At 35.8% G+C, this 144179-nt stretch overlaps 1 long non-coding RNA gene across 2 annotated transcripts; it reads left to right on the plus strand.

The window, feature by feature from the left end:
- The first annotated feature begins 7477 nt into the window (after nt 1–7477).
- LOC114686369 lies at nt 7478–98734 on the plus strand. Of its 2 annotated transcripts, XR_005090009.1 has the most exons (6): nt 7479–7681; nt 7776–7858; nt 94948–95121; nt 96362–96465; nt 96731–96849; nt 98278–98734. It is a non-coding gene; the product is annotated as an uncharacterized LOC114686369 (long non-coding RNA). The 2 variants fall into 2 exon arrangements; XR_005090008.1 differs by having other exon boundaries at nt 7478–7681; nt 96731–98734.
- Nucleotides 98735–144179: the final 45445 nt, after the last annotated feature.

Here is a 144179-nt window from a genome sequence, read left to right on the forward strand (position 1 = left end):
GCTGAGATGAAGCCATATATACACAGCCAAGAAGAATGGACAGCTGAATTTAAAAACTGTCAGCAATTTCCAGAATTTAAAATCCTGAATCATGACAGGACACTAGTGGAATTCAGGTGTTTCTGGTACATGGACTGCTCTCACCCAATGTGAGGTTGAACTGTTGACCTTGTGTACATCCTACATCACAAATGAGTCTGTCGGATACACTGAAGATGATGCCCCAACACTTCGGAGAAACCTCAGGTTACTGCCCAGGCAGCTGGCTGTTTCTGTCAACTCACAAATTTTTTGTAAGTTGCTTGCATGCACTTCCTGTTTTTATTTTTGTTAGCTAATATTATTCCCTTCTTGGGTCTCTGAGGGAGTTGAAGATTAGTTAGTTATGGTTGAAGATTAGTTAGTTATAGTTGAAAATTAATTAGGATAGAAAGTGCATTAGATACATCTTGGATTTACCAAAATAGGATAAATAATGGAATTATTTTCTCTGATTTGTCAAATACCTGTTTAGGTATTTATTACTTGTGTATATTGTATATAGTTATTGTATTTTTGTATATAGTTTTTCTTTTGTTAGTTTAACCTTTTGCTTTTTTTCTTTTTATTAAAATAGAAAAGGGGATATGTGGTGGTAATCTAATTGTACTGAAATGTGATTTTGATTGTATGTTAATAAATAATGTTGTCCGGGGGTCAGAGCTATTAGAGCCATAGCAAGAATGTGGCGGTGGTGGCACACGCCTTTAATCCCATAGATCTCTGTGTGTTCAGGGATATAGCCAGCATTGGAGACATATGCCTTTAAGACCTAGGGGGCTGTACATTCAGACAGTGACGAGGCAGTCATGTGTTTGGGTTTACAACCAATGAGAAGGCAGAACAACATACTATAAAAAAACGAACCGACAGGAAGTAGGTCTCTTTTTCACGAAGCTGGGACAGCAGGAGGAAGGGTGAGATTTTAGTTCTGAGCTCTGACCTCTCGGCTTTCTCCTTTACATTGTTTCTGTGTTTCTTATTTAATAAGACGGTTAGTTACATCAATAACATAAAGCTGGCTATCACACAGAGAATCTGGATTATGTTCTCTTTGATATTCGTAACTGAAGAAAAACATTTGATTGCAAAAGCTGTTGAGTTATGCCAAATGTATATTTTAAATGTACCTTGACTTCAAAATTTGGATGTAAGGATATGTTGCTTTGGAAAGGAGGCTCTGCTTTTGTTTCCACAGAAAGCCAGAGGCTATGGATTTGTTTCAGATTAAGATACATCAGATTTGACCAGCCAAGACCCCCTGAAAGGTCTCCGATGACACCAAGGCTCAGATGATCCAACGTCCAGAACCATTTCAAGGCAACTGGCTCAGATGATATACCCTCATGGACTACTCCATAATCCTAAAGTTTTCTTTGTGTCCCCATAAGATACAGCATCCCTCTCCAGCAGGAAGTAGTAAGATATGCTATGCCCAAATTCCCAAATATATCAAGCTGGCTTTGGAGATGTGTAAAAGTTAAAACCTTCCTTTAAAAAGAAAAGGGGAAGTGCTGTGGGATAGTCTATATATCAAATGCTCTGATTGGTCAATAAATAAAACACTGATTGACCAGTAACCAGGCAGGAAGTATAGGTGCAACAGGGAGAGAGGAGAATCCTGGGAAGTGAAAGGCTGAGGGAGACACTGCCAGCCCCTGCCATGACAAGCAGCATGTGAAGACACCAGTAAGCCAAGAGCCACGTGGCAAGGTATAGATTTATGGAAATGGATTAATATACGCCATAAGAACAGTTAGCAAGAAGCCTGCCATGGCCATACAGTTTGTAAGCAATATAAGTCTCTGTGTTTATTTGGTTGGGTCTGAGTGGCTGTGGGATTGGCTGGTGACAGAGTTTTGTACTGACTGTAGGCAAGGCAGGAAAACTCTAGCTACAATTGGGTGCCTTGTAGATCAATGTTTTTGTTTTGCAGGAGCTTAGTCGATATATTTATTTACATAGGTAATGGCTATTTGGGATTTGAAAATTCTTCTTGATGTGAATGGTTCTTCCTTACTAACAAGGGAATCTTTTAAAGCCTGTGAAAGCACTATTGATTGCTAGAGTGACTGAGACAACATTCTGAATCCTATAGTCAGGAACAGTAAAAACTCTTTCAAAAATGTTTCTGTGAAGAATAGTGGTATCCCAGTATCAATGTTCTCACTCCAATGAGAAACATTGTTATAGTATTGAAATAAATCTTTTCTTGGCAACTTGACATCCTCCACCATATCCCTACCTGCATCCATGCTTCTCTGCAGCCCTCATCTTAGCCTATTGACCTTTTGTTCTCCATGATCCACAAATATAGTGAGCACATCTGGCACAGTAATAGGTTCTCAGAACATGATTCAGAACCAAAGTCACAGTACATTTTGATTAAATAAAGCCTGCACACAAGCCAATTCCACTGCAGGAATTGTCTTGAATCACATTTTTTTGTTCTCACAGTATTAGTCCTCTGAAGAAAACCAGGAAACCAGGGGCTGGAAGAATCAGAAAAAGGCTTACTTACAAATCAGTACTGTCAGTGAAATCTTAAATATGTGTCTGGTCATATTTCTGGCAGGTATAATAGTAACAGAATTGTTAGTGCTCCTTTTTCTTTAACTCTTTTATTTATTTTTGAGATAAAGTCTTACTATACATCCCTGGCTGGGCTGGAACTCACTATTTAGGCCAAATTGACCTTCAATTTACAGAAATCCTCTTGTCTCTCATTTGAAAGTGAGAGGTAATTAAGATCTTTTAACATTTTTATATTAGCTTTCTGGGAGTACAGCCCAGTTTTCACAATTTCCCTTTAGTACATGTTCCTTTACCCTTCCCTCTGGGAATGAATTATGACCAAATACTGGTGACTAAATGTATAGATCAGCCTGGTTAGTTTAAATTTATTAAATCTTTGCTTTAGACTTTTAGAACCCTATTATTCTGTGGATCCATGAAAAATTACTAGACTAGATGTTAATCTGTTGGTTTAAGTTTCTTCTCCTAAAGAATGATCTGTTAAAGTGAAGATATGAAAGATGAACCTGAAGTTTGTGGCCTGCCTAAAAGGATAAGTGGTACCACTTAGTGAGATGAGATCACTAGGGAGGAAGGTTAGGGGAAAGGTGATGACTGTAGTTTGGGGCAAGTTGAATTTGCAATGGAAATTCAGAACCTACAAACTGATACTGAGGAGACAGATGGAGACATATTCTCAATTTAGAAAAAATATCTGATTTGGAACTCTATATGTGGAAATTAACTGCATATGGATGATAATTGATTCCATTGGCATGAATAGAAGGTTCTAGGGAGACTGAAAAGTAGAAGATAGGGAGATGAGATTGAGTCATGAGAAACTGTAGCATCTTTTTGCTCATATGGAATAAAATGATCCACTGTAAGATGAGAAGGGGATATAAGAGGATAAATCAAGACAAAAGAAAGTTATATATCACCTTATATCCTTATCTAACTTATTTCTAGACTTAATAACTACAAGCTTGATTCTGCTTGAGATATTGGTGAATGCATTGTTGTCCAGATGTTTTCTCAAGCACATGGTTTAACTGGCTTACTCACAGAAAAAATAGATGCCTACAAATTGTTTAAACCATATCTCCTACCCAGTAAGGCAGCAGGCATTTTTATTGCCCTTTTTAAAAAATTTTTAGAGTCCTGCAGTTGTATATTCTTTCAGCAACCTTGAGCACACTTACATTCACTTTATGGGCATGACAATTTGCATTTTCTTTTATTCAAATTAATGAACAGCTGTGGCAACATGCAATGTTAAAGAATTGTACCATTTATGTTTAAATCAGCAAAATAGCCTGTGCAAAACAGCCTGTGCCATCATTATTTGACCAGTTTATCTTAGATCTGTGAGTGCATACATTCTTACTTTACCTTCTAGAGATAAAAGTACCATCTAACTGATAGGAGTAACAGGTTCATTTGGTCTTCCACAATTTCATGTTATGGAATATTAGTTGATGATGTGTTATTTTTGTTTATGCTATGGAATGTGTGTTTAATAATGCAAAGATATGTTGCATTCATTTATGTTGCATTTGTTTAACCCTGTGAAGCTGTTTTACTTTGCCTATCTCAAACACCTGATTGGTCTAATAAAGAAATGAACACTCAATAGCTAGGCAGGAGAGAGATAGGTGGGGCTGGCAGGCAGAGAGAATAAATAGAAGTAGAAAATGAGAAGATGGGGAGTGAGAAAAGGAGAAGTGGTGGACATCAGGAGCCAGTTACGTAGCCACACAGCCAGCCATTGAGTAAGAAGGAAAGCAGGATATATAGAATAAAGAAAGGTAAAAAACACAGCGTCAAATTGTAGTTAAGAGAAATGACATAATTTAAGTTAGACAAGCTGGCTAGAAATAAACCAAGTTAAAGCTGGGCATTAATAAATAAGAGTTAGTCCCCATGTATTTATTTGGGAGCTGGGTGGTGGGCCTCTAAAGAGCAATGATAAAAAAGAAAACAAACAAACAAAAACTACAATCTCATCCTCCTACCATGCAGCCATATATTTTAATTTTTTAAGGTTTTTACTTACCCTTATTTTATGCTTATATGTTTGTCTGGCTGTATGTCTATGAATCATGTACATGTAGTGCCCACGGAGGACAGAAGAGTGTCAGATCCCCAGGAATAGAGTTATAAATAGTTTTGAAGCACCATGTGGGTACTCAGAATTGAAACTGGGTCTTCTGGAAAAGCAGCCAATGCTTTCAACTGCTCAACCATCTCTCTAGTCCCATTTTTGGTTGTTGGTGGTATTTCCTTGTTTTTAATTAAATGTTGGTCATATTCTTGATTTGTTTAGAATGTCAAAATTTTCTACACTAATGCAAAAGTGAAATATTGAATAGGCTGTTAATGAATGACAAGTCACTAGTAATGCACATGATTAATACTCTTAGTTCCATTTTTCATTGTATACTATAATTCATGAAGTCCTTGTCTGTTTCCTTACATTGAATTTGATAGCTTTAGTGTCAAACTGCATAACTTGTTCACTTTTACTTCTTTTATATTTTTACTTCACTGCAATTTCATTTAGTCTAGCTAAGAACACATGCTGTAGTGGTGCCAAATGCAGACTAGCTAAATATGAAAAAGACAAACATTGCAGACTCTGCCAAAACTGTGATAAAAGTGTCCTTGAGTTTAACCTTAAAGGTAAAATGTAAATGAAGGTTGCAACTTAAGTCTTGTTGCACCTAGGAAGACAAAAATGACAGAAGTGTTGTTACTTCATGTAAGAACTTTGACAATTATTCTTGGATATTCTATTTTTTTGCTCAATAGCATATTTTGTTGTGAGTGAATAGGTGAAGATATAATAGCATTGTCAGGAAGAATTGATTATAAGCTGGGAGAGCATGGTGTAATTCACTCAGTATCACACATTCAGGATTTTGTGGCTGTCAGAATAATAGGAGTAGTTCTGAGGAAGAAAAGAGTCTATTCTTCTTATTCTCAATGTCATATTCTGAAAGAGACTCCAGATGGAAAAGTATCAGTTCTTTGCAAGTGAGCAAAAAACAATAAAACCAAACCAAACCAAATTTTAAGATAACCCTAAACTCTACAAGGAAGTAATTGAGTTGACTCCCAATGCATGCCTGCTTTTTTCTAAGGGGATTTATTTTTAATTTTATCACCTTTATTTAGGTCTTTGACTTATTTTATATTAATTTTGTACTTGAATTGAGGTAAGAGTTCAACCCTGATATATTGCATTGAAAGTATCCATAGTGTATATGTATGACAACTACTTTATCTCTTCATCTGTGGATGAATATCTAAGCTGGTTGTCTTTCTTAGCTAGTTTGAATATTAAAGCAATAAACACAGATGTCCCCCTTTCTCTATGGTATACCGATTTAGAATTCCTCAGGTACAGGTATAACTGGGGTCTATGGTAGTTTTATTTATTTGTATTTTTGAGGAATCTTTACACTGACTTCCATAATGGATAGATGACCCACTTCATATTCTTATAAGCAATGAATCAAGGTCCATCTTTCCACACATCTTTACCAAAAACTACCATTTGTTTTCCTGATGCTGGCCATTTTGGATGGCAGAAATGGAATATAAAAAACAGTTTTTATTTGCATTTCCCTGGTGGCTAAGGATGATGAACACTTTTTCAAATATTTGGCCATTTGTATATGTTTCTTCAGAGAACTATCTATTCAGTTATTTCACTGGCCTATTTATTAATGAAATTATTTGTTGTTATTATGTTTAATTTTGAAAGGTTTTAATGTGTTCAAGATTTTAAAGTCTTGCCTTAAACATGGTTGGTAAAGATTATCCTCAGGCTATATAGTCTTTATTTTTTTTTTAAATAGATTAGCAGGGGAGGTCTTCCTAAATTGTAGTGTCTACTAAAATTTATTACATGTTTCTTCAAGTTTCATGATAGAGGTCTTTTATAACCTTGGTTAGCTATTTTTGATGTTGTTTTTAATATATTTCTGCACTCACCCCAGATTTCTTTGCATAGTTACTATTGTTACACAGATAGGCTATTAATTTTATATGTTAATTTTGTATTCTGCTACTTTGCTGACATGACGGATTGCTTACAATGTGGCTTTCATTCATATTCTCGTGAAATCAATTCTTGTCTATTGTTCTCATGAATCAGACTCCTTCCTCTGCTGTGAATAATACTCTTGTGAGAATATTCTTTAGTGCTGAATTGGTGGTCATGAACTTCCTTACTTTGTGCAGATACTGAAATGTCCCTATTTCTCTATCACTTTCCAAAGGATAGTTCCATTTTACATAGATACCATACTTTCAGGACATAGAATAAACCATGCTATGCTTTCTTTCTTTGTAAGATTGCTGCCGATGATCTGAAGTTATTCTAATGTTTCTGCATTTGTGTGAGACTTTTAGAATTGTTTTGATTTATATTTTTGACATTTTGACTGTGAGATTTCCTGTTCTCAGATCATGTCTATTTGTGGTTGTAGAGTCTCTTGAGCTTGGATAGCTATTCCTTAATCAATTTAAATTTTTCTGCTATAATTTAATTGATGAAATTGTCAATCTCTTTGGATTTTTTTCTTAGCCCCTTCTTCTGACTGACAGATTTTTAGGCTTCATCTCTTAAATGTGTTGCAGACGTTTTGGAAGCTTTGGTCATCTTTCTTAGTTTTTTTCTTTATGTATGTTTGAATGTATTTTTGTCTCAACTTTGTCCTCCACACATGAAATTAATTTTTCTGCTTGATCTTGTCTGCTGCTGATGCTTTCTATATTGGCTTTCATTTGAGTCAGGCATTGCTTCATTTCCCTTGCAAATATCTTCTTTAACATTCATGATTTTTCATTAATACTGCTATTTTTCGTCTATTTTGCTCACCTCCCCCTCAATTTTATTGGCTTTCTTCTGCCATTTGGGGGACTGAATTCGTCCCTTTGTTTTGTCAGTGACTGTCCCTACCATCTGGCAGATGTACATGGCCTGGGGGAGGGAATAAAGTATTTAAAGGCTAGAGAAGACTAGAGAAGGCTCCATGTATGGGGCCACAGGGAAGCACTTACTGATTTGGGCTAAAGCTTTTCAAGTATAGCAGGTTTGGAAAGGAGTGCCCACATCTCTGTAAGTAACCCCTCACCTATACAGTGTAAAGAGGCCCAGTTTATTGATTTCCCAGAATAAACGTTGGTGTAATCATGCCTTGGCCTATTGTTAGGATCTTGGAAGAATGGTCGATGCTGATTTATGCTTCCTCCGGGGAATGAATCTTAGCAACAGCTCACTTCTATGCAATTTGTGGTGAGTAAACATTTTTTTTTAAAGTAAATTTTTAAATCTTCCAGAATTTTATGTATTTCAATATCTTTGAATTCAATAGTTGATGAATTATGTTCTTTTGTAGGAGTCATGATTCCTTACATTTTCATGTTTTCCTTGTTCCTGCATTGTGATTTGAGCATCTGCTAGTATGGATTTCTCTTCTATTTTTGGGATGGTTAGGGAACTTTTTATAGAACATTTATTCTTCAGGGCTTAGACCCTAGTACTACTCAGGGAGGAGAAAACAAACTGCAAAAATGTCAAACCAAACAAAATATAGTCTTATACTAAAATAAATTAGAACCCACCATCTGTAAAAGAGAAAATACAAAAGTAATCCAGAATGCATTTAAATTGAAGTAATCTAAGGTAGATGTTAAAATGTCAAATGACAGAGATAAAGGAAATAATCAGGGAGGTAAAAAAATGGAAATAAATTAAATGAAAGTAAAATGGAGTAGATGAGAACATTATGAGGAGAAAAAGAAAAAAAGAATTTTAAAAGATGAATAAGTCAAACTATTACTAAGTATATAGTAGATCATAAAGAGACAGATCAGACAAGAAAGAAAATCAAGGAATAAAAGATAGAAAAAGAAAGAATAAATGGTTAGATAATAAGGAAAAAAAGTCCAAAGAAAGAATAATTTTAAATGACATGCATTTTTAAACACAATAAAGTAAATGTGTTTCTAAAATTATAGCAAAAGTATGAAAACCAGGAAAGAGAAAGGGGGAAGAAGGAGAAGAAGAGGGAGAGGGATGAGGAAGATAGGGAGAAAGGAAAGGGAGAGAGAGCAAGCACAAGCACAAGTGAACCAAACAGCAACAAAAATACAAATTTAGCTGGGGTGCTGAGGAGTGAAGCATAGGAACTGTTTTGTTTCTGGGATCTTTAAATTGGAAACTTATTTCTGTCTGGAGGTGGATGGCAACTGAACTTCTGAACAAATGTCTAATGTCCAGCAGATTTCTTTAGGTTAGTAGCTACATTCTTTGCATACTTGGTTGCATACCAGGAGCCTCTGCAGGCTCCACAGTTTCTCTCAGCCTCCTAAGACTCCTTAGTCCCTGTGGTGGGCTAGTATTCTACCTGCAGGATGTTTCCCACTTTTACTGAGTATGTGGAACACCACGACAGTCATGAGAAATGTCCAGGCACAGTATTTGTCTTCAAAGTTTCAAAATCTCTTATCCTGTTGAAGGGATGTACTTCACATACTCTGCAGAAGTATACAACTGATAGATGTTCCAGAAGTGATCTACCCACAGACGTCAGGTTTAGAACTATTAAATTCCATTGTTATTCTATGTCAATAAGATACACACCCAACTATTCAAAATGGAGTTTCTTTTCCTTTGGAATTTCACTGTGTGAACCAAATCTCTTGAAGCCTATACTTTTCAGCATGTCAGTGTCTGGTCCTCTTTCTTTCCAAAGCTACTTCCCAGTTCTGTGTCTTGCCCTGGGCCTGTAGCAGCTTAAAATCAGGCTTAATTGTGTATACTCCCTTTTCTCAAGGCTCAGTGAATATCATTACAGATCATATTAAAGAAAGAATGTAAGAGCCAGGGGTTGCAGAGCAGTGGTTCTCAACCTGTGGGTTGCAGGACCCTTTCACAGGGGTTGCCTATCAGATATCCTGTATATCAGATGTCTACATTATGATTCATAACAGTAGCAAAATCACAGTTATGAAGTAGCAACAAAATAACTTTATGGTTGGGAGTCACCACAACATGAGGAACTGTATTAAAGGGACTCAGCAGTACAAAGGTTGAGAACCACCTGTTTCAAAACAGTGTTTCCTGGACACTCAGAATGCCTGGGACTGCTTGTATAACGTCAGCACAAAGTCATCCCAGTCAAACTCCCAGCCTGAAAGAGGGAGGGCCTCAGGAATTTCCACCCCTAGCTGACAAAATATTGCTTGCTGTGGGAGGGACAATTGGTTTTCTTCAGGGATAAAATCCCCAACTAATTGCCTAAGCTATAGAAGCTATAGTGGATAATCCTACACTCATATATGTATGGAAAGCATTAAGTAGATCTACTCAGTGGCTTAAAAAAACAGGAAGTAGAGAGGGAAAAGTGGTGTTGGATGGTATCCCAGGATGTAGTGGGGAGGGAGTGAAAGGTCGATTTGATGAAAACATATGCATGTATGAAGTTCTCAAGCACATTTTAAAAGCATGTTTCCTAAGTTGTTCTCAGGCCCCCAGGGTAACTCAATTGTAAACATAATTAAGTTCCTTACCAAAAAAAAAAAAAATGTCTGGCCATTACCCACCAAGTCATATAACTGGGAAAAAAAGGTTTCCTCTACACTGTTGACCCGTCTACTGGAGGAATCATCTCACCAAAACATGCACCTGGATTTAAGATATGTGAGCATTGTGGCCAATGTCCTGAGGATATTAGGGTTGCCAGTCTCTTTTCACCAACGTTGCTTGGTGTGTTTTGCATGACTCCTCTGCTTCCCCTCCCCATCTAGGAAGCAGTGTAATTGGAGTCATGTGTGCCATGGCTTACTTGTTTTCAGCATTCCCTTCCATTTTTTTTTTCAATACCATTCTGGTATTCCATGGCTTTTCTTTGAATATCTGAAGCTCTTTCTCTTTGGAATAGAGTCTTCTGTTGTAGAATATTATTTCAAGGTGTGTTACTTTTGTTTATGCCCTGGAACATTTGTTTAATGATACAAAGGTGTGTTTGATTAAATAAAATTCACCCGGGGTCTGGAGGTTGAGTCAGCAACTAGCTGACAGGAAGTGGTAGGGAGGAGCCAGGTGAGAAAGGATTGATAAGGACTGGTGAGAAGAAGTATGAGGGCTTTTTGGAGGATGCAAACAAGGAGAGGAGGTGAGCTACTTGCTATTCAGCCTCTCTGGAGAGCAGAATTCCATCTTAACCTTTGTACCTTGAGTTCTTTAGAGCGAGAGAAATTTAGTAAAGTTCCCTTTGTAGCTCTGTGAGAGTTGGAGCCACAGGGAACAGATTTCCTTCCACCAAGGCCCTTGGGGCCTAACCACGGCAGAGTTGGAGTTGCTGATTCAGCTAGGTGTGGCTTAAAAGGCAGCAAGTATTTTAAAAAAAAGACACAGTCTTCCCCTTGTTCTCTACTTTTGTTTCTTATGATGAAGTTTTCTGTACCTTTGACTTACCTGAAACTCCCTATGTAACTGAGGGCTACCTTGAATGCCACCCCTGCCACCCCACCCATCTCCACTCCCTTCACCTTGCAAGTAATAGGAATGCAGATGCATCCCACTATCCTATCTGGATTTATTCATTCTTTGTAATTATTCTTTTTAACCATGTCATACATAGGCAACATCTTGTGCACCAACATGTTAAGAGTCTCTATTAAACTTTCCAGTTTCATGTGCACAAGTCTCTAGGGAAACAGAGAATTCTGGTTGTCAGTTGCTTAAGTAAATGGGTTTCAGAGTTACTAATAGGAAAAGAGGAATTTCTTTTGAGATCAGTGAAAATGTTCTGAAATTAAATTTCAATGATGGTTGTAAATACACAAAACATTTAATGCACCTTTAGTGGAAGTTTCTCTTTGAAGCTCTTTAACTTTTCTTTTTTAATATTTTCAAGATAGGGTTTCTCTGCAAAGCTTTGGCTGTCCTGGATGGCCTCAGATTTACAGAGATCCAAGTGCCTCTGCTTTCTAAGTGCTGGAATTAAAGGTATTCTTTAGAATTTTAAGAGACTACAATGTGTGGGAAAATCAAAGAAACTGTTCACCTGTCTACAGGGATAGAGCTAGAGAGCTGTAGTAACTGGAGATAATGACTGACAGTTTCCTCCAGGCCTAGAAGTCACAGTGACTTTAACAAAGGAACTATATTTTAACCTTGCATCATCCAGTGCATAATTTAATTTTGCAGGTGGGTGTTCCAAGCCCAAGCCACAGGCCTATTTAATAGAATAATTCCTTAATAAAAAAAACACATGGAAAAGTAACAGGCAAGGCTGATGCATAGGTTCATTTTTCTTCCAGTTGCTATGCTAAGTCCTTATGTATATTGAATTAATCTTCAAAATCACTTTATTAGGTAACTATTAGCACTCATCTCCCTTTATATAGAAGTGAGGATGGAGGTTTAGCAAGGGACTGATAATTATCCAACAGTAAAAAACTGCTATGCAGAAGCCAGGTGATCTCTTGCTGGTGACCGTACTTTGAACCATGTGCTACAGAATCTCTCTATAATGCACATATACATTTTTACAACCTCACTCTAACCACTCTAGGGTTAGTATGTTTACAAACACCAAATTATATTACTGGAAGAACATGGAGCAGTGATGAGCTGACAGAAACCACCCGTGGCCAGCAAAGGAAAAATCATGATTGCTAATGCCCTGATGCTTGTCATTCCCCTAAGTTGTCAGTGTGCCATACAATCACCTCTTAACCTTTCTTTACTAGGTTTACCAATCTAGATGGCTGCAAGAATTTCATTCCTGTGCTTGTAGTCATGTTAGGTTAGGTTCAGGGATTAAGAAGCAGGGAATGAAGTGAGGGAGGAGGAAAAGGGCAAGGAAGTTATTTTTCTGAATTTCTCCTGTAGGGTCAAAACATTCCACCATTATCCATGGAACTGTACAGGATGCTGTATCTACCCCACAGTGAAAGACATTTTACTTGGGTTCCAGTAACTCCTCTTGCTGCAAAAGTTATGCAGTTTTGTTGATGAACAATGGGGATTTCAGTGAGTAACTTGCCCAAATTCCAATCAGTAAATGACAGAACCAGAAATCAAACTGAAATTTGTTTTCAGTTTTCTTGTCTTACTTCTTCTGTTGGAAGCTGGTACCATAAGCAACATTCTACTAGCTGGAAGGACAAACAAAGAGGGATGTATTTGTTTATATTAAATGTTTTATGTATATGATAATTTATATTATATCTAATGTACAAATATATAATAAGGTATAAATATATTATACAAATAAATGTGTAATATAAATATATTTATATGACATAATATAAACATATAACATAAATATAAATATATATGTAATATACATATATGAATATAGACAAATATACTTTAAATATAAATGTAATGATAAAATATATATCATATAAATAAATATATAATAATATATGGTATATACATTTGAGAATGAGCACTCATTTTCAAATTCAGTTGAATTTCTCTTCACATGTGCTCTAGATGTAGCAAAATGGTTCAGATCTGATGTAGTGGTTAGAAAAGGGAAATTTGAAACCTTAGCCTGGCTATATGACTAGTTGTACGACTTCATATAAAGTTAATTATTTTATTTACACTTCTATTGTATGTGTTTTAAATGATCATAATGAGGAATACAGCTTCATACAATGACAGAGTGAAATAAACTAATATTTGTATAGAATTTTATATATTCATTTATATTTATAAATGGACGTAGTATGTATATATAAACCATGAGATATTAATAAGAGGTGACTATATGCAAGCTATTGTTATTGTTGCTGCTATTTTAGTTTTCAGTGTAGCCACTTTTCTTATATTAAACGCTATGGTACTAATTCTTCTTTCTCTAGATAGAACTAGTAATAACTAGTTCTGGGAGATTCATTGTCTAACATGGGAGAACAAAGGCAACCATTTGCAACTAGCCACACTCAATTTAGGGCCTTTTGGATTTTTCTACCTATGGTACTCCACTCAGAATAAATTTAAAGTATGTACAGAGAGAGGGTCAAGGTAAAAGAGTTCAGTGACCTATGCTCAATAGGGAATGAATGAAGCCCTTTTTTATGCTAGACATTTATCAAGTTGTTCCTCTGTTGTTTAAAAATTATGTGTGTGGTGTGTAATGGGTAGCCATTCCAGCTTGGATCTGGAAGTTCCAACCCCCATTGAGACTCTAGCAACTGTCACGCCTAATAGGCGGGGTGAGGGGAGGCGCCTGGAGACCCGAGCGCTCCCTCTGTGCCGGGACGCTGAACAGTGAAGGTGGACTGTGCAGAGCTCCGGAGAACACCGCTGGACTGCAATACACCTTCCCCAGACCCTTCGACCTACCTTTCACTTAATTTGCCATTAAATAAATATCCTTTTAACTACGTGCGTGGAGTGGCCAAAATAATTTCTCCAATATCTGGCGCTTACGTGGGGCAAACTCCAAAGGCGCCTCCCCTTGCCCCGCCTCATAGGCATGACAGTTGCCAGAGTCTCAATGGGGGTTGGAACTTCCAGATCCAAGCTGGAATGGCTACCCACTACAGTGGTGTTTGTGCCTGCATATATGTCTGTGCACCACATGTGTGCTTAGTGCACATGGAGTTCAAAAGTGGCACCATAACCCCTGGAATTGTAGTTAAAGATGGCTGTGAGCTGCAATGTAGATGTTGGAAATCAAACCTGGGTCCTCTGGAAATGCAAAAACTGAATGCCCTTAATTAATTAATTACTGAGCCATCTCTTCAGCCTTTAGTTGTTCTTTCTTACATAGTCCGCTTTGTTGCTGGAGGGCTTCTCTCCAGGTTCTACCAAGCCCCACAGTCCCACAATCCACGTATAAAATAATCACTCAGGTGCTTATATTACTTATAAAATGTATGGCCATGGCAGGCTTCTTGCTAACTGTTCTTATATCTTAAATTAACCCATTTCTATACATCTATACCTTGCCATGTGGTTGGTGGCTTACCGGCATCTTTACATGCTGCTTGTCCTGGCGGTGGCTGCAGTGTCTCTCTCCCCTTCTTCCTGTTTCCCCAATTTTCCTCTCTCCTTGTCCTGCCTATACTTCCTGCCTGGTCACTGGCCATCAGTGTTTTATTTATATAGAGCAATATCCACAGCACTTCTCCTTTTCTTCTTTTTTAAAAAAGGAAGGTTTTAACTTTAACATAGTAAAATTACATATAACAAAACAATTACTGAGCAAGAATTACAGTTACAATATTAAAGAAATGTCCTATCTATCTTATATTTGTGAGTTTTAGGTTTCATATCTAACTTATCTTTTATCATAACTGAGGAAATTACAACTATCTAGTCTTTAACCACATCAAAGACCTGAGAAGGAACATAATGGTACCTGAGAAATGGTAGATGGATGCAAGCAACTTTCAGGAATCTTGCAAGAGTAGACCAAGACAGCTGGCAGCCTGGATAGTCACCTAATGTTTCTCAGCATTGTTGGTATATTCAAATTGGCTATAGGCCTAGAGTATCGGATAGACCATTTTCAGAAACAGGAATTCTGAAAGACCATCTTACCCTGCCTTGGCAGAGTACAGTGGGCACTTTCCTTGTGTTCTGCTTGTACAGAAAGGACAGCATTGTATTCGTACTGTCAGCCGTCAAGGCAAGAGCAGTTCTTTGCCCAGTAGGCCATTTTGTGCCAAGAAGACAAACTTCCAAACGGAAATGTCTTAGAAGCCCAACATTCTCTCGGGATCAAATTGGTACAGCCAGGAGCAATTGTATCTCATGTCAACAGAATTCTAAGTTATTTAAATGCCATATTCTCTAGGTCTATGAAGTGCTTGAATATTACCTATCTATCTGAAATATATCTATGTATACCTAGAAGACTTAACTAACATGGCTAAAAATATGATTATCATAAATGACTAATTATTAATCTATTTTTAATTATCCATTACAATCTTCAATGAGTTACATAAACATAATACCTCAAATAAGAATAGAAATATATATATATATATATATATATATATATATATAGTATAACAAAATTAACTTCAAGTTTGTATCAATACAAATGTAAAACATTTTAAATGTAAACTAAAATCTATACCAATGTAAAACATTTTAAACAAGTTGTTCTTTAAAAGTAGGTTCATTAATCTACCCTTTTATCTTATCATCTCTATATCCTCCTATATATCTATATCATATCCACTTTTCTTTTTTTAGACATGAACAGAGATGGTGTCCATTTATATAATCAACCTGTTTTAAATAAAAATATTGGTTTTTCTCTGTCCCACACTGAGGGCTCTTGTGATTTGGGACACAAGAATCTCTTAACCATTTTTTAAAAGCAATATGTCTGGGTTTAGAGGGGGAGTGAGCCAATTCCACCTCTAAAGCCAGCTTGGTATATTTGGGAATTTGGGCGTAGCATCTCTTACTACTTCCTGCTGGAGGGGGGCGCTGTATGTTATGGGAATGCAAAGAAGATTTAAGGCCTATGGGGTAGTCCGTGAGGCTGTATTGTGTGAACCAGTTGCCTTGAAACCGCTCTGGATGTTAGATCATCTGGGCCATGGTGTTATCGGAGATGTTTCAGGGGGTCTTGGCTGGTGAAACGTGATGTATCTTAATCTGGAACAAATCTACAGCCTCTGGCTTTCTGTGGAAACAAAAGCAGAACCTCTTTTCCAAAGCAACATATCCTTAAATCCAAATTTTGAAGTAAAGGTACCTTTAAAATATACATATTGATTTAATTCAACATCTTTTTCCATCAAATGTTTTTTTTGCAGTTAAAAATCCCAAAGACAACATAATAAAGATTCTCTGTGTAATATTCATCTTTACGTGGCTTTTTTACATTAATTTATCTTTTTTGTCTCTTTCAAGACTCTGGACTGTGTCAAATCAATGGTTTGCAATAACAACAACCCATAATCTTAATAGAGATTATTTCCTTCCCTCCCCCAACTTCCCTTATGTATATGAAAATAGGTTCTTCTTTCATAAGTCAAATAATTGAAAATCAACAGTCTGCTGCAGGTTTATGTTTTTTTTTTCTTCTTACTCACGATGTAGAACTGTTGCTGGATCATAACCAATGAATGTACTTAACTTCATAAGAAAATTCCAGGCTGTGTTCTAATGAGGTCCTGTCATTCTGCATTTCCAACTGTAATCTATGCAGTTTCCCACATCATTACCAGCATTTGATATTGACGTGTCTTTATTTTATTTTCTTTATTTATTCTTCTCTCATACAATACCTCCCAACCACAGCACCCTCTCCCTGTTCTCCTCCCAATACTCCCCTCTTCCCCTGTCAACCAGATCCACTGCTCTTCCATTTTCCTGGTAAAAAAAGAAGGCTTCCCAGTAGTATAAACTGAACTTGGTATAACAAGATGCAATAAGACTAGGCATTTACCCTCATATCATGGCTGGATGAGGCAACCCAATAAGAGGAAAATGGTCCTAAGAGCAAGAGTCAGAGATACCTCCACTCCCACTGTAAGGAGTCCCATTAAAAACTACAAGCTAAACAACCATATCATTTATTCAGAGGACCTAGCACAGACCCATACAGGTTCTCTGATTATTGCTTGAGTCTCTGTGATCCCCTATGAGCCATGATTAGTTGATTCTGTGGGCCATGTTCTCCTGGTGTCCTTGACCTCTCTGGTTCCTACAATCCTCCCTCCCCTTCTTCTGAAGAGTTCCCAGTACTCTGATTAATGTTTAGTTATGGGTCTCTGTATCTGCTCCCATTGGCTACTGGAGGAAACCTCTCTGATGATGACTGGGCTAAGCACTGATTCTATGAGTATAACAGAATATCATTAGGAATCATTTTATTGACTTTTTCTTTTGACAGTAATGTTTTGTTGTACCTTAGGTCTCTCAGCCATCCAGCTTCTAGATCATGCAATCCAGGCAGTGTCTGGCATGGGCTCCCTTTTGTGGTGTGGGCCTCAAGTTAGACCAGTCATTGGTTGGGCATTCCCACATTGCCCCAACAAATCTTGTGGGCAGGGGTAGGTTGTGCGTCATAGATTTTATGGCTAGGTTGGTGTCCCTGTCCCATCACTGGGAGTCTTGTCTGGTTATAGAAGATGACTAGCTCAGGCTTCATATTCTTCATTACCAGGAGCCCTCACTAGATTTAACCTCATAGGTTTCAGGAAGTTTTCATTTCACTAGGTTTCCATATTTCCCCATAAATGGCCACCTATTTCAGTTGTCTTCCCCAGTATTCTTTCTCACTGCCCCCTTCCTCCCCAACCTGATCCCTCCTGTGATATTAACACATCTTTTTATCATAATGTAGTAATAAATAATTGTGGTTTTGACTTCTATTTCTGATGTACCTATCTTACTCATATACATATACCTTTTAGAACTGATACATTACTTTAGTGAAAGGTCACAACATTGTAACATTGTGTTTAGTATACTTTAGGTTATGGAAACCAATCAATTCATCTATCTATCTATCTATCTATCTATCTATCTATCTATCTATCTATCTATCTATCATCTCTGGTGTGTGTGTGTGTGTGTGTGTGTGTGTGTGTGTGTGTGTGTGTTCTTATTCTACTGTTAGCTTTAAGTGGCTTGTCTAATTACTTGTGCCATAAACTTGTGCTGTAGACTGATTGGTCTTTACAGACTGTATTCCACTAATTCTGGTTAGAGAAAGGATCATTTTGTTGGTATGGCTGGTCCTCAGTTCTTTCCAATTTTAGCCGCTTTGTGGCAGGCACCGTGCTTATAGGCTTTCATAGTGGATATTTCTGTTTTTTTTTTTTTTTTGGTTTTTCGAGACAGGGTTTCTCTGTGTAGCTTTGTGCCTTTCCTGGAACTCGCTTTGGAGACCAGGTTGGCCTCAAACTCACAGAGATCCGCCTGCCTCTGCCTCCTGAGTGCTGAGATTAAAGGCATGCACGACCTCTGCCTGGCCATAGTGGATATTTCTGGGTATCCCTGTCCCTCTTTCCTGGTGATAATCTCTGTCTTGTATCTGCCACATTAGATATAAGATGATTTCCAAAGAAAAAGTGCATTTTGTTTTTGTTTTTTATTTATTTTGAGTTCTTCCCTTCCACTCAGGAGATGATTTGTGATTGGCTTGCAAAGAAAGGTATAGGGTGGTAGAATTCCTTTCTTTCCTGTCCTATAGACAGATGATCACAGTCTATAAATCTATACCACCAAAAATGTCAACCTCTTATGTTTTAGTGTCTCCCTTATTTCTCTTGAGCAGTCAATGGAAGCCAGAAAAATTTGTACATGAGTAGAGAGTCCCTTTCAGCCTGACTTTAAAAATAATTCTTAAATATTTTGAAGCCAATGGAAAATTTCTAAAACTCCTTAGAATTCTAGTTATTTTTCCCACACTTATTGTTTGTCATCCATTCTTTACATTCTCCTAAAGATTAAAAGATAGTTTTACATGCCTTGTCTTTCTTTAAAGGGTTTTGTTTTATTTTTTGAGATGTAACTTATCTTGGTACATTGTAAGTTATCTTAGCTTGTCTTATTATCCTGAAGATCATAATAGTGTTTTTTGAAACTATCTACATACCATGTGATACCTTCTATATCTTGGAATCAATTACATTTTGGTGTATAAATCATGGCAAAACTACTTCACTCCCAAGACATCAAAAACAGTTCTGGTTTTCTCTAACATGGCATGACATATCTGAGAAGTTATGTGAAACCTGGAGGAAATAGGGCTTAATGCAAATGATGAAGAAAAGAAAAATTTAACAGAGGGCAATGTAGTTTAAAGGACACTACATGAGGAAATAATGGCATGTATTATTTCTCAGTTCCATCCTCTTTTAATTAAGGAAAACCAGGCTAATCTATCAGTGACACAGCCTTTATAGGCTCTTTGGTCTGATGTGGGACACTTTTTTATCGAAGATCCTTCTTTATCATATCCCTAGGTCTTTATCCAAAATTTGTCCTAGTGATTCTCTAGGTAACTTGCACATGTCCAGAAGGAAATCTTACCAGAAAATTGTCTTCTGGCAAAGCTCAGCTTATATAAATCATCAGCTTTAACCTGCCAAATGTCAGTATGTTTTTGCTGTAAACTTGAAAAGATAGTGTTTACCTACAATTTCTAGCCTATAATTTCTACTAGTACAAAACTACTCTACTAGGAATATTCATTCATTTCTCCCTATGGAACCACTTGATATCTCATAAGGTCATAGTTATAAAGTCCTATTTTACAATGACATGTACTGAAAAGCTGACTCTTCAGAAGAGAATAATCTAAAGTAAATAAGAACATTTTGAACCTTTCTTAGATTCATATGAGAGTGTTGAGGCGGTTTTTCAGGAAAATGGGAATCAATCTTTCTCAAGACCCAACTATACCACTCTTGGGCATATACCCAAGGATTGCTGAATCATACAACAAGGACACATGGTAAACTATGTTTATAGCAGTGTTATAGCCACAACCTGGAAACAACCTAAATGCCCCTCAACCAAAGCATGGATTAAGAAAAATGTGGTACATATACACAATGGAGTACTACTCAGCAGAAAAAAATAATGACATTGTGAAAATTGCAGGAAAATGGATGCAACTAGAAAATATCATCCTGAGTGAGGTAACTCAGACTCAGAAAGACAAATGTAGTAAGTACTCACTCAAAGTGGATACTAGATGTATAAAGCAAAGGATAAGTAGACTACAACCCAGAGCTCTAGAGAAGCTAGCTAACAAGGAAAACACAAAGAGGGATGCATGGATCACCCTGGGAAGGGAAAATAGATGAGATCTCTATGAGTAAACTGGGGATGAGGAGTGGGCAATGGAGGATAGGGAATGGGGGATGAGAACATAAGGGAATGGGATGGACCAGCTGAAACAAGGATAGAGTGGGAACACAATGAAAGAGATACCATGCTATAGGGAGACATCATGGGGCTAGGGAGAAACTGGGTGCTAGGGTAGTTCCCAGGAATCTATAAGGATGACCCCAGCTTAGACTACTAGTAATAGTGGAAAAGGTGCCTGAGCTGGTTTGCCCCAGTAATCAGATCAGTGAATACCCTAAGTATCATCATAGAGCCCTTCTCTAGAAACTGATGGAAGCAAATGTAGAGTTCCACAGCCAAACACCAGACCAAGCTTCAGGAGTACAGTTAAAGAGAGAGAAGAGGAATTCTATGAGCAAGAGGCATCAAGATCATGATGGGGAAACCTACAGAGACAACCAAACCAAACGAGTGGGAACTCATGAAATTTAGATCAACAGCTATAGAGCCTGCATGGGACTGGACTAGGCCTTCTGCATCGATTGATCTACTTAAGGGCCCCCCCAGCAGCCGGATCAGAATCCTTCCCTGGTGCATGAGCTGGCTGTTTGGAGCTCACTACCTATAATGGCGCACCTTGCACAGCCTTGAGGAAGGGGGAGGGGCTTGGACCTGCCTCTACTAAATGTACCTCCCCATGGGAGGTCTTATCTTCTTGTAGGAGGGAATGAGGGTGGGTTCAGGAGAGGGAGGCTGGAAGGGTAGGAGGAGGGAAGAGGGTGATCTTTGGTATGGAAAATGAACAAAATTTTTTTCTTAATTAAAAAAAAGAAAACATGTGTCTTCTGGCACTATAATTCCTAAATCTGTTCACGTGTCCATTATAGTTGGCAGTAAATTACTTAGAGGTAGACAGTACCTAAATAGAAGAATACTTTGTTAATGAGGGAAATAATGAACAAGTCATGACAGTGCAAAGGTTAAGAAAGTACCTATTTTCCACAATTATTCAGAAAGTATGAGAGTAATTTGATATCAGACATTAATCAGATGCTCTTTATGCCTCTATTTCCCAACTTGAGAAAAACAATGACAATGAATTTTAACATTTTAGGGACCTGTCCATATGTGTTGTTATATATCTAATGTATAGTGATAATATTTCTCTTTGATGGTATAAAAATATCACTATAAATATAGGAGATGGAATAGCCATTTTTATACCATTTTTCTAACTTTGTATTTGTCAGTTAGATTTCCATGTACTAGAGGCATTGATTTGTCATTTCAGTGCCTTTCCTTCATTGACTGTTGAACATATTCCAAGAAAAATTCATTAAAAAAAACCTGAAACAGAGGTCTTGGAAATGAAATGATAACTATTTGTAATGTCTTAAAAATTAAAAAGATGGGTTTGATTTCAGACTTGGTGTCTCATCACCTGTTTTGGCACATTACAATGCACTGAGAAGAAAAAAATCAAAAAAAAAAAACTTTCCCAAGACCTTTTTCTACTCAGCTTCCTTGCCAAGAGCAAAATCAACATTTGTATGACTCATACAGAATTATTCACTCTTTATATTTTAATGGGTATTGAAAAAATAGGTAGATGTCAAGTTATCAAAACTTTTCAAGTATATTTTCCATCTGTCTGTCTGTCTATCTATCTACCTATCTATCTATTTATCATCTTTTTAAAAGTTCAATATTTCTAGTAGATTTCTTTACTTCCATGTTTGCTCAATATTGGAAGTTTAATTGCTATACAATTTTTACTCAAATCAACTGAGTTTCCCGTTTTAGAAAGTCATGTGTTTGGTGTTTTACTATGTAAATTACAAACTTCAGTACTGGTAAATCTTACAACAACAAGTTGACTTAGTGTCTTGTTTTTTAATTAATTCTTCTCTTATACAATATATCCTGACCAGAATCCCCCCTCCAATTTTCCCAGCCCTGCTACTCTTATCTCCCCCAGATCCTCTGCTTCTCTGTTTCTCTTCAGAAAAAAAAGGCCTCTGAGAGATATCAGCTGAACACTACATAGCAAGTTACAATGAGACTAGGCACTAACCTTCATACCAAGGCTGGACAAAGCAATCCAGTAGGAGGAAAAGAGTTCCTATTTTCTATTACATTCGTATATTGAGTACCTTTTTCAAACTACACATGTATGTGGATAAGCCAAAATTTGGAAACATTCTTGTCTCATTTGAAAATAAATATTTGTTCTATTTTCTCTCAGTTTTATTTTTTCAGTGTATTTTTCTATTTTTAAACTTTTTTCTGATTATAATAATGATGTATAATCATGGAAGGCAAAATTCTAAATGTGTCTTTCTTTCCTAAGTTTCTATACACTTGTTGTTCAATAAAGGTACAGTTTTGATGACATTTGGTTTATGTAGTTAAAGTTTCAAGTAAATTTACCTCAAATAAATCGAAATTATAATAATGGGCCCAACTATCACATGAGCCATTAAAGCAGTATTATTCTCATATAGAGATTTTAAGAATGCCTGATATTCAACGTGAAAAGTCATGTTGCTCACTGTAATATTGGTAGATAGCCTGTGAGAAGATCCATAGCAAAAAGCTGTGAAAAGCTTTTAGTAGATGATAGTAATCTTTAAGCCAGGAAAGGAGGGCCATCAATCCTACAATGCTAACATAACAAATTCAATGCATCTCAGGTCTCAATAGAAGTATAAAATGTAATCATACATTTCAGATTCAGTTTACAATTCATGATTTTCCTCTTTGGCACAAGAACAAGAATGTTTAATATAACTACTGTTCTTTCAGTGAGGGACACAAGAGTCAGAAGATGCATGGAACTGAATTAATCAACAATTAACAGTTTTGCTGTTAGATAAAAGAGAAAAGGAATGCACACAGAGCTATGACTGATACCATCAGTGTCCTTGGACTTCTTTCAATTGTCTGTTAGAAAATGATAGATTGTTACAAACTTCTATGCAAGCAGAGACATGCCTCATCCAAGAACATTAAAGACACATATGAGAAACTGGCACTAATGTAAAAAAAAATCCTAAGAATATGGAGAAATCAGAAACAAAAAAACCATAAGTAACTGAAGCATACAAGTGTTCTCAGATATGTTAAAAAATCTAAGACAATTATTGTTTTTAAGGATTAAATGTGGAGGAGGATGTAGAAGACATCATAATATTCTGAGTTCCAGAATCCAGATGATGGGTTTAGGAATTATTTTGGTAGAAAATCCTTGTTTTCTTTTGACTTCTTTGAAGACACATTTGTAGAACTTTTGAAGAATCAAAGCTCTCTAAGAAAGGTGAAGATACTGTTTAGATTAATTTGTATTTGCCTTCAGTTGATTTTTCACTATTTGGAGATCATCTCCTTTTCAGGCCATATGTCTTAGGGACTTCATTCATTTTCTACATCTTTAGAAAACTTCAAATCTCTTTTTATTAAAAACCCACTTCTATTAAAAAAGTTAATGGGTAAGGTAGAGAGATGTCTTGGCAGGAAAGGTACTTTACACAATGAGGATATGAGTTCAAATGCCCAGAACTTATATAAAACCAGGCATGGTAATTCAGGTGTGTAATACCAATGACCCCTCAGCATGAATGGAGACAGAGATTGGCGATTCCTCAGAAGTCAGTGAGCCAACCGGCTGGGCATATGTAGCAGCAAACAATAAAAGATTCTCTCTCAAACAAGTTGGAAAAAAAAAAAAGACCAATACTTGAGGTTGTCCTCTACGCTCACATAGTTACATTAATAATTACACTCACACTTTTCCTTCTTGCTGTGAGTAAATACTTGACAAAGTGAAGTTAAGTAATGAAGTGTTTATTGTGCTTCAGTTTGGGGATATGGTCCTTCATGGCAAGGAAGTAATGATAACAGGAAAGTGTGGCTGCTGGTCACATTGAGTCCTCAGTTAGGACTCAGAGAGTGATGAATTCTCATGTCAGTTCACTTTCTATTTTTAATTCAGTCCAGACAGAATTCAACATAATGATGCCATACATATTCAGGGTAGACATTTAATGTCAATGAAACCAATTTAGAAAGTCTTTCACAGATATCTCCAAGGTTTGGCTCCTAGGTGATTACAGAGCCTGCTCAGTTGACATACAGCACTTCAATACTAGCACAGTTATGAAGATCAGCAGAGGCAGTTTTAAAGATTTCAACCAAGTTCAAATTTTGGTGTAACCATATCCAAAGTATTTATTAACAGCTCATCAAAGCCCGTATTTGTCTTAGACTTGAGTTTATTCTAGAGGCCATATAATAGGGTCATTTTTGTTTCTAAAAAATAACTGTACTTATCTGTATTCCCTTGGCTCTATTAATAAGTGGAATCCAAGTTGAGCCATGACTTGTGAGTAGTACTAGCATAACATTACACATTAATCCATCATGGCTCTGTCTTCTTTTGTGTTTGAAATGTGAGCCAAGTAATGTAAGCTTACTGTGAAATTCACATTAACAAAATTGATCTTCTACAGAAATAATCTCAATTGTTTTTACTATTTAGTCATTATAAATCCTAATAAAATCATAGTAACAATGTTTTCTAGCTGGGAATGAATGCCAGAAGCTTAAGTTTGAGTGATGGGTTAAGCATGTTAAGCCTACTCCAATAAACATGATAAAATGAGTGTTTGCCATTTGTGTCATTACAAAAAGAAATGAAATACACAAGTGTTAGCCTCATTGTTTCTAGAATCAGCTTTACAGATTTCTTGTATCTCTATGTATGTGATTTTATACTTGTTTTTGTTAGTGTTTCTTTTTATTTGTTAAGGTAGATACTGAAATTACACATAGGTGTGTTCTTCAATATATTTGTAAAACATCAAGATTGCCCTATTTATAGTTATTATTTTACTAATATGGTAACATTAATATTCTGAAATATTTGCAATGTTCTAGGATATATTTGATGTAAGAGATGTTAAAGACATTATAAATAGTGTTAGGAGAAAGAAGGAAATGAGTGAATCACAGTAGCCACAGCTGCCTTGAAACTATCAACACAAAATACACTTACAATTCAGTGAACAATCAACTTAATGGTTTTAGACAAATGTACATTTATCTTCTTCAAGTTGCTGTGGATCATACTTTCTTTGGTCACAGCTTAAAGGGGGTTCTATTTCAGTATTTTACAAAATTACCATCTAGGTGCTGGCCACTAGTATGGTCCTTTTTGTGACTCAACCAGGGCAAAATTTACTTTCAAGCTCCAGTGGTTTTTGGCAGTTTTGGTTACTGCAATATGTCAAACTTGAGGCCAATTTTTTTTTTCACTAGCCATCTGCTGGAGAACCCTTTCACTTCCTTGCCATGTGGCCCTCTCCATAGGGAAATTTCACAGCATGCCAGATTCCTTAGTCAAATCCAGAAAGGAAGAGTCTGTCTCCTGACAAGACTGCTGACACAAACTGAAATATTATCACAGCACTGATATCCCATCACTTGTGCTGTATTTTGCTGACTCTGTCCATGCACAAAGGGAGCAGATGATACAAGAGTAGAATCAATATGGGGAGGAAGGGGTCATGAAGAACCATCTAAAAATAGTTTGTCCAAAACAGATAAAATTTTTCATGTTGCTAACATTCACAAAAATGTTATCTATTACATATTGTATCTATTAAAATGCATTTGCATGTTTCCTGTTTCTCTGCCATCAATATTTCTCTAATCAAAAATTGATATTTTTAGTGTTTGCACATTAAATTATATGAATTGAAAGTAATTTAGTCATTCTATAGTTGACTGATTTAACAGTTTCCAATTCTTGAAAGATTTTTTTTTTTATTTATGTGCCTGTATGTATCTATGTATCTATGTACACTGGTTGCTGGTGCCTGCAGAGGCCAAAAGAGTGAGTCATATTCCCTGAAGCTGGAGTTACAGACAGTTACAAGTAATGCCATGTGGGTTCTGAGGAAATAATTTAGGTTCTGTAAAAGAGAAGATGTAAGCATTCTTAACAACTGAACTACCTCCCCAGCTCCTGGTTTACGATTTTTATTGTTGGATTTGTACTGGTACATACATTGTATGGTAATTTATCATTGGTGTTTCTACCAAAGATGAACTATTTTATGATATTACTTAATATGAATATATATGATTATAGATAAACTTACCTAGTTATTAGTTAGGTTGGATTCATATTTTGGGATTCTGACTAGATTCTGTTATGTTATAGGACAGTTAGATGTCTTTTCCTTCTGTTTATTTTTTTTAAGGATGAAATCAGTATATAGGTCAGGCTGGCCTTGTAGCTCACTTGCCTCCTTGCCATGACTTCCTACTGCTAGATTAAAACCCCTCCACAACCATTCCTGCTTCATTCTTTTTTATAGTTTTCCTTTTAGCTTGATATTGCATGTTTTTCTGGCTGATTATTAAGCACTCTTTATATATTAAGTTTCAGTCTGACTTTTTCTTGGATCTTAAGGTTTATTTTCAATTTTTCCCATATTGTTTTTTTTTTTACATAGAGATAAAAGTTGATAAAATAAAATTTTTGACACTTTTTACTTGTAATTTTGAATAAATTGTTATTCCTTTCTTTTCCTGAGTTAATTATCTTTTGTATCAGGATTTTCTGTTACTTTTAGTCTTGTACTTTTTTCATGTTCATCATTACAATTAATTGATAAATATTTTGTATATATTTGATTATAATTTTGTATATATTTTTCAATGAGGTTTAAATTTGATGTCTCTTCATCATGAGTTAATACATGTTCAAACTATTTTTTCAAGACTTTTTTTATCAAATAGTGTTTTGGCATAAACTATGGCTTATATCAAGAATGGTTATTTTATTACTCTGCTATTTATTTTTAAGGCAATATCACATCAGTATTGCACACTATAATTTTATAATATCCTTTGAAATGTGTTTAGTTTGTCTCCAAGTTAAAGAAGAGATAGCATGGTTATTAATATTTTATTCAATTCTGAGCATTTTAGTTTGATGTAAATACTCATTAAACAAGAGAAGAGATAAACTTACCCATAGATATCAAATAGGAGGAAGGCAGAAAAGAAATCATGTAGTAATCTGTAGCATAGAGCTTTAAGTTTACTTTTATAATATATACATAAATATATAAAACTACATTTAAACGTAAAGGTTAGTATGTTGATATATTTTAATTGAATGTGATGTTTTTGTTTGTTTGTTTGTTTGTTTGGAAAATGCAGAAACTGCAAAAAAAGAGAAAATATTAAAATCTATTACTGGATTTGCCCACTCAGCTTTCTTGTGTTTTCTAGTTAAGGAACAATATTTGACCTAAATGCAAATGCCACAGATAATCCAATTTTTATTTTAAGTTATCCTACTCAAAATAGTATGTAAAACATTTTGTACATTCATCAGAGTTGTCAGAAATTTCATGGCAATAAATCAGCATACTAGAAAGAAGTGAGGTCCTTTTTGATTAAGCAATTTCTGTTACACCAACCCTCTTTTCAGTCATATATTCACCAGCTGGAAGAGTAGTTTTCAATGGTTTATTGTTATTGGAATGTCATATTTCTTCCTAGCAAGGATAATAAATATATGCACTTGATACACACAGAGAACTTTCTATACTTCTCAAATACTCAGATTTTGAAAAGATACATTATTGTTACTTTTGCACAACAGCAGTGTATGCATAGTCACCCTTATTTAACAGCAGAAAGGTTTGTAAAGAGACTGTAAAAACTTTTAAAGAGAGATTTATGCATTATTTTTACATGAGTACTGTAGATTGTTCAATCCTAGGAACCAGAAACAGCAAAAGGTCATGTCAACACTAGGTTGGGGAAACATTAAGCTGTCAGGAGATGTGATATTTTTGTGACCTGGAAGCCACATTGGATTTTTTTTTTTTTTTGCAGAAACACTGGACATTATATTTTCTAGCATAAAATCTGCATTGGGAGAAGATTATGAAAAATCAGAGGCACTAAGACTTATTGAATAAATGATATGCCATTCACTATGCTAATCACTAATGTTGTCTAATTTTATCATCATGATATCAGACAGCATGATTAAAATTGGAATGTCCACTCAATTTCTTTTCCATGCCATAAAAGCTGTAGAAGTAAATAGTAGTCACTAATAATTAAGGCGATAGTCATGACATGGAACATTCTAAAAAAAAACAACACATATACATCCCTTATTATAATCTAATTATAAACAAAGAAATTGTGATTCAAAGAGATTAACTAATATCACAAAGATCCACTGCTAGAATATGACAGATCTAGGACTTCAAAATTCTTTATGGAGGAACTAGTTCATTAAGAAGCAGTGATTTAGAAGATGTATGATAGAAGATGGCAGGTTCATAACATTTCCACTCTTCTTTGTTCAGTAAAACCCTACACAAAATAGTACAAAGAATAAAAGACAGTAATGAAAATTTTATCTCTAGTTAAATTTAGAACTAGGTCATGATTCCAAATCTTGAAATCAGTAGAATTATTAAATAAAAATGGCAATGATATGAAAGGGATGAGAGCTAACAATAATTTCATTGATTTTTTTAATTTAAAGTGAAGTATTATATTATGTTTCCTCAGAAATCTAAAAAAAAAAAAAAATAGAACAACCATATGATACAGGTATACCACTCTTTGTAATGATCCTAAAAATCTAAGTCAGCATATCACAGAGGTATGTAGACAAATTTCCAAATAGTCTTATTAAATAAAACACATGGAAGCAAATATAGGGGTGAAAGCCTTAGATCAGGGAAATAGGAAAAGCCACCATCCAACCTTCCCTCACCAACTCTGCAGCTTCCAAATGTGTGACTTCCTGTCTACGCAGGCTTTATATGCCTTGCTTTTCTAGCCTCTCATTGGCTCTCTTAGCCCAGCCTCCTCACTTCCACTTCCTACACTGCTCTGTCACTTTTTGTCTGTCTGTACAGACCTCTAGGTCTCTATGGTTGGTACTGGGATTAAAGGTGTGTGTTACCACGCTTGGCTCTCTTCACTAGTGTGGCCTTGAACACACACAGAGACCTACCCACTAAGGGATTAAGGGCAAGTTCGGCCTGACTTTTGTGTTTACTATAGTGGCTGGCTGTCCACTGATCTGTAGGCAATCTTTATTTTATTTTTTTGGTTTTTCAAGACAGGGTTTCTCTGTGTAGCTTTGCACTTTTCCTGGAACTCACTTGGTAGTCCAGGCTGGCCTCGAACTCACAGAGATCCGCCTACCTCTGCCTCCCGAGTGCTGGGATTAAAGGCGTGCGCCACCACCACCCGGCTCAATCTTTATTTTATTAACGCACATATAAATTATCACATTTCAGCACAAATAAAATATCACCACATTTTCCCTTTTTGTCTAAAAAAAATTAAAAAGGTTATAACTAATATAAGAAACTATATACAATATGTACAATAACTACATACAATATATACAAGCAATAAATACATCAACAATGTCTAGTCCATTTGCATTTGACAAATTCAGATAAATTATTCCATTATCTATTCTATTTTTGTAAGTCCAAAATGTACCTAATTCACTTTCTATCCTAACTTATATTACCAACAGACATCTTATGATGTCTTTCAAACTTATACATTTTCAAACTTATCCACTTAATACCTCCTAGTGAGTTTCTTTTCTGAATTTCTTAGCAAGGAAAATTGTAACTACAACTATCTAATCTTCATCTCCCTTAGAGACCTGAGAAGGAAATAATATCACCTAGTAAAACAGGAATTGCAAACAAGTAACTTCCAAAAAAATATGAGTTGACAGAAACAGCCAGATGCCCACAGGTGGGGCAATATCTTCTGCGTACAGGCTTAGCATATCTGCCAGACTGATTTGTGAAGTAGGATGTATGCACGGTCTATAGCTTGATCTCACATTTGGTGCAAGTATTCCATGTACCAGTAAACTTGAATTCCACCAGTGTCCTGTCATGATTCCGGATTTTAAAATCTGGAAATTGCTGGTGTTTTGGGAAGTCAGCCCATTCTTCTTGGCTTGTGGGTAGCTTTATATCCTTTATTAAATGCCTGTCTACCATTGAGAAGTTAGACTCCTTCAGCCTAGTTACTCCTTCAAAAATAACTGTTTCAACTACTGTTTCATTGCACACCAGAAGCCATCGGTCTTCTGCCTGTTTAACTGCCTTTGAAGAAAGGGGCACTGTACATTTTCTGGATTGCAAAGCCACTTCAGAGATGTTGCCATATTGTTCTGGCCTCAGAGGACACCTGCTTCCAAAGCTGCAACCACATTTGTCTTGGCAAGGATCAGTAGTCCTTTGTTTTATATCCTGTTTGTCCATTTTGGATAGCATATTGTCAGCAGTAGATGTGATGACACTTTGTTGCCCAGTTGCCCGACACTTTTGTCACAATGAAAGTTAGCCCCATATGCATTTTCTTCAGTGCTCATATTTTCTCTGAAGTAGATTGGTGGTGCCAGGAGCCAACATGTCTCATAGTCATAAAACAAAGAAAAAAAATATATCTTATTAAAACATTTTAAATGCTATATTGTATAGATCTCTGAAGGGTTTGAAGATGACCTGTCTTTCTAAAATATACCTCTGCTTGACCTTGAAAACACCTAATATGATTACAAGTTTGATTGTAATGTCTAAGTATTAACTTTCATTTGTTTATATCCTAATAGTCAGTAAAAATAATATTCAAGGATAAGCAAATTGCATTACATTATTAAATGAACTATATAGGTACAATATCCTGAACAAGATTAAAATGTACATACAGCTTTTTCTAACAGTATCAATCCCAATATATGTAATTTGTATACAATATATAAAAATCTAATCCAATGTAAAGTATTTAAAACTAGTAGTTGTGTTTAAAAAGGTAGATTCAATAATCTACTTTTTATCTATATCATATCTATATCCTCTCTTTTTTCTTTTCAGAGCATATTCAATAATCTAACCTTTATTCTATCATTTCTATATATCTATTTTCGAGTAGATTCAATTATCTAACTCTTTTTTTTTCAAACAAGAACCTTAAATCTAATCTCCTTTGTTTAACCCTTTTCCTGACCATTAGCAACAACAACTTATAACCAACCATCCTAAACAATAAGAATTATCCATAATCCACTGAATGACCAAAAACTACCTGCCCCACCTCTTGGGAATTTGGGCATCATGTTCTTAAAATTACTTCCTGCTGTTTGTGGGCAAAGGCATCTTTAGGGGATCATGAAAAGAAAAATTTTGGGTTAATTGTCAAGTTCTGGAGTGGTAGCTATATCATTTGTTGCCCAGTCTCTGCATAATACAAAAGTGCAGGGCTTATCTCAAGTCTTTGCTTGAATAGTCTGTGTGGCTGGATCATCTCAGCTACCCATCTCAAAATTGTTCTGAGCAGCTTGTGGTCCAAAGCTGATTTTTTGGTGGTGTTTGTCAGCTTAGTGGAATTATTATTGTCCATGTGCAATTATTGTTGGGAGGCCCAATCATCTTTCTGGAAACTTCAAACTCGCTGTTAGGCCTGGTCATGATTCCCTGCAGAAAACTAGTAGGGACTCCAAAACAGAAACATGTATAGGCAGCAAAATAAAGCCTTTTTTCTAGAATTAGTTAGTATTCTATATGACCATTAATATCATAAAAAAGTTTAAAAAATATAAGTATATATATAATCTTATAAATTTTGATATAAAATTCATACCTTAAGAAGTTTAAAGAATCAAAATAGAACCAAAGAGTTGAGATTAGTGGCAATAGAATAGTCTCTTAATTTTTTTCATTTTCTTCTGTCCCATATCAGAAGATGGCTCTTTCTTCTGACATGATACAGAGATTTTGCATTTTCCTTTTAAAAAACAAGCTTGGTTTTAGAGAAGGAGAGAGCCATTCTCCAACTCAAAAGCCAGGTTTAATTTTTAATTGAACTGGAATACAAAAAGACCATTTGTGTTAAGTGTCTGTAGAGAAGAACAGAAACAAACATTTAGGAAGACTTATGAAATTTTATATGTAATAAACTAATTGGCCAATTTACTCTTTTTCTTGGGACATTTTTTTTCTAGATGATTTGTCCTTTTTCTTCAGATGTCATATTTGTCCAGTGTTCTTCAGATTTCTTAGCCTACATTCTCCTGAAACACAAAAACAAAAAACCTTCCTCAAGCCTAACTTTGGGGAGGTTCCCTTTTGGCAAGTTATATCTGATTAAATGAAAAGTATTTGTTAGTGATATAAATTAGTTTAAATTGAATGGTCATGCTGGTTGACGAACTATCACCTCTTCTAATTAAGTGGTCTCTCTTGTTCATATTGAACCTTTATCAATATTGATGGTATCCACAGCTTATCTTTTCCTGTAGAAACAAAAGCAAAATCTTATCCCCAAATGTAACACATATCCTGGTTTCTATTCCAAGGTCAGCACATCTTTAAAGTATATAGGCTGTTTAATTCTGTAGTTTTTTTTCTATTATCCAGTGTTTCTCTGCAGCTGTTGTTCCTTTCTCATTAGCACTAAGAAATTTCAAAGTTAATAGAGTATTATGTAATCTATTTCTAGTTTTGTTTTTTTTTGTTACAATTCTATTACAAGTTGACCAAGAGTTTAACATCTACTTTACAAATGAAGAATGCATACCATATGAGACTATAGCTTCTTTAAATCTCCTTAAATCTAACATATTCACTGGGGTCCAATTCTGGCAGTTCCTGTAAGGTTACCAGGTATATTAAAGTCTGTTGTCTGGTTTCTCTGTAACCATATAATTCAATCCTGAGCTAAATTCACCTTTAAATTCTTCTGTCTGAATCTGAATTTCTCTATAAGTCATTTTAACAGATTTTTCTAAAATCAATCCTGAGTTAGTTTCACCTTTAAATTCTCCTGTCTGGGTCTGAATTTCTCTATGTTTAATTTTAACAGGTTTTTCTAAAACCTTTATCTTGGCACTTAATTTGACCAACCTTTTTAATGCTAAAATCAAAATGATCAAACAAATAATATCCAGAATTGATGTTATGTACATCCCATCAACATTAATTATCCTCTCATTTAATTGTTTCATTTTCAGACTGCCTAATGTGTTATCAAACAGAGACCGAGTTCCTTCCATGGTAAAAGTGTTTCCCATTTTTTTTTTAATGTGGGAAAAATTTTGTTTTAACTAATTTCCCCTTTTAAGATATCTTAATTGACTTAACAAGTCTGTCGACTGTGTATAACAGTCTGAAGGAATTTCAGTGCAGCTACCTAGTGTAGTGGCAGTTCAAGACTGGAAATCCAGAGAGAGAGAGAGAGAGAGAGAGAGAGAGAGAGAGAGAGAGAGAGAGAGAGAGAGAGACCACCACCCACCAGGAGAGAGAAAGCCAAAGAGATTCTGGCCACATGCTCTGGCCTGAGCCATGCAACCAGGTCTGAGCCAGGGACTCTATAAGCCCACAAGCTATCTGGCTATGTGTAGCTCTGGTCATGTGCAGGCCACAGAAAGTGGCTTTTTTTTATAAATTTCTGCCCCACAGTTGGAAACCTTGGGCTCACAAATATAGGATAAATAAAATATTTTCTTTGAATTTGCAAAATGTAAGTGGACTAGATTTTGTAGCTATGATTCTTGTTTGATAACTGTTCTATTATATGTAATTTTACTATGTTAAAGTTAAAACCTTCCTATTTGGAAAAAGAAAAGAAAGGAGGAAGTGCTGTGGATGTCTTTCTGTATGCTGTGAATACGTGTTGCTTTGATTGGTTGATAAATAAAGCCCTTTGGCCTATGGCAAAGCAGCTTAGAGGAAGGCAGGAAATCCAAACAGATAGACAGGGAGAGAAAGGAGAGGCAAGGAGATGCTGCCAGCTGCCACTAAAAGAAGAAATATGTAAAAATGCCGGTAAGCTACAAGCCATGTGGCAAAGTAGAGATTTATAGAAATGGGTTAATTTAAGATATAAGAGATAGCTAGCAAGAAGCCTGCCATCGCTACCGTTTAAAAATAATATAAGCCTCCGTGTGTTTACTTGGGGGATGTGAGTGGGAGAGCTTGGTCCTGATTGCAAGCAGGCTGGGACACAGGGAATCTCCTGACTACAGAGTTATCTACACATCCATGTTTATCTCAACACTATTTACAAGTCAAAATAATGAATCAGTCTAGCAATGGATGAAGAAAATGTGGTATATATACAGAATAATGTTTAATTCAGCTATAAAGAACAGAGTCACTAGCAAGAAACTGGATTGAACTGGAAACCATTAAACCAAAGCCCAGAAAGATAAACAAGACTATTTTCTCCCAGTATGATCTCACTGTGTATGAATAACATGGAAGAGGAAGAAAAGCATCAGAAAAAAAAAGAAATAGAAAAGAGAAAGCAATGGAGAGAGGGGTATAAGAAAAGTAGAATTACACAGTAGGCTGGATAGAAAGTCATAGAAAACTAGGGAAATAGAAAATGAAAGTGAAAGGGCCCCTTACCTGTTAATTTGATTGCAATGTCCTGAAGGCTAGGAGTTAAGTACTTGCCAATGGCACTGGGCATGGTGCACACCCATGATTCCAGCATGGATGCATGAGGCAGAGATAGAAGGATCACAGAAAGTTTGAATCCAGCCTGCTCTACACAATCAATGAGTTCTATAAATACTGGTCAGGGCTACATGAATCCCTGAAAAAGAAAGGAGAGAGAGAGAGAGAGAGAGAGAGAGAGAGAGAGAGAGAGAGAGAGAGAGAGAGAGAGAGAGAGAGAGAGAACACTAAGTTATAGTATGGCCTTTTCTTCCTGGCTTAATGTGATCTTGAAATAGAAATTGCCTCAGCCAAGTAGACATGGCAACTGACTGAGCAGAACAATATGCAAGTAGCTTGGTCTATGTAAATGGAGCTACTGATTTTTCTAGTACACAAATGAGGGAGAGTCACAGGATCTCACCTGAAAGTCCAGCCATTACCCATTTCTGACCTACACCCAGCTACTTGTAATCTTGGGAGGTTCTAGAGTACATAGAAGGTGAAAGATTACCTGAAAGGGGGATTCCATCTAGCACATATAAGGAAGTCATTATCCATGCTGAGGCGTAGGTGCTTTGGGGTTGATATTGACCCTTTAATTAGGCTCTCACCCATGCTCTGCATGTAAAACTAATAAATTCATAGGTTCCTCAAGCTGGATTGGTGATATTATACTTAAATCTGTCACTGGTGTCTTATCTGAGTAGAATGAATGTTGGCTCACATCTCCCGAAAATATGTTCATTTGAAGAAAAGAAAGAAATGAAGAAAAAGACAGACAGACGTAAAGAAAGAACGTAATTTTGAATTTTGACATGACTAACAAAATTCATAATGAAGATTGCCTACATAGAGGCTATATTAAAAGAGTTATACTATTTCAAATAGGAATGGTAAATGGTAATGAAGCATGCTTAAGTCCAAAGAGTACATGACCTTTGAGTTTAACCTTACTCCTTTTCCAGATGGAAACCTTTAACTTTCTAAGACTCTCACAAACAAGATTGTAAACCTTATTTATATCCCAAATGCATAAACTGTCTTGTGATTTAGTAGTCCTTCACCCCTGTGCCCCATGGCTTTATCTTTATCAACCTATAATCCCAGTGAATGCAACACAGGAACAAATGTAGCATGAATCTTCAAAGTTTTTATTAATAAGACCAAACACAAGGCCAGTTATTGGGGTGAATACTGGAAGACCAGAGAACCAGAACAAACCACAGCCACCTCACCTTGCCAGTTCCTCAGCTGATCCTGTTTCCTCAGACTGGAAGCCTCTTAGTACTCATCCAGAATGGGTCTCAGCTGAACTGCTGCTCAAAAGCCTAAAAGCTTAACCAGCTAAAAGCTCTTAGCTTCTGGTCTTCATGCCTTAAATAGCTTTCTGCCCTCACTTCATGGGATTAAAGGCTCACTTTCTGAGATTAAAGGCATGAGTCACCATGATTGACTGTATCCTTGAACACACAGAGATCCAGGTAGATCTCTGACTCTGGAATGCTAGGATTAAAGGCATGTGCTACCACTGCCTATCCTCTATGTTTAAAACTGTGGCTGTTCTGTTCTCTGACCCCAGCTAAACTTATTAGCATGCACAATATTTCGGGGAACACAATACCACAACAAACAAACTTTTAATTTTATTTACCAATGGGAGGAAATGAGGAGAAGGAGGAGGAATAGAAGAAGGAGGATGAAGAAAAGGAAGAAAAGCAAAGCAAAGTAAAAAATAATCTCCCAAAAGTTTCTTAGAAATTTTTAAAATAATGTAATTTATACTTAAATCGTATACATGGCTACTAATACATTTTAGCACAGCTCTTTCTTAAGAATCTCATATGCTCATTTGAATGTGAATTCCCATGTTATATCTCTGTATTAATGTGCATGCTTAAATCTGTGTTAAAATTTATTCTTTTCAAGTCATTTAAAAATTACATTAGTGTGTGTGTGTGTGTGTGTGTGTGTGTGTGTGTGTGTGTGTGTGTGTGTGTGTACATAGACTAATAGAGGTCAGAGAACAAATTGCAGAAGCCCATTTTTCCTTCTACCTCACTAGTGCTGGGTTGGCAGGTTTGGGAGGAAACTCCCTTATCTGCTGAGCCATCTTGCTGAGCCAAAATCTAGCCATAGTAAATTCTAACTCTGCTTCAATTTGATGTACCCTGATTATTCCCTTCTGTGCTGAATTCAAGAATCCTGGCTTTAACTTACTACAGTTATCTAGCAGAATTCCTGGGCCTGATATAAATGACAGCATGAGGTTTGATCGCCGTGTCTTACTCCAATTGCCACTGACAATATAAGTGTTTGAAATTGTCATAATAAAGCTTGTTATTTTATATGCTAACTAAAAATAATTAATATAAAATACCATAAGAATTTTAACTATAGAATATATGAGAAATAATAGAAACCATATGGGCAGGAGAGGTTACTCAGTAGTTAAAAGCACTGTCCACTCTTTCAGAGTATCCAGGTTCAATTTTCATTAACTACACAGTGTTTCTCAACCATTTGGAAATCTCGTCTGGTGCCTTCTTCTGGCATCCATGAGCACCAGACACATATATAGTTTATAAACATACAAGCAGGCAAAACACCTATATACACATCAAACAAATACATTTAAAAACAATAGATTGGAAAAACATTGTCAACATAAAAATGCAAAAGTGTGATGGAGATAACTTTGGAAGAGAGTTCAACCATGTGGATTTGTTCCTGAGTCATGAAAAGAAACAAAGAGATATCATATGTTCATGATAAATTAGTGTGCAGATATTTAAGTATACTATTTGAATGTACAATGTTAAACATTAGGCATAAGAAGTATAAACTTTCACTATTACAAAGAGATTAAAAAATAAATTATACCTTGCCTGTAATAACTTTGTAAACAATAAAATCAGCTCATCCAAACCACTGAAACAACAATAAAAGTGCAAAAATGAAACTAGAAACAAACAGCTGATGATGCGTAAAGTAAAGCTTCACAGAAAACTATCCTGAAAGCAAGGATCTGGCTGTGTTAGCTGATGCTGTTACCAGACATTTGCATTCCTTAAACCTGATGCATAGTTGATGTCCCTGATGTCAATGTAAAACAAAGCCCTCACATTAGAGAGAAAATATGAATATGAATAACCATGGCCTGGTAACACAAATTCAGGTTGTCATAAATAACATTCTCCAATGTGGAAGTGTTCACATAGACATTTTAGAGTTGTGATTTGGGATAGAAAGATGTAAACTGCAGAGATATGAGAAGAAAAAGAAGTGCCTCATTCAGGAGTCTGCATGAAGTCAGCTAAGAAGCAAGAATTCCAACACAACTAACAACTGCTTAAGACCTTTCTCTCTCAATCTGTAAACTTACAGTTTTCTAGGAATCGTCACCAAAACCTCATAGGGTAAGATATGCTATAAACCCCTTGGGCAAAGCTAATGGCTCCTGAGTTTACCTTATAAGATTCTAACCCCATCCAAGGATACTGCAGTCACACTATAATCTTATCTATTTATTTAAAAGAGTCAGAAAAAGGATGGGGAAAAGGTTTCTTATCATACTTTTGAAATACAATCACAAATGGTATATATGTCCAATGCTAAGACACAAGAAGCCTGTCCCCTACTTTCTATATCTTACTCTTTTTATAAGCATCTCTCTTTCTTTTAACCTCATGCTTAAGATTATATTAAAAATATTTAATAAATGGCAACTCTACTTCATACAGGCTGGTCTTGATATTCTTTTTGTGCAATTGAGTCAAAAGTCCTCCATTTGCCTGAGTTGAGATCCCTAATAGACTAAGTGAACTCCTTAGGCCACGGAGAATGACAGATCAAGTGAGTGATGGTACCTGTTGTTACTGACAGTAAAAGAAATCCCCAAATCAAGACATTTTCCAGTGTTTTATGGGTTGGTCCAAGTAAGCAGAGTACCAAGATAAGGAAAACTGAGAAGACACAGAACAGAGTCTTCACCCCTCATCTTATTGCCAATGGAGAGAGACCTGAGCATTTCTGTCCAATTACCACTCTCTCTGAAGATAGAATGCATAAAGAAAATGGTCATTTTAGTTTTGAAAGATAATTTAGATGTTTTTCTTTCTATTCATTATGATTGAATATATTTGTGCCTGTTTGTAGGGATAAGAAGAAAACTTCTGGGAACCTGTTCTCTCATGTCATTCTGGGATCTGAGGATCAAACTCAGGAACCCAGGCTCATGAGATAAGTACTTTAACATTCTGAGCTGTCTCACCAGGCCCTGTATTTATTTTCTATACATATATTTTCAAATAGGAATGTTAAGATAGCAAGTAACATGTAGAGGCCTGGTCATCTATGACCTTCAAGTATGGCCCTACTTTATCAAACCTAAAGATAACAACTGTCCCAGTCCAGGTGCAGTCACTCATCCTCAAAAAGCCTTAAAAGATTAAAATTAAAAGTAGAAAGCAAAAGAGGTTTATTCAATGTGGCCACATTGGGAAAAGGGAAAAAGAGATCCAGTGAGCCTCCAAAGTCTGTCTTTTCGGGTCCTGAAGTGAGATTAAAGTTTAAATAAAGAGCCAAGGACATGAACATCTAAGCAGTCTTGATTAAGGTGTGGTCACACCTACCACTTGCCCATCAGTTTTGGACTTCAGTCTCATCCTGTAAGGTAATCTGGACAAGTTGTTTGAACTGTGTAAAATTTCTATCATATAGACCATCCATGGATACAACCTAAACCCACTCACCTCCCACCCCCCTTTACCTGGCTTGTTTTCCTTTTCCTAGCAGGAGATTCCCAGAAAATTTTCCATTTCTTTGGGGTCCATCGTTTTAATAGTGTGATAGTTAGAATGAGAGATACTGATATATTTTTAGAATATAGTGATTTCTGGCAGACACTTCTTTGAAAATTTGAGGAAACATGAAATTTCTGGGAAACTCACAAATAGAAATATAAACTTTGTTTACAGGAAAAGTATAGCTTAACTTTCTTGTGCAAACCTTGTAATATATGGCTTTACTTTGTCAACTGTAATCTTATCCAATGCACCTCAAGACCTACCCTGTGATTAGATGTAACTTCAGTAGTACTCCAATTCATGTACAGGGCTTGGTAATCTCCCTGAAAGTGATTTTTGTAGTTCTATCAGCTTGTTAGATACCTTATAGAATAAGACTGATGCCCAGACAAGAATGAGTCAATTTTGGGCAGGATCACACCTTGACTGGGACTGCTTAGATGTGCATGTCGTTAGGCCTCTATTTAAACTTTAATATTACTTTAGGACCTTAGGGGAGTTGTTGTTCACTTTGTCCCTCTTTTTAATGTGGCTATATTGAATAACTCTACTTTTTCTTCTTTTCTCTATTAATTTGGCTCTTTTAATTGACTTACTGAGGCTGGGTGACTGGACCTGGCTTGTAGCATAGATTGTGACACTCCAACTTTCAGGTAAGTCATATGCATGGCTGATGTAAAGACATGTAAACTTTTGACTCTCCCTTGAGCAGCCCACATTCACACTTGGATGTGCCTTATCATTTCCCTAAGTGCTTGTGTTTTCTGCTCATGCTTAAATTTATGTTGACATCTCTAATAAACTCCAGTTCTGCTTCCTACTGGCTAGCTATAAAATTATTTTCTGTGGCAAAGTCAAGAATCTCAGTTTACCCTAATGAGTCATCCTGGAAAAAGAACTCCTCAGCCTCGTATAGGAGTCAGTGTCAGGCTGTTTCTCCACCCCATGCCTTACTGAATTGCTAAGTTAACACATACAAAAAGGGTTTGTTTGATGGTTGGAATTATACTAGGATGGACACAGAGTTGGGCAATGGTTGTTTATTCAGGGGACTAAAGTTAGCCAAAGATTATATGGCTCTGAATTTACAAATTTTTAACTCTCCACAATCACAAATTCTAATCAGCTAATCAGCCCTGTAGACTCTGCAAACACAAAGACATGTTTTCTGATTTGTTATTTCTTTTTCTGTGAACTTTGGGTTCACATGATATTTTCAAAGGAACTAGGTGTTTCAAAGTTTATACATACAATAACAATTAGTGAAAGAAGAGGCCACGAACAGAGGAAGAAAAAGGAGAACTATAATTATAATAGAATCTCAAAAATAAAAGTCAATAAAAATAAATACCTTATCTGTGCATTAGAATTGACAAGATAGAAATGAAGTGAGTAAAATACTGCACACAACAATAGATATAAACTTTAAAACACCTACTGCTTAATACAGCCAGAAGTGTGGACAAGAACCAAGAATTATTAACAAACTGTTAAAGTTTAAATGAGTTGATGGACAATTGAATTCAACACTCACAATATGTAGATTCTGTTTAAATAGATCAATATATCTGAAGACATATCCATCAAAGCAGAAAATGTTTTGTTTTTTAATACTTTACTTTGACATGAGGCTTCCAGAAGGTTATAGAAACATTCAACCAATGAGCTCTCTCTATCCCTATTTCTTTTTTATTCTTTCTATTGTTTTCATGGTTAATTTAAAAACAGGGTCTCACTAAAATTTCCAGGCTTTCCATAGAGCAGGGTTGGCTGCAACTTGAAATGTTGGTGCCTTGGCTTCGTAAGAAGCAGGGATTATAGGTCTGTATCAGAAAACTCATTTTAAAGTCTTAATATGTTTTTAGATAGAACTTAAAAGAATATTTCTAGAGTTCATCTGGGTAAATAAACCCATAGGAAGAGCAAAGAATTATTTGATAGGAAAAAAGTCCTGCAGAAGTAGTATTATAATTTGCAACACTATAAAGTGCAAAGTAATGAAAACTTGTTCTGAATAAGCAGTTACTAACAGCATGCTGAGAATGTAGCTGTACCCAAACACACCTGATTTGTGGTATATGACAGTGGAAAAGAGATATTCAGAAGATTCTGGGGAAACTGCAAAGACTTCCTATTTTTTCATATATCCCTCCATGTAATTTTATTATTTTAAGAAATCATATATTTTGTAGCCAATAATTATTTTAAATAATTTACTCATTATCTTTACTCACACATCATAGTTCTAGAAATAATTAGCAATTATAAGCATGCTTCATGAAAAAGAAACTGCTATCATGGCAATCATGCTTAGGGAAAACATGGTTTAGGCCAGTTGGAAGGTATTAGAGAAGTAAAAGTACTCATGGGAAATATAAAGGAAGAATCAGTTCTCCTAATTTTATAACTATATCTTTATTTTTATAATAACCTTACCTTAGGAAGTAGTCATATCTAACAAAATCATCATGTATTTATAACTACAAAATAGATGATAAATACAAAGAACCATGATTAGTACTGTAAATTAATTAAATTGGGTCCCAAATAAAGCAAATGAGCATTTCTGTGCTGGGAATTCATATTAGAAACCTATTTTAATGAAACATAATCGTAGCCTTTGATCAATATATTTGAATCTATATAACATACCTATTTCATAATAATAATTCTTTAGTAATATGTGTATTCACATAACACTAGCAGAGTGACAACAGGAATAAAAACTACTAGAAATATCAAAACTGTGCTAGTGAAATAGATCAAAATCTTGGTGGCACATGCCACCAAGCCTTATCAACTGAGTTTGAACCTTGGTCCCCACATAGTGAAGGATACTCTGAGTTGTCTTCTGACCTCCACAGGTGAATTGTGGAATGTTACTCCCAACCCCTGCTCCCACATGCCTAAGCACATGAACACATATACACACACACAAACACACACACACACACACGATAAAAATGTATAATAAAAATGTTTAAGAATGAAAGAAATATAAAATCCTAAATATGACTTTCTAGACCCTCAATAAGCACTCTTTACTTTTCCCCCTTATGTCCGTTCTAAATCCTTCCCATTTTGTCAATAATGTGAAGTAACATAGACTTCCAGAGTGTATATATTAGCCATCTATTACACCCTTCCTACTCCAGTTCACCCCCAATGCACTGTAATATATATATATATATATATATATATATATATATATATATATATATGTATATATATATGTCACACACACATAAACACACACACAACCCTCATTTCTCTTTGTTACCTATATCAGTGAGCTCTAGCTTATCAATGTCAATGCATTCTTCATTCTGCTGCTATTACCCATTTCTAAAGGCTTGTCTATTGATATATCCACAGCAAAAATAACCCTCAACTTTTAAAGTCAAGCTTTAAAAAAAGAGATTAAAAAAGTAATGAGTATATGTGTTTCAGTAGTGTGTGTGTGTGTGTGTGTGTGTGTGTGTGTGTGTGTGTGTGTGTGTTGGGGAACATCTGTGCACATTCCAAGTGCAGGTGCCCATGGAAGTCAAAAGAGGTCAGTATGATTCCCTGCAGTTAGAAGTACCAGCAGTTTAAGTTACCAGTTGTTGGTAATGGAATGCTAGTCATCTACAAAAGTAGTATTTGCTTTTAACTTTGAGCCATATTTCTATCACCAAAGCCAATACTTAAGGGATTTCTGTAGTTGGAAGTTTTCTTTTGTCCCCACTGGCTGGCATTCGGGACAAATTTCTCCCACTCGTGTCCCCCAAGTAAACATACATAGGCTTATTTTAATTAAAACTCCTTGACCATTAGCTCAGACTTATTACTAACTGGCTCTTACACTTAAATTAACCCATAATTCTTGGTTATGTTTAGCCACATGTCTTGGTACCTGTTCTCAGTTCTGCCTTCACATCTTGCTTCCTCTGTGTCTGGCTGGTGACTCCTGACTCTGTCCTTCCTCTTCCTAGAATTCTCTTCCTCTGCTTGCTCCACCTTCTAGTTTGGCTACTGGCCATTCAGCATTTATTTATCAACCAATCAGAGCAACACATACTCACAGCATACAGAAAAATATCCCAAAGCACTTCCCCTTTTCTGTCTAATCAAAAAGTAAGGTTTTAGCTTTAATATAGTAAAATTACATATAACAAAACAGTTATCAAGCAAGAATTACAGTTACAATATCTAGTCTATTTATATTTAACAAATTCAAAGAAAATATTCAATTTATCCTGTATTTTTTATTCTAATGTGTCATATCTAACTTATCTTTTATTATAACCAAGGAATATTATAATTATAACTATCTAGTCTTCAACTACATCAAAGACCTCAGAAGGATCTAATATTACCTAAGTAAACAGGAAGTGTATTGTAAGCAACTTCCAAAAATCTGGAATGACAGAGACAGGTGGCTACCTGGATAGTTCCTCAATGTTCCCCTGCAATGTTGGGGCATCCTTCTTCAGTCTATAGGCCTAGAGTTTCTCAGTCGCTTCTCTCTGTGTCCTGTAGAATGTCAGGCAATTTCTTCTGTGAAGCAGGAACCTGAAGGACCATCTAGCCTTGCAAAGTTCAGTGGTCACCTTCGTATGGGTCCTGCATGTCCAGTTTATACAACATTTTATCAAGTATTCCAGGCAAGAACAGTTTCTTGCCCAAATGGCTAACTATTATCATGAAGAAGTTAAACTCCACATGGAGTGTCTTTGGTGCCCATCATCTTCCTTGAAGTAATTGGTGCTGCCAGGAGTAGATGTGTCTCATTGTCCAGAAAAGTCTACGTTTTTAAAGCATTTTAAATGCCATATTCTGTAGGTCTTTGAAGTGTTTGAAGTTTACCTACCTAGTTGATTTATATCTATGTATACCTAGTAAACAACATGAATATAAATTTGACTATCTTAGAAGACTAATTATTAATCTTTATTTTTTAATTATCCAATACAATTTCAAATGAGCTGCACAAACATAATACCTTAAACAAGAGTAGAAATATAACAAAATTAACTTTAAATTTGTATCAATAAACTAAAATCCATAGCAATGTAAAATATTTTAAACAAGTTGTTGCTTTTTAAAAGTAGATTCAACAATCTACCCTTTCATCCTATCATATCTATATCCTATTCCACATTTTTCTTTAGAAAGATATTGACTATGACCAATAACAATTTGTAACAAATCTCTAACAAAGACAAATATCTGTAATCTATTTTGTTGGGAATGTGTGCGTAGTGTTCTAGGCTACTTCTTGCTGATTGAGGGTGCTATATTCTTATGGGAATCCTGAGAAAATTAAGAATTATGGTAAAGTCCTGACATGAATAGTCTGTGATGCTATATTCTCTGAGACAGTTGCCTTGAAGCTTTTCTGGATGTTGGATCATCTGGAGGCCTCTCAGGGGATCTTCCTTGACCAAACTATATTAGCCTAGAAGCAATCCATAGGTTCTGATCTTCTGTAGAAACAAAAGCAGAACTTCTTTTCCAAAGTAATATATGATTAGACATAAATTTTGAAATCAAGTTATCTTTAAAATATACATATTGATTTAACTCAGCAGCCTTTACAATCAAATGTCTCTCTGAGTTAAAAATCCCAAAGGCAATATAATCTGGACTCTCTGTGTGATTTCCATCTTTACGTGGCTTATTTTTTATATGAGTTTTACTTTCTTTTTAAAGACTTTATTTTTTAAAACTTTTTATATCTTTGTATAACTGCCTGCATTATTTTTCCTCTTTCTTCCAAGCCTATATACATTTTTAAATGCACTGTAAACTGTTTTGGGTTTATCCCATCTGAATCTGTCTTATTATGAATCTATTGCTTTAAACTGCATCATGACAAGGATTGATATGGCAGCTTTGGCTGTTGGCTCCACATAACTCAGCTATCCAACATGGCAGAACTATGTTACTGCCAGCTCTGGGGGAACCATGCTCATTGCTGACTTTGTGAAGCAGTGGGTCTATATATGGAAGCATATCAGCATGTAGCCCAAAAACCTTTTCTTTCCTTACTTTTTTTTTTGTAATAGCAAAAGCTATATCCTTCACAAACCATGCAACCCGGCTTGCAGACACCACTGAGTAGAGTGGCAGGAATCTGCCACGCTGCACTCAAGTACATAGGCTGTGAACCCACCATACTTTAGCTCAAATCTGCATGTCATTTTGTCTCCGTATCTTGGCGTCTCTATATCTCAACCCACATGAGACATGAAGTAGAAAGCTGTTTTTGGCTCCATTATTGTGTGTTTACAAGCCCTTTTACACTCTTTTAGGCCTTATGGAAATTTAAGAGTATGCCAAATGTAGTTGGAAGTTTTCCTGTGCCCCTGCAGGCCAGTGGTCAGGACAAATCTCTCCTACTCATGTCCTCCAAGAAAACACACAGAGGCTTATTTTAATTAAAACTCCTCAGCCATTATCTCAGACTTATTACTGACTAGCTCTTACACTTAAATTAACCCATAATTCTTGGTTATATTTAGCCACATGTCTTGGTACCTGTTCTCAGTTCTGCCTTCACATCTTGCTTCCTCTGTGTCTGGCTGGTGACTCCTGACTCTGTCCTTCTTCTTCCAAGAATTCTCTTCCTCTGCTTGCCCCACCTATACTTCCTGTCTGGCTACTGGCCATTCAGCATTTTATTTATCAACCAACCAGAACAACACATATTTATAGCATACAGAATGACATACCACAGCAGATTTCTTTTTTCAGTACTATTAAAATCCTTAGTATCTATAATAATGCATAGTACACAGATATTTAATGATGAAATTATTTCTAATCAGCAGGTACTTTGATGTATTTTTGTTTACTTTTAACAAAAATGGTACATTTTATTCTACAACAATATTGTTAGATTTTTACTGTTCTTCTATAGAGCACTTTCTATATCTAAGTGAGAGCAATTCAGTTTGTTCAATGTACACTGTAGCACTCTAACTGTATAAGAGCTGGAAAATTTACAGCATGTTTAACAAAGTATAATAAAAATATTATACAACTCATTTATGTCCTAATTGTCACAGCATTGTGGTCCCTTTGACGATTTCATGATAGGTTTGTTCACTGAGTCTTAGGTGTCCCACCTTCTAATTTACCTGACATTCTGAAAGATTTCATGGTTCATATAACATGGAATTTATGTTACTTCTGCCTTATTTTTGCCTGAGTCTACATAAGATTGCCTCCTTTCTTGATATGCTTACCTAAGCAAAACATGCAACTATAAAAAGGCCTAGTCAAACAGTAACTAAATAAAGAATAATTTACAGAAAAAAATAAAACAGCAACTAAATACAGAATTTCAATGCTTAACTTTTTTGTTTCTTCATAAGTGAATTTATGAAATTATTAATTTATGGAATTCAACCTCTTTAATATTTTCAGATGATTGGTTTTTTGGGTAGAAAGTGAGAGATTCCAACAGAGTAATTTTATGAAGCAAGACATCATGATTTTGCTGAGGTCAGAGGTACATATAAACCCAAGAGTTTGGGTCAATAAAACATGTAGCAAATCAATATTTTTTAAAAAAAATGTTTCATGTGTCCCAGGCTGTCCTCAAATATTAAAATACTATGCAGCTAATAATAACCTTGAACTTCTCACTCCCTTGCCTTCACTACTTTAGTACTTGGAGTATAGGCATGCATTGCCACATCTAGGTTATGCATTGCTAGGGACTGAATCCAGGACTTCATGCAAGAATCCTATTAAGTGAGCTACATAAAAGCCCCTAACTAATACTAATAAACATAATAGAAAAAATCTTCAAGATCAAATTAGATACAAATTCTGTAGACAGCCTACCATTCACAGACTATACTGATGTGAACTGCAAGCAGTATTCAAAACTACTCCTTAACATCAATTCCCATAATGATTTCCATTTTAGTGCATGTATAAAATTAAACAGGGTAAACTTATAATAGTAGACATGAAACCATAAAGACAGACTCCTCTAAAATGTAAAAGAACCATATTAATTTAGAATCATCAAATGTGTCAACATTCCAGTGAAATATTGAATGTGTCCTCTGTATAAATACAAAATAGTGATATACTCACAAATTCAATGAGGACAATGGAATTATTTCATTTAAATTAACTCTAATTCATAATAAAAACAGTTCCATGAACAAAAGTGGTAATAGAAAAGGCTTCATGCTAAAAATGATACAGAATAAACTGGTAGTAGATTGAGTAAGGGTGCCTATATTTTTCAGCAGAATTAAATGCAAACATGTATCTATATACAGACAGTACAAATTTTCTGATCCTAAAAGCATTCACTGAACAGAATCAATAAGTACAGCATTTTTTCCTCAGACCTGCATTTTCTCAGGAACTGTTAAGTATTGTTAAATCATACTTCTGGAAATAGCCAACCTGAAATGGTAAAAGTACTTCAGTATTTAGAATCCATTTGTTTACACAATTTCATTGATTTACAATAATTAAATAGTCATTTTCAATTTGATACCAATAATTTGTACATAACTCATAATGTGCAGGTTGCTTTTTGTAACACCCATGGAGGTGTTACAAAATCGTTCCATGACTTTTCCTGGGAAATAATTTCTTGAATCCTTGCATAGAGAGGACAATGTGAGTCCAAAATTATCATTCACTCTGCATTCATACTGCTGTGTAATGATTCATCATGCAGGTGAATGGATAAAGTGTTACTTCAGGAACAAGTGATTTTCAGCCAACTGCATTGTTGAACACCCCACATACCAAGGTGGATGACTAGTTGTGAAAATTGTATTCTGGAAATCCTGACTTTCCACCAAAGAGTGTAATCCTCTCCAGAATTTGTTCATTGCTTATGCAAACTCTGAAAAGAAATTTCTGAATCTTTTTTTTTAACTTTCCTGAGCCTCATAGGCTTTTCCCCACCCTTCAAGTCCAGAATGCTTCAGTCTTGAGGAAACATCTATGCAACACTGTACTATAATAAAAATATGAATGCTATGAATACATTTGTCAATTTTTTTGTCCATAGGTAGCACAAAAGGGCCTACAATTATTATATTATTCTAAGAATAAATAATTATTTGAGGGATTTCAATTAAATGTGTTTATAATATATAGATTATTTACAGTATTGGAAATATTACAGGAGAATAAAAATTATGTAGCTAACAAAGTACTACTTATGGTTTCAATTCTATATGGTCCCAAGAGCTGGCAACAGAGACAGGGACAGCCCTTGCTCTCACCGGTAGGAGTCTCACAAGAAGACTAAGTTACACAACTGTCACATATATGTAGAGGTCTTCAGTCAGTCCCATGAAGGCTCTATTTTCCATAAAAAATGAGGTGATGCAGTGTTGTGGAATATTATTTTAACTAAGCAAAGATGTGTTACATTTGTTTTTGCTGTCTTGCATTTGTTTCACTTTGCCTGCCTAAGGTACCTGATGGGTCTAATAAAAAGCTGAACAGACAATAGCTAGGCAGGAAAATGATAGGCAGGGCTGGAAAGCAGAGAGAATACATAGGATGAGGAATCTAGGTTTGAGAGAGAGGAGAGGAGAAAGAGGAGGAGATAATGAGGTAGAAAGAGAGGGACACAACCAGGGCCAGAAGCCAGGCAGCCACCATCCAGCCATACATTGGAGGAAGCAGAAAAACTATGACAGAGAGAGAGACAGAGACAGAGAGAGACAGAGAGAGAGAGACAGAGAGAGAGAGAGACAGAGAGAGAGAGAAACTAACTCAAACAATGGTAAAAAGCCCTGAGGCAAAAGGCAGATAAAGAGAAACAGTGTAATTTAAATTAAAGGAGCTAGCCAGAAATGTGTCTAAACTAGTTCCATCTATGTTGCCATAAATGATCGAAGTTATTTTTTTTGTTTGTTTTTTTTAAAGGCAGAGTAGTGGGTCTTGGGACTTGGTGGGGAAAGAAGAAGAAATAAAGAAGTAATCCAAAGTTTGATTGGAAGAAATGGAAGGGTGGCAAGGGGAAGAATTCAGGAGTGGGTGAATACGCTCGAAATGTTCTATGAAATTCTTAATTGAAATATTGCTGAAATAATCAGGGTAGTATTCCATTGTATACATATAGAATACAGTATCTATGCATCATTAGAATAAATAGTTTTGCATCATATCTTGCTGTACCAGGCTATTTTTAGGGAACCAACCAGTTCCCAAATCATAACACAGAGACTTAGCAGAGTTTTCTTTCACCTTTTCCCCCTTTTTTATTTAAGAATTTTTTCATTCATTTTACATACCAACTACAGATCCCCCTCCCATTCCTCTTCCTGCTTCCCCCAGCCTTCCCCTGTAACCCACCCCTCATTTCCTTTTGGATATATGTGTAGTAGTTGGCTTACTGGATCATATAATTGTACTATTTTTTAAAATGTTTTCTGAGGAACCTCCACACTATCTTCACAATGATTGTACAAATATACTCTCCCACCAATAACATCTCTTTGGGGTAAATTTTGCTCATATTCTCACTAATAATTTTTATCTCTTTTCTTGTTATAAAAATTCATCCTAACAAGTGTGTTTTTGGTGTCATTGTTGATACTTGGTTATTTTGAACACTTTTCATATAGTTGCTTGTCATTTCTTTATCTTCCTTAGAAATATATCAAATTCTTTTTTCACTTTAATTAAGTGGTCTATTATTTACTTTTTACTATTGAGGTATATGAGTTCCTTTTCTATTTTGGAATATTAATCTGTAGAATAATTCTTTAAAGATGTTGTCCCTTTGTAGATTGCTACAAAAAGGATAAATAAGCTTTATACATAGTATATGTATATAAACACATATTGGTATACATATATGTGTATATATGTAACATGAAAATAGAGTAAACTTTATCCATTCATTGTTTTATACAGCCATTAAACCATATTTCTTTATTAAAATATAATTACATCATTTCTCTCCATTTATTTTCTTTCCTCTAACTTCTCCCATTCCCTTCTAAATTGTTCTCTTTCAAATTTCCAGCCTCCTCTTCTTAATTAATATTACATGCATGCACACACACACAGAGAAATATATAAATACTACATTCTAATTCCCTTCAATTTTGCCTGCATGTACATGGTTTCAGAGCTGACTCCTTGGTATTAGATAACCTATTAGTGGTTTTCTTCCTGAGAAAGACTACTTCTCCTACTCTCAGCATCTCTTAAGTACCTGTAGTTCCTTGTCTAGGGGTGGACTTCTGTGAGATTTTGCTCTTCCATGTTAGCATGACTGTTTGTATTGTCCTTATTCAGGTCTTTTATAAGCAATATAATTATGGTAATATTATGGGTGAAGCTTTCCTGTATTTCTTCCCCATGTTCCTTTAGCCTATGTTGTAAATATAACCATTATAGCTAGGCTCTCCATGGTCCATTGATCTCTGTATTATGACCAGTTGTAGTTTTCTGTAATGGTCTCCATTTGCTATAAAGAGAAACCTCTTTGATGAGAAATGAAAGTAAAGATTACCTGTGTGTGTATGAATGTTTTAGAGTGCAGTTAGGAATGATGTTGGTCTAGTAAGTGGCAGTAGTAGGATCTCTTTAAGATCTATGACCTCACTAGCACTATATAGTTTCCTAGATTTCTAGTACCAGGAATTATTTTTCTCTTGTTGAGAATGCCTTATTCTGACAGTTTTGGGTTACTGCCACTATTGATTGACCTTCAAGAATACCCTTCCTTGCTAGTCACTGTGGTTCATAGGCTTCACAACAGGGTCAGAATATTGGTTGCTTTCCTCACTTGGCATCTTATGTAGTACTTTCTGATACTATGAAATTTAGCTTCAGGTAAGAGGTATTCAGGTCACATCAAACTCAAGTCTTCTGAGTCCCATGTCTTATGTATGTGGTATCTTCAGCAATGGAGATTTACTTTCAACTTCTTGGAGGCAACCAAAGGGCAACAGCAATAGCTTATATTGTTGTGAGATTCTCTTGGACTCCCCTATTCAACACTTTGAAAAGAGTTTCTCATACCTGGTCTTGCAGTCTTTATTAGATAGGCTATTGATGTTGTGGGAAGTGTTATCCCAAATAACTTAGCTTCATGTAAACTATATATATCTGTACACATAGATTTTCATGTGTTATATGTAATTTTGGATAAGTGAAAAACAATTTTTAAACATCCTTATGAACTCAGATATTTTATATTTTATTTTACTAATTCTAAAGTGTAAATATACAAGAGTGGTTTACCATCTCAGAGAACTCAGAATACTGGTAGACTTACAAGAAATAATTTGAATATGATGAGATTAAGGCATGACTGCCAAGAATAATCATTTGTAATCTCTTGTGCTAAATGGCAAGGACTTAATGATTTGGATATTTACTGGTATGATGAAGAAATAGCAGCTATCTAGTATATATTGCACATTGTCACATAGTATATATTTCATTGTGATATTTTTATATGTGTAGAATGTATTTTGTATATTTACACCCATTAACCTCTCATGACTCTCTTCCACTCCTTTTATCATCTTCTTCCAAAAGTTGCCCTTCTGCTTTTACTTTTGTGCCCCGTGTGTGTGTGTGTGTGTGTAGGAGGTGATCCCATAAATAGGTTAATTGAGTTTGTTTGGAGGAGCATGGAAGTACAGGTTATTTAAAGGAGCATTAACACTTTACCACTGAATAAATGTCTCTCTTTCCTCCAGGAAACATTAATTACCTCTATATTCTTAGAGAGATGTGAGGCCCCAAGAACCACACCTTTCCCCTTGATGGATGATGTTGAAGGGCCCAGTCTTATACAGGTTTAGTGTAGGCAATCACAGTTTCCATAAATTCAAGAGTGCAGTGGTCCTTGTCATATCATACTTGCACCTTTACTACTCCCTATTCTGCTGTGTCTCTTGGGCCTTGAAGGAGATAGTATAGATGTCCCATTTCTGACTGAGGATTTTATAACTACTTACTCTCAACACTTTTACCAGATGTTAGTTACTGCTGTTACTACTTTGCACTGCATAAAACAAGATTCTGTGATGAAAGTTGAAAGCAGTAATAATCTACAAATATGAACATTATAATTTAGAAGGTAAATTGACAGATGTATCATCTGTATTTAGCAAAACAACAGTAACTTCCCCAGTAGGACTTGTGTATGACTTCTCAAAGTCATGGACATTGACTAGATTTACAGAACTAGATGTGAATTTCTTTCTGTTGAGTGGACCTCAAAGTTAAAAAAAAATAGTGGTTGCTTACCCCCCAAAAAGAATGCCCATAGTTTGGTAAGGCTGTTGAAAGCATTTTTTTTCATCAGGCCATTTATTATACTCTAGTACTATCTATCTACCAGAATGGAAAAAGTTTCCAGCTTAGTTCCAGTTGCTTTTTTCTATACTTTATGCCCAGAGCATGCAGTATCTCTAGCAATAACATCTATAGTAGGAAACTAACAAAGTGTGTATGCCATTGTTTTGAATTAAAAGAAAAAGCTGACTATGATGGGTACTAATAAAAAGCAAAGTAAAATTAAGACTAGATAATATTCTCAAGGTTTAATATCAAGGAAATCTTCCAATAAATTGATGAGTTTTATTGCATAGGAGACAAAAGCCAGAATAAATTAAAATAAAACATGAATAGGAGGTGAGCAGTTATATACAGTGAATATGAACAATCTCCTAATAATTCTGGTTGTGATATGGAAGAAGGATAGTGGAATGATAGCAAAAAAAATTAAGTGGGCATTTTTTTTTATTTTAGAGAAAGACTTGATGAACAATGTCTAGTGAAAGTAAAGTCTCATGTCAAAAGAAAAGGACTCTGTCATCAAAAAAAGATGATTTAATTCTAGGACTTAATCTAGAATCTTTTCTCTGACTTAAAGATAGGATTCATGTATTTTTCTGATAAAAAACTGAAGCATTATTTATTCACAATCAATATATAAAACTTTATCTGCAAGGGACTATGTAAGAAGCTAACATTCTAGTTTTGAGAAAAAAAAGCCAAAAAGAGTGTAAGTAAATTTATATAAAATGTCCTTAGAGCTAAAGCCAAAAAAGACATAAGCAAGCTGCTACAGGAGTAACAAAGGTGCTGAACTTTAAAATTGATCTTTTTATATTTTTTCCACAGGTGTACTACTTCTGTGGATAGTCCACAAGTCAGAATTTTGTTACAGTAAGATATACATTATTTGGAGGAGTCCTAACTATATCACTTTCATTTGTTTGGGGGAACTAAAATGAAATAGAGAACAATTTCTTAACCACATCACATAGCTTAGGTTCTCTAGAGTACAGAGCCAAGACAGAGAACAAAGCAAAGACAACTGTGTATTTTAAACCCAATCCAGGAACACAAGTAAATGAACTAAAAGAACTGGGGAGGAGGAAAATAAATAAACTAACACAATATGTAAAATTTGGATTACCATTTTGAATATTAGGGAATCAGTTATATTAAGATCTCCTGATAAATACATAGAATTTCTACAAGAATAGTCCACTTGATTGACAGAGGCAAAACAAGGCACCACTTAAAGATTATCCTTCGGGACAGAAATCTCACATTTCTAGTACATGGAATAAATATTTTGTATTTCTATGCTATTGGAGAATGTCCCGGAAAGAAAGTAGAAAGACAATAAATCAAGTTTTTGAGGTTAGAACCTGCCTTCAGAAGATGAGTATGATCTCACAAGAAATTGTTCCCTGAAATAGCAGGTGGAATCAGTGTGTTGGGGGGGGAAATATCATGGAAAATAAAAATTGATTATTACATACAACTCAATTTAATAAAAATAAAGAAAAAATAGCTCTTATTTCAGGTGTACCTTATGGTTTCTATAACCTGACTATTTTAGTACTACAATTATAAGTCAACCTAGCTTTTTTGAGGACTGTAGACTCAACTGGAAAGTAAAGAAGAGAACACAGATTTACTCAAGCAGCATACTAAGTAGAATCATCAATGAGACAGAGAGCCCCTTCTGTCTGTCTGTCTCAGCCTCTATTCCTACATTTTTCTAAGTGAGTTATAACTACTTAATCATCATCTTTTTCATATCAATTCTCATTTGTTTCTCTCCTTACTCTACAAACTAGAGAGAGAAATATGTTTATCATTCAAAATGGGAGTGATGAAGGAACTGCAGAAATTTTCCTATATTCCTTCTCTGGTTTTCTTTCCATGATGTAAAACATGAAGTCAACAGATATAATTAATTGTACATCAAGGCATGGTACTTTTGAGAACAAATCTTGATTGTCAACTTGATGGAATTTAGAATCACCATGTTAACAAATATCTAGTATTTTCTGTGATAGTTTATCAAGAACAGGCTAATTAAGATGGGAAGGGAGACCCCCTTTTTAATTGGATTATTTGGTTTGCTGATGACTAGTTTCTTGAGTTCTTTATATATTTTGGAAACAGCCTTCTGTCAGATGTAGGGTTGATGAAGTTCTTTTCCCATTCTATAGGCCACTGTTTTGACCTATTGACAGTGTCCTTTGCCTTACAGAAGCTTTTAAGTTTTATGAGGTCCCATTTATTGTCTATCTTAGAGCCTGCACTATTGGTGCTCTGTTCAAGAAGTTGTCTCTTGTACCAATGTGTTTGGGCTACTCCCCACTTTTTCTTCTATCACATTCAGTGTATTTGGTTTTTATGTTGAAGTATGTGATCGACTTGGACTTGAATTCTGTGCAGAGTGATAGATACAGGTCTATGGGCATTCTTCTACATGCTGGCATCCAGTTAGAGCAGTAACATTTGTTGAAGATGCTTTCTCTTTTCCATTGTATAATTCTGGCTTCTTTATAAAAACTCAGGTGTCCATAGATATGTGGATTTATATCTGGTCTTTAATTCAATCACATTGATCAACCTGTCTGTTTCTATGCCAATTCAATTCAGTTTTTATTACCATAGCTCTGTAGTAGAGCTTGAGCATGGGGCACATATTTAAACAGAGAATTCTCAATAGAGAAAAATCAAATACTGAGGCATTTTAAAAATGTTCAACATCCTTAGCCATCAGGAAAATGCAAATCAAAATGACTCTGAGATACCATCTTATACCTTTCAGAATGGCTAATATCAAAAACACTAATGACACAGCTCATACTGGTAAGGATGTGGAGCAAGGGGAACATGCCTCCACTGCTGGTGTGAGTGTAAACTTGTACAGCCACTTTGGAAATTAATATGGTGGTTGCTCAGAAAGTTGGAAATCAATCTAACCCAAGACCCAACTATATCACTCCTGGGCATATAGCCAAAGGATGATCCATCCAAATACAAGGACAGTTGCTCAACTATGTTCATAGCAGCCTTATTCATAATGGCCAGAAACTTGAAATAACCTAGATGTCCCTCAACTGAAGAATGAAGAAAGAAATTATGATACATTTACACAATGGAGTATTACTCAGCTGTTAAAATAATAACATCATGAAATTTGCTAGAAAATGAATAGAACTAGAAAAAAATCATCTGACTGAGGTAACACAGACCCAGAAAGACAAACATGGCATGTACTCACTTATAAGTAGATATTAACTCTAAAGTAAAGGATAACCATGCTGTAATCCACAGACCTAGAGACGCTAAATAAAGAGGAGGACTCCTAGGAGAAATTCATGAATCTCCCTTGTAGCATGAATCTTAAAAGTTTTTATTAATAAAATCAAACCTGAGGCAAGTTATTGGGGTCCATGCTGGTAGATCAGAGAGACAGAACAAACCACAGCTATCTCACCTCACCAGATCCTCAGCTGGTCTTGTCTTCTCAGACTGGAGGCCTCTGAGTCCTCATCTGGAATGGGTCTCAGCTGAATTACTGCTCAAAAGCCTGAATGCTTAACCAGCGAAAATCTTTTAGTTTCTGGTCCTCATGCCTTATATATCTTTTTGCTTTCTACCACCACTCCCTGGGATTAAAGGCTGGCTTTCTGGGATTAAAGGCGTGTGTCACCATGCTTGGCTATTTCCAATGTGGCCTTGAACTCACAGAGATCCAGAGGGATTTCTATCTCTGGAATGCCAGGATTAAAGGTGTGAGTGCCACCATTTTCTAGCCTTTGTATTTAGTGGCTGTCTGTTCTCTGACCCCAGATAAATTTATTAGAGTACACAATATTTTGGGGAACACAATACCACCACACTCCCTGGCAAGGAGAAATGGATATTGATGGTAGCTAGAGGTGGGTGGTTACACGAACAGGAAGTATCAGGTGGGGGAGGGTAGAGGGAGACACTACTGGGAGACACAAGTGGAATTGAGGGCATTTCAAGAGGGAGCTAGAAACCTAGTACAATGGAAACTTCCACTAAACTACAAGGGTGACCCAAGCTAGACTACTAGCAATGGTGGATATGGAGCCTGAACTGGCCATCTCCTGTTGGAAGATAAGGCTTTCAGTGGAGGGACTGGGTCACCAACCCAGCTACACAGCCCTTCAGCTACCATTTGTCCTGCCTATAAGATTTGCTGGGGTAAAGGTGGCACAGAAATTGTGGGAATGGCAACCAATGACTGGTCCAGATTGAGATCCATCCCAGTAGAGGGAACCCTCCCTTGACAGTACCTAGAGGGCCAGGACCCAGAGGCTGGATGGCCCAGAGACCTAGGATAGAACCAAACAGGACTGTAAGAAAAATGTCAATGTAATGATTCCTAATGATATTCTGCTATACTCATAGATTGGTGCCTAGTTGAATTGTCATCAGAGAGGCTTCACCCAGCAATTGATGAAAACAAATGCAGAGACCAACAGCCAAACAGTAGGTGGAACTTAGGGAATCCTGCAGAAGATGGGGGAGAAGGATTGTAGGAGCCAGAGGAGTCAATAACACCACAAGAAAACCCATAGAATCAACTAACTGTTGTTTCATTGGGGCCCACAGAGACTGAACCAACATTCAGGGAACTGGCATAGGACTGACCTAGGCCATATGCTTATATGTTACAGTTGTATAATTTGATCTTTTGGGACTCCTAACCATGGGAGTAGGAGTTATCTCTGGCACTTTTGCCTATTTTAGGGATCCCTTTCCTCCTACTAGTTGTCTCATCTAGCCTTAGTATGAGGGGAGGTACCTAGTCTTATTGCAACTTGATATGCCATATTTGGTTGATATCCCTGTATGCTCTGCCCTTTTCTGAAGAGAAATGAAGGAGTAGTGGGTGGGGAGGTGGGACTAAGAGGGGACAAAAGATGGGAAAGTGCAGGGTTGGGGTGTAATATATAAAAGAAGAATAAATACAATTTCATTAAAAATGATAGAAAAACCCACCCCAAATGTGAATTATACCATTTGGTGGGATAGGTTCTAGGATTAGAGGAAAAGAAAAATGAAAACTGAAACAAGAATTCACTGATTTCTGCTTCCTTATTGTGATTACAATATGTCCATCTTCCTTTGCTCCTATGACTATAACTTCTCTGCAAAAGAGACTATATCTCTTAAACTATATGCCAAAATTAACCCTCCTTCAGTTGAATTTCTTATGTTTTTGTTGTAGCAATGAAGAAGTAAATAATACAGTATTGACACTCAACAAATGTAATGTATGGCTTGTATGTGTGAATGTGAGTTGAATGAATGCATCATTAGAGTGTCTTTGAATGTGTTTATTCTGTGTGGTTCTGCAATAGTACATTAGGATTTCTTTTGTTTTCTCTTAGTGTTGCATCTATAGTTGATATTTGCAAAGGAGCAGAATTTATTGATTTGAATCACTTTCTTGCTGAATGTTCATATTTGTTTTTCCATGTGTCTATAAAAGTCATGCTATAATTTTCCTGGTTATTGTCTTAAAGCTAGGTTGTTGTACAGTTTAATAGCCTATTAAATTTATCTACTTTGAGAATTGACAATTGCTTTAATATTTTTTCAGTCCAATCCTTTTATTTATCTACTATCTCTGTATTTGGAAAGTTTCTGGGCAACAGATCTAAGGTGAATGTGAAAAGGTCTTATTAATAAAAAACCTGGAGCCAGATATTAGGGTGAAAGCTGAAAGATCAGAGAAACAGAACAGGCCATCCATGTTCTTACCACTAGGAAATCCTTAATCCAAGAGAGAGCTACTTCCTGTATACTTACATCTTTATACCTTTTGGTGCCCTGCCATCTTACTTCCTCTCTCCAAACAGCTACATCACTTTCCTCTTTCTGCCCAGCTCTATCATATCATGTCTGTCCGTACAGACCTCCAGACTTCTATGGTTAGCTAGCATTGAGATTAAAGGCAAGTGCCACCGTGCCTACCTCTGTTCCCAGTGTGGCCTTGAAATCATAGAGATCCAGATGAATCTCTGCCTCCTGAATGCTAGGATTAAAGGGGTTTGCTACCACTGCCTGTCCTCTATGTTTAATATAATGGCTTGTTTTTTTTCCTCTGATCTCCATGTAAGATTTATTTATTAGAGCACAAATAAAATATCAACGCAATCTCTACTGTGCTTTATTTTTTGTTTTACATTTTTATACTCAAAGTTATTTTACTATAAGATATTATATAAATATTCAAGTGTAGATGTAACCAAATGTCTTATTAAAATAAGAAACACAGAACCAATGTAAAAGAGAAAGCCGAAAGGTCAGGGCTCACAGTTAAAAATCTTATCTCCTGCAGTGCTCCTAGCTTCCCCGAAAGAGAGCTACTTCCTGTGTGTCTGTCTTTAAATAGTCTTTCTGGTCTGCCTTCTCATTGGTTGTAAACCCAAACACATGACTGCCATGTCACTGCCTGTAAGTACTGCCCTACAGGTCTTAAAGGTGTATGTCTCCAATGCTGGCTGTATCCCTGAACACAGAGAAATCTACCTAGCTCTTCTAACCACCATGCTCTTGCTATGGCTCTAATAGCTCTGACCCCAGGGCAACTTTATTTATTAACATGCAATTAAAATCACATTTCAGTACAAATAAAATACCACCATATTTCTCCTTTTCTATTTTAATCAAAAGAAAAAAGGCAAAAGTTATAACTAATAAAAGAAAAACTATATACAAAAGTACAATAACTATATACAATATATACAAGTAACAAATACCTAAACGATGTCTAGTCCATTTGTATTTGACAAATCAGAGAAAATAATTCCCTTATCTATCCTATTTTAATAAGTCCAAAATGTATCTAATTCACTTTCAATCCTAATTAACCTTCAACTATAACTAACTAATCTTCAACTCCATCAGAGACCCGAGAAGGAAATAATATAAGCTAACAAAAATAAAAACAAGAAGTGCATGAAAGCAACTTCCAAAAAATTTGTGAGTTGACAGAAACAGCCAGCTGCCTGGACAGTCACCTGAGGTTACTTAGAAATGTTGGGACATCATCTTCAACCTATAGGCTTAGTGTATCTGGCAGACTCATTTGTGAAGTAGGATGTACACAAGGTCAACAGTTCAACCTCACATTGGGTGAGAGCAGTCCATGTACCAGAAACACCTGAATTCCACTAGTGTCATGTCATGATTCAGGATTTTAAATTCTGGAAATTTTTGACAGTTTTTGAATTCAGCTGTCCATTCTTCTTGGCTGTATATATATGGCTTCATCTCAGCATCCCCTTCTTCTCCACATCCCTCTATTAAATGCCAGTCTATTATTGAGAGACTTGAGCTTTCAGCTGCTGTGCCATTGCACAACAAAAGTCATCGGTCCACTGCCTGTTCAGCTGCCTTCGAAGAAAAGGGCACTGTGCCTTTTCCAGATTTTGAAGGCCACTTCACGGATGGTGCCATATTGTCCAGGCCTCAGAAGATGCCTTTTGATAAAGCCATAACCACACTTGTTTTGGCAGGAATCAGTAGTCCTTTGTTTCGTGTTCTGTCTGTCCATTTTGTCCTGTTGATTCAAGGATACTTTGTTGTCCAGTGGCTAACTTTTGCCACAATGAAAGTTAACTCAATATGCAATTTCTTCAATGCCCATGTTTCTCTGAAGTAGATTGGTACTGCCAGGAGCCAACATGTCTAAAAGAGAAAAATTTCTAAGTTATTAAAACATTTTAAATGCCATATTCTATAGATCTCTGAAGGGTTTGAAGATCACCTGTCTGAAATATATCTGCTCAATTTTTAAAACATATCTAATATGACTACAATTTCTATTATAATGTCTAACTACTAACTTTCATTATTTTATATCCTAATAGTTGGTAATAATGTAAAGTATTTAAAACTAGTAATTGTCTTTTTCTTTTCTTTTCTTTTTTTTAAACAAGAACCTTAAATCTAATCTCCTTTGCTTATCCTTTTTCCTAACCCTTGACAACAACTTGTAACCAACCCCCCTAAACAATGAAAATTATCCCAGACCCAAAACCCATTAAAAGAACCAAAAAAACACCCGCCCCACACCACCTCTTTGGGAATGTGGGTGTCGTATTCTTAAAATTGCTTCCTGCTGGGTATGGGCGAAGTTATGTTTATCATGAAAGAAAAATTTTAGGTTAATTGTCAAATTCTAGGAAAGGTAACTATATCCTTCATTATCCAGTCTGTGTATAATGCCAAAGTTCAGGGTTTATCTCAAGTCCTTTTTCAAGTAATCTTTGAGACTGGATCATCTCAGCTAGTCATCTCAAAATTGCTCTGAGCACCTTGTAGTTTAAAGCTGATCTGTAGATGATATTTGTCAGCTTAGTGATATTATTATTGTCCACGTGGAATTGTTGCTGTTGTGGGGCCCCATCTTCTCCTGGAGACTTCAGTTGATGTTAGGCCTGGCTGTGATTTCCTGCCGAAAACTGATAAGAGACTCGAACACAAAGACATATATATGCAGCTAATTGAAGCCATTTTTCTAGAATTAGTTAGTACTCTATATGACCATTTATATCTTAACAAAGTTTAATATATATATTAATCTTGTAATTTTTGATATAAAATTTATACTTTAAGAAAAGTTTAAAGAATCAGAATAGAATCAAGGTGTTGAGATTAGTAAAAGAATAGTCCCTTAAATAATTTGACTTTTGTCCTGTCCCATAGCAGAAGATGGCTATTTTATTCTGGCATGATACAGGGATTTTGCATTTTCCTTTTAACAACATGCTTGAGTTTAAAGAAGGCGAGAGCCATTCTCCAACTCCAAAGTCAGCTTTAAATTTTAATTGAACTGGGACTATTAGAAGACCAATAGTGTTAAATCTTTAGAGAAAAGCAGAAACAAACATTTAGGAAGACATAATTTTTTTTTAGATAATATATACCCATATGCTGTTTCACTCTGTTTCCTGGGATAGATGATTTGTCCCTTTTCTTCAGTTGTTTCATTTGTCTTGTGTTCTTCAGATTCCTTAACCATCATTCTCCTAAAAGACAAAAACAAAAACCTTTCCCCGAGACTAATTTTGGGGATGTTCCTTTTTGGCAAGTTATTATCTGATTAAATGAAAAGGCATGTGTTACTGGTACAAGTTAGTTTAAATTGGATGTTCATGCTGGTTGATCAACTATCACCTCCTCCAATTAAGAGGTCTCTCTTGTTCAAATTGAAACTTTACTAATTTTGATGGTACCCACAGCTTATCTTCTCCTGTAGAAACAAAAGCAAAACCTCGTCCCCAACGTAATAAATACCCTGGTATCCATTCTGAGGTCAGGACATTTTTAAAGTATATAGGCTGATTTAATTCTGTAGTTTTTTCTATTATCCAATGTCTCTCTGCAGCTGTTGTTCCTTTCTCATTGGCATTCAGAAAATTGAAAGTTAATAGAGCATTATGCAGTCTATTTCTGGGGGTTTTTGTTACTCCTTTCTGTTTATTTAGCATATCCTTTAGAGTTCTGTTTGATCTTTCTATAATTGCTTGACCTGTAGGATTATGTGGTATGCCTGTAATATGCTTTATATTGTAATAAGCAAAAAAAAACTGTTTTATTTTAACAGAGACATATGATGGAGCATTGTCAGTTTTGATTTATGCAGGTATACCCATGATGGCCATAACTTCTAGCAAATGAGTGATTACAGAAATTTTTCAGTACTCAGAGCAGTTGCCCATTGTAATCCTGAATAAGTATCTATGGTGTGGTGTACACATTTCAGTTTTCCAAATTCTGCAAAGTGAAACACGTCCATCTGCCAGATTTTATTCCTCTGAGTACCCTTTGGGTTACATCCTGCTGGTAATGGCGTTTGATTGTAGAAGGAACAAGTAGGACATTTCTTTACTATTTCTTTGGCTTGTTGCCAGGTTATGGAAAAATGCTTTTTTAAACCTTTACTATTGACATGATGTTTTTTATGAAATTCTGAGGCCTCCAGCACATTTCCTATCAATAATTTATCAATCTTATCATTGCCTTGTGCTACAGGGCCTGGCATACCAGTATGAGATCGGATGTGAGTTATATATAAAGGATGATTTCTTTTCCTGATTGTATCTTGTAACTGAATAAATAGTGAAGTTAATTCTGAAGAATCAGGGATAAATTCTGCAGTCTCAATATGTAAGATCACTCTCTCAGCATACTGAGAATCAGTTACTATGTTGAGAGGTTCTGAAAAATCCATTAATACCAACAGAATAGCATACAATTCTGATTTTTGAACTGAATTATAAGGACTTTGAACCACTTTACTTAAATTTTCTGATTTGTAACCTGCCTTTCCTTGTTTGGTGGCATCTGTATAAAATGTACAAACTCCAGATATGGGTTTTTGCCGTAAATTCGAGGCAAGATCCAATCAGCTCTCTTTATAACATCAATTCTATCACTTTTGGGATATTTGTTGTTAATTTCTCCCAAAAACATTACTCTGTACTCTTTGCCAAGGTTCACTTTCTGTCCATAATTTTTCAATGTCCTCCTTAGTTAAAGGTACGACAATTTCTGCTGGATCTATTCCTGCTATTTGACGAAGTCTCAATTTTCCTTTCCAAATCAAGTCAGAGATTTTTTTTCCCATAAGGTTTTAATTTTTATTTGTTTTACTTCGTAAAAATATCCATTCCAATATAATATCTTCCCTCTGCATTAATATTCCAGTAGGAAAATGCCTAGAAGGTAAAATAACCAAAATGCAATCCAGCTTTGGATCAATATGATCCATGTACCCTTCATGTACTTTCTTTTCTACCAAGGCCAATTCTTTCTCAGCTTCAGGTGATAATTCTCTTGGACTATTTAAGTCCTTGATACCTTCTAAGGTTTTGAACAAATTAGTGAGTTCATCATTTCTTACCCCAACAATAGTTCATAGATGAGAAATATCTCTAAATAATCTTTGAAAGTCATTAAGAGTCTGTAGTCTATCTCTCCTAATTTGCACCTTTTGGGATCTAATTTTTGTAGCTCTATTTTATATCCTAAATAATTAATAGAATCTCCTCTTTGTATCCTTTCAGGAGCAATTTGTAATCCCCAGCAAGGCAAAATTTTCTTTACTTCTTCAAACATTCTTTCTAAAGTACCTGCATTTGAGTCAGCTAGTAAAATATCATCCATATAATGATAATATAGATTTAGGAAATTTTTTACGTATCACTTCCAATGGCTGCTGTACAAAGTATTGGCACAGAGTTGGGCTATTCAACATTCCCTGTGGGAGGACCCTCCATTGAAATCTTTTAACCGGTTGAGAATTATTATAAGTAGGCACTGTAAAAGCAAATCTTTCTTTGTCTTTTTCTTGTAAGGGTATTGAAAAAGAAACAGACTTTTAAATCAATAACTATGAGACACCATCCTTTTGGTAACAGAGTAGGCAAAGGAATTCCAGATTGTAGAGAGCCCATTGGCTGAATTACTTTGCTAATTGCTCTAAGGTCTGTTATCATTCTCCATTTACCAGATTTCTTTTTAATAACAAATACAGGAGAATTCCAAGGGCTGGTTGATTCTTCAATATGCTGAGCATTTAACTGTTCTTCTAACAGCTCTTCTAAAACCTTGAGTTTCTCTGTTGTTAAAGGCCATTGTTGAACCCATATAGGCTTGTCTGTTAACCATTTTAAAGGTAGAGCTGTTGGTGTCTTTGGAAGATCATCAGTTGTTGTGCCCTGTTCTTGTATAATGTGGATGGCTGGTGACCACTCAAAATAATGCCTTCTAATATTTCTCTCAGAAACATGTGCTAGTTTATGATTTGTTTCTGAGATTGGAGGGATGTTATTCTGAGTATTCCATTGTTTCAACAAGTCTCAACCCTACAGGTTCATAGCTATATTAGCCACATATAGTTTCAATTTTCCTCTCTGTCCTTCTGGACCTATACATTCCAGCCATCTTGCACTCTGTTTCACCTGAGATAATGTCCCAATTCCTAACAGTTGAACGTTTACCTCCTGAAGAGGCCAAGTTGGATGCCAAAATTGTGGTGCAATTATGGTAACGTCCGCACCTGTGTCTACCAGACCAGACAACAAAACACCATTTATTTTTATCGTTAATTTTGGTATCTGTTCATTAATAGAAGTTTGCCAAAAATTTTTCTTTATGTTTTCTCCTGAATTTTTTATTCTCTCTGTTTCATCATCCTGACCAGCATGATTTATTCCAATAGGCATTTGGTTATTTAATCGCTCTGAGAAGGGTTTTCCTCTATGGCTACAGGAAAGGTTTGAACTGGTTTTGCTATGGGGGCCTGCATGAGCCCCCTCCGGGAGTTTCCCAAATACTGAGGCAAAGGATTACCCTGTCTCTCCTTTGTTGATCTACATTTGTCGGTCCAGTGTTTTCCCTTACCACACCTTCTGCATACTCCTGAAGGAAGGGGCATTCTGTTGCCATTGTTCCTTGAAGAAACATTGTTTCTAGGAATGACCTGTTTACAGTCCCTTTTCAAATGTCCTTGCTTACCACATCCAAAACATCTAACACTCCTCAAACCTTTTGAAATTGCTTCTCCTTCCCACATATCATCATACTCATGAGCCTCAACATTTATCTAATCCAATCTTCCAAAGGTGCAGATCTTGCCCTTAACGGCTTGATTATTCTTTTGCAGGCTGCATTTGCATTCTGAAAAGCCAAAAATTCAATTATTGCCTTACTAGCTTCTGAATCCAAGACCATTCACTTTACTGCTGAAGCCAGTCTTTGTAAAAAATCTGTGAAAGTTTCTTTTGGGCCTTGCATAACCTTTGTAAATGACTCAGGTTTTTTTCCTGGTTCCTCATCTCTGTCCCATGCATTCAAGGCTGCTGTTCAACATAAAATTAGGGTTTGGAAATCATATAAACATTGTGTTTGTACTGAAGCATATTGGCCTTCTCCAATAAGCTGATCCTGGCAAACTTGTATTCCTTTATCCCTCCATTGTTTTTCTATGTTTTTAGCTTCATCCTTAAACCAAGTTAAAAATTGCAGCCTTTGGCTGGGTTCAAGAACAGCTTGTGCCAGCTCCCACCAGTCCTGTGGTACAATCCTGTTATATGTTGACCAAGAATTTAACATTTGCTTTACATATGGGGAATGCATGCCATAAGATACTATTGCCTCTTTAAACCTTTTTAAGTCCAACATTTCAATTGGAGCCCAAATATTTTGTGTAATCATTTGATCAGGCAACTGCTGTATGGTTACAGGATAAATTAAGGGTGACTGTGTACAATTTAAGGGTAAGGGTACAATTTTAAATTGTAAAATGAGGATAAGCATAGTGATAAACTGCATAATTCCAATAATAATAATCTTCTCATATAATTGATCCATTGTCAGACTGCCTAAAATTTCAAACAGAACCCATTCTTCCATTGTACACATAAAACCCATTTTTTTAAATGTGGAAAAAAATTCTCTTTTAAATAGTTTCCTTTAAAATATCTGATATGTTTGAACTTACCAAATCTGTGTAGAACAGTAGAAATCTGAGCGAATTTCAAAACAGCCACCTAGTGTCCTAGGTGTGAATCCAGAGAGAGAGAGAGAGAGAGAGAGAGAGAGAGAGAGAGAGAGAGAGAGAGAGAGAGAGAGAGAGAGAGAGAGAGAGAAAGCGAAAGCGTAGCCGGCTAAAGCTTAAATACAGCCACTTGTTCCCTCTTGAGCCGAGTCCTAGGCTTGGATTTACAGGCAGGGGCCCTGTTTGGCAGGGCAGGCCTGAGTTGTTTGTAGCACTGGCTTTAAGCAAGCAGCTCACGGTTAGTCTGGCCTGAGGCCAAGCCAACCTGGGCTGGGGCTAGGGAGCTGGCTGCGGGCTAGGGAGCCGGCCCCAAGTGGTTTTTAATGGATTTTTGTCCCGCTGGGCACCAGATGTAGATGTAACTAACCGTCTTATTAAAATAAGAAACACAGAACCAATGTAAAAGAGAAAGCCGAGAGGTCAGAGCTCACAGCTAAAATCTTACCTCCTGCAGTGCTCCTAGCTTCCCCGAAAGAGAGCTACTTCCTGTGTGTCTGTCTTTAAATAGTCTTTCTGGTCTGCCTTCTCATTGGTTGTAAACCCAAACACATGACTGCCTCGTCACTGCCTGTAAGTACCACCCTCCAGGTCTTAAAGGCGTATGTTTCCAATGCTGGCTGTATCCCTGAACACATAGAAATCTACCTAGCTCTTCTAACCACCATGCTCTTGCTATGGCTCTAATAGGTCTGACCCCAGGGCAACTTTATTTATTAACATGCAATTAAAATCACATTTCAGTACAAATAAAATACCACCATATTCAAGGAGTTTGATAACTATATTTTGTATTTAATTGTCCTCAACAATTCAAAATTCTTTATACTTCTTACGTCTACAAATGAAACTTAACTTTGGTCACATCATTGTATGTTAGTGCTTCAGTGTTTCCAGTAGTTCAACTTTATAATATGTCTTCTTGTGCCATTCTGAAAAGGTTCATCAATTGCTGTGTGTTCTCCCAAAATGTCCTTTATGACACTTAAAAATTCAATTGTGGTTACCTGGACTCAAATGTTTTTACTTATCAGCTGGGCAGTGGTGGCACATGCCTTTAAACCAAGTACTGGGGAGGCAGAGCCAGGCAGAACTCTTGAAGTCCAGGCCAGCTTGATCTACAGAACAAGATCCAGGACAGGCACCAAAACTACACAGAGAAACCTTGTCTCAAAAAAACAAAAAAAAAGTTATTATTTATCAATTATAAATTTTAGTAAGTCACCATGATAGTACAGTGCATGTAAACATGGCCCAATGATTAAATCTGACCCACCCTTATTTACATCTCCTCAATATTAATTATCATAGTTTTACATTTATATTAAAGTTATTATTATATTAGCTTCCACATATGAGACCAGACAGGCAGTTCTTTCTGTGTCTAACTTATTTTACCCAACATAAATCCTGCCAGTTTTATCTATTTGGCTATAAATGTTGAGATTCCATTCATCTTTGCAGATTAAAAATATTATGCAGCATATATTTTACCACATTTTCATTATATAATCATGTAGTGCATAGCTATTCCAGCCTTGACCTTGAAACACTGCCCCTAGAATGATAGCAAGTAAATGCCACACCTGCATATAACCTGCCCCTTGGGCATGGCCAAGAGGAAACCCCTTAAGAACCGAGGTGCATACTGCTTGGCTCGTGGTCCTTGAGGTTGAATTGTAGACCAAGCCAGATTTCTCTGCTGGATTGCACCTCATCTCTCCTGGATCCTGTAACAGACCCATTACTGGCTGTAAGTTACCCCAGAAATGGACTTCTTTTGATTACTAGATAAATTATGTGGAATTGTCTCATTAATTATAATGATATATTCATCTACTGATGGACACCAAGGTTGATTACATAGCTTAAACATTGTGAATAATTTAACAAAAGTTAAAATGGTTAGTTTGAAAAATAAGGAAAATAAGAAATTCTACTAAAGATATGAAACAAATGAAGCTTTCATTCTGTTGGAGGGAATGTAAATTAGTGAAATTTTGATGGGGGTTTTATGGTAAACCCTCAAAAATATTAAAAATAGATTTGCCATGCTATCTTCTCTAGGCCAAGCTTCTCTGGAACTATCTGAGTAGTCAATGATAACCTTGAAATCTAGCTCATCCTGGCTTGACTTCCAAATACTGTGATTATAGGCATTCCTCAACATACCCAGCTCTGTATCTAATATATTGATGTTTATGTCCACTAAAATTGCTGCAAATGAAGGAACTTCATTCTTTTATTGGATAAATAGTGATCCATTGTATATTGGTGCTGTACTTTCTTTATTTATCATTTGATGGGCAGAGGTAGTTTTTGTTTCTTAGTTACTATAAATATTGTTGCAATAGACATGGAAGTGAAGACATTTATGACATACTAATTACATTTCTTTGGAAAAAACCCAGCATCGGTGTTGTAGATTATGATAATCTTCATTTTAAAATTTTGAAGAACCATATATCATTTTCCTAATGGTTTTACTCATTTACCATCCATACGATAGTGTATAGGTGATCACTGTGCTTCATATTCTCACCAACACTTTATATTGTTTTGGTTAATAGTCATTCTTACTGGAGAGAGGTGTTACCTCCTCATGGTTGTCACTAAAGAAAAGCTTCAGTTCCAATTCACCATTTAGTATGAAAGATAGTACCTTAATAAATAGCTGCAGGAGTAATATAATAGCAATAGAATATAGCACAAAGATAGTATTTAGAATAAGATGGGCTGGGGGTAAGTCACACTTAAAGAGTCATTGATGAACATTATCACACTAAACATAGTTTACTAGGATGATGTCATTGACTGGAAATAATAATCTGAGAAAATAACTAGTCCATTGATTATATTTTAGAGGATTCCAAGATAAGTTCATGAAATAAGTAAACTTTTAAAATCAAAGAAGCCATACTGTTTTTAAATTTGGCCAGTGCAATTTGGCAGAATTGTGTTGTTTTATCTCTTACCCCTTCCACTCAGTAAAAAGGTGATCTATCAATCAGAGGAAGCAATCTGAGGAAACATTGTTCATGCTGGTGCTGAATGAAAGATATGCAGCATGCCTCCAATGTTTATTTTTCTGAACAGCCTCTTGGTACTAAATAGTTATCCATTCTATTATATTCAGCTACTAGAAACATATCATGAATATTTAAATATTCTAGATGAGCTAAATTCAAAATCTACATCTCAGGATTTTCTGTTGGGTCTCTTCTTGAAGTAATACATAGTTTTTTGTATCTATATTTGATTCATTTTTCATGCTTTTGCAGTCTGAGATGAGAACTATACATTTGGTAATTCTTGACCTATTTTAAGTTGTACCAATTCTTTTTAAAAAATTACCTATCCTTAGGATGAATAGTCACTTCAGATTGAATGATATGACAATTGCTTTTGTAATCTGAATCTGAATAGAGGCTTAGTCCTGCATTTGTCGCTAATCAACATAAAAGTGAATTATTTTCAATGAATTTTTAAAAGGAATTTTTTTTCCAGATAAATCGCTCTCATTCTATTGAAGGGCTGTGTCAACTGCTTTTCTAAAATATATTGGTGTCTTTCTCAATAGACATTTCCAGATTGTTTTTATATAAAATCTTTCCTTTTTTCAAGACAGGGTGTATTTGTGTAGCTCTGCGCCTTTCCTGGAACTCACTCTATAGCCCAGGCTGGCCTCAAACTCACAAGATCCACCTGCTTCTGCCTCCCGGGTGCTGGGATTAAAGACATGCTCCACCACTGCCCAGCTTATATAAAATCTTTAAAGATACTTTTTCCCATGTTTCTAGCCCAAGTGGTATTGTAGAATATTAGTTTAAAACACGTTACATTCATTTATGCTGTGGAATATTTGTTCAATGATGCAAAGATGTATTGCATTTTTTATGTCACATTTGTTTAATTCTATAAAGCTATGTTATTTTGCCTGTCTAAAACACATGATTGGTCTAATAAAGAGATGAACAGCCAATAGCTAGGCAGGAGAGAGGATAGGCGGGGCTGGCATGCAAAGAGAATAAATAGAAGAAGAGAGAAGGGGGTGAGAAAAGAAGAGGTAGATGCCAGGTGCCAGCCACCCAGTCGAAAACCAGCCACAGAGTAAGAAGGAAAGACAGGTATACAGTATAGAATAGGGAAAGATAAAAGCAGAGAGGCAAAAGATAGATAGGATAAATTATATAAAGAAAAGCTGGCTAGAAATAAGCCAAACTAAGGCTGGGCATTCATAAGTATGAATAAGTCTCTGTGTATTTATTCTGGAGCTGGGTTGTGGGCCCCCATAGAGCGAACAGTAAAAAAAAAAAAATGACCAAAATGAATGTCTCAAATTTTATTTGTTTGATTAAAGAATAACTGTGTATATTTAAGAACAAAATTTGGAATACTATCAGGAAAATGATCAGAGATTTTTTTCTTTCAATTATATACACTGGTCATCAGAGAAAATATTTTAAGTGAAGGGGAAGTTAAATTGTTGAAATAAGTACTTCTATTTTATTACATCTTTAATGTCATATGTATACCATTTTGTATTCTCTGTTGAAAGACTTTCTTGTCTTTTTGTTGATATTACTGATGAATTTTGATTTCTCTTCATGATCATTACTTAAATCAGAGAACAGGTACTTAACGTAAAAAGAACATAAACCTAAGAAATAAAATGTGGGTGAGAGATGACTTTCAATCTGTATACTAAAAATATGTGGAAAACCACACTTTCCAGGTTTTCTACAAACACTTTATTATGGGACACAGGAATGTATAGTCAGATATTCAGAAGACATTAGATAATCTAGCTTGGTCAGACTCAGTGGTGCTTGAGAATTACTAATAGATCATAGTTGAGTTGTGTAGAAATGTTCTAACATATTTAATAGTGTGAATACATTAATCTCACTTAAAGCCTCTTCTGAGACTATTTACATAATATAAACACTGATAGGGAGATAACTACTTCCACTACATTTTTGATAAGAGCAGCATGTATCTGATATATTCATAAAGTATACCTGGTGATATTGAAATTTCAAGATCTGTACAAACTGCTATCTGGAAGATGGTCTATGGAACTGAGACTTCTATATTAAGCACACTTTCAAAAACGCTAGTTGGATACAGATAGACTACTTTTTGTTAGTGCTGCAGGAATGAAACTTTTGTAATTGTTGTAAAGAAAATTTACTTGCAAAAACAATTGGTAACATCTGTGAGATTTCTGCATATCTGCTCTGATAGAGGTGTTAAGATTTCTTGGCTAACACAAAATGAAAATGTTATTTTGGAGATTTTCTTTTGTCTCATACTGCATTGTCTGGGTATGATTTTTTAACCTTATAAGTCTTTTGCTTACATATTATGGCTTCTGATTTTTTGTTTTTATGAAATCTCTCTCTCTCTCTCTCTCTCTCTCTCTCTCTCTCTGTGTGTGTGTGTGTGTGTGTGTGTGTGTGTGTGTGTGTGGTGTATGTGTCTGATTTTGTATGCATTTCTTGTGCTTTTTCTTTGGCTCTATTTCTTTCCTGTTTGTTTTTTTCTTATGCTATTTTTTTCTTTACTCGGGTAGTGGGTCTTTTATTATTACAAGCTGAAAACTGTCACTTTCAGCTATTTTGGGGTGCCTTTGACCCTTTTCTGTGGCTCTAGGATGTTCTGGCTTTCCTATTTGACAACCGTTGTTTGCATTTTCTTTTATGCTAACTTTATAGCCTTTACACAAATATTTCCTGCACCTCATTCTTTTCTATATCTTCTACATCAGTGGTAACTTGACTAAAGCAACGATATACTAAATTAATTAGATATGCATGACATAATCAGTTTGTTACAAATAACTTGATATAAATTAATTTGGAGAAAAATATGCTAGTTCAACAATATTGTTAACTGTGTGGTGAGACATGGCTAGTTAAAATAAATGGAAATAATGAATGAGGAAGCTGTCAACATTTCACTACTTTTTAATGTAATATCCATACATTTTACTGAATCATACAGTCTGTGCTTGTTTGTATTCACAATAGTACAACTCAAGAAGTGGACATACCTTAGCAAGTACTCTATTTAAAATTCTGTGGAAGAGGAGGCAGGGCAGGAAGAGTATAAAAGCCAGAGGGGATAAAGGACATCAGGGATACAATGCCTTCTAAACACAATAGGATGGACACACATATGAACTCATAGAGACTAAAGCAGCATGTACAGGATCTACAGGGATCTGCACCAGATGGCATTCTAGAGCTGAAAGGAGAAGTAGACACAAGCCTCTATCACTAACCCAGAAGCTACCTCCAATTGATAACCACTTGCAAATGAAAATTTAGTTTTCTTTGAAAGAGTCTTACTGAGGAAATAAACGGTTGAAGATAGGCTACATGCCCAGCAGTAGATGGCCAATGGAGAACACACTCAGTGGCATCTTTGGAGGCTCCTTGTCTCAAAATGTCATGGCATGGCTTTTGTTTTAAATTTTAATCTTATTTTTATTTTATTTACATTTTGTAAAATTTTTCTCTCTTTTACCACATAGGCTCTTTGTGCATATATTACGGCTTCTAGTTTAGTGTTTTAATGAGATTCCTGAGTGTGCAAGCAAGTGAGTGCCTGTGTCTATATCTGGTGGTTTTTTTAGTGATTTTCCTTGTACTCACTTTCTTCTGTTTGTTTGTTTTGTCCTATTCCAGTGTTGTGGACTTTTTACATCTTATTTTATCCTATGTTACTTTATCTTATATTATTGTCCTTTAAAAGTCTTTGCTTTCTAATGACAGACAAAACGGCTGTGTGTGCGGATGGATGGGAAGGTGAGGAGGAACTGGGAAAAATGAAGGGAGGAAAAATCATAATCAAGATATATTATGAGAGAAAAATTCTATTTTCAATGAAAGGAACTATTCCCAGGTCATCTGCCTACAGCAGACACTTTTCTGTTTATTTTTATAGGATTGTGGGAAGAAAGGTTGCTGTATAGGTGGTGGGATTACATGACAATGGAAAAGTTTTATAAACATTGTAGAAATTAACTGGTGTATTGTTTATAGTATCCACAAAAGATTGGTGTGATGGTTATTTATTGTCATGTTGATAGCATTTAGAATCACCATGGAAACAAACCTTTGAGCTATCTGTGACGGACTATCTAGATTAGGCTAATTGAAGTGGGAAGACCTACCCTAACTGCATGTAGCATTATTACATAGGTGGGGGCCCTGGATTTAGTATAAAGAAGATAAGCTAATCACCACCATTTATCTTTCTCTGCTTCTTGTTTGAGGATGCAATTAGATAAGCTAGAATCTTCTCCTACCACCATACCACCATATCATCATGGCAGACTATATCCTCAAATTGTAAATGAAAATAAATCTTTCCTTTTTTAAGTTGCTTTTGTAGGTGTTTTGTCACAACAAGAAGACAAGTAACTATACAGTATGTATTCTTTTTCAGGAAAAAAAAATGACGCTCCAGTATACTAAGTAACAAGCTAATAGTTGTAAAGTTGGTCACTGGATCCAGAAACTTTTGACTCAAAACCCATTGTTATTAACAACTTGTCCTACTAACCATGACATGATACAGTTATGACCAACTTATTGACAATTTTGAGGTTTATTCTTAAACACACAAAGCACTTTAACTTAGAGGTAATTGCCAAAGGAATTGAAAAATACTTTAATTCCCTGACAAATTTCTTAATTTATATTAGAAAATTGAGGTCCAGAGGGGAAAAGATGCATCCTATATCATCATTAAGTAAACAATGTTCAGAAACAGGAACAGAGCTCAGAAATTCTGATTTAGGAGCTTCAGGCTCTTATACCAGAATATCGACTAACATCTCTTTTCCAGAAAGGGTAGCATGTCAGAAATTTGCAATACTTTGTTCCCATCTGACAATTGATCTCTCAGGGACAAGGCTCAGGGCACTGAGAACTCAAGCATTTCTAGAAGATTCTGTAAACACGTCTTCAGTATTTTTACATGATGCATTGAGTCATACGTCTTAGATGTCTTGAGGGTCATTTGGAATTTCAGAAAATTTCAAGCTTAGTTTGATTTTCCATCCCTCAGCAAAGTTAAATTTTGTCTACTGCTAAAGATCAAAGGTGAAACTGACTCACAAAGAATAGAGAAAGCTATATAAAGGACAATGCAAACAGAGGATGAGATGGGAAGAAACAGAAAGTAGAAATAAAATGAAAGTAAAGATAAAATTAGGAAACAAATGTGATTTTTATAAGGAGAAAGTGCCTCTGCAAAATCTCTCATCACCATTCTTAACCTCAAGCTTATTTACTTTTGCCCTCAAATTTCTTACCTCAGCAGGAGGCTGTGACTTTCTCAGGGCTTGTTGGTGCAAGGTCTCCCTTTTCCTTCTTTGATTACTAGATTTGTATCACCTTGATTGCACATTTACCCACTTAGCCATTCTCCAGTTTACTAGGTTACTATTTGAAGCCCTGAAGCGTGCCAAGGACCCTTGAAGACAATATAACATCCTATTGTTGTTGACTATGACAGAGTCCCCTCTTCTCATGATCTTGTATACACCCTCCTGCTCACACTTGATAGCAGGATTTGGATAAGGGGTTTCTGTGGTGATATTTTATTTGTGCTGAAATGTGATATTTTATTTGTATGTTAATAAATAAAGGTTTCCTGGAGATCAGAGGTCATACTCGGCCATAAATAGAATTCAGGTGGCTAGGCTGCCTATGGGTTTACAGATCCCTGGCTCAGGCCTGAAATGGCTCAGGCTTTTTTTATCTTCTTCTGGTAGGTTGTAGGCCCTTCCTTCCTTCCTTCCTCCCTCCCTCCCTCCCTCCCTCCCTCCTCCTCTTCCTCCTCCTCCTCCTCCTCCTCCTCCTCCTCCTCCTTCTTCTCCCTCTCTCTCTCTCTCTCTCTCTCTCTCTCTCTCTCTCTCTCTCTCTCTCTCTCTCTGGATCCTCATCTCAGACAGCAACGAAACTAGGTAGCCACTTTGAAATTCCCTCAGACTTCTTCTGTTCTATACAGACTTGGTAAGTCAAATAAGATATCAGATATCTTAAAGGGAGAAACTAGTTAAAAAAAATTCCTCATATTAAAAATCGGAAATATCTTTACAATGGAAGAAAATTGGTCTTTGTTAAATAACACATTAAGCAGTCTGAAAATGGAGCAATTACTTGACGGGAAAATTAATGTTGATGGGATGTATCTAACATCAATTATGCATATTATTTGTTTAATTATCCTTATTTTAGTATTAAAAAGGTGGTCAATTTAAGGGTCAAGATAAAAGCTTTAGAAAAATCTGTTAAAATGAATTATACAGAAATTCAGTCCCAGACAGAAGAATTTAAAGGTGAAATTATTTCAGGATTGAATTAAAGTTATAGAGAGACAGCCTGTTTTCAAAAAATCAAATTTAATTTATCTGGTGGCCATACAGGAAGTACCTGCTCAAGGGGGTATACAAACTAATTGGACTCCAGCTGAAATGTTAGATTTGAGGAGATTTAAGGAAGCTATAGTATCCTATGGCATGCATTCTTTATTTGTAAAGCAAATGTAAAACTTGTGTTCAACGTGTAATAGGATTATTCCTCAGGACTGGAAAGAATTAATAACAGCTGTCCTGGAATCCAGAGCACAATTGCAATGGTGCACTGGGTGTAGAGGTGAGGTTAAGACAATAGAAAATCAATATAGAGCTAAAGGTGTGGAAATCTCCCTTTGTATACACTGAAATACAAAGACAATGTTTATATGATAACCAAACCTTAATTCTATGCCACATGGCAGCCATGAATGCATGGGACAGAATTGAGGAGGCAGGAAAGAAAATTGATTCATTCATGAAAGTAATACAGGGCCAGAAAGAATCCTTCATGGATTTCTTACAAAGGCTGTCTTTAGCAGTAAATAGAATGGTACCAGATTCAGAGGCTAAACAGATAATAATTGAATCTTTAGCTTTTGAGAATGTGAATGCAGCATGCAAAAGAATAATCAGGCTATTAAAGGCAAGATCTGCACCCTTAGAGGATTGGATCAGAAACACAATGTTGAGTCTCATGACCATGATGGTATGTGGATAGGAGAAGCAATTTCAAAAGGTTTGAGGAATGTCAGATGTTTTGGGTGTGGAAAACAAGGATATTTGAAAAGGGAGTGTAAATAGGGCATGCCTAGAAAGAATGTTTATTCCAGGAACAATGGCAACAGAATGACCCTCCCTTCTGGATTATGTAGAAAGTGTAGTAATGGTAAACAATGGACCAACAAATGTAGATCAACAAGGGATAGACAAGGTAATCCTTTGCCTCTGTCCTCAGAAAACTACCAGAGGGGCCTCATGCAGTCCCACACAGCAAATCCAGTTCAGACCTTTCCTGCTATCATAGAAGAAACCCCTACTCAGAGCAATTAAATAACAAAATGCCTATTGGAATAAACCAGAATGCTCAGCATGATAGAACAGCTGAGGCAGAGAGAATAGAAAATTCAGGAGAAATCATAAAGAAAATTTTTGACAAACTTCTATAAATGAACAAAGACCAAAATTAAAAATACAAATAAATGACCTTTTCTTGGACAGTTTAGTAGACATAGCTGCAGATGTGACAATAATTGCAACAGAATTTTGGCATCCAAATTGGCCTCTTGAGGAGGTAAATGTTCACTATTAGGGACTGGAACATAATCTCAAGTGAAACAGAGTGCAAGATGCCTTGAATGTATAGGTCCAAAACAACAAAGAAGAAATTTAAAGCCATATGTGGCTAAGATAGCTATGAATTTATGGGGTTGTGATCTAATACAACAATGGAATACTCAGATTAACATTCCTCCATAAATCATAAACTAACACGTATTTCTGAGCAAAAGTATTATAAGGTATTTTTCTAAAGAGTGGTCACCAGCCATCCAGAGTGTAAAAGAACAGGGCACAACAACTGATGATCTTTCAAAGACACCAACAGCTCTACCTTTAAAATGGTTAATAGACAAGCTTGTATGGGTTCAGCAATGGCCTTAACAACAGAGAAACTGCAGGCCTTAGAAGAGCTGGTACAAGAGCAGTTCAATGCTCCGTATACTGAAGAATCAACCAACCATTGGAATTCTCCTGTATTTGTTATTAAAAATAAAGCTGATAAATTGAGAATGGTAATAGACCTAAGAGCAATTAACAAAGTAATTCAGCCAATGGGCTCTCTACAATCTGGAATTTCTTTGCCTACTCTGTTACCTAAATAATGACCCCTTACTGTTACCAATTTAAAAGACTGTTTCTTTTCAATATCCTTACAAGAAAAAGACAGAGAAAGATTTACCTTCATGGTGCCTACTTATAATAATTCTCAACCATTTAAGAGATATTAATGGAGGTCCTCCCACAGGGAATGTTGAATAGCCCAACCCTGTGCCAATATTTTGTACAGGAGCCATTGGAAGTAATATGTAAAAAAACTTCCTAAAACTAGCTGAGTGGTGGTGGTGCATTCCTTTAATCGCAGCACTTGGGAGACAGAGGCCGGCAGATCTCTGTGAGTTTGAGGCCAGCCTGGTCTACAGAGTGAGTTCCAGGAAAGGCACAAAGCTACACAGAGAAACCCTGTCTCAAAAAACCAAAAACAAAAAAAAAATTCCTAAATCTATGCTTTATCATTATATGGATGATATTTTACTAAGTGACTCAAATGCAGATACATTAGAAAGCATGTTTGAAGAAGTAAAGAAAATTTTGCCTTGTTGGTGATTACAAATTGCTCCTGAAGAGATACAAAGAGGAGATTCTATTAATTATTTGGCATATAAAATAGGTCTACAAAAAAGTTAGATCCCAAAATGTGCAAATTAGGAGAGATCAATTAGGACTCTAAATGACTTTCAAAGATTATTTGGAGACATTTCCTATGTACAAACCATTGCTGGGGTTTAAAATGATGAAATGGATAATTTGTTCAAAACCTTAGAAGTTGACAAATACTTAAAAAGTTCAAGAGAATTTTCACCTGAAGCTGAGAAAGAATTGGCCTTGGTTGAAAAGAAAGTACAGGAAGAACATGGATTGTGTGGATGCAAAGCTCAGTTGCATTTTGGTTATTTTACCCCCTAGGCATACTCCTACAGGAATTTTAATGCATAGGGAAGATATTATATTGGAATGGATATTTTTACCAAGTAAACAGAGTAAAAAATTAAAAATTTATGTGGAAAAGATCTCTGACTTGATTTTAAAAGGAAAATCAAGATTTTGTCAGTTATCAGGAATAGAACCAGCAGGAATTGATATACATTTAACTAAGGAGGACAATGAAAAATTATGGGTAGAAAGTGAACCTTGGACAAGAGCTTGCGGTAATTTTTTTGGGTAAATTAACAGCAAATATTCCAAAAGCAATAGAATTGACCTTATAAAGAGAGCTTATTGGATTTTGCCTCGAATTGTATGGGAAACACACATATCTGGAGCTAGTACATTTTATACAGATGCAAACAAACAAGGAAAAGCAGGTTACAAATCAAAAAATTTAAGGAAAGTGGTTCAAAGTCCTTATAATTTGGTTCAAAAATAGAAATTGTATGCTATTCTGTTGGTAGTAATGGATTTTTCAGAACCTCTCAAAATAGTTACTGCTTCTCAGTATGCTGAAAGTGTGATCTTACATATTGAGACTGCAGAATTTATCCCTGATGAGTCAGAATTAACTTCACTATTTATTCGGTTACAAGATATAATCAGGAATATGAAGCATGCCTTATATGTAACTCACATCTGATCCCATACAGGTATGCCAGGTCCTCTAGCACAAGGTAATGATGAGATTGATAAACTATTGATAGGAAATGTGCTGGAGGCCTCAGAATTCCATAAAAAAATGATGTCAATAGTAAAGGTTTAAAAAGGGATTTTTCCATAACCTGGAAACAAGCCAAGGAAATTGTAAGGAAATGTCCTATTTGTTCATTTTACAATCAGAATCCATTACCAGCAGGATGTAACTCAAAGGGTACTCAGAGGAATGAAATCTGGCAGATAGATGTGTTTCACTTTGCAGAATTTGGAAAATTGAAATGTATACACCATACAATTGATATTTATTCAGGATTTCAATGGGCAACTGATTTGAGTTCTGAAAACTGATTCTATAACCACGCATTTGTTAGAAGTTATAGCCATCATGGGTATATCCACACAAATTAAAACTGACAATGTTCCAGCATATGTCTTTGGTAAAAATGAAACAGTTTTTTTGCTTATTATAATATAAAACATATTACAGGTATATCACATAATCCTACAGGCCAAGCAGTTATAGAAAGATCAAACTGAACTTTAAAGTATATGCTAAATAAATAAAAAGAGGTAACAAAAATACCCAGAAATAGATTACATAATGCTCTATTAACTTTGAATTTTCTCAGTGCTAATGAGAAAGGAACAATAGCTACAGAGAGACGTTGGATGATAGAAAAAAATTACAGAATTATATCAGCCAATATACTTTAAAGGTGTGCTGACATCAGAATGGAAACAGGGATATGTGTTACATTGGGGATGGGATTTTGCTTTTGTTTCTACAGAAGAAGATAAACTGTGGATACCATCAATATTGATAAAGGTTCGATATGAACAAGAGAGACCTCTTAATTAAAAGTGGTGATAGTTCATCAACCAGCATGACCATTCAATTTAAACTAATTTATATCACTAATAAATACTTTTCATTTAATCAGATATAACTTTCCAAAAGGGAACCTCCGCAATGTTAGGCTTGAGGAAGGTATTTGTTTTTGTCATTCAGGAGAATGAAGGCTAAGTAAACTGAAGAACATTGGACAAATGAGACATCTGAAGAAAACGGACAAATCATCTAAAAAAAGTGTCCCAAGAAAAGGAGTAAATTGTTTTATTGGTATACTATCTATACAATTTCATAAGTCTTCCTTAATGTTTGTTTCTGCTCTTCTCTAAAGACACTTAACACAAATGGTCTTTTTGCAGTCCAGTTCAATTAAAAATTAAACCTGGCTTTGGAGTTGGAGAATGGCTCTCTCCTTCTCTAAAACCAAGTTTGTTGTTAAAATGAAAATAAAAAATGTCTATATCATGCTAGAAGAAAAAGCCATCTTCTGATGTGGGACAGAAGAAAATGAAAAAAAAATAAGGGACTATTCTATTGCCACTAATCTCAATTCTTTGGTTCTATTTTTATTCTTTAAACCATTCTTAAGTTATGAGTTTTATATCAAAATTTATAAGATATATATCAAACTTTTGTTATATTAATGGTCATATAGAGTACTAACTAATTCTAGAAAAAAGGCTTTTTGCTGCTTATACATGTTTTTGTTTTGGATTCCCTACTAGTTTTCTGCAGGGAATTGTGACAAGGACTAACAGTGAATTTGAAGCCTCCAGAAAGATCATGGGGCCCCACAACAACGATTCCACATGGACAATAACAATACCACTAAGCTGGCAAACATCACCCAAAGATCAACATTCAACTACAAACTGCTCAGAACAATTTTGAGATGGCTAGCTGAGATGATCCAGTTTCATAGTATACTTGAACAAGAACTTGAGATAAGCCCTGAATTTTGGCATTATACAGAGACTAGACAACAAATGATATAGCTACCTTTCCTAGAACTTGACAATTAACCCAAAAATTTTCTTTTCAAAATAACCTAAAGATGCCTTCGCCCACAAACAGCAGAAAGCATTTTTAAGACCAAGACACCTACATTCCCAAAGAGGTGGTTTGGGGTGGGTGGTTTTAGACTTTCTATGGGTTTTGGGTTTGGGATAATTTTCATTGTTTAGGAGGGTTGGTTACAAGTTGTTGTTGTTAATGCTTAGGAAAAAGGCTAAACAAAGGGGATTAGATTTAAGGTTCTTGTTTGGAAAAAAAGATAAATAAAAATGATAGAATATAGGGTAGATTATTGAATCTACTCTAAAAAAGAAAAAAGTTTATAGATATGATATAGATAAAAATACATTATTGAATCTACTTTCAAAAGACAATTACTACTTTTAAATACTTTACATTGGATTGGATTTTTATAGATTGTATACAAATTATATATATTGAGATTGATATTGTTATAAAATGCTGTATGTTATATTTCTAATCTTGTTCAGGATATTGTACTTATACAGTTCATTTAACAATGTAATACAATTAGCTAATACTTGAATGTTATTATTACCAACTATTAGGACATAAATAAATGAAAGTTAGCAGCTAGACATTACAATCGAACTTGTAGTCATATTAGGTATGTTTTCAAGGCTAAGAAGAGATATATTTTAGATAGACAAGTCATCTTCAAACCCTTCAGAGATCTGCAGAAGACAGCATTTAAAATGTTTTAATAGCTTAGTTTTTTTTTCTTTTTTTATGACTATAAGACATGTTGGCTCCTGGCAGCACCAATCTACTTCAGAGAAGATATGGGCATTGAAGAAACTCTATATGGAGTTAATTTTCATTGTGGCAAATGTTAGCCACTGGGCAGTAAAGTGTCCTTTTATCAACTACTGACAGTATGCTATCCAAAATGGACAGACAGGACACAAAACAAAAGACTACCAATTATTGCCAAGACAAGTGCGGTTGTGGGTTTAGCAACAGGCATCCTCTGAGGCCAGGACAATATGGCACCATCTCTGAAGTGGCCTTTGCAATCCAGAAAAGGTACAGTGCCCCTTTCTTCAAAGGCAGCTGAACTGGCAAAGGACCAATGGCTTCTGGTGTGCAGTGGAAGAGTAGCTGAAACAGTTATTCTTGAAAGAGTAACTAGGCTTACAGAGTCTAACCTCTCAATAGTAGACTGGCATTTAATAATAGAGATGAAGCCACCCACAATCCAAGGAGAATGGGATGTGAAGAAGAACAGGATGCCAAGATGAAGCCATCCACAATCCAAGAAGAATGGACAGCCAAATTCTAAAAACATCAACAATTTCCAGAATTTAATATCCTGAATCATGACAGGACACTAGTGGAATTCAGGTTTATCTGGTACATGGACTAATTGCACCGAATGTTAAATCGAACTATAGGCCTTGTGTACATTCCACTTCACAAATGAATCTGTTAGATACACTAAGCCTATAGGCTGAAGATGATGCCTCAACGTTGCAGAGAAAACTTGGTTGACTGTCCAGGCAGCCGGCTGTTTCTGTCAACTGATATTTTTTGGAAGCCACTTCTTTGTACTTCCTGTTTTACTAGGTCATATTATTTTCTTCTTGGGGCTCTGAGGGAGTTGAAGATTAGATAGCTATAGTTATAGTTAGTTGAAGATTAGATATTTATACTTATAGTTTTCCTTGTTAAGAATTTCAGAAAAGAAACTCACTAAAGAGGTGTAAAGTGTATGAATTTGAAAGATATTATAAGATAGTTTTCTGTTGGTAATACAAGTTAGGATAGAAAGTGAATTAGGTACATTTTGGGCTTAATAGGATAGATAATGGAATATTTTCTCTGAGTTTGTCAAGTGCAATTGGATTAGACATTGTTGAGGTATTTATTACTTGTAAATATTGTGTATAGTTTTTCTTATATTAGCTATAACTTTTTTATTCTTATTAGAAAAAAGGGGAAATGTGATGATATTTTTTTGTGCTGAAATGTGATATTTTATTGTATGTTAATAAATAAAGTTTGCCTGGAGATCGGAGGTCATAGTTATCCATAAACAGAAGTCAGGTGGTGGTAGCACATGCCCTTAATCTGATCACATGGCAGTCAGAGTCTCTGTGTGTTCAAGGACACAACCAAGCCTGGTGACACATGCCTTTAATCCCAGTACCAACCATAGAGACCTGGAGGTCTGTATAGACAGGTAGTGACAAGGATGAAGTGTCTGGGCTTAGAGCCAATGAGAAGGCAGAATAGGAAGGCAATAAAGGCACAGGTTAGAAAGGAAGAATCTCGCTTGGGAAGCTACAGCCAGGTTGCAAACTAAGGTTACTTGGCAGCTATTTCTCTGATCTCTACAGCTTATACCTCTGTATTTGGCTCTGTGTTTCTTATTTAATAAGGCTGTTTAGAAATTCATCTACAGGTTTCAGGTTTAGAGGATCACTTAAATCTTTTCAAGAAAGCTCTAGCTTTCTAATACATGGTGTGTTACAGGAAATAAGGACGTTGAATATTTTTACTGAAACTTCCTTTACAATTCACTTTCTGTTCATGTCTTGCGTGTATTTAATCCTTCAAATTGCTAAGAAAGCAACCAAAAATCTTTTTCTCTGAAATTGCATTGTGTTAACAGAACAGGAATATTATTGAATGTAAAAAATGAAATTAAAGAAATCTTACCTCATTTTTGAGAGCATTTGACAGAATATCATGTGCTGTGCAATTTAAATAGCCAAATAGAATATGCAGATTTTAAACAAAGCAAATTTTTGAGCTGCAAACTGCAGACAATGGTTGTAAAAAGTGCTTAATTATATCTTTACTTAACTCATTCTATTTCTAAAGCTCCAATACTGTTACTGGAATTATCCAACATCACAAATTTATGTCTACTTTGACAAACAACACTCTAGTCAATGTGCAAGTTTTAAAACTAGTATTTACTATCCTTTGTTAACAAAATACATTGTTTCAAATAGCTATTTATGTATGTGTGTATGTATTTTAATGAAAAACACTATTTTGTATTTTTATCTTGCCAAGAGATGCTTCACTGAGAGATATCTTTAATGAATTCACTCAAGTCAATAGTGTGGTCTTCAGTTGCAATGTCAGACATGGTCTAGTTTCTACACTGTCTTAGGTGTTCCTTTTGATTTTTTACGTGAGTGTGTGTGTGTAATATTAACACAAACAATTAACATACAATATGTTAATATTTTGTATATATTAATATTTTCAGACAAGTCTATGGATCTGTGAATCACATCTAATTTCAAACCATTCCCATTAAAATCTTTCATTTGACTCACTGTCTTCTGATTTTATTACATCTCATACTGCAACAACAGTTTACTTTCCCAATATACTTGTCTCATTTGCTACTCTATGGATGTGAAGAGAAACTGTGATCAAGTAATTTATAGAAAAATACATTTAACTGAAGGCTTGCTTACAATTTTGCAGGGTGAGTCCATGACAATTGTGACAGAGAAAATGGCAAGCATGGTACTGGAGCAAGAGCTGAGATCTTATATTTGATCTACAAGCAGAAGGCAGACAGACATGCTGGGCCTCACATGGGGTTTTGAAACCCTAAAGTCCATACCAGTGACATACCTCTTCCAGCAAGGTAACATTTTCTAACCCTTCTGAAATAGTCCACCAATTGGGAACCAAACACTTAAAACAGGAGCCTCTGTGTATCATTTTCATTAAAAACAGCACAATACCTTTCTCAGGGTAGAGGATAATGTTCTCCAGAAGGAAGTTTCTTGAAAATAAGTTCTTTATGTACTAATGGAGGAAAAATGAGGAAGCACAAACTAAAGTACATGTGGAAATCCGTATGTATATGAGCATTTCTTTTAATCTTATTTAAAATACAATTGCCTCATTTCCCTCCTTTCTTTCCCTCTCCAGCCTCTCCTGTGATATCTTCAGCCCCTGCTATCTTCTCCCTTATTCACAAATTTTCTGGAGAAAGAAAGCAAAGTATATGAAATGTCTTCCAATTAAACCTACTTAAATCTAAATTTGTAGAATCATAAAAAAGGCACCATATGACCCTTATTTCTGAGAATTATTTTCTGGACACATTTGTACTCTTGCAAAGGTACTCCCTTATTTACTAGTGCTGGAGCTCTGTGACCTGACCTGTGTACCCAGTAGTCAAACTGTTCTCTTCTGGTCTTCATATAGTAATTAGATCCCTAGTATAGTTTTCTTGTGCATGTGTTACTGTTTTTTACAGAACCTCATTGAGTTGAATTTCAGAATGAATATTCTTCTTCCAAGGATGTAATTGTTGTCATAAATATTGTAGTGGATTAGCACACAGAAAATGTAATTGATAGTAAAAGTGTAAAATCCAATGTGAAGCTCTATGGATTCAGAATGGCTATTCTAACTGTATAGAAATTCATTGAGATGTATAGCATTTGGATCTGTCTAACTGAAATCATAGTATATTTTTTTTATTTCAAAGTTTTACAATAAATTTTTAATTAAAGAAGGTTACATTATGTACATATAGCACATTTTATCACATTATTACTCCTTCACTTTTGAAGCATAATAATACATAATTATGGGTTATGCTTTTCCTTTTCACAGTTTGCTCATTTATCTGAAATTATTTCTTGCCGTTGGGAGGTGGTTGGGAAATTTACTCATTAAGTAAAATATTTTTCATACAAGCATGAATTTTTGCATTTGCATCCCAAGCATCCTTGCTAAACAAAACAGAAAAAATAAATAAATAAAAAACTGCATTGGCACTCATGTGAAATTTCAGCTTTGAGGAGGCAGAGACAAGAGTTTTCCTGGGGCTTGCTGAGTGAATTTTTTTTTTGTAGTACTCATCTCTAAGTTCAGTGAGAGACCTGATATAAATAGAGGAAGACACCCAACATTGATGACTAAGTTCCACAGGTATGTGCTATGTAAAATCAATTCAACACACACACACACATACACACACACACACACACACACACACACACACACACACACACACACACACACATGCACCTGCATATAAAAGTATTCTCTTTTTTGCCAAATAGTTTCTAGTTTCATGACATGGGAATGATGAAGCTGTTGATTTTTCTATTTAGTTTTGCCTTAGGTCACATAAGGCATACAATTAGCTTTTTTTTCCCTTGAATTATCTCTGTGTATTTAATAATTTTTAAATCAAACTTTTGTCAGAAGCCTGCATCAGGGTTCACAGCTAGGAAGATTGTTGATGGGAATCTCCCCCACTCAAATGCTGAGGGCTGAGCAGCAGAGAGTTTCCGGCCATGTACATCCTAATTTTAAGAATGGGTAAATTCACAAACACACTTTTAAATTAAACACCATATTTAATAATAACTGGATCAAAAAACAAGTCAATAGTGAATTTAAAAATATTAAGAAGAAATTAATGTAAACCACAAAACCTGACAAAATTTACGATATGCTACCAAATTAGTATTAAAAGGAAAGTATGTTGGGATAAATGTACCATAAAAAATAAAGAGTTAAAATAATTCTCTATAAAAATGTTTAGTCTGAGAACTCAATTGAAAACTGAAAAAAAATGCAGATTTATAAAAAATAATATGAAGCATGTGATTATAGTAATAAAGGAGACTGATTAAATAGAAATACACTATTTTAATTTCTACAGCAAATATGAAGTTTTACAAGACAAATTAATGACAAAATGTGAAAGCTTATATTAGTTCATCCTTTACAATTAATGAAAATGAATAAAACAAGCAAATTATTGAAATCCAGTAAACTTTGATAAGCAAAATAAAAATAAAAATGCACAATAACACTCAAACTGGAAGACTAATTATCACACATGAATATGCATTTCACTACTGATTTACAAAGTGTGAAATAGCTTTTTATATTTATTGGAGAAATTCTAAACTACACGCTTGTTTGCTTGTTGCAGAAAATCTACACTGCAGAAGAAAATGTTGAGTTCTCTGTTAATTTTCATTGACATCCAATATGGAGAGTACAAAATCTTTATTTAGAGGATCCCAGATGGTACAAAAGCTCCGTGTGGAATAAGTCACAGCTAAAACTTACAATCCTTTAGCATCATTTTATATACTAGCTTAGTCACTTCTAGGCCCTGAACTTAATGGACTAAAATTTATGAAACTAAAAAAAAAGGGGGGGGGGGGCTATTGATTGCCTGTGTTTTCATTTGGTTTACAAAAAAGTAACAGTAATCTATTTTATGGTGAATTGTACTCACTCTTAAGGGGAAATATGCATACAGATGTTTTAGTCTTGACTTGGCAACAGAAGACTGATACATTAAGTACCTTGAACAGCTTAAACCTATAATTTTATGGATAGAACTGATGATTTATAACACTATGGATAAACAAGCAAAATGTCTTAAGAGCAAATTGCTTTCAGAAGGACTGACAAGAACTTGGCTCTTTTCCAGTATCTAAAGATCTTCATCATTTGTAAGAGAAAGAAACTGATGGCATATCATTAGGCTCAGTTAAAACCCACATTTAAATGCTGGAATAGAATGTGTAGAATATTTTTCAGAGCTTAATGAAAGCAGAGATTAGAATTGGAATCTATCTCTGACATTTTTCAAGTTGAAATATCCATCCTACCAGCTGTTGAGTGTAATGTGCATGTCAACTTCACATCTAATGGTGCACTGATGATAGTTTTTATTGAGACATCTCTCCATTATTCCTGGGTCCCCATTTTGTCTTAATATCACAATCCATCTGAAAGAGCCATCGAATATTACCACTACTACTAGCAACCTATAATTTTAGCCTAGTATTTTCTAATTTTAAATACATAATGAGTAAGAAAGAAAACCATCCAAGTAGCTGTCGGTTGATAATTCAGATAGATGTCATGGTAGAAGAGCCACATTTGTGGAGCAAAAAGTCAAATGAGTGTTATTTATTTTGCAAAAGAAATATAAATAATCAGAACTGATTCGTTTAACTGTCATGATATATGCCGTGAACAAATGTAACAAGGAAAAAAAGAAAAAAAAAACTATAGAAACAAGGTTTGGTGTGATTTTTAATAAATAGTTACAATCATTGAATAAGAATCTTGCAGTAGACATTAAGACTTAATATTGACCTAAGGTCAAATGAGTAGACTGGCAGGATACATTGTAAATCTATGAGGTGGAATGAAGATGAAATGAAAGATAAGGATCAAAATAAGTACTTTCTGTATAACCATTATAGGATGTTTTTTTTTTTCTTTTACCATTACTGGTAATATGAAACACAGAGCAAGTTTTTTTTTTAACAGAAAGAACATTTTATTTCATTGTGTTAAGAGTCTGGAGTCTGTGAAAATCTGACAGGAAAATGCATACAAGCAATAGGGAGTAATTACATGAGGTTGAAGACTAGAAACATGATTTAGGTTGGAGACTAAGATTTAAAGGGATCAGAATATTTTTGATAATAGAAACTGTGGGCTTCATTACACCACTCAGGAAACATATCATTACTGCAGACTTCTAAAGAACAGCACAATTATTAGTACCATATATTAATATCAAGACAATATGGTGTCAAAGAAATCAAAAGACAAGAATGAGTACAAAATCAACTTACTAAAGTGTTTCTGGGTAGCAGAGGCATAAGAAAATTAAATTACTAATAAAATATAATTGGTACAAAGACGTTTTAAGAAGTATTATTGCAGTAATCAGAGAATGTCAGAATTAACTTGGTTAATGAATGAATGGCAAAGATGATGAGCCATTGAATGCAAACAATTTTTTTCTAGAGAGTAATGGTGTGCATAAAATTATGATCTAATGGAACAGTGAAATACAAAGAAAAAAAAAATCATGTAAATCTATGTGGTAGTTTGCATAAGAGTGTACCCATAGGCTTATGTATTTGAATGCTTAGTTAATAGGGAATGACACTGTTTGAAACAGATTGGGGGTGGCCTTGTTGGAGTAGGTGTCACCTTATTAGAGGAAATGTGTTACTGGGGCTAGGCCTCTAAGTTTCAAAAGCTCATGCCAGTCCCAGTTTTTCACTCTGTCTCTGTCTCTCTGTCTATCTATCTGTCTGTCTCTCTTTCTCCTCTGCCTTTCTGCCTATGCATCAAGATACAGCTTTCAGTGATGTCTCCTCCAGCAGCCTCTCACCATGTTCCCTGCCATGATAATAGTGGACTAAGCCTGTGAAACTGTAAGCAAGCCCCCCCAATTAAATGCTTTTCTCTTAAAGGAGTTGCTGTGGTCACAGTGTCTCTTTACAGAAATAGTGACTAAGATATTTCATAATGTAAAGTTGCAGATCAAACAATTAAGTAAAGGAAAAATGATTGTAATACAAGAATTAATTGAAAGGCAAGAGGGTATGGAATTTTCAACACAATATGAGCAATCTTTATTAGATTGGAGAAGGTATGCCTCTTCAAATCTACCTGGAAGAAATGAGGCAAAATGACTATGGACATTGGAATGTTGTAACTGAAGTTTTCCTGGTCTTGCCTGGCCCACAGTGAAGACAAATCTCTCTCACCTGCCAGTCCTGCAGCTGCTTGAACCCAAGCAAACACACAGAGACTTATATTACTTATAAACTGTATGGCCATGGCAGGTTTCTTATTATCTAGTTCTTATATCTTAAATTAACCCATTTCTATTAATCTATAAGTTATCATGTGACTTGTGGCTTACTGGTATCTTACAACATGCTTCTCCTCATGGCGGCTGGCAGCGTCTCTTGCCTCAGCCTTCCACTTCCCAGAATTCTTCTCTCTTCTTGTCCTGCCTATACTGCCTGCCTGGCTACTGGCCAATCAGTACTTTATTTATCAATCCATTATCCACAGAAGTATAAAGGATATGAATTTGATCATTGCAACCTTAGTAGAATCATTATTTAACATTAGAGAATAAGTTGAGAGCACAATGATTATCTATGGACTATTACCATCACCCAAATTTTGTTGTTGCTTTTCTGTTTGGTGACAAAAGCAGGGGAGTAAAACATGCTTGTCTAAGAATAGGATATTTTTAAAAGTATGTGACAAGAATAGAATAGAATAGAATAGAATAGAATAGAATAGAATAGAATAGAATAGAATAGAATAGAACAGTAGTTCAATAGGTGCTCTATATGATATTACTAAGAAAAAATATAACTGAAAATAGTAAGTTTGTTGGTAGAAAAGAAATGATTTGAAGATTTTACAAATTTAAAATCCAATAGTAGAACAAATAATCATTAATGAGACAGGGATTATTTATTATAGATACAAACTGTAAGAGGTAATAGAGGCACAGAGAGAATTAATAAGTGAATTTAGATCACAAATACAAAGAGCTTAATTTGGGTTTTAAAACCAGATCTTCCTTAAAAACTCATGCTCTCCATTTATGCTGTCTTGCATATGAAGACAGTTCTGCTTGGTTTGTTATATGTACTCATTCACTTCATGAAATTTGTTTTTAGCTTATAATTTTCCTGCAGTGTGATTGTGCTGTCTCTGGATGTATTTGCAAGTTTCCTTATAAAAGAATGGGAGATTTCCAGAATTATGTAATGAAGGTTAGATTAAAATAGAGTTAAAATGATAGTCCACATAGCCTTTAAAAATGAAGGATAGGACTAATAGAAATAAGACTTTGAGGTATATATTAAGATTTGAAGTTCCCATGGATTAAAGCCCATGGATAGAAAGAATAAAGGAGAAAACTGAAAGTGTTGTTGACAACTGGAATGACTTAAAGGTTGTCTACTTCTGAATACTGTTCATGATATTTGATTCTATATGTTGGTTGAAGGAGACAGTAGAAGAAATGCACAGGAAACCAAGAAAATGAAACATCATAGTACTGAAAAGACTATCCAAATTGGCACCAAAATTGCATAGGATAATTCAAAGCCTTAAGGTAAATATAGAGCCTGAAAACAAGGCTTTAATATATTACTTGGGAATGTGACAAGAAGAAAGAAAAATTGATCTAGGCAAAAGACATCATCCTCAAAAGGGGCAATATGTTTTTAAAAGTGAAATATGGAGTAATGATATTCTGAAGGTGCTTTTGTGAACCTAGTAGATCGTCGATTTCCACCTTAAAATATGAAAGATGTTGTGATATCAATATCTGCAGAATTATTTAATCTTTTAGAGAAATGACAGTATGCTTCTTGAAAATGTGATTTTATATTGGAGCTAAAGTTTCTTTTAGTGATGACTTATAATTAATGATACAGAAATGCAATATGCTTTCAGGATTCTTTGGTTGCTTATAGTTAATTTTTGAGTGTGTGTACATGTGTAGGTTTGAGACCACCTTGCCTTTACTCTATACATTTTAACATATCTATTGTTTTTGTTTAGCTTATATATAGGCCATAATGTTGGTGAGACTTTATGGATATAGCTTTTGGCATTTCTAGGATACACAATCTCCCAGCAATCTCCTTATTCCTCTGGCTCTTACAGTCTTCCTGCCCCCTCTTTTACTGTCATCCCTGAGTCTTATGTGCAGGAGTATTGTAGATATATCTTTTGGGACTGGACCCATAACTACATTTTGACTGGTTGTGGGTTTCTGTAAAACCCCCTTCTCTTAAAAATTAACTTTCCTTAGTACAGGGTGAGGACTAAACTTATTTGCAGTTATAAAGAGAAATGTTTAGAATGTGTTTAGGATAGGCACTGGTTTAATAAATAGTAGTTTCTGGTTTTCTTTCAAGGTCCATGACCTCAGTAGTATTGGGTTGTTGGCTATGTTTCCTGTACTAGACATGCTTTCTCTCTTGTTGAATGGTTTTTTAAGTACAATTAGAGAGCTTTTTGTTACTACTAAGGTAAACATGCCACTACTACAGCTTTAGGCTTATTGTGCCATACTGATCTTTGCTGTAGTTAATAGGAAGGATCATAGCTGGGTAGGACTTCCGGTTGCTTCTCTTCTTTACACCTCCTCATAGAGGAGTTTTAATTTTTTTTTGACTTTTTATTGAAAATTCACACAATATATGTTGATTATAGTATTCCCTCCCTCATAGAGAAGAGGTTTTCAAATCAGTTCCAGCTCAAGGGCCTCTAGGCTCTGGATCTGATTTGCATGGTAGCTTCAGTAATAGGGATTAACAATCTACTTATGAGGTAGGGGAAACCAAGGGCAATAGCAGTAGCCTGAAATGTTTTGGGAGTCTCTTCTCCAATCCTGACCAACAACTCAGAAAAGGATTTCTCATGCTGGTAATGTTTTTGTTATATGATGATTATATATATATCTTGGAGGGAGCATTGTCAGTCCAAATGGTAAAATTTAATTAAAACCATGTGTGTATATTTATATACCAACTTACATGTATTGTATGTATTTTTAATTGTATGATTCCTCATGATTTTTTCAGACTTTTTTACTGTTATTTTACCCTAGACCTTATATTGTATTTATACCTTCCCCATTCACTAATTAGAGCCCCTTTCCAGTTTTCTCATTTCCCCCACTAGATCACTTGTACTTTGATATATGCCTCTCTATTGCTTTGAATCTCTGATGAAAGAGAATATAGGTAATGTTTGTCTTTCTGGGTCTGAGTCACTTCACTCAATATGATAGTTCTAGTCCCAACTATTTACCTAAACATGTCATGATTTCATTTCTCTTTACAGCTGACTAGTATTTCAGTTTATATGTGTCTCATTTTATTGTCAATTCATCACTTGAAAGATGTTTATGTTGTTTACATTTCCTGCTATTGTGAATAGAGCAACATCCACCATTGCTGAGTATCTTTGGAGTAGGATGTTGATTCCTTTGGAGAGGCTTCAGCCAGACACGAAGAACTACAGACAATGGAGGGATTGTTAAGAGCAGGGCAATTAGTCTTTCCCAGAGAAGAGAGTACCAATTGGTTACCTAATACCAATGGTCAGATCTGAACACTCATTTAAGTAACTTCATTCAGACTGATTGGGATTCACCTCTTATATAATGGAGGGTGTGCTACCTAGTTTTATACTACCTTGACATAAGGTAGAGTCATCTGAGAGAAGGGAATCTCAATTGAGAAAATGCTTCTATAACTTCAGGCTGTAGGTAAAACTTTAGGGCATTCTCTTAATTACTTACTGACTGATGTTGGAGAGCCAAGTACAAGGTAAATGGTACCAACCCTGGACTGGTGGTCTTTGATGGTATAAAATAGCAGTCTGAGAAAGACATGAGATGCAAACTAATAATCAACACTCCTCCATGACCTCTGAATCAGTTCCTGCCTCCAGGTCTCTGCCTTTTTGAGTTTCTGACCTGACTGCATTTGATGACAAACTGTGATATGGAAGAATAAGTGAAATAAGCACTTTCCTTCACAAATTGCTTTCCTTAATTGTGTTTCATCACAGCAACTAAAACCCTAAGTTACACAGAGTAGTATATGGGAAGATTTGGATAGAGGAATAGGAAGAGAGAAATGATATAATCATATTATAATCTCAAAAATAAAGGAAATAACTAAAATATAATTTGGGGAATTGTTACTTTTACAACAACACAACCTGTCTAGGTAGCTAGCAAGTAAGTTAAGGAACTGAGACTAAGATAATCAGAAGATTCACAAAATCAGATCTTTTCTGGTATTCTAGAAAAATTCAGAATAGGCAGTAAAAATAGAGTGAAGCATATTAGTATCAAGCAATTATAAGTCCTACCCAGATGTAAAGCCTCAGCAATGACCAGGATCACATGATAACCACAAGGGTACAATGGTGTCATTTAAATCTTGGATTAATCAACAATCTAATTGGACTTAAAGTCTGGTCAATAAGAAGAAATTCATGGCTAGTAGTCTAAATTTTAACAACTACTTGTGGATAGTGAAGTCATGGACCCTAGAGTAGAATATACTACTGCCATATTCTAAAACTAGTGTAATTTCTAACTGCAATCTAAATGCTTAGCCTAATATGCATGCATAAGTATAGCTTTTACCCATAATCAGGAAGTTTCTTTTTGCAACAGATTGTGACCATTACAGAAAGCTACAACTGGTTAAAATGCAGAGAAGAATTGACAATAGAGTTCTCAACCCCCAATTTATATGTCTACAACACAACCTCTATACCTAAAGTTGAAGTAACATTATGGAAGAAGGAGTGGGAAATTTATAAAAGTCAGATGATCAGGACACATACTGTAACACAGTGTCTTCTATATATTCTAGGGGAAACTACACTCATGAAATCTTAACAATATGCATGCCTATACAAGGCCAGAACAATGACACCAGTTGACAGGCCAATATGGATAGGATAATTTCACAGTGCCAAACATCTAGTTGAAGAGATACTGGCGATTAATGGTGGCTGACAGAGGAACAGTCTTCCTCAGTGATGAGTTCGTTAATTGGTTATCTAATACCATGTGGTCAGCTATATATATATATATATATATATATATATATATATATATATATATATATACACACACACACAAACAAAATGGCCTCTGCAGGTTGTATTTATATATACACTTATGCACATTCATGTTCATGGGTGTGTATGTTTATGTAAAATAATAAAGAAGGAGAGGTCATAAATGTGACAGATAGTTGAGGTTCATGGGAGGAATTATAATGGAGAAAAGTAAAAATGATGTAAAGTGTTCAGGTATAAATTCTCAAAATTTTTTAAATGCAAACAAACAAAACACAATTTATTTGTTTTTATTTAGGTGTATGTGTGTATGCCTGTGTGAGATTATGTGCACCACATTCATGAGCGTGTCCAAGGAAGCCAAAAAGGACATTGGATCACCTTGGAATTTGTGGAAGTTGTAAGCCACTGAATGTGGCTGCTGAGAAACAAACACTGGCTCATTGGAAGAGCACTAATCACTCTTTAATAGGTAAGACATCTGCTCAACATCATAACAAACATTTTCTAAATAGAACAATAAATGGGCCAACCATTAATTGGAAGATTAATAAAATTTGATCCAAATAAATTTACTATATTTTTTTTCAACAAGAACTATATTTAAGAGAGTAGAAAGGCAAGCTACAGATTGGAAAAGGAATATATAAAGCACATATTAGATAAAGAATACAACATGTATAAAGAATTCATAAAAATCAGTAATGAATGCAAATAGCTCAATAAAATGGACAGAATTTTTGAACAGGCACTCCATAAAACAGAATAGGCAAACAGTAAGTACATATAGATATATACAATATTATTACTTATTATCAAAATTAAAAGTAAAGCTGCAATAAGATACTGTTATATACCTACTTGAATAGTTAAAATTAAAATAAGTAGCAATAATAATTATTGGCAGGAATGTAGAATGATTAGAACTGCCATATGTTCCTGGTGCTTATGCAAAGTAGTTGAGACTCTTTAGAAATTAGTTTGGCAGTAAACCTATATCTTGTGACCCAGCAATCATATCCTGAGCACATGTCAAATAGAAATGATTATATATTTCTATGGTCTACCAAAAGATATAATCAACAAATTTAACATATTTATTCATGACAGTTTTATTCAGATAGCTACACACTGAAATAAACCAGTTGTATATCAACAATAAAATGTGTAAATAATTGTAAATTTATAAAATACACCAGTCTATCGCAAGAAGAGGAACAAAGCTATTATAATACATGGTGTTAGGACTGAAGAGGGCTCAGTGGTTAGTAGCACTTCTTAACATATATATAAATCAGAGTATGGATTGCTTTTGCAAACGTTTAGAGGAGATAGGGGTGACTGAGAGGGTACATGAGGCAACCTTCTAGGGTGCCAGGAGTACTCTGTCTGTTGAGCTAATTGTTGGTTACAGGTACATAAATATGTAAAACATTATTGAGTCATACATTGAGACGTGTTATTTACTGATTGTATTTTTCAATAAAATGTTAAGACTATACTTTCTACAGCTTATATACTTTTACCATTAGAATTCTAAGAGAATATAAATGTATGAACCTAGAAGTATTGTCAGCCTTATTCACAAGTGAGTGAATAAATAGATATTTTTGAAGTCCGAATCAAAGTAGGAAGCAAAGATATGAAATGAACTGGCTTTGATAAATTAGATATCTCTAGAATTAACATTTGCAAACTTTACATTATAACAGGTCTCTGTGGAGAAAATGTGTGGGTTCTACACCAGCAATTTTACTTTCATGGGTCTGGAATTTGGCCCGAGAATGTAAGATTTTTAAGTATATTTTTTTGTGAGGTAGGTAATCTTTGATTGGTACACTGAGAATTACAAAAAAGTGTGTGTGTGTGTGTGTGTGTGTGTGTGTGTGTGTGTGCGCGCACACAAGTTTGTGAGCATGTGTGTGCATGTGTGTGAATACAGGTCTATGTGTATCATGATGTATATTTTCCTTTTTAAAATTATGTTGTGGAGTATTATAAAGCTATCAGCAAAAAAGCAATTATACTCCAGCAATGAAGATAAAGATTTGTGATGGAATTGAGTGCTTCTTTCTCTGTAGGTCATCAATGCTAAACCAGAACATGAACCACACAGGTCAGAGCTCATAATAGACAGAAAAAGTGGCTGTAGTGATTTAGCACATTGGCAAGCACAGACACCCAAGGTCACCACAGAAAGGTATGATTCATAGTAAATAAATATTGTTAAAATGGGTTCATTGGATTGGAGTGAATGTTTAGATGGTCTTCTTCCCAGTTTTGCAAATGTGTTGAACACTGAAAGAATTCTTCAATACTACTTCAAATATATTTTAACCTTTTTTCTTTACACATCTAACATTTTAGTTTGTGTCATACTTGTGTACATGGGTAACTTGGCTTCTAACATGTAAAATCTTTGATAGTAAATGTTATGATTTATTTTTCCCAGTAATATTTTTATCTTTTATCTTTTAAAAAATAGCATATGGCATCATTCAATATACTTTTGTTTAATGAACAAATAACTGAATGCACAGAAGTAAAAATCCATGGAAATTATGGCTCTGAGCTTAAGCTTCTGGAGTCCAGTATTGATATAGTAAAATGTATGTGACTCAAGGAATGTTAAGTAAAGATAATCTTGAAAAGTTGAGAAACTCCAAAGTTTTCATTGTCTTGCATGAGACATGCTGATTCCTACAATAATCATTATAGTAATCAATGTTGTCTTCATGCATGTTGACAAACTCTCATAAAAATAAAAACTCAAGGCAGAACACATTTTTTATTGTTCTGTGGCACTGAGCATAATAACTAATCCAGGACAAAATGACTATTTCCTATGAGTAATTAATTAGGCATTAAACAACTGTGTATTGTTGGTATCAAGTGTTTTTTGTCATCAGATTTCAAAAGAACTTTTTATCTTGTTTCTGTATGGGGATAAAGAAGTTCAATAACCATGAATATTGCAAAGTGATTGTAATTAAAACTTCATGTGCTTGGCACCAAAGCATGTTTCAAAGATAGAACCAACTGTTAGTTGATTTTGTTGTAAGCTTGTACCCATGCATGTTAAGAGCTGCTTAATAAGCATTACATGTCATTGATTCTCAGCTACTTTGTGAGTAATGAAATGTCTCTCAGTTGTACAGTGGTAATATTTAAGGCAGATGAGTTTGGTGCTACATGCTTATAATCCTAGTACTTTTAACACTAAAGAAGGAAGCTAATAATGAATTAAAGACCAACAAGAGCTACATAGTAAGATTTTTGTCTTATTGGTAAGATATCCTAATATTCAAGAGAACGTCAAATCTTTTTCTGTATTCCTAATAACACTTTCATTTGGAATAAAATAAGCTTACCTGAAAGGTGGAATTAGGCAAATTTCATCATGTTGAATATTGTATTCATCAATTTTGTACCAAAATACATGACATGGAATAGTATCAATAAAGTATAGACAGAGGATCAAGTGGGCCTCAGGGGTTTGGGATTCTGTCAAAGGTGGGACATCACATATCAGTATGAGCCCAAAGCCAGAAACACAGGATCACATTTTGAGCAAGTAATCAGAGAAACTATCATCTACTCAACTGACATGTCTTTGTTCTTTCAAAAGAGTTACTACAGAGAATATAAAGACTACTGATCTCCATTTACCCAAGATGTTCAAGAAACACAGAATCAAAATTTGAGGCAACAATCAGAAAGAGAGCTCATCACCATCCTTTCTGAGAGCATGCCTCAAAATACCAAAGCAAGCAACTCTTAGAGACTTGTTTCCCAATACTACCACTTTTGGGAGAAAGGCTATGGAGAATGCTCATTTAAATCATGGAAGCAAAGAGATTGTATATATAGTACTAATGATATAGAGTTACATGGTGCTTATCTTAAGCTTCTTGTAAATTTAAGGAAAGACCACCTTTCAAGGTGTCCTTCAAGATTAGGGTGAGTGTCCTTTTGCAGAGAATAATAGGATTTTGGTGAGCAGTAACAGTGGTATGTATTATAGAATATTGTTTTAACTAGGCAAAGATGTGTTACATTTGTTTATGCTGTGGAATATTCCTTTAACTGTGTAAAAGTGTGTTATATTTTTATACTACATTTGTTTAATGATGTAAGAATTGTTGCACTTGTTTATGCTGCATTTATTTAATTATGAGATGTGTTGCATTTGTTTCAGCTTGCCTGCCTAAGGCACCTGATTATTCTAATAAAAAGATGAATGGCCAATAGCTAGGCAAAAGAGGGATAGGTGAGGCTGACAGTTGGAGAGAATAAATAGGAGGAGAAATCTACACTGCAGAAGAACAAGAAGAGAAAAAGAGAGGAGAGAACAAGGGAGATGCCTGGAGCCAGACAGGCAGCCACCAGCCAGCAGACAAGTGAAGTGATGAAAATAAGATATTCAGAAGGAAATAAGGATTAAAAAGTCCCAAGGCAAAGGGTAGAATAAGAGAAACAGGTTAATTTAAGTTAAAAGAGCTAGCCAGAAATGAGCCTAAGCTAGGCTGAGGATTTAAAACCTTTATAAGAGTTGATGTGGTCATGGTGTCTTGTCATAGAAATAGAAACCCTAACTAAGACAATGATCCAAGGTCTACTCAATTTATATGCTAACACACATTTTTCTTTTTTCTTTTTTTTTTTTTTTTGGTTTTTTCGAGACAGGATTTCTCTGTGTAGTTTTGTGCCTTTCCTGGGACTCACTTGGTAGCCCAGGCTGGCCTCGAACTCTGCCTCCCGAGTGCTCGGATTAAAGGTGCGCGCCACCACCACCCGGCTTGTTTCTCCAGAATTTATAATAACATTTTTGAGGAGATGGAAGGTTAAGCAATAAATGCAGTGGTTTAATTCTCAATATAGTATGGTCCAGGGGTACATTGGTTTAGTAGTAAATTAATTTTCAAAATTATGCTAAATATTCTCCACACTATAAAATCTGATTGTTAAGCCATGACTTTCATAGACCTTCTCACTCACAGGTACTATGACAACAATCTGTATGCTTTGTGGAACCCATGTAATAGTCCAATATTACAATATTGGTATAAAGTAGCAGGGTATTAAGAAATATATTGACATCAGTGAGTAAAGGAAGAAAAAGGTCTATTAAGAGCAAACAAATGTTGATCTTACTAAAATCACTAGGTGTATCCTGAAGCTTATTTTATTGCTGTTTAATCTATCTTTGAAGCTATGACCTGAAACCCTTTTCCATTTGAATGCCACCCTAGTTCGCTACCAAGTCAAGAAAAATATCCCTGATCCAATATCTTTTCTTTAATTTTGAGATGGTATCTTGGATTTTTAAGCCAATGAGAACATACTACCTAGCACTAATACATTAACTTTTATTTAAATATTGAGCATTAAGTGGAGACTATTACCTTTATATTTTATCAAATATATTAATAGTATTATCAGTGTCATCATTGACTCTCATTATCCATGGCTTATTCAAGTCCACTGAAAGTCATTCATTTCCCTCAGAGCCTTACATTATACTCAGACTAATTCTCCATATTATTATCCCAATTATCCACACAATGTTTTTTCTACTTCTAAACTGGCACATCATACAGTTGGAATAAAATCTGGAAACTTACTATACTTTCATCCTAACAAGTAAATCCCTTGCTGTACAAGACTGATGACTGAAGTTCAATCCCCAGAACCCATGATGGAAGGAGAGAACCAGCTCCAGAAAGTAGTCCTCTGAACACAAAGACATCATGTACACACATATACACATGCAAAATAAATAAATAAATAAATAAATAAATAAATAAATAAATAAATACTAAGTCTTTGCAAATAAGCATGATTTTCATGGAATGATGAATGAAAGTTGTGTTGTGAAAGCATTGGTAGTCCTATGTAGTTTTACTTTTATTTTATGGAAATGTTGAGCTTTCTAATGGCACATCTATGTAAAAAAACTATATATGTGGCCCTCCCTCCAAATCAAAAACATTTATTTGTTCTCAAATATTTTATTTTTTCATGCTTCTTATTCTGAGATAATTCCCATAGCTTTTCTTCATATACAATAAATACTCCCTAATATTTTGTCAATTGTACCTCTGTCTTTCTCCAATTCTAAACTGATTTATCTCTCTTTACATTCTCTGTGATTACCCACTTTAAGGTCATCACCACTCGTTTGAGTAATTCAAATTTCCCTTCATTGCTGAATTCTCTTCCTCTGGATGTCCTCCTTTTCTCCAGATACTAGGCATGACATTCTTTTAATATTAAATTAAGCCTTGTAACTCCCTATATAAAAATTTCTAAAATTCTTAATCTTTCCCCATAAAATATGCAATAATACATAAATTTCCTTTTCTTGGTATTACAGACACCCTCTGTGACTGCCTTAGCTACTATTTACTATTGCTGTGAGGAGGTACCATGACCATGGCAACTCTTATAAAGAAAGCATTTAATTGAGTGGGATCATTTATAGCTTCAGAGGTTCAGTCCATTATCATCATGACAGGGAGCATGGCAACATGGTGCTGGAGCTGAGAGTGCTACATCTTGCAGGCAACAGCAAGTCAACTGACTGTCACACTGAGGAAAACTTGAACACAAAAGGCCTCAAAGCCTGCACCCACAGTGACACGCTTCCTCCAACAAGGCCACATCTCCTAATAGTTCGGCTCCTTTTGGAGGCCATTTTCTTTCAAACCACCACAGTGACCTATATTCAATTACTCTGGAAGCCTTTTTCAGAATTTGTTCTAGTGCTTCCACACATATCACATGTAATAATCAATCATTAAGAATATTTTTTTTTAGAGTTTAGAACTAGTCTTTGATCTTACCACTTTTCTTGCTGTTACATATGAAGTGTACTAATAGTTAAGATGTCACTTCTTATAAAAAGACTTTCATAAGTCTTTTAGGCTACAGTAGTTACTTTAGTTATTGTTACTTTTTTGTTTATATAGTGCTTAATATGAAACAGGCATGGTGCTAAGAGCTGAGGGTCACTGAATGAATTGAGAAGACTTCCTTAAAAGATTTCATAATCTAGATGGAAAACAGATAGCATAAATTATTATTGAATATACTAGATTAATCAATTATGTAAATAATGTGTAGAAACTATGGAAGTAACAAAGGAAAACAACAAAATAGCATGGCAATAAAAGGGACTCTATCTCAGATTGGGGTTCTTATGAAAATATACAACAGTGTGTATTACAGATTATATGTGTATGCAAAAACAATATAAATATAAAGCCAAGAAAATAGACATTTCTGGCACCTTAATTTTCCTTCTTGTTGATCTTGTAAAATTATTCTAACACATTCAGCTTAAATGAGAAAGCATTTATTTTAGCTCACAGTTCAAGGTATAGGCTATCCTGGAGGGGAACTCAAAGCAGTAGACCTTGAAGTATCTGGTCACATTATTTTCATGTCAGAGTAGAGAACAATGATTGTTTGTGTTCAATTAGCTTTCTCCTTTATATGAAGTACAGGACCAACCCAAGTCCAGGGAAGGATCCTGCCCATAATCACAATTAATGTAATCATGATACTCTCCTACACTTATGCCCAGAGGCCCACCTCCCAGGTTATGCTGGATCCTGTCAATATGGCAATTAAACCTGACCTTCATATATGGTTTAATAACATCATATTGAAATGAGAACATAGCTCTAGACATTTTATTTCTCAAGATGACACTGATCCTAATTTAGAAGATTCTAGAGAACATGTTTCTATTGAAGTACTATGTAGCTTTGAATCTTAATTTCATCAGTTAAGAGGTTTATACATTTTTATTGTTTCCTTGATTTTGGTCAAGATTTGAATATTTTTCCCTCGAAAATGCATGCTGAGTTTAGCCAAGGAAAGGGAAGTATTGTAGACTTTATGTGGTGTTTAAGCTCATCAGACAAGAATCTGGACAGAGAATGACAACATCAGAATTAAGCAAAACGATGTGGATACAAACCTTTCTGATTCAGCAAAACAAGATGATCTGAAATCAAATGTTCCAGAGATTTCAGACAATTATGCATTGGATTATTCAAAATACAAATTATCAGGCATATATGCAGATATCTATGCTTTCTAATTCAAGCTTAGCATATAACAGAGTTTTACAAATATAAACAAAAATAAAAAAAAAAAAAAAAAAAAGAGAAAAGAGCAGAAAGTTAAACAAACAAAATCATGTAATGAGATCTGGTGCCCTCTTCTATATACATAGTAAATAAATAAATAAATAAATCTTTAAAAAAAAATATACCAAAATATGATATGGAATGAACAAAGATAAGTGGTAACACCAAGGGATGAGGTTTTTGAAAAAGGGGAGGAGAGATAAAACACTATTATAACAAATTATCAGTATAATAAAACACTATATGTTCTAATGGCTTTGTAAACGAGCTATTTTAAGCAGAGATGACATTAAAATTAGTTAAGCTATGATATTTGGAGGCTGACCAGTCAGAATCAGATTGCTACATATTCCCAGAACATCATTTCCAGTCAACCTGGGGTTTTGATTCAGGTTGCATTTCATTTACATACCACTGTGCTAAAACCCACAGGGAAAAATACAGTCACCTTCATGAAGAAGGGAATTTACTGAATAATTTTTAAATTTTAGGTAGAGACCATTTCTTTTCAATGTGCAGAACATGACATGTTATAAATTATAGATTCATAATTATTTTTGACACAGACTTTAGGGCAACAAGAGTATTGAGCATCTATGATCACTGAAGGCTACATTTCTAGTCTAGCAGTTAGAGACAAAGTCCTTCAAAATGTAGAACATCACAACATTCAATAGTCCAAGGCAGCTTACCTTGCTTCTGGAGCCCACAGAACTCTGCTTCCCCTTGAAAGCTTCATGATCAGGGGCTTAAACCTCAAGTGCTGCTCTCCATTTCAAGTTATTATTCCTCCAAGATGTATTTGTTGAATATTAAATATGCAACAAAGATTGCTTTAGAGATGTAGTATAGAACAAGGCAGAAATGGTCCCTGACCTTGGGAACCTAATCGACACAAGAGAATATTTTCTGCTTAAATAGCTAATGTAAGTTATATGATAAATGTCAGTTATTCTTAAGAGCTCACCAGATCTAAAACTAGAGACATAGTCCTGAAGACTACTGAACAGTGTGATCTCCTTTAGGGATTTCATCTTCTGATCACTGAATTCCACAGCCAGTGAAATAGGTTAGATTCTGGTCATTGGGATTAGCTGCTGGGTTGAACTAGGGCAGTGACATTGTCATGCATTTTTCTTTAAGCATGCAAATTCAGCTCTTTCTCTCTGGTTCCTCTCTTCCTGGGATGTTCAAATCCATTTCTAAGTTAATTATATATTACCACACAAGTATTGACTGGTTAATGAGTTGGGAGGGTCAGCTGACTCACTCTTTTCTCCATACATTTACTGATTTTATAATTGTGTAACCTTCTATAACTTGGAAAATAATGTTTGTCCTTTTTGTATTTTAGTTTCTCCAACTACATTTGCTGCATAGTAGGCATTTCTGCAATTGCTAGTCTGAATCCTGACAATTTGGTTCTTATAAGGCAATCACAGCTGTAAATGTTTACTTTCATCTTTTTGGAAATTCTCTCTCTCTCTCTCTCTCTCTCTCTCTCTCTCTCTCTCTCTCTCTCTCTCTCTCTTTCATACACACATGCTTGCTCTCTCATGAATTCTTATTCTAGACTTTGGTGCTTTTTACCATAGGTTGAAAAATTTGCCTAAAATTAGTGTCTCCACTAACAGATAACTTAAATGAATATGCGAAATCTAGTATCAGGCTAGCGCCTCAGTAACGAAGACAAATTAAAGCTTATGAGCCTCTGGGCATAAATTTTAAAATGAATAAATCAAATCCAATCACTTTCCTGTCAGACATATTAAGAAAGACAGTACATAAATGGAAGAATTTACAATCAACCTATGTGTATACACAGAGCTATTGGATCAACACTTTAGACTTAATTAACTAGTCAATTCTTGTTTTTCAACACACATTGGTAGTTCTGAGTCATGGCTTGGTCATGCCAATCAAAATAACAGTCAAATGCCAATCTAATCAGTGCTGTTGTTTTCTCTACAAACTAGTTCAATAGCTATTTTGAAGACATAACTTCATATGCATTTAATAAAAATGAAAAGGCTATGAGAAATGATGGTAACAGTCATTTATTGAGCCCATATCATGTGTAAGTCTTGTAAGGTATATTTTTATTTAACACTTAAGTCAATCCTTTGAGGTAGGTGTTATGAGTATTTATTTTTAGTAGATTATGAAAGTGAAGGACAACCAGGTCATATAACTGATCAGAGGTCAATATTACCAAATCCTCAACTCAAGACAAGCCAGAACTACTGGTTCAAACTCTCATGCTTTCCTAATTTGTGTTTTACTTGTTTAACTTGTTATACTCCTTCAGTTTACTTATTATTATTATTATTATTATTATTATTATTATTATTATTATTATTATTATTTGGTTTTTCGAGTCAGGGTTTCTCTATGTACCTTTGGCGCTTTTCCTGGAACTCACTCTGTAGCCCAAGCTGGCCTCGAACTCACAGAGATCCGCCTACCTCTGCCTCCTGAGTGCTGGGATTAAAGGCGTACACCGCCACTTGGCCTTGCAAATTTTGTTTTTAGCTTATCAAGTGCTCAGTGTACTGCTATGTATGCTCTATCTCTGAATAAGTATTCCAGTTGATAAGTGACTATGTGGTGTACATTAAAATCAACAATAAGAGACTGCATTACTATTATTCATTGAGTGTCAGTTATGTGTCAGTCTTGTTTCTGTCTTTTATGTGTAAAGTTCAAAATCTTCCTGTAACACTCCCTAAAAGGCAGTATTACTATGTGCATTTTGTAGGTGGACAAACTGAGTCAAAGTGAAGCTAAGGAGATTTAAGAAAGAGATTGGCAAGCTGACTGTGACTTGTTTTTGTTCTACTAGGAATTAAGAAGGTGTTTTATCATTGTGAGTGTGCACATGCATGTGCTCCTGTGTATGTGTGTGTGTGTGTGTGTGTGTGTGTATGTGTGTTGTACTTGATGAGACCAGAGACCAATATCTGATGTATTTAATATCAGTGTCCACTTTATTTTTTCAAAGTATTTTACAATTTATTTTATTTTATATATATGGGTGTTTTGCCTGCATATATGTATGTGTACCATCTTTGATGCTGGTGATTCCACAGGTCAGAAGAGGACAAGTGATACACTGGGGTTCTGGATGTTTATAAGCCACAATGTGGATGCTAGAAAAAAAATCCAAGTGATCTGCAAAAGCATTAAGTGTTCTAAACAGCTAAACCATCCCTCCAGACATCAACATACTTTAGGAGACAAGCTCTTTTGGTAAATCTGTAGCACCCATTTGCCAAGACTAGCTAATAGCAAACCACAGGGATCATCTTTTTTCCATCTTCAAGACACTGGGATAGGTACCACCATGACAGCTTTTTATGTGGCATGCCATTGGGAATTATCTCGGTTAGGTTAACTATGTGAGAACAGCTAGGTGCCTACTGTAGGTGGTGCCGATCCCTTGTAAGGGATCCTAAACTATATAAAAAGGAAGATAATGAACAGAGCAAGAATTCATCACTGTCATCCTACATACATGTAACATGACCAACTGCCTTAAGCTTATGTTTCTGTGATTTCCCCACAATGGCAAATATTGTAACTGTAAGGCATAATATGCCCTCTCTACTTTTCAGTTGTTTGTGTTAGGGCATTTTATGACAGCACAGTAAGGAAGATGCCATCTTCATTTATTTTCATTCTCTCTTTTATAAAAGATCCTCTTTGTCCATGTATCTCTGATCCCTCATATGACATGATAGAAAATTGTTAAGACCATAGGAATAGAGCCTGTCTAAGGCTCTCTGGTTAATTGTAGTTCACTTTTCAATAATCATCTGGAGTGTTCTTTAATACAGTTCTAGCTAATGAAACAAAGAGACTTGACTGTGTGCTTAGAAGGCTCCTGGGACCATATTTTCATTAATAGAAAAAATACTGTGAGACATAAGTCTTTTTGCCTTGGATGATGCCTGGATACCCTACTGGTATGTTTTAGTTAGTATTATGGAAGCAAAACCAACATAGTAAGAAAATGAGATTTGAGCAAATCTTAGGCATATATTACTATGAGATGAACAAATGTCAAGATTTGTTTTTGTTTTTTCAAATTACAGATCTTTTTTTCCATTTTTTCTTTTATTGAAAATAGATTCTTTTCTCATACAATATGCTCTGGTTATAGTTTCCTCTTGGTTTCTTTCTCTCAGTTCTCCCTCACTTCATCACACCTCCAGATTTATTCATTTCCTATATATCAGTAGAAAAGAAGAGGCTTCTATGACATTTTGGGCAAACATGGCAAAATAAAATACAATAAGATCTACATGCTGAAAATCTATACAAAATCTATGATACTGAATTTTGACACAACAACCCAAAGGGAGGGAAAGAGTCCTAAGAACAAGCATAGGAGTCAGAGACCCACTTGTTCTCATAGTCAGGAGTCCCATGAAAATACTAAGATAATAATTATAATGCATGTGCAGAGGACCTGATGTAGACCCATGAAGCCCATGTGATGGCTGCTTCAGTCTTTGTGAGTTCATATGTGGTCTGATTAGTTGATTCAGAGGGCCTTGTTCTCCTGGTGTCCACCATCCCCTCTGACTCTTAAAAACTTTTGACCTCCTCTTCCACTGGATTCTGAGGAGAAGGATTTAATGGAGACTTCCAGTTTTGACTCTCCACAAAATTCTGGCTGTAGGTCTGTCCATCTGTTCTTACCTGCTGCTATAGGAAGCCTCTCTGATGGTGACTGGATAAGGCACTGGTCTATGAGTATAGCAGAATGTAATTAGGAATAATTTTATTGTTTCTCTCTCTTTTTTTTAAGACCATTAGTGTTTGGTTTTACCCAAGGCCTTTGGGCTATCTAGTCTCTGGATCTTGGTTACCAAACAGTATTGGGTATATGTTTCTTCCTGTAGAGTAGGCCTTAAGCCAAATCAGACATTAGTTAGCTACTCCAACAAATTCTGTACCAGACGGTTAATTAATTTGTCTTCGTTACTGTACAAACAGTAGGTCACAGGTTTTGTGGTTGGATTGGTGTCAATGTTTCTCTTTCAGTAGCCTGAAGAGTCCCTTCCCACAGCAAAGCGTCTAGAATGTATTAGCGAAGGCTCCATATCAGCAGTAGTTTGAATTAGCCATATTCAATGAATTATGTGGGTCTTGTCCTTGGGCAATGGGGCCCTACTGTCTGTTTGTGGAGATCAATCTTTTGTCTTATCAACAAGCTGGTTTTTTTTTGGGATTTTCATGGAACCCCCTTGGACAACAACTCAATTGAAAGTAACCAAGTCCTGCCACTGGAAGCCTCAACTATAAGAAATGGCCAGTTCAGACTGTATGCCCCCATTACTAGGAATCCTCTTTGGATCACCTTTATAAATCCCAGGAATTTTCCACTGCATTAGGTTTCTACACCATCCCTCAAAGGGTCCCAAATTACAACTATTTTTCCTCCATATTCTCTCCCTCTACCTCATCCCCCCAACCTGATTCCCCTGCTCCTGTCCCCACCTGCACCCAGTGTGCCCATAAAATGTATTCTATTCCCACCTTCCAGGGAGACCCCTTCATCTTCCCTAGACACCTGTTCTTTACCTAACCTCTCTGGATCTATGGATTATATCTTGATTATCATTTACTTAACAGCTAATATCCACTTATAAGTGAATACAAGCCATATTTGTCTTTCTGGGGCTGGATTACCTCACTCAGAATGATTTTTTATAGTTGCATCTATTTGCTGAAAAACTTCATGATGTTATATTCTTTAAACACCTGAGTAATACTCCATAGTATAAATGTACCACACTTTTCTATATATTCTTCTGTTGAGGGACATCTATGTTTGTTTCCAGTTTCTGTCTATTATGAATAAAACTGCAATGAATGTGGTTGAGCAAATGTCCTTATAGTAGGACACTTCATTTGGTCATATTTTACTATTAGAATTATTTTTTTCTAGATAGGAATATACTGACATCCAAATTGCGCTCAGAATTTTTTTTGGGGAAAAGTGATTATATGATTCTAAAAGTATAATTATGACTCCATTTAAAAACATTTTGTCCTATAAAAAGTCAAGCCAACATTAATATTCATTATTTATGTGTATCAACTATAATACAAATAAATGTATTCTGAGATACAATATTTTTTCATTTTTCTTTTTTTCCTTTTATTTTATTTTACAATACCACTCAGTTCTACATATGAGCCACAGATTCCCTTGTTTTCTCCCCTCCTGCCCCCCTCCCCTTCAACCCAGAACACCCCCCATTCCCACCTTCTCCAGGGTAAAGCCTCCCCCTGAGGACTGAGAACAACCTGGTAGACTCAGTCCTGGCAGGTCAAGTCCCCTCCTCCCAGACTGAGCCAAGCGTCCCTGCATAAGCCCCAGGTTTCAAACATCCAAATCATACAATGAGCACAGGACCTGGTACCACTGCCTAGATGCCTCCCAAACAGATCAAGCCAATCAACCGCCTCACCTATTCAGAGGGCCTGATCCAGTTGGGGGCTCCTCAGCTATTGGTTCATAGTTCATGTGTTTCCATTCGTTTGGCTATTTGTCCCTGTGCTTTATCCAACCTTGGTTTCAACATTTCTCTCTCATATAAACCCTCCTCTTTCTTGCTAATTAGACTCCCAGAGCTCCACCTGGGGCCTAGCCGTGGATCTCTGCATCCAGATCCCTCAGTCCTTGGATGGGATTTCTAGCATGACAATTAGGGTGTTTGACCATTCCATCACCAGAGTAGGTCAGTTCAGGATGTCTCTCAACCATTGCCAGTAGTCTATTGTGGGGGTATCTTTGTGGATTTCTGTGGGCCTCTCTAGTACTTTGTTTCTTCCTTTTCTCATGTGGTCTTCATTTACCATGGTCTCCTATTCCTTGTTCTCCCTCTCTGTTCTTGATCCAGCTGGGATCTCCCGCTCCCACAGGCTCTTTCCCTTGACCCTCGCCCTTCATTACTCCCACTCATGTCCAGGTTGTTCATGTAGATCCCATCCATTTCTCTGTCATTGGGTGATCCTTGTGTCTTTCTTGGGGTCCTGTTTTCCAGGTAGCCTCCCTGGTGAGTAGCAGTCCAGTCATCCTTGTTCCACCTCCAGTATCCTCCTATGAGTGAGTACATACCATATTTGTCTTTCTGAGTCTGGACCAGAGAGGGCTCCCATCCTGCCCCAGACTTCCCTTCTGGACAAGAGCGCCCATCATTTTTCTTTATTAAGGTATTTTCTACTCACTCCTCATACTATCCACAGACTCCCCCCTCTTCCCTCCTCCCAACCCCCAGCGCTCTCTCCCAAGCCACCCTGCATCCCCACATCCCCCAAATCAACGTTTCCCATGGGGAGTCAGCAGAGCCTGGCACACTGAGCCTAGGCAGGTCCAAGGCCCTTCCCACTAAAACAAGGCTGTGCAAAGCATCACACCACAAGCACCAGATTCTAAGAAGCCTGCCCATGCTCCAGGGACAGATCCTGATTTCCCTGCCTGGGTGCCCCCAAAACAGTTCAAGCCAAACAACCAACCATCTTCCATATAGATAGGGCTTAGTCCAGTCCCATGGGGGCTTCACAGCCATCAGTCCACAGTTCATGGGTTTCCACTAGTGTGGCTGGTCATCTCTTCACATCCTCCCATCATGATCTCGATGTGCCCCTGCCTGCAGAATCCCTCCTCTCTCTCATCAATTGGATTTCCAGAGCTCAGCCTGGTGCCTGGGAATGGATCTCTGCATCTGCCTCTATTAGTCACTAGACAAAGCTAGGCTATTTGCTAGACCTGTCACCAGAGTAGACCAGTCCAGGCACCCTCTGTACCACTGCCAGCAGACCAAGGTGGGGTCATCCTTGTTGATTCCTGAGAGCTTCCCCAGCACCCTACCTCTTCCTATTCCCATGATGTCCTCATCTATCATAGTTTCTCCCTCCCTGCCCTCCCACTCTGCCCCTGTTAGAGCTCGACCCTCCCATTTCCCAATATTCTCATCCCCCACTCCTCACCTTCTGCCACCCTCCCACACCCAGTCCACTCATGTAGATCTCATCCACTTCTCCTTCACAGTGTTTTCCATGTGTCCCTCCTAGGGGCTTTCCCTATTATCTAGCCTCTCAGGAGCTGTGGGCTGCAGTCTGGCCATCCCTTCCCTCACATTTAGTATCCACTTATGAGTGAATACATACTATGTTTGTCCTTCTGAGTCTAGGTTACCTCACTCAAGATGATATTTTCTAGTTTCATCCATTTGCCTGCGAATTTTATGATTTCATTGTTCTTTACTGCTGAGTAGTACTCCATTGTATATAAGTGCCACATTTTCTTTATCCATTCTTCAGTTGAGGGGCATCTAGGTTGTTTCCAGGTTCTTGCTATTACAAATAATGCTACTATGAACATAGTTGAGCATGTGTTCTTGTGGTAAGATAGAGCATTCCTTGGGTATATGCCCGAGTGGTATAGCTGCGTCTTGAGGAAGACTTATTCCCAATTTTCTGAGGAACTGTCACACTGATTTCCAGAGTGGCTGTACAAGTTTGCATTCCCACCAACAGTGGAGGAGTGTTCCCCTTGTTTCACATCCTCTCTAACATAAGTTGTTGTAGCAGGAATCTTAAAAGGTCTTATTAATAAAAACAAACCTGGGGCCAGCTGGAAGATCAGAGAAGCAGAACAAGCCACAGCTTCCTCACCTCGACAGTTCCTCAGCTGATCCTATTTCCTCAGACTGGAAGTGTCTCAGTCCTCATCCCAATGGCTCTCAGCTGACCTGCTTCTCAAAAGCCTGAAGCTTAACCAGCTAAAAGCTTAACCAGCCAAATACTTCTAGTTTCTGGTTCTCACACCTTATATACCTTTTTGCTTTCTACCGTCACTCCCTGGGATTAAAAGTTTGCTTTCTGGGATTAATAGCATGAGTTACCATGCCTGGCTGTTTCCAATGTGGCCTTGAACTCACAGAGATCCAGAGGGATTTCAGCCTCTGGAATGCTAGGATTAAAGAAATGTGCTACCACTGCCTATCCTCTATATTTAATATTGTGGCTGTCCTGTTCTCTGACCCCTGTTTATTAGGGTGCACAATATTTTGGGGAACACAATACCACCACAAGTTGTGTTCAGTGTTTTTGATCTTAGCCATTCTGACAGATGTAAGATGGTATCTCAGAGTTGTTTTGATTTGCATTTCCCTGATGAATAAGGATATTGAGCAATTCCTTAAATTTCTTTCAGCCATTTGAGCTTCTTCTGTTGAGAATTCTGTTAAGCTCTGTAGCCCATTGTTTAAATTGGATTGTTCAGTTTTTGAAGTCTAGCCTTCTGTCATATGTGGGGTTGGTGAAGATCTTTTCCCATTCTGTAGGCTGTTGTTTTGTCTTATTGACTGTGTCCTTTGCTCTACAAAAGCTTCTCAGTTTCAGGTGGTCCCATTTATTAATTGTTGCTCTCAGTGTCTGTGCTACTGGTGTTATATTTAGGAAGGGGTCCCCTGTGCCAATGAAACTATAATACAAATAAATGGATTCTGAGGTATAAATTTTTAAACTATATCATCTCTAGCTTTTTAAAATAAACCTCCCAATTAGACAATCATGCTATAATTAGTACAATTTTCCTATGGGATAATGCCCTTGTACAATGGTTTAATAAAATGCTGATTGGCCAGTAGCCAGGCAGGAAGTATAGGTGGGGTAAGCAGACAAGGAGAATTCTAGGAAGAGGAAGGCTGAGTCAGTAGTCGCCAGCCAGACACAGAGGAAGCAAGATGACAAGGCAGAACTGAGAAAAGCTTCCAAGCCATGTGGCTAAACATAGATAAAAATTATGGGTTAATTTAAGTGTAAGAGCTAGTCAGTAATAAGCCTGAGATAATGGCCATACAGTTCATAATTAATATAAACTTCTGAGTGATTATTTTATAAGCAGTTGAAGGGCCACATGGCTGGGTAGGACACAGAAATATTTCCAGCTATACAATTTCCTCAGTATATTCATGCATAAATATACACCTCTGTATGTTCTCATAGACATACAGGTTTTTATTGCCTCTACATAAGACTGCAAATTCAAAATATATGTTGTAAATATATCACATATTATATTGTTACCATGTTTTTTTCCAGAAATTTGATATTTGTTGGATATTAAAACCGTTTTTAAACCAATAAGTTGAGACTGATTTGTCAATTTCCATTTGTAAAGGTATATACGGTCATTAAATTTTTATTTTTGCCAAGGTGTATATATTATAAAACAATTATCATGGGTAAATTTGCTCTATAACTTCTTTCAATGCAGCAAATTATAAAAGATTTTTGCCCTGAGATTATTCCTAAATTTCTTTTCATTTTTTTTAAATCACATGATGTAGATTCTTCATTGCCTTGAAGAATTATATTAGGGATTATCAATTGCTTGTGAATTTGCAATTATGAAACTAATTGCAAAAGTCCATTAAAATTCTCTCTTACCAATTAACAGAGAGGTATAGGAGAAATCTGTGCATGTTTACCACAAATTAATGATCTTGAAAAACATCACTTACTTTGGTCCCATCCAACAGTCAAGATGTACAAGCGCAAGAAAATACAGAAGTTGTTTCTTTCTTTTTCACCAGTCCCTGTACCCCCAACTCTCTCTGTTCCTATGCCTCAATCCATTCCTCCTCCATTTCTATTCAGAAAAGGGCAGGTCCCTCCATGAGTATCAACAAAACACAGCATATCAAGTAGCAGTAAGACTAAGCACCTTTCCTTGTATAAAGGCTGGGAAAGGAACCCAGTATGAGGAGTAAGGTCCCAAAAGCTAGTAAAAGAATCCAAGACAGCCCCTGATCCCACTGTCAGGAATCCCACAAGAAAACCAAACTACAGAGTGCCTAGGTCAGTCACATGCAGGCTCCCTGGTTGTTGGTTCAGTCTTTTTGTGTCCCTATGAACCCAGGTTAGTTCATTCTGTGGTTTATCTTGTATTGTCCTTGACACCTATGTCTTCTACATTCATTTCTTCCCCCCCTCTATCTGCAGGATTCCCTGAGCTCAGCCTAATGTTTTGCTGTGGGTCTGCATCTGTTTCCATCAGTTGCTGGATGAAGCCTCTTTGATGACAACTGGGCTAGGCACCAATCTATGAGTATAGCAAAATATCGTTAGGCATCATTACGTTGACATTTTTCCCTCAGTCTTTTTTGGTTCTATCCTAGGTCTCTGGATCATTCAGCCTGGAGGCCCTAGTCAAGGGTCAGTTTAAGCTCCTGGCATGGATTTTAGGCTAGACCAGTTATTGGATGGCCACTCCTTCAGTCTCTAGGGCACCCTTACTCCAACATAACTTGTAGGCAGGATAGACTGTAGGTCAAAGGCTATGTGGTTGCATTAGTTTCCCACTTCCTCAACTTGAAGTCTTGCCTGGTCACAAGGAGCTGGTCAGTTCAGACTATTATCTGCTATTGCTAGGAGACTTAGCTGGAGTCATCCTTGTAGATTCCTTTGTGCGAGGCTTTTACCTGAACCCAAATTATCCCCTATTTCCAGTAGCCTCTCCAACACTGACTGTCATTGGTGTTTTTGATCGTAGCCATTCTGATAGGTGTAAGGTGGTATCTCAGAGTCATTTTGATTTGCATTTCTCTGATGATTAAGGATGTTGAGCATTTTTTAAATGTCTTTCAGCCATTTGTGTTTCTTGTTTTGTGAATTCTCTGTTTAGCTCTTTAGCCCATTTTTTAATTGGACTGTTCAGTATTTTGATGTCTAGTTTCTTGAGTTCTTTATATACTGTGGAGATCAATCCTCTGTCAGAAAAAAGAAAAATAAAATAAAAGAAAAAAAAGAAAAAATATGATACTAAGCCAAGAGAGAAACCTTAAAAACACTTTAAAATACCAAAGCCCTCAATTAGGATTTGTTTTTTGCATTAACATCTGTAGCTAGAGTTTTCCTGCCTGGCCCACAGTCAGGTCAAATCTCTCTCACCCGCCAGTCCCACAGCCGCTCAGACCCAAACAAGTAAACACAGAGATTTATATTGCTTACAAACTGTATGGCCGTGGCAGGCTTCTTGTTAACTGTTCTTATATCTTTTTTTTTTTTTTTTTTTTGGTTTTTCGAGACAGGGTTTCTCTGTGTAGCTTTGTGGCTTTCCTGGAACTCACTTGGTAGCCCAAGCTGGCCTCGAACTCACAGAGATCCGCCTGGCTCTGCCTCCCGAGTGCTGGGATTAAAGGCGTGCGCCACCACCGCCCGGCTGTTCTTATATCTTAAATTAACCCATTTCTATAAAACTATACCTTGCCATGTGGCTCGTGGCTTACAGGCATCTTCATATGCTGCTTGTCCTGGCAGTGGATGGCTGTGTCTCTTTCTGCTTTCCTGTTATTTTTTTTTCTCCTCTCTGTTAGTCCCGCCTATACTTCTTGCCTAGCTTCTGGCCAATCATTGTTTAATTTATTGACCAATCAGAGCAACACATTTGCCATACAGAACATCCCACAGCAAACATCTTAATATTTATTCCTTCATTACTTCACTTATTACAGCCTGACATGAAAGGTACATATTGAAGTAGCATTTACAATATAGTACGATGAGGGTGATTATAGGTGGGTTTGGATTACTGTAAACCTAGCAATTAGTGGGACTTTATGTAGGTAGACTCATAGATTAGTGAAACTTTCTAGCCTTTTAACATTGCTGTACATAAATATCCCACCTAGTATGATTAATAATCATCAAAATCACAGTTCTTGAAGCTGGTATGTCTAAAATCAAGCTGCAAGGAGGTTCTCTCTCTGTCTCCCTCTGTGTGTCTCTGTCTCTGTCTCTGACTCTCTCTCTCTCATGTGTTTATGTATACACATTCATGTTTGTTTTCATTGGGAGCATGAATGCATAATGTACATTTTTACTCTGAGTCTAGGAGAATTGGTTTTCAAATGGCAGATACTTGCAGCATGAGAGTTAAGCTCTTTTCAGTGCAAAACTATGATCCAGAGTTGTAAAAAGGCAGAGAAGTAAAAATCTTTAAAATTGTTTGTGGAACTCATAGAAAATGGTATTTCAAATTGTTCTTAAGGAAAACAATTCCTTATGGCTTTTCAAATTACTGCTATACCTGGAGCAGTTTAAGAGTATTATTCTTTACAAAAAAAAAAATAGGGGTTTGTGAATATTGTCTAGGATACCTTATCAGATAGAAAACAGTTCTAGTTCAATAAACTAGAACGTATTATATAAATGATTGAACAAGCTCAAGAATACAGGAGCTGGTGATCTGGAGCAGACATAAGTGGATTGGGAAATTGGCACACTTAAGAACCAGATGCATTTAGAGTATTAACATTATTAGTAATATGTCTGAATGCTGTATTTCATCTAATTATTATTGTAAAACTAATTTACCTCTTTGACATGCTTAATGATATTTTTTACTATATTGAAGAATTGGTATAAAAATGATGAGTATCTGATTTATTTATTGCCTAGCTCAGTGTTTGATAAGTATTTAAACTCTTTGAAAACATGAATACATGTATGAAGTTATCACCATTGTTTAGATAAATCATGTGATATTTTTATCTTAAGAAAATGTACAAGAAGCTGCTACTGTAATGGTTAAAAAACAGAAGCGGCTTCAGCATAATTTTCTCTATCACTGTGTTGTCTGAAGCTATTCCTACTTTCCCTGAAGATTCTTAAATGATTTGTAAATTATTTCCTTCCTTTGTACCATATGGTAGTCATAATTTATAATGCCATTTTAGTCATATTCTTGGTGATTTAACACAGTCATTTACAAGAATTGTTGTATTTCTTTGAGAAATAAAGCACATGGAGTTCATTACCACAATTTTGTTTTTATGGGCTTTTGAAAAAAATAATATAGGTAGGTCAAATTGGTGCCTGCATGGAGCTGTCAACCCTACATTATAGTCTCTTTGGTGTGGTGGTGTACACTGCAGGCTATGAAAAGAGAAACTTGGACACCAGCCACAAATCCAGCCACAAATCCCTTTTCCTACATTCTGTCCTGCCTGCACGATATCCTGGAACAATGGTGGCACAGAACTTGTGGGAGTGACCAATAATTGTCTGGTTTAACTTGAGGCCCATGCTACAAAAGGGATCTCATGCCCTATACTGCCTGGATGGCCAGGAACAAGAGACTGGATAGCCCAGAGGCCTAGGGTAGAACTGGCCAAAAAAAACTGATGAAATTATTTTTTTTAAAATTCTTCTTTCATCTATTACATCCTGACCACAGTTTCTCTCCCTCTACTCCTCCCAGTCCCCCGACTCACACCTCTTCTCTGCCCTAGATCCACTCCTCCTCCATTTCCCTTTAGAAAAGAGCAGCATCTCAGTGATATTAACCGAACTTGTCACACAAAGTTAGAATAGCACAGACACAAACTTTCATATCAAGGCTGAGCAAGACAACCCAGTAGGAGGGAAAGGATACAAAGAGTAAGCAAACGATTCACAGACACCCCCACTCCCACTGTTAAAAGTCCCACAAGAACACCTAATAACTCAACCATAGCATTATGCAGAGGACCTAGCTCAGACCCACAAAAGTTCCATGATTGTTGCTTCAGTCTCTATGAGAGCTGTTTAGTCTGCTTAGTTGATTCTGTGGGCCACGTTTTCCTGGTATAGTCTATCCCCTCTGATTCCTGCTATCCTTCTTCCCCCCTTTCAGTAGGGTTCCTGGAGCTTTTAATATCTGGCTGTGAGTCTCTTCATCTGCTCCCATTTGCTGCCAAAGGAAGCCTCTCTGATAACAACTGGGCTAGGTACCAGTCTATGAGTATAGCAGAATATCATTAGGAATTGGAATCATATGGGCTCACAGAGACTGACATGGCCAGCATGGGGCCAGTAAGGGTCTGTACCAGGTTCCTCGTGTGTTTTGAGTATTGTTTACGCGATAGTGTAGAATTTCAGGTGTTTTTTGGTGTGTGCTATTCCTATTAATTTGAATGGCTCTGGTGATGTCTGCTAGAGTTCCCTTTTGCCTTTAATTTTCTGTACGTCGTAGAGAATCATTTTCGTCCTGTGAGATTGCCTTGTCCAGGCTTGGTATGAAGGCTTTTGCCTTGTCTTGGTATTTTGTTTTGTTTAGATGTGAATTGTTTGTGCATCTTGGTTTAAGAACTGTCTTTTTTCTGAAAGTGTGCGTGAGTACTTGAAGGGAGGTGTGTAGATTATAATTCTTTTTATGGGTTTAAGAGTTGTGCTACCTGGGGAAGTTAGAGGAAGGGGAAACTGTGGTTTTGCTTGTTGTTATATTAGCCTATATAGATATAGATAGAGAGTTCATGTCTCTAGAAATAAATGATAATTCATGTCGAAGAAATCTAAAGCTAATAACCTAACTAGTGATCATTTAATCTAGATATACGTGGTGAAATTATCTAACATTTCATGATTCGTATCCTAGTAGTCATAGTATTGTTCATTATATTAAATAATTAATTAGTATATTATATATAGTATCTTCACATCAAATTGTTTATATTTTAGTCCTTCCATAGAAAAATATAAATATTAACTACCACAGGCTTTCATCCCAGGTTTATATATCTGTAAAATAGATGCTCACTCTAACTGTTATGTACACTCAATATCCATGCTAATTGTATCCTCTTAGATAAAAGTTCCTTCTTCTAGTTCATTCTTTTTTACCTCTTTTCACTTTAAATTATATTTTAACTAATTACAATTTGTTTTCATTTTGTACTAACTTATTATAATGTTATACTAAATGACTTCTCATCTGGACATATAAGACCTAATTGACTCAATATTACTCTTTCATACATATGTGTCACACTTGGCTCAAAAAGCATATAAGACATAGATACCTAGATTGATAAAATCAAACTACACTAACTCACACACACCACACCACACGAACGCACACACACACACCAATTACCTACAGCTACAAAACACATATATTATAGTAAACTGCATAAATCTTATAATTTATTGACGTAAATAATTGTATAATATAGGTATTTAAAATTTAATGGTTATTCCTCGTCTAGTTCTTGGTCCAATTTTCGACTAAGCTTCTTTTATCCATCTAGCGTTAACATCACATTACAATAGTATTTCTAGTGAAGTAGCCACGTGTATCCCCCTTCCGCTTTATCGTAATATACTAAATCGTATATGTACTTAAAAATAACATATTAGAACTATGCATACATATTATCATCAGTTTCGTTCTCCATGAATGTGAATGTTTGATTCATACCTCATAATACTGTTAGCTTACCGATAGTTATAGTAGTGTTGTAGATATAGTGTCATTTTAAATATTTATGCTTTCCTTTATTTCGCCTCCCTGCCCTTAGTAGAATTGGGTCTAGGATTGTGTGGGTAAAATAGTAGTCCCAATAGAGTGATTTTGTAAAACAATTAATGATATAAAACTCGTGACGTGATGATCTATACAAATGTTTATCAAAGACGTGTGTGTACCATGTTTGCTCATCAACTTAAATTGCCTAGAGAATGATATTCTATTGTTCTTTGTAGTGTGATGTAATTGTAACAGACAAGTGTTATTGCTCTGTAAGTTGTCAGTAATATTTGGCTTGACCTACAGACATGTTATAGATCATATTGTCTGTCCAACCCTGGAAATGCTGCTTTTGAATCCATCATGAATAGGAAGTCATCATGGCCCTGTAGAAAGACTATGTGACCATTAAATATTTTGTGGTCATATCTTCAGAGTCAATAGGATCACCAGAAGTCTAAACTCTAGAACATATATCGCTAATGGATATCTTCTCCTGAAACCCTCTCTCTAACTAGGTATATTTTAGTGAACCATTTGATTTCGGACCAGGCATGTTGAAAAGATGATAAAAAAATAATTATGTATAGACCATAGTTTTGCTATAACAAAGATTAAGAGAAATAAATGCTTATGCACATTAGAGAGAATATAGCGAAAAAAAACACATAATGAATTATAACATCTCTGCACAATTCACTTGATAATAAAAGTGATATGGAAAAAAAAATGAAGCACTAATGAAATATTATTTTTCAATTTCTACTGTTTTCCTCAAAGCTTCTCACAAATTTTATTAACATATACATATCTGTAATCTATTGCAAACACATGAAGGTGAAAGGAGAGAGAATATGTTCCACAATAGTCGAGACATTGTGGGATCCAGCCAGCTCTAGGTATAATGAAGGAGGAAGTGGCTTATATTTTTTCCTTTCTTCTATCCAAATTGGACACACAGGGGGATTACTCGTTGCGGGGGATATACTGGCGTGTTTTCTATGTTACCAGTGTAATGTTCGCATTATTTGAATGTATTTATTTTAAGATGGACATGTTCCATTATGTATCTACATGAACAATTCGCATATCAAGTACCTGCTTTCAACATATATGTCTAAATATCACAATTATATAATTTTTAAATCTTGTTCACTCCTTGATGAATTAGAAACTATTTTCCGAAGAAGGACGAGTAATAAAAAAGCAACAAAGCAAAGCTCAGGAATCATTATAATTGTTAACATATGAAAAGCTCGAATGACATATAGGTAGAGTAGGCACAACATCACCCTAGTATTCATGAGGAGAATAGTAAATACTGGAGAACCCAAGTATGCAGTGCCACCACATTTTGTTTTAAGCTCAACAGAGAGTCATGCAAATTAAGCAGAAATTACATGAATTCATCCATATGAGAGGCTGATTACCTACTGCCCTCTCTAAACCTAGTAATGATTAAAAAAAAAAAACTGGGTCGGACCAATTGTGTGCTTATAGATTGCTTGTTGGGGTGTAGGAAGAACATATTTCATCAATTTGATCATAGATGATAAAAAAAAAAAGATGACTTATATTGTAAACTTGAGCTTCCTGTTGTGAAGAATTTTTGAAAATACACAGACTTTTTTAAAAGTGAAATCTCATTATTGAGATTATTGTGCCGTATCTCGAATTAGAAAATTATATGAATTATTCTGGATATTATATTTTGCTTACTGTCCCCATTGATATAGCACGCAACTGTTTTAGGTAAGTAATGAGATCTACTGCACAAAGTTAAGATAGGTTTACATCTATACCTTTTAGTTCTCTTCCTAACAATCAACTAAACAACATGTTTAAATTATAATGCTTTCTAACAGAGTAAACTGAATGACTCTATGCTGCATACTAAGTGCTCAAATTAATCTGTTATCCAGCTCTATGCAATAGTATTTTTCTTTTGTTACTTTATTTATTTCTCGTGAAATGCCTACTCAGGCATTTTTAGTTATATAAACATTTAATGTTAGGTAGTTGACTTACTTTATACAGAGGTACCCTCGTGGTCCAAAAATAGACCAACAATAAGTGGGAGCAATGTTCCTGTGAATATGCCTTGACAGACAGTGCAGACCAGGCATGACACTGGAAACAGTAGCTAAGGAATTTATTAACCTTTTCCAGTGCCGAGCTTGAAGTAGACAGAGAGAAAAAGAGACATATTAGGCCTGAGCTTGGGAACTTATTAGAAAATAATCAAAGCTACACCACTCGATCGCCCACCCACACGTCACTCCACCACAAATCGCGCCAACAACCTCTATCTCATTTTCCCTCCAACACAGTGCTTTACCAAGTAGGGAGACACAGCATGTCAACAATAATATATGAGGAGCTATGGGTCCTCTGAGTCTTTTTATATCAACACACGTTAGCCACTCTCTGCCCCCACTATTTTACTGATGCCCACTAATTTTTCTAGAATGTATAGGATAAAACATGAGTTCAGATCAATCTTAGGTCAAGTCCTGGTCTTTCACAGATCTATACTCTTTTATAAAGTCTAAAGTCCAAATCGTCTCTAATCTTGAGACTATTATATATGGCAAATAGCTTGTTAATTATGATGACCTCGATCAATTGTATTAAATGAACTCTAAAAATACAACAAAATATTATAGTTTTCTTCTCATGTCACTCCGCTTGTTAACACCCAATGTCACAGAATATACTGCAGCATAACTTACATATATCTAGTATTAAAGGGCTTTAGGCAGATATGCATTGAATCATTCTCCACTCAACTAGTGACCCCTGATGTTTGACTTCGCAACCTACCTGTCTCTCTTGGGCTAATTTTATTCTTTGTTGTAAGACGCGTTCCTTTGCAGAAATTCCGGACCAGTGCATCTCCAACCATCCTTCAGTCTACCATAACGGAATCCTATTTCAATATTCATAGCTTCACACAACGACCTCTCTGGGTCTCCATCGCACAAGACATGTACCTGCCCACTATATCTAGGACTCTTGTGGTTTTAGTATTTCTTCGTTATACCCACAATAAAAGAATCTTAAATACTTCAGTCTCTCATAATTATACCTTTTGTTATATGTACCTCAAGTTCGGATCATGATGTGACGAATTTCCCAATTTCCAGTCGTGAAACTCAGTTTGGGATGGAATCTGCGACGCCTCCTGGAATTACATTTTTTCATGCAATTATGGATCTCTCGTTGAGTATTACTTTCCTTTTTATATCTCATATTCTACTTTCCTTTAAGAGAAGATTTCTTCGGCATTCGCTTGTATTATAATAGGACCGTCTTCCTATCATGATACTATTTACCTGAGATTGTTTTCGGTCTCATCATCTGAGAATTGTGACTCGCGGTTTCTAAAGAGTATTCCAGTTTATCCATCACTTTATCTCTGAATCTATGCTGCCTACTCCTGTAAACTTATGTGAATTTATTTGTTTGATAAGTGTGAGCTACAAGACATTTATCTCATAGCAAAGAAGAAGTGACTCAGTAGTTAAGAGCAGCTGACTTATATTCCACAGGAACCTCAGGTTCTCGAATTTCACCAGGCCGCCTCATTATTGTTTCGTAAGACTTCATGCCGGATTTAAAAAAAAAAAAAAAAAAAAAAAAAAAAAAACCTTGCTCCAAACTATTATACATCTATGGTGTTGTCTCCTTTCAATACCATTTCACTATTGTATTATTTTTTTTTATTGTCCTCCCAGTTTTTCAATGAATTATCATTGTGTTCGTTATTTGATTGAACTCTTAAGGTTATCTCCTCAAACGATCGATTCTATTTATGATATATGTCAATACTTGACTTTTAAATAATATGGAACTATTAAAATCTCCTCTGCTCGATGATATTAGTACTCACACCAAACTGAGAAGTTTAGCTCAGTCAGAACATTAGGGACCACTCGCGCAGAACAAAAATTTAACTTCTTTTTCCCACAAATACCTTTATCAAACTATTATAAAGATAGATGTGTTCTAGGACATTATGTTGCTAAAATATGATAATCTCAATATGCAAACTCAACGCATCGCTGCCTTATATATTCACATAGTCTTCACACTACTGCCTTTCCATAGCTCCCACAGTAGAATGGCTCTGAATGTCCATCTTACCTTGTTCATGAGTTTTTCTAGTCAAACTTTCCCATAAGATACACATTCTCCAATAAGTCTTTATCCAATTTAGAAAATGGTCACGATTGTTCAACATCAGTGGACGAACCCTGTGAGGTCAAGGAATATCAAATATTAGTGCTTCTAGTATAGATTGACTATTTAGTTGCTCCGCTGAAGAGACACCACAAATGATTAGGAATAACTCTGTGGTGAAAAAAAAAAATTATATTAGTTGGGATCGGGAAGTTGTACATATTCTTACCGTTTTCACCAATATGAATTGGGAGGATCCAGGTTGGCAGCACAATTCAGAATATAAGCCAGACCATTAGGTATCTAGTTTGAGAGAAGACCATAAGTCAGTTGATCTTCTCTATACGGATGAATTTGTCACAGCACATAGAAATGTTAAGAGGAAAGCTCTATATGTCTGTAGAGTTGATCAATTATGTCCTTGTGAACTGTCTCGTAAAACCCGAGTGACAACATCTCCATAACTATTTAAGGTCTATGTAGGTTGCGTCATGTTTGTTCTCGCTCTCAATACGAAATTTTTCCTCCATCTCATGCATCCCCCAGCTCTATACTCGAATTCAATTATCCAACATGATACCTCTCACTATTCTTATAACGTTCTCAATTTTATATCTTTCGTGCGTTGTTTATTTGTGGTAGCTATTATTAATCTTAATATAACAATATACGTCTCTCGTGTAATCTCTTGCTGTCCACCAATTAGGCCATGCCTCCATTGACCTCTCTCATGCTTCCATTCCTGCTCTATTTAACTCATCGCATCTTCCTCTACTGATACTCTTGCTCCTTTCTTCTACCCTCAGTGTCAGCGTGCTTCCCCATAATTCCTGTTAAGCCATACCTATCCTCAATCCTCTTTTTTATAGCAAAGAGTACGCGCATATGTCATATGAACAATGTTGACTGAATCAGGATTTTTTCCCTAGGCCAGCTTAGGATCTGCACAACTTACTCTAGCTCTTTCGTTATATCTATCCACATTTTTTCGAACCAACTGAATGGTTAAGCATTCAAAAGATATGGCATAGACAATTAATTCTGCCTTCAGTCTACCACACACATTTATTAATCATAGACAGAGAGATAATTTTGACTGTCTTAATCTCTAAAGATCTCTAAATAAATTAGATCATTTTATGGCTTGTGTACTCAGCTATATTTTAAAGTCGATATTGCTTAGAAATAGTTTAAATCAGAGCTAGGCAATAGAAAAGTACTGCTAATATAAAAGACTATAACAGAACATGATGGAGGACTCGTCTTATTGTAAGAAAGTATAATAGTTATACAAAGAGATACATATTTAAATGTAAAATAGCATGAGCACTTTACACTATGACTTTTTTAATGGAGAGATTGATAATTTGAGCATTATAAAGGGATGTTAGAGCTATATATCACATCTCCTAATGTACAAGGAATTATACTTTGATTGTTTGTCAACATTTCGTTATAGCAATTCTTTCAAATAAAATTAAAATTTTAGCTCAATTATCTTATTTTACACAAAAAGAAGTTGAGTGGAATAAAAATTGAGCCTTTCCTGTTTTCATAAAAAGCTTACAATAGAGTTACACTTAAATCTCTTTGAAGAAAGCAATAGTGAATTCACGAATATAATTAACACGCGATTATTGGATTTTGTCCTTTGTTGTCCTTCTAATCGACTTACAAACAAAATTATGTGAATGTTTGGAGTACTCTTTCGAGATGACCATAAAATTAATGAGTGCTATCAAATGTTACTAAGAAAGTATATTTAGCTTATATACAATATATTATATGATTGGATCATCATCTGTCTCGTAGTGTTAATAAACTGAGGATCTTTTGTAATATTTAATCGTGATAAATCAGGAAATCACATTCATCTTCTTAAAAGAACAATATTTATCATTAAGGATGTATCAAAGACTCAGAATATCCAGCCTGAAGGCTTGCCTCTACAATTATAAATTATATAGCATTTATCATATTATTTCACTTTTCCTTGCCTTTTTTCCCACATGTATAAAAAGTTTATTATGGCAGACAAATAAAATAATACTTTTGAGGAACTTACAATGAAGCCTGATGTATGGTTACTTTACATATATGTTTTTCAAATATCATAAATAAATATACTTATGACAGACTTTCAGACAAGAAGGTAATATTGGCACTAGAATCTAATTCTTGATATTCTGAACTCTGAGATTACTGTAGAAAAGCAGACTATCCCCTAAGGACAACCAAGTAGTCATTGCTAGAAAGTGATAATGAAGTCTTAAGTGGCCACAAAGAACATTATATATGCTGGAACTTTCAGTTTGCTTGCTATGTATTATCCAGGTGAGCCTAACCATAAATATTTGTCCTTGGAATGAGGAGACACAATTGACTTAGAGAAAAATAAAAACTTCTATGCAATTATAGAAACAGAGAAGAATTCTAGGTTTTACTACTATAAAAAAAATTGATTTCTGGTTTACATTATCTATGCAGTTTTGGTAATGTGTGATGGCAGCTATAAAAAGGTAATGTTAGAGGATGGAAAGATGGCTTAGCAGTTAAAAGCTCTTGCTGCTCTTGCAGGGACCCAGGCTCAGTTCCTAATACACATATAACTGTTCACATCTACCTGTAACTCCAGTTCATGGAAATCTAATAGCCTTTTCTGGCCTCCTCAAGTATGGGGGATGCAAGGGAGATGCATACGTACTTGCAGAGAAAACATTCACACACATAAAAAGAAAACTTTTTTAAAACAAGATTTTAAAATATTAACAATAAACCTTAAAAATGAAAGGAAGGAAGAAAAGGAGGGAGGGAGGGAAGAAGGAAGGAAGGAATGAAGGAAGGAACAAAGGAAGGAAAGAAGAAAGGAAGGAAGGAAGGAAGGAAGGAAGGAAGGAAGGAAGGAAGGAAGGAAGGAAGGGCAGAAATGGCTCAGTAGTTAAAAAAATATTTTCTCCAGAAGACTAGAGTTTGACTCCCAGCTCCCACCTAAGGTAGTTCAAAGCTGCCTCTAATACCACCTCCTGGAAGGTCTGATTCCTCTTGCCTCCATAGGCACTGGCACTCATATCCCCTACAACATACAATTTAAAATACTTTAAAATAGTAGCACAATGACTAAATACAAAAATGAATTAAAGAAAAATTACCATGATGAACAAGATTAGGGATAAGTACTTGCCAGTTTTCAATGGATATATTACATGTTTTTTTCTTTTTGAAGAAAGATGTGAGGCTAACTTTTGAGCCACTTCTTCTAAAAGAACAGCAGACTAGAAATGAAACTGACACAGTTTATTTTGTGTAGCTCAGATCTGAAGATGAAAACAGGCTAAAGGGTAGTTAGAACACATCACCTGATGTTCCCTTCAATAATATGGACAATTAAACACAATTTGGACTCCAGTAGTGTCACTCAATGCCTCCAGAAAACATTCCAAGTTAAAGAACATACTATGCTAAATAATAATTTCTGTGGTGTTGAGATTTGAATATGGATTATTAATTTAATCTCCTTGGCAAAAACATATTGCTTTCCACATAGAGAAATCCATGCTGGAAGACTATTGTTTACTAATGATCTAGATTTCTAAATTTGAAAGAGAGATTTCTAGTAAATATTATTTTCCCATTTTCTCCCTCTACTAACACTTTGGGAGAAACTCAATATATTGTCCAAGGAACCCGTTCTATACCAGATGTAGTAACAAGAAAAAAATATTTTCTGCAAGGCCTTGACATCTCCCTGTAAAGATAATACTATCCAAATAAAATCAACAAACCTAAGGAAATACATGGAGAGTCAACTCCCCCCCCCGAGAAATTAGGTCAAATATATTAATCTGATAGAGATTTAGTATAAGACACAAAAATCTGGAAAATATTAAAATATGATGTTAGAGATATTAGCCATTATTAAAGACTCATAACTATCTAAGAAGTTATGAAGGACAACAAAAAAGAAGACAAAATAATTACCTAGAAGGATGAAAGTCATATGTAAATTATTTTAGTAAGATTCATGAAATAAATAATTTTTTAGTTAGTTAAAAATAATTTTACTCATACTCCAAAATACCTCAATGTAATTTTGCGGATTTTTATCATATATATTAATGAACAAATGCACAAGCATCATTCTAGTTAACACTATAAGGGTATGAAGATATTTACTTTGCTGATTCCAAGATTGTTTAAGAGTTTTAAATGCATCACATCACTTTTATATATCAACATTCATGTTTTAAAAGGATATTAATATAAATAATAGCCCTAAATAAATTAAGTCAATAAAAATATGACAGAAAAAAATAAAATTCACTGAAAAGAAATACTTCAAGAAAACACATTAACAAATATAAAATTCATTTCTACTCACTACAAAGCTGAAGAAAATCTATTTGAAAAAATCAAATTGAAGCCACTTCATCATTTATACAGGAAATTCCTTCATGAAATATAGCTCAACTTAAAAATGACTACAAACGTTTGTTATCACAATCCCAACTCTGTTGCTGGAGGGCTTCTCTCCAGGTTCCCCAAGCCCCGCAGTCCCACAATCCACTTATAAAATAATCATTCAGACACTTATATTACTTATAAACTGTATGGCTGTGGCAGGCTTCTTGCTAACTGTTCTTATATCTTAAATTAACCCATTTTTATAAATCTATACCTTGCCACGTGGCTGGTGGCTTACCGGCGTCTTTACATGCTGCTGGTCATGGCAGCAGCTGCAGTGTTTCCCTCCTCAGCCTTCCGCTTCCCAGAATTCTCCTCTCTCCTTGCCCACCTACATCCTGCCTGGCAACCTACTTCCTGCCTGGTCACTGGCCATCAGTGTTTGATTTATACAGAGCAATATCCACAGCACGACTCTGTAGATGTAACCAATCGTCTTATTAAAATAAGAAACACAGAGCCAATGTAAAAGAGAAAGCCGAGAGGTCAGAGCTCAGAGATAAAATCTTACCTCCTGCACTGCTCCTAGCTTCCCCAAGAGAGAGCTACTTCCTGTTTGTCTGTGTTTAAATAGTCTTTCTGTTCTGCCTTCTCATTGGTTGTAAACCCAACCACATGACTGCCTCATCACTGCCTGTAAGTACCGCCCTCCAGGTCTTAAAGGCGTATGTCTCCAATACTGGCTGTATCCCTAAACACACAGAAATCTACCTAGCTCTTCTAACCACCACGCTCTTGCTATGGCTCTAATAGCTTTGACCCCAGGGCAAATTTATTTATAACATAAAATTAAAATCACATTTCAGTACAAATAAAATATCACCATATTTCCCCTTTTCTATTTTAATAAAAAGAAAAAAGGCAAAACGTTATAACTAACAAAAGAAAAACTATATAAAAAAAGTACAATAACTATATACAATATATACAAGTAACAAATACCTAAACGATGTCTAGTCCATTTGTATTTGACAAATCAGAGAAAATAATTCCCTTATCTATCCTATTTTAGTAAGTCCAAAATGTATCTAACTCACTTTCTATCCTAATTAATCTTCAACTATAACTAACTAATCTTCAACTCCCTCAGAGACCCAAGAAGGAAATAATATTAGCTACCAAAAATAAAAACAGGAAGTGCACAAAAGCAACTTCCAAAAATTTTGTGAGTTGACAGAAACAGCCAGGTGCCTGGGCAGTCCCCTGAGGTTTCTCTGCAGTGTTGGGGCATCATCCTCAGCCTATAGGCTTATCATATCTGACAGACTCATTTGTGAAGTAGGTTGTACACAAGGTCAACAGTTCAACCTCACATTGGGTGAGAGCAGTCCATGTACCAGAAACACCTGAATTCCACTAGTGTCATGTCATGATTCAGGATTTTAAATTCTGGAAATTATTGATGGTTTTTGAATTCAGCTGTCCATTCTTCTTGGCTGTGTATATATGGCTTCATCTCAGCATCCCCTTCTTCTCCACATCCCTCTATTAAATGCCAGTCTACTATTGAGAGGCGTGAGCTTTCAGTTGCTGTTCCATTGCACAACAGAAGCCATCGGCCCACTGCCTGTTCAGCTGCCTTCTAAGAAAAGGGCACTGTACCTTTTGCAGATTGTGAAGGCCACTTCACGGATGGTGCCATATTGTCCTGGCCTCAGAAGATGCCTTCTGATAAAGCCATAACCACACTTGTTTTGGCAGGAATCGGTAGTCCTTTGTTTCGTGTTCTGTCTGTCCATTTTGTCCTGTTGATTCAAGGATACTTTGTTGTCCAGTGGCTAACTTTTGCCACAATGAAAGTTAACTCCATATGCAGTTTCTTCAATGCCCATATTTTCTCTGAAGTAGATTGGTACTGCCAGGAGCCGACATGTCTCAAAAGAGAAAAATTTCTAAGTTATTAAAACATTTTAAATGCCATATTCTGTAGATCTCTGAAGGGTTTGAAGATGACCTGTCTAAAATATATCTGCTCAATTTTTAAAACATATCTAATATGACTACAATTTCTATTATAAGGTCTAACTACTTTCATTTCTTTATATCCTAATAGTTGGTAATAATGTAAAGTATTTAAAACTAGTAATTGTCTTTTTCTTTTCTTTTCTTTCTTTCTTTTCTTTTTTTTTAAAACAAGAACCTTAAATCTCATCTCCTTTGCTTAGCCTTTTTCCTAACACTTGACAACAACTTGTAACCTACCCCTCTAAATAATGAAAATTATCCCAGACCCAAAACCCATTAAAAAGACCAAAAAAACCCACCCGCCCCACACCACCTCTTTGGGAATGTGGGCGTCATTCTTAAAATTGCTTCCTGCTGGGTATGGGCGAAGTTATCTTTATCCTGAAAGAAAAATTTTAGGTTAATTGTCAAATTCTAGGAAAGGTAACTATATCCTTCATTATTATCCAGTCTGTGTATAATGTGAAAGTTCAGGGTTTATCTCAAGTCCTTATTCAAGTAGTCTTTGAGACTGGATCATCTCAGCTAGTCATCTCAAAATTGCTCTGAGCACCTTGTAGTTCAAAGCTGATCTGTAGGTGATGTTTGTCAGTTCAGTGATATTATTATTGTCAACGTGGAATTGTTCTTGTTGTGGGGCCCCATCTTCTTTCTGGAGACTTCAGTTGATGTTAGGCCTGGCCGTGATTTCCTGCAGAAAACTGATAAGAGACTCGAACACAAAAATATATATATGCAGCTAATTGAAGCCTTTTTTCTAGAATTAGTTAGTACTCTATATGGCCATTAATATCTTAACAAAGTTTAAAATGTATATATATATATATATATATATATATATAAATATATATATCTTGTAAATTTTGATATAAAATTTATACTTTAAGAAAAGTTTAAAGAATCAGAATAGAATCAAAGAGTTGAGATTAGTAATAGAATAGTCCCTTAATTAATTTGGCTTTTGTCCTGTCCCATAGCAGAAAATGGCTCTTTTATTCTGGCATGATACAGGGAGTTTGTATTTTCCTTTTAACAACATGCTTGAGTTTAAAGAAGGAGAGAGCCATTCTCCAACTCCAAAGTCAGCTTTAAATTTTAATTGAACTGGGACTATTAGAAGACCAATAGTGTCAAATCTTTAGAGAAAAGCAGAAACAAACATTTGAGAAGACATAAAATTTTTTAGATTATATATACCCATACGCCGTTTCACTCTGTTTCCTGGGATTGATGATTTGTCCCTTTTCTTCAGTTGTCTCATTTGTCTTGTGTTCTTCAGATTCCTTAACCATCATTCTCCTAAAAGACAAAAACAAAAACCTTTCCCCAAGACTAATTTTGGGGATGTTCCTTTTGGCAAGTTATTATCTAATTAAATGAAAAGGCATGTGTTACTGGTACAAGTTAGTTTAAATTGGATGTTCATGCTGGTTGATCAACTATCATCTCCTCTAATTAAGAGGTTTCTCTTGTTCAGATCGAACCCTTATCAATTTTGATGGTACCCACAGCTTATCTTCTCCTGTAGAAACAAAAGCAAAACCTCGTCCCCAATGTAATACATACCCTGGTTTCCATTCTGAGGTCAGCACATCCTTAAAGTATATAGGCTGATTTAATTCTGTAGTTTTTTCTATTATCCAGTGTCTCTCTGCAGCTGTTGTTCCTTTCTCATTGGCATGCAGAAAATTCAAAGTTAATAGAGCATTATGCAGTCTATTTCTTGGGGGTTTTGTTACTCCTTTCTGTTTATTTAGCATATCCTTTAGAGTTCTGTTTGAACTTTTTATAACTGCTTGACCTGTAGGATTATGTGGTATACCTGTAATATGCTTTATATTGTAATAAGCAAAAAACTGTTTCATTTTAACAGAGACATATGATGGAGCATTGTCAGTTTTGATTTGTGCAGGTATACCCATGATGGCCATAATTCTAGCAAATGAGTGATTACAGAATCAGCTTTTTCAGAACTCAAAGCAGTTGCCCATTGAAATCCTCAATAAGTATCAATGGTGTGGTGTACATATTTCAATTTTCCAAATTCTGCAAAGTGAAACACGTCCACCTGTCAGATTTCATTTCTCTGAGTACCCTTTGGGTTACATCCTGCTGGTAATGGTGTTTGGTTGTAGAAGGAACAAGTAGGACATTTCTTTACTATTTCTTTGGCTTGTTGCCAGGTTATGGAAAAATCCTTTTTTAAACCTTTACTATTGACATGATATTTTTTATGAAATTCTGAGGCCTCCAGCACATTTCCTATCAATAATTTATCAATCTCATCATTGCCTTGTGCTAAAGGGCCTGGCAGACCAGTATGAGATCGGATGTGAGTTATATATAAAGGATGACTGCTTTTCCTGATTGTATCGTGTAATTGAATAAATAGTGAAGTTAATTCTGGAGCATCAGGGAAAAATTCTGCAGTCTCAATATGTAATACCACTCTTTCAGCATACTGAGAGTCAGTTACTATGTTGAGAGGTTCTGAAAAATCCATTAATACCAACAGAATAGCATACAATTCTGATTTTTGAACTGAATTATAAGGACTTTGAACCACTTTACTTAAATTTTCTGATTTGTAACCTGCCTTTCCTTGTTTATTGGCATCTGTATAAAATGTACGAACTCTAGATATAGGTTTTTGCCGTACAATTCGAGGCAAGATCCAATCAGCTCTCTTTATAAAATCAATTCTGTTGCTTTTGGGATATTTGCTGTTAATTTCTCCCAAAAAATTACTGCAAGCTCTTTGCCAAGGTTGACTTTCTGTCCATAATTTTTCAATGTCCTCCTTAGTTAAAGGTGCGGCAATTTCTGCTGGGTCTATTCCTGCTAATTGACGAAGTCTCAATATTCCTTTTAAAATCAAGTCTGAGATTTTTTTCTCCATAAGTTTTTAATTTTTTATTTGGTTTATTTGGTAAAAATATCCATTCCAATAAAATATCTTCCCTCTGCATTAATATGCCAGTAGGAGAATGCCTAGAAGGTAAAATAACCAAGATGCAATCCAGCTTTGGATCAATACAATCCACGTGCCCTTCATGTAATTTCTTTACTACCAAGGCCAATTCTTTCTCAGCTTCAGGTGATAATTCTCTTGGACTATTTAAGTCCTTGTCATCTTCTAAGGTTTTGAACAAATTAGTCAGTTCATCATTTTTTACCCCAACAATAGTTCGTAGATGAGAAATATCTCCAAATAATCTTTGAAAGTCATTAAGAGTCTGTAGTCTATCTCTCCTAATTTGCACCTTTTAGGTCTAATTTTTTGTAGCCCTATTTTATATCCAAAATAATTAATAGAATCTCCTCTTCGTATCTTTTCAGGAGCAATTTATAATCCCCAGCAAGGCAAATTTTTCTTTACTTCTTCAAACATTCTTTCTAAAGTATCTGCATTTGAGACAGCTAGTAAAATATCATCCATATAATGATAAATTATAGATTTAGGAAATTTTTTACGTATCACTTCCAATGGCTGTTGTACAAAATATTTGCACAGACTTGGGCTATTTAACATTCCCTGTGGGAGGACCCTCCATTGAAATCTTTTAACTGGTTGAGAATTATTATAAGTAGGCACAGTGAAAGCAAATCTTTCTTTGTCTTTTTCTTGTAAGGGTATTGAAAAGAAACAGTCTTTTAAATCAATAACTATGTGAGGCCAACCTTTTGGTAACAGAGTAGGCAAAGGCATTCCAGATTGTAGAGAGCCCATCGGCTGAATTACTTTGTTAATTGCTCTAAGGTCTGTTACCATTCTCCATTTACCAGATTTCTTTTTAATAACAAATACAGGAGAATTCCAAGGGCTGGTTGACTGTTCAATATGCTGAGCATTTAACTGTTCTTCTACCAGCTCTTCTAAAGCCTGGCGTTTCTCTGTTGTTAAAGGCCATTGCTGAACCCATACAGGCTTGTCTGTTAACCATTTTAAAGGCAGAGCTGTTGTTATTTTTGGAAGATTATCAGTTGTTTTGCCCTGTTCTTGTATAATATGGATGGCTGGTGACCACTCAAAATAATGCCTTCTAATATTTCTCTCAGTAACATGTGCTAGTTTATGATTTGTTTCTGAGATTGGAGGGATGTTAATCTGAGTATTCCATTGTTTCAACAGGTCTCGACCCCACAGGTTCATAGCTATGTTAGCCACATATGGTTTTAATTTTCCTCTCTGTCCTTCTGGACCTATACATTCCAGCCATCTTGCACTCTGTTTCACCTGAGATAATGTCCCAATTCCTAACAGTTGAATGTTTACCTCTTGAAGAGGCCAAGCTGGATGCCAAAATTCTGGTGCAATTATGGTAACGTCCACACCTGTGTCTACCAGACCAGACAACAAAATACCATTTATTTTTATCGTTAATTTTGGTCTTTGTTCATTAATAGAAGTTTGCCAAAAATTTTTCTATATGCTTTCTCCTGAATTTCTATTCTCTCTGTTTCATCATCCTGACCAGCATGATTTATTCCAATAGGCATTTGGTTATTTAATCGCTCAGAGCAGGGATTTCCTCTACAGCTGCAGGAAAGGTTTTAACTGGTTTTCCTATGGGGGCCTGCATGAGGCCCCTCTGGGAGTTTCCTGAAAACTGAGGCAAAGGATTACCCTGTCTGTCCTTTGTTGATCTACATTCGTTGGTCCAGTGTTTTCCCTTACCACACCTTCTGCATACTCCAGAAGGAAGGGGCATTCTGTTGCCATTGTTCCTTGAAGAAACATTGCTTCTAGGAATGACCTGTTTACAGTCCCTTTTAAAATGTCCTTGCTTTCCACACCCAAAACATCTAACACTCCTCAAACCTTTTGAAATTACTTCTCCTACCCACGTATCATCATGCTCATCAGCCTCAACATTAACTGTGTCTCTAATCCAATCTTCCAAAGGTGTAGATCTTGCCTTTAACGGCCTGATTATTCTTTTGCATGCTGCATTCGCATTCTCAAAGGCCAAAGATTCAATTATTGCCTTACTAGCTTCTGAATCCCAGACCATTCTGTGTACTGCTGAAGCCAGTCTTTCTAAAAAAATTGTGAAAGATTCTTTTGGGCCTTGCATAACCTTTGTGAATGACTCAGGTTTTTTTCCTGGTTCCTCAACTCTGTCCCTTGCATTCAAGGCTTCCATTCGACATAAAATTAGGGTTTGAACATCATATAAACATTGTGTTTGTACTGAAGCATATTAGCCTTCTGCAATAAGCTGATCCTGACAAACTTGTATTCCTTTATCCCTCCATTGTTTTTCTATGTTTCTAGCTTCCTCCTTAAACCACGTTAGAAACTGAAGTCTCTGGCTGGGTTCCAGAACAGCTTGTGCAAGGTCCCGCCAGTCCTGTGGTACAATCCTATTATATGTTGACCAAGAGTTTAACATTTGCTTTACATATGGGAAATGCATGCCATAAGATACTATTGCCTCCTTAAACCTTTTTAAATCCAACATTTCAATTGGAGCCCAAATATTTTGTGTAGCCATTTGATCAGGCATCTGCTGTACGGTTACAGGATAAACTAAGGGTGACTGTGTGAAAACAGGCTTTCTTTCTGTAACCTTATGGTCCAAACTTGAACCAACTTCACTGTTAATTTCTTCTGTCTGAATTTTTACAGGTTTGACAAGTTTTTCTAAAGCTGTCATCCTGGCACTTAAATCGACTATCTTTTTAAATAGTAAAATGAGAATAAGCATGGTGATAAAATGCATAATTCCCATAATACTAATCTTTTAATGTAGTTGTTCCATTGTCAGACTGCCTAAAATTTCAAACAAAACCCAATTTTCTTCCAATGTACACAGGAAACCCATTTTTTTAAATGTGGAAAAAATTTGTCTTTTAAATAGTTTCCTTTATGACTTACCAAATCTGCGTAGAACAGTAGAAATCCGAGCAAATTTCAAAACAGCCACCTAGTGTCCTAGGTGTGAATCCAGAGAGAGAGAGAGAGAGATAGAGAGAGAGACAGAGAGAGAGACAGAGAGACAGAGAGACAGAGAGACAGACAGAGAGAAAGCAAAAGCAAAAGTGAAAGTGAAAGTGAAAGCAAAGGGGTAGCAGGATAAAGCTTAAATCCAGCCACTTGTTCCCTCTTGAGCCGAGTCAAGGCTTGGCTCTACAGGCAGGGGCCCTGTTTAGCAGGGCAGGCCTGAGTTGTTTGTATCACTGGCTTTAAGCAAGCAGCTCACAGTCCGGCCTGAGGCCAAGCAGACCTGGGCCGGGGCTAGGGAGATGGCTGCTCCGGCTAGGGAGCCAGCTGCTCGGGCTGGGGAGCCGGCCCCAAGCAGTTTTTAATGGATTCTTGTCACGTTGGGCACCAGATGTAGATGTAACCAATCATCTTATTAAAATAAGAAACACAGAGCCAATGTAAAAGAGAAAGCCGAGAGGTCAGAGCTCAGAGATAAAATCTTACCTCCTGCACTGCTCCTAGCTTCCCCAAGAGAGAGCTACTTCCTGTTTGTCTGTGTTTAAATAGTCTTTCTGTTCTGCCTTCTCATTGGTTGTAAACCCAACCACATGACTGCCTCATCACTGCCTGTAAGTACTGCCCTCCAGGTCTTAAAGGCGTATGTCTCCAATACTGGCTGTATCCCTGAACACACAGAAATCTACCTAGCTCTTCTAACCACCACACTCTTGCTATGGCTCTAATAGCTCTGACCCCAGGGCAACTTTATTTATTAACATAAAATGAAAATCACATTTCAGTACAAATAAAATATCACCATACGACTCTGAATTAGGAAATATTTCATTTCACAAATTTCTTAGTTATCAATCATTCTACCTATCAAGCACATATTTGTGATATCATTAAAGTGTTTCTCCAATGAGTTTTCTGAAAGCCTTCAATTCTATAGTCCTTATTAAATTTTAAGGTTTTGATGGAACTTATATTCTACTATTCTCATCCCTCAAGTACAGAGAAATACTTCTCTTTTCCCCTTTTTTTATTTATATATTTTTAATTTTTATTTTTCATTAAGAAATTTTTTATTTATTTGACATACCAACCACAGATTCCCCCCTCGTCTCTCCTCCCACTCACCCCCAGATTTCCCCTCAGCCCACACCCCAACCTTTCCTCTTAAAAGATATGGCCTCTCATGAGGAGTCAGCAAATCCTGGAACATTCAGCTGAGGCAGGTCCAAGACCCTCCCCCTGCATTGAGTCTGTACAACGTGTCCCAACATAGGCAATGGGTTCCAAAAGCCAGTTCATGCACCAGGGATAGATCCTATTCCCACTGTCAAAGGCCCCTAAAACATCAATCTACACAACTGTTTTGCCCATGCAGAGGGTCTAGTCCAGTCCTATGCAGGGTCCCAGCTGTTGTTCTAAAGTTCATGAGTTCCCACTGTCTTGGTTCAGTTGTATCTGTAAGTCTCTCCAACATGGTCTCAATGCCCCTTGCTCATAGAATTCCTCTTTCCTCTCTTGAACTGGACTTTGGGAGCTTGGCTTCATTTTGGCCCTGACTCTCTGCACCTGTTTCTATCAGTTACTAGATGAAGGTTGTATGATAACAAAGCATTCGCCAATCTGATCACCAGGGTAAGTCATCTTAGGCACACCCTCCACCACTGCTAGTATTCTAACCTGGGGTCATTGCTATGGATTCCTGGGAACTTCCCTCACAGGAGGTTTCTCCCTATCCCCATAATATCTCCTGAGTGAGTTAACCCAGACTCTGAGAGAGAAACATGGTATGTACTCACTCATAAGTGGGTACCAGATGTAATTCAAAGGATGACCAGACTACAACCCACAGCTCCAGAGAAGCTAGGTAACATGGATTGCCCTGGGAGAGGGAAATAGACAAGATCTCCTGAGTAAACTGGGGGTAAGTTGGGGCAATGGAGGCTAGGAGATGGGGGATGGAAGCATGGGGGAGTAAGATGGTCGAGTTTAAACAGGGGCAGAGTGGGAGAGCAATGAGAGAGATATCTTGATAGAGGGATAAAAAATTCTAAAATGAGAGAACAATAACATCCACAGACCTTCTCTCACCAAGTACCCATAAAAAAAAAAACACATACCACTTAAATCTCTTAAATTTTTTCTAGTGATATGTAGCAGATGAAGACACTGGTATTTGAATGATTACAAACTCAAATTTCTACTATTTAAGCTCAAACACAGGCAGATGAATGCAAAGATTACGGATACCATTTCTTTTCACATCTCAGTCTAGGGCTCAGATAACTGGAGAATGGTCCTAGTATTTCTTAATATCTCAAGCTTTGTTTTGCTGATACTGAATTTTAGGGGACATACACAGTCTCCTCACTCTTCCCACTGATGTGGGACTTTATATTCAGCCCTGGTTGGCCTGGAATTTTCTCCATATTACAGACCAGAACAACCTCTAACTTGTAACAGTTCCCCAGTTTCTATACAAGAATGATGAGATTACAAATGTTGGATTTCCTTTTTTGCAAAATTATTAGAATGTGTCTGGCTCAATACTACGACATACCACACTAGCTAAAATATTTGAAGACATTAAAAAGGACTGAGAGGCCAAGGTGAAGCCATTTAGTGTGGTGATATATTGTGTACCCTAATAAACTTTGCCTGAAGATTAGAGGACAGAAAAAGCCACTAGATTAAACCTAGAGGCTAGACAGTGGTGGCACACACCTTTAATCCTAGAACTCATGAGGCAGAGATCAGTCAGGATCTCTATTATTTCAAAGCCACCCTGGACTACATGAGATTGACTCAGTCTAGGAGAGAAACAGAGCCAGGCAGTGGTGGCACACACCTTTAATCCCAGCACCTGAGATCTCATGCCTTTGCTTGGGAAGCACATATGCCTTGAATCCCAGGAAGAAATATGGCAGGGTGGAGAAAGGTACATAAGGCGTGAGGAGACAAGAACTAAAAGCTTTTTGGCAGAAGCATCCCTTTCAGCTAGAGGCATTTTCAGCTGAATCCCTTTCAGCTGGAGCTCTTTCAGGCTGAGGAATTAGTGAGATAAAATGTGGTGGCTGTGGCTTGCTCTGCTTCTCTGATCTTTCAGCTTTTACCCCAATATCTGGCTCAGGGTTTTATTATAAGACATTTTTAATATTCATACAATAATTTAGTTCTTGTGGTTTTCTCCAGCACTGCATTCAGAATTCACTGCTTCCATCTACATGCAGGATAATAATAAATTAACTGAGTTAGATTTTTAAGAAGAAAACAGAAGCATCAACAACCACTAAAAAGATGTCTAGAACATATAGAGACATATAAAATATTGGACATGAAATGAGTAAAACAGCAATTTGTGACATTCCGGGACTGAGCAAATGCCAGGGCACAATGCAGTACCCCTATATATTTATATTGTTCTGTAAACATAAGAGAAAGAGTCATGGAATCAAAACATAAATAGATTTAGGAAATTTATAAACTAAAAAAAAAAAAAAACATATGCTTTAATAACCAAGAGGTGAAAAAAGGAATCACAAGTGTATATAGAACATATTTTAATATGGATGAAAATGAAGACTGTGTGTACCAAGACTTGTAAGGCTATACACTTTGGGGAAATTTGTAGCTGTGGTTGCCTATGTAAAAATGAAATATACCATGACTCAATATTTACATTTTCATGAAACCACTCAAAGAGAACACTGGAAGAGCCACATGGTACCAAGTACATAAATGATTGAGATCAAAGTAAAAATTAATATAATAAAAAACACATACTAAAAGAGTAGAGATAAATTCAAATTTCACTTATTTGAAAAGATCAATAACTGATAAACTTTAGATATGTTGACAAAGACTTTATTGACAAAAATCAAATTATGGGATTCAAGAATATAATAGAATATGCTGCCTGTGACTTTACAAACTAAAGTGGGTTATAAGAAAAAGCAAAAATATGCCGGGCGTTGGTGGCGCACGCCTTTAATCCCAGCACTCGGGAGGCAGAGGCAGGCGGATCTCTGTGAGTTCGAGGCCAGCCTGGGCTACCAAGTGAGCTCCAGGAAAGGCGCAAAGCTACACAGAGAAACCCTGTCTCGGAAAACCAAAAAAAAAAAAAAAGAAAAGAAAAAGCAAAAATAAATAAAAGTAAATCAGACAATATTAATGGAATTGACAGGTTTCTAGAAATGCATAAACTCCTACACTTGGAAAAATGCCCAATAAATTTGAATAAGACTGAAATAATCAAATTTTGAATTACTAGAAGACAAAGAAGATTAAGAGTTTCAGGGGTAAAGTACTACCAAGCTGCATAGTCCAAGCATTTAAATAATAATTGACACCTATTCTTTCCAAACTGTTCCAAAAAGGTGAGAAAGGAAGAAAAAGATTTTTAAAAGTTCTGTAATATCAGTATTGCTTGGAAACCAAATTAATAAGAAACCACAAGAAAAATATGGACTCATATATGTCATGATTACAAATGAAAATCCTAAAGAGAATATAAGTAAAATCTAACTTTGATAATCCATTGATCTTTCATGATAATAACTCAGAAGCACAGGCTACCTTTGCATTTACTTGGGGATTTCTTTCGGCAATGTTTTATAGTTTTCATTGGACAAACATTGGATCACCTTTTAAAGTGCTTCTCAACCTATTTTATTATTGTGGAAGCATTTTGAATGAACACAGAAATTAGGACCTTGCACAAATGAGGCAAGTGCTGTATTACCAGAATGTACCTGCCTTGTGTACTTCAAACTGGCCTCCAACTTGTTGTTCTGCTCCAGCTTTCCAAGTGCTGACATTATACCTACATGCTTCCATCATCATAGCTACTTCTGGAAAGTTGTCAGTTATTTTTTATAATTTCTTTTCTATTTTTCATATACAGAACTACTAATTACTTCTGCATGATATTTTCTACTTTACAACTTTGTTAGAATATTTTGGGGCTAATGATGTCACGATTACTTCTTTGGATTTTGTAAATATTAATGCGTATGTATGTATGTAAGATCATGTTGTCTTGAATATGGTTTTAATTCTTCTTTCATATTTTGATACCTTTTACTGTATATTCTTATTTGATAGTACCTCCTAGAACTTTTACTAAAATGTTAAATAACAGTGCAATTAAATGTGTTTGTCTTGTTTCAGTCATTACTAAGCATGATATTCACCCTGTGTTTTACATGAATGTTCTTTATTATTGAGGGATTTTCCATTTGTTCATAGTTTTCTGATATTTTTCTTTATTAGAAAATTGTATTGATTAATCTAATGCTATTTCAATATCAAATGAGATGATTAAATGAAATTTTTGTCCTATTAGTATTTAGGTGTATTACATGAACTTTACATCCTGGCATTAGGGTCATTATACATAATTATTTTAATATCTTGTTTGATTGAGTTTACCAGTACATATTTGAGAACTTTTGTATATAAGTTTGTGAGACTTTACCTTGAAATTTTATTTTCTTGAAAAGTTTCTATGCAGTTAAGTTGTAAGAATAATGCTACCCTCAGAATGGACCAGAACATGTTTCCTACTGTTATAAATTGTGCAAGTATTGTAGAAAGACAGTGTTTATTTTTATGTTTTAAGTTTTGCATAGTCTTTACCAGTTAAGAAAATCACAATATTATCAAAATTTATTATATACATGTATGAAATTATAACATAATAAGTAAATTTTAAAAGAAATACCATTTTGCTAATTTTTGTTGGTGAACTCTGTACTACTAAATAAATAATTTTACTTGTATTAATTATGCTCAGATTTTCTGATTATTCATAATGTGTATGCATTTCTAAGACTTTTTTATTTTATTTAATTTATCTAATTTTTCTAGGATTACTAACATTTTCTATTTAAATACAATAATATTTATTTTATGTTTTGCATTCAACATTAATATGTTTACCTTAATTGTTGATTTTATTGATTTGGCACTTCTTTTATCTTAGTTTTGCTAAAAGTTTATAAATTTTGTATTGAATGTCAAAGAGGCAACTTTTGGTTACCTAGACTATGCTTCTTCTCTTTGTTTAATGTAGCTCTGCTTATTAGTTTTAGTTTCATTTGCTCCCCTTCTTGTATCACATGACACTTTAAAGACATTTCTTTTTTTAAAATATAGGTGAATTTGTCATAGATTTCACTATCAATATTCCTTTGCTCTACCACATATATTTTGATAATTTGCAATACATGTTTTCATTTAGTTTGGGTTGTGAAATTTGTCTCTGACCTATAGGGGCAATTAACGAAGCAATTCCAGGTAGTTTATTTGGTAATTAAAAGAGGTTTATTTCAGGGGTAACTTACTGCCGATAAGGGGTCAGTTACAAGATCTGGGAGAGATAAGGTACAGTCCAGTGTGGTTCTGTGGTTCTCTAAAGAACTCTGACTTGGTCTGCAATCCATCATCCAGGATCACAAGGAGCCATGAGAGCAAGCACTTATTCATCTAGTCTTAAGGGGTCTCATGTTGGCCATGCCTGGGTGCTGCGGGATGGTCTGTATGCCAAATTGCTCTGATTGGTCAATAAATAAAACACTGATTGGCCAGTGGCCAGGCAGGAAGTATAGGCGGGACTAACAGAGAGGAGAATTGAGAGAATTCTGGGAAGTAGAAGGTGGAGGAGGAGTCACTGCCACCCATCGCCATGACAAGCAGCATGTGAAGATACTAGTAAGGCATGAGCCACGTGGCAAAGTATAGATTTATGGAAATGGATTAATTTAAGCTATAAGAACAGTTAGCAAGAAGCCTGCCACGGCCATACAGTTTGTAAGCAATATACATCTCTGTGTTTACTTGGTTGGTTCTGAGCGGCTGTGGGACTGGCAGGTGAAAGAGATTTGTCCTGACTGTGGGCAAGGCAGAAAAACTCTAGTTACACCTGGGAGCATGTCATAGGCAGATGTGGCAGTTACGTGTTGCCATGCTAGGGGCAGTGCTTCGAGGTCAAAGATGGAACATCTACCCACTACACTAACCTACTGTTTAAGGCTTTAATGTTCCCTATACAGGCAGTGGGATCTGAACCTGTCCCTAGTGCATGAGCCAGCTTTTTGGAGCCTAGTGCCTATGGTGAGACACTTTGCACAGTCTTGGTACAGGGTAGAGGGGCTTGGACCTGCCTCAACTCAATGTACGAGGCTCTGATGACTCCCCATGGGAGACCTTGCCTTGGAGGAGGTGGGAACAGGGGGTGGGGTGGGTTGTGGGGGAAGGCTGGCGGGGAGGAGAAGGGAGAACAGAGGAATCTGAAGTTGGTATTTAAATGAATAGAAAATTTCTTAATAAAAAATAAATAAGCAAAAATAGACTTTGATGTTCAAAATCCATCTGTTATTAATTCATAAACTTCATGTCTTTGTTGTCATAAAGTCAATTTTTATAATTAGCATCTATTAGAAATTTCTCCCTGTACCATTAGCAAGGATAGATAATTTTTCTGTGTGAGAATGATATATGACCCTTGGAAAAAATACTATAGCAATCATATAATTTCAAATTCTCCTAAGTCCTCACTATACATTTTAAAATGATTTGGTAATATATGTCATTTGACGTACTTAATCTGTTCTGTAAGCTTTTGTGTTCTCTAGGACTTTGGGGATTACTTATCCTATACGTGGAGTTGGAAGCTATGGCTGCATCAATGTAATTTCCCATGTAACACTTTTCATGTGTCCCTATCTACCTTTATAAAACAAAGTCATATGTCTCATCATTTTATAGTCCATTGTGGTTTATTGCTCCAAAATTTTAAAAACCCACCAGAGTACAAAATAAAATCATAATTTTAAATACTTGTATTTATGTTAAGAAATTAGATGAATGGAAAGACAAAATAACTTACGTGGTTTCTTTGGTAAATAAGGTTATTTTCACTTCTTTGTTTAAAATAATATAAATTATATACATTGGAAGTTTGCGTAGACACATTGTCTTGATATCATCTATAAATATTAATAATAAAAATTTAATAATTGTGTGTAAATTCTGTCATAATTGATATATAAAAATAAAAATATCGAAAGTATAGATGTCATATTATTTCCACCATAACTGAAAACTAACAATCATTAAATGTTATATTTTTCATAAAAAGGTAAATTACTTGGAAAAACTTGTATTCTACTTATAAGAAGGACAAACTTACAATGTTTTTGTTTTACATAATTATGTTTTCTCTTGTTCTTTGATTATTATTGTTAAATATACACATACATATAAATACAGAAATACAACATGCTTAGTTCATTTAGTGGTGATTATATGCATGTATTTTTAGAGCTGACCACTTGGAATTTGACAGTTTATCAAGGAGCTCATCCCTTGAGAAGTCTGGTTCTCATTCGCCCAATAAGCCTGAAGCTCTTCATTTAGGAGTGAAGCTCCATAAGATTTCCTTACCTACATTTGCATGTCAGCTAGGCTTCTCATTGTATAGGTCTTGTTTAGGCTACCATATTGCTGGGATT

Source organism: Peromyscus leucopus, chromosome X (assembly GCF_004664715.2).
Source record: "Peromyscus leucopus breed LL Stock chromosome X, UCI_PerLeu_2.1, whole genome shotgun sequence".
In the NCBI taxonomy this organism is placed as follows: domain Eukaryota; kingdom Metazoa; phylum Chordata; class Mammalia; order Rodentia; family Cricetidae; genus Peromyscus; species Peromyscus leucopus.